Source organism: Neoarius graeffei, chromosome 1 (genome assembly GCF_027579695.1).
Source record: "Neoarius graeffei isolate fNeoGra1 chromosome 1, fNeoGra1.pri, whole genome shotgun sequence".
NCBI classification, from domain to species: Eukaryota; Metazoa; Chordata; class Actinopteri; order Siluriformes; family Ariidae; genus Neoarius; species Neoarius graeffei.
This window is the reverse complement of record NC_083569.1, coordinates 12997132-13141310: the sequence shown is the minus strand read 5'-3', so window position 1 is coordinate 13141310 and position 144179 is coordinate 12997132. Positions and strand designations below refer to the sequence as shown.

The 144179-nt window shown below is 42.5% G+C and overlaps 1 protein-coding gene across 3 annotated transcripts; it reads right to left on the bottom strand.

Moving 5' to 3' along the window:
- Positions 1 to 68334: 68334 nt before the first annotated feature.
- Positions 68335 to 138437, bottom strand: epha4a (eph receptor A4a). 3 transcript variants are annotated; one of them, XM_060929721.1, is made up of 18 exons: positions 138317 to 138437; positions 137300 to 137367; positions 135545 to 136208; positions 107249 to 107404; positions 99751 to 100086; positions 93143 to 93267; positions 86433 to 86592; positions 84415 to 84526; positions 82870 to 82928; positions 82488 to 82601; positions 82125 to 82310; positions 73356 to 73417; positions 73016 to 73225; positions 72634 to 72810; positions 72283 to 72476; positions 71632 to 71790; positions 69682 to 70522; positions 68335 to 69382 (listed from the first exon to the last, which is right to left on the bottom strand). In XM_060929721.1, the coding sequence occupies exons 1-17, from the start codon at positions 138411 to 138413 to the stop codon at positions 70408 to 70410; spliced, it is 2994 nt and encodes a 997-aa protein (XP_060785704.1). In that variant the 5' UTR covers positions 138414 to 138437; the 3' UTR covers positions 68335 to 69382; positions 69682 to 70407. The 3 variants fall into 3 exon arrangements, with proteins under 3 accessions (XP_060785704.1, XP_060785713.1, XP_060785723.1); XM_060929730.1 differs by having other exon boundaries at positions 72634 to 72783; XM_060929740.1 differs by lacking the exons at positions 68335 to 69382; positions 69682 to 70522 and having other exon boundaries at positions 71628 to 71790; positions 72634 to 72783.
- Positions 138438 to 144179: the final 5742 nt, after the last annotated feature.

Sequence of the window (144179 nt, the reverse complement as noted above, 5' to 3'; positions counted from 1 at the left end):
GGGGCACGACTGAGAATAAACCAGATTGATTTAACTCATGTGGTTTGCTCTCTTTTTGTCCTCGGAGTACTCCTTGTAACGCATCTGAACAGCACGCAGCGCAATCCTAACAAGGTTGGAGCTGGATTTTGGTGTGCAGTCATGGGTCAGCAGAGTGAAAAGGAGGGGGCTCAGCAAACATCCTTGGGGGGCCCCCGTGTTCAATGTGATGGTGCTGGAGGAGTTGCTGCCAACCCGTACAGCCAGTGGTCTCCCCGTCAGGAAGTCCAGCAGCCAGTTGCACAGGGAAGTGTTGAGTCCCAACTGGTCCAGTTTATGAATGAGCTGCTGAGGAATGATTGTGTTAAATTCTGAGCTAAAGTCTATGAACAGCATTCTGACGTATGAGTCTTTTGTCTCCAGGTGGGTGAGGGCTGAGTGGAGGGCAGTGGAGATGGTGTCATCGGTCGAATGGTTGGACTGATATGCAAACTGGAAAGGGTCCAGGGTGGGGGGGAGGGCAGACTTGATATGCCATATGACTAGCTGCTCGAAGCACTTCATGAGGATGGGAGTGAGTGTGACAGGGCGGTAGTCATTGAAGCAGGAGGGAGACGGCTTCTTCGGGACTGGGATGATGGTGGTGGCTTTGGGGCACGTGGGGACAACAGCCTGGCTCAACGAGATGTTGAAGATGTCTGTAAAGACATCTGTGAGCTCCTCGGCACAGTCTCTCAGAACACGACCAGGAATGTTATCAGGACCCGGGGCTTTCCATGCATTTATCATCCCGAGAGCTCTCCTCATGCTGTCTGGGGACAGCGTCAACATCTGGTCACCGGGAGGTGGTGGGGTCTTCTGTGCCGTGGTGCTGTTGTCTGCCTCAAATCAAGCGAAGAAATCATTCAACTGATTCAGCAGAGAGGTGGAGTTATCACAGGTCTGCGGCGAGGGCTTGTAGTCTGTGATGGGCTGAATCCCCCACCACAGGTTCCTGGTGTCTCTGCTGTTGTTGAAGTAGTCAGCAATGTTCCTGGAATACTGTCTCTTGGCCACCCTGATGCCTCGTGACAGGTTGGCCCTAGCTGTCCTCAGGCCCACCTCGTCCCCAGCTCTGAAGGCGGTGTTCTGAGCCCTCAGGAGCCTGTAGGCTTCCCCGGTCAGCCATGGCTTCTGATTTGCCCAAATGGAGATGGTTCTGGTGACTGTAATGTAGGCAATGATGGTCTCCATGTACTCCTGGAGATCTGTAGTGTTGTTGTAGGTGGCCGCCTGTCTGAACATGCTCCAGTCAGTGGTGGAAAAACAGTTCTGGAGTGCCTCTGAGGACCCCTCTGGCCACACACATACCTGCTTTGTAGCTGGTTTGGTGACTTTAACCAGCGGCCTGTATAGTGGCATTAGCCTAACAGTGGAGTAATCGGTGGCCCCAAGGTGGGGGAGGGGGAGGGCTTTGTAGGTGCCTTTATGCATGGTGTAAATATTGTCCAGAGTATTGTTTCCATGTGTGGGAAAGTTGATATGACCATAGTTTTGGAAACATGCTCTTGGGGTTTGCATGGTTGAAATCCCCAGCCAGGATGAGGAAAGCATCTGGGTGGGCTGTCTGCTGCTCACTGATGTGCTGATAGAGTTCATTCAGTGCTTCACTCCTGTTGTTATTGGAGCTGGGAGGGATGTATATTGCTACCAGCAATATGGCTGTAAATTCCCTCGGCAGGTAGAATGGCCGGCACTTAATAATTATAAACTCCACCAGTGGTGAGCAGTGTTTGCAGACCATGACAGCATCGTGGCACCAGGCATCACTGATGTAAACACAGAGTCCTCCGCCACGAGTCTTCCCCCCCCTCGACTAGCACTCTGTCTGACCGGTAGCATGTTAGCCGGGCTAGATGAATGGCACAGTCCAGGACGCTGTCGTTAAGCCATGTTTCCACAAACACAAGGACACAACACTCACTCACAGACTTAGAAGATGAGCGGAGTAGGCGGACATAATCCAGCTTGTTGGCCAGTGAGCATACGTTGGCCAGAGTGATGGTAGGGATAGCCGGCCGGTGAGGGCTAGCCACTAGCCTAGCCCGGATACCTCCGCGCTTGCCCCGCTTCCGCATGTTCCACCTGTGGCACTTCCACTGTGGGCTGGATGCAGGAGTAGGGGTCGGTGGTTGAGCAGGCCTCCGGAGCAAACTGTAGTCGCATAGCACTTCCGCGTCCGCTGGATTTATATCTGTGAATATAGTTCTGCGAATGTCGAGCAGAAATTCATGGGAATATGTGCGCCTTAAGACTGATGGACGCAACAAAGACGAACAGATACACGCTGTTTTAAAACACAAAAAACACGAAAACACCGTTCTGTCGGGACGGAGAGGAGCCGCTGCATGTGTACGCGCTGCCATCTTGGAAAATAACCAAGTCCACTATTGATACATATGGAACACATAGCAGTGCATTTTTTTCCCACTGCATGAGAAGTCTGTATAAGCAAAGTGGACAAACTTAGGGGCATTCTCTCCAGGCGTTTTAACGCCATTAATGTTAGTTTGTTCATGAACATGACATATGAACAGGTGAATGTGCATTCTCTTGCACAAAGTTAGTATAAAAATTAATGTAGATATAAATAGGTTATGCCAAATTATTATGGCATGTTACAAAAAAATAAAGAAAAAATCTGAGTCCTTATCTCCAGTTTACAGGTCTGAATGCACGAGTTAATGCACGAGTCTGAGTCCATGTCCAAGTCATCAGTGCTCAAGTCTAAGTCAAGTCACGAGTCCTTAAAATTAGGATACGAGTCGGACTCAAGTCCGAGTCCTGGACTCGAGTACTACAAGCCTGCTTCATCCAACCAACGATTGGATGATTTGATGTGGTCGGACATGAAGTGGAGTTACTGTTACCAGCCCAAAGTATTTTACTCATCTTAAATTACAGCAACTAGATCATGATTAAACAATTCTTAAACTATTACTGAATGAAACATCATTTTTATACATAATTTAAACCTGTTATACTTGCACTTATTGTCGTGTTCCATCTGCAAAACAAGTTTGCTCCTATTATCACTTGTGCTATCATGTTCTGCTTTTGGCTGCTCCCATTAAGGGTCATCACAGCGGATCATCTGGATCCACATATTTGATTTGGCATAGGCTTTTTACACCAGATGCCCTTCCTGACACAATCTTCCCCAGTCTGTCCGGGATTGGGACTGGCACTAAGTATGCACTGGCTTGTGCAACCCCAATGGCTGGGTATTTTACCTAATCTGCATGTCTTTGAACAGTGGGGGAAACCAGAGGACCTGGAGGAAACCCACACAGACATGGGGAGAAACTGCAAACTCCACACAGAAAGGCCTCCATAAGCTGTCAAACCCAGAACCTTCTTGCACCTTCTTTCTGGGAAACAATAGATCGAACCACTGCACCACCCTATCACTTGCATTATCACAGCTATACAGCTACAGTTGTTCTTTCACCAACCATTTTTCTCCCGCACTTATAGTTAATAAGACCTTAGCTTGATGTTACCAAGAAACCAGAAAGTGAAAAGTTGTCTCAGACTCTCTAGTGGTGGAAAATACTATATATTGTTACAAAGCACTGATGCTGGAGACTCTTCATAAATGTTAAAAAATGTCCTCTTTACAGAAAGCTTCACTATATGAACATGATTCCTTTCCAACACTTTTTTTTAAATAAATTTATTCTTTGGCTTGAAGGAGTTGTTATTATGGAAATGATAATGCAGTAGAACAAGTGCATTCATAGAAACTGGTGAGTTCAATAACAACCAACACTACTGTTAGAGTTGCGGTTAGAGAAAATTAATCAACACCTTTTGATTAACCAGATTTGAGAATTCAACAATCCTTTAGTTGTGGTGTGCCAAACTATATATGTAACCACTTATATCATTAGTCACATCAACATGCCTTTTCTTTTCCTTTTTTTAGCATCAATCTTTCAGGAGAGCTTGGATTTCATATCACTTGCTGATTGTAGTCATGTGGATGGAACACACTTTGGAGTTGCGCATCTAAATCATGTCATTCACTCAGATCATAAAGCAGTAGTTCAGTTCTCGGTTATATCCATCTATAGTAGATATATTACATTAATAACATGGCCTTCCTTGTTTGGAAATATGCTTTCTTCATCATCACCTTGCTTGAAATCACATCTACAGAGCTTTCCAGTCACCCAGATCATTTTGAAATGTTTAGTAGTAGTAGTAAGTCATGGCGACTGGAACTGTGTTATATTGGAGTGGACTTACTAAAACCGCCACACACTAACATGTACTGACTGGTGTCAGCATGTTCGGAATGCAAGGTCATGTGTGAGTGTGGCTTCTTGTTCCTCTCACACCCACAGATGGTGCCGATTAGAGTGAGGGATGGATCAGCAAACCTAACTGAGCAAATTTCAGCCTAGTCTTGTTACAGACTAATGCTAAGATCTCACATAGCTGGAATCACTTCATGGTAGACACCAGGAGATGATTTTGAGCTTTCTGGGGGTCAACCAGCAGGCATTCTGGGCCCTTCTGTCGGAATATGTGAGAGCCAGGGAGCTACCTCGACAACTGGGAGAGCATGGCTTCCATCCCAGGAAACTTTCATCATGTTGAAAATTGCTGTGGGCCAAGTGCCAGATGAATTCATCTGTCACAATCATGAAGGCATCCGTGAACATCCTTGAGGCTATCAGGGGTGACTAGAGCCTTCCATCACAACCATCAAGCTCAAAATGTTCACGGAACAACATTCTGCAGAAAGTGATAAGTATGCCAAAGAGGTGTGGCTTATTTCGTCTTGCTGTAGCTAAGCCATACTGCTGTCGTGAAAACTGTACTCACTGCTGTCATTGCTGTCATTGCTATATGTGGCTGCTGCCATTGGTTTTACCAGCATCTTCCATCACAGCTACTATGGCTTCATTTGCATATTTACTTGACCCAAATTTGTGTGATGGATCACCTCCAAAATCTGCCAGAATGGCCATAGTAGGCTCCAGCTATGGTTCTCATGGATCAACCGGCTGCAATGGCTTACAAAAGCATTCATCCCACTTTGTGTTTGTCCTGTTTTGTTGCATTACAAGCTGGAATTAAAATTGATTTTTTTTTTTTTTTTTTTTTTGGGGGGGGGGGTGGGGTGGTATCACCATTTGATTTACACAACATGCCTAGCAATTTGAAGGTAAAAATTGTTGTTTTGTTGTGACACACACAATAATTAAGATGAAAAAAACAGAAATCTGGAGAGTGCATAGGTATTCACCCCCCAAAGTCAATACTTTGTAGAACCACTTTTTGCTGCAATTACAGCTGCAAGTGTCTTGGGGTATATCTCTATTAGCTTAGCACATCTTGCCACTGGGATTTTTGCCCATTCCTCAACGCAAAACTGATCCAACTCCTTCAAGTTAGATGGGTTGCGTTGGTGAACAGCAATCTTCAAGTTATGCCACAGATTCTCAATTGGATTGAGGTCTGGGCTTTGATTAGGCTATTCTAAGACATTTAAATGTTTCCCTTTAAACCACTCCAGTGTAGCTTTAGCAGTTTGTTTTGGGTCATTGTCCTGCTGGAACATGAACCTTCGTCCCAGTTTCAAACCTCTGGCTGACTCAAACAGGTTATCCTACAGAATTGTCCTGTATTTAGTACCATCAATCTTTCCTTCATTCCTGACCAGCTTTTTTTTCCCTGCAGATGAAAAATTTCCCCACAGCATGATGCTGCCACCACCATACTTCACTGTAGAAATGGTGTTCTCAGGGTGTTGGGTTTGCGCCACACATGGCATTTCCCATGATGGCCAAAAAGATCAATTTTAGTCTCATGTGACCAGAGAATGTTCTTCCATGTGTTTGGGGAGTCTGCCACATGCTGTTGGGCAAACTACAAATGTTTTTTTCTTAAGCAATGACTTTTTTCTGGCCACTCTTCCATAAAGCTCCACTCTGTGGAGTGCATGGCTTAAAGTGGTCCTATGGACAGATACTCCCATCTCTGCTGTGGATCTTTGCAGCTCCTTCAGTGTTATCTTTGGTGTTTTTGTTGCATCTCTGATTAATGCCCTCCTTGCCCAGTCTGTGAGTTTTGGTGGGCGGCCTTCTCTTGTCAAGTTTGTAGTGGTGCCATATTCTTTCCATTTTGCTATAATGGATTTAATGGTGCTCCCTGGGATATTCAAAGTTTGGGATATTTTTTTTATAACTCAACCCTGATCCATACTTCTCCACAACTTTGTCTCTGACCTGTTTGGAGTGCTCCTTGGTTTTCATGTTGCTTGCTTAGTAGTGTTGCAGAGTCAGGGTCCTTCCAGAACAGGTTGATTTATACAGACATCATGTGACAGATCATGTGACACTTCACACACAGGTAGATCTTAATCAACTAATTATGTGACTTATGAAGTGAATTGGTTGGACCAGCTCTTATTTCGGGGTTTCATACGAAAGGGAGTGAATACCTATGCACACTCCAGATTTCTGTTTTTTCATCTTAATTATTGTTTGTGTCACAATAAAACAACAATTTGCACCTTTAAAGTTGTAGAGATGTTGTATAAATCAAATGGTGCTAACTCTCAAAAAATCCATTTAATTCCATCTTGCAATGCAACAAAACAGGACAAACACAAAGTGGGATGAATACTTTTGCAAGCCATTGCAGCCAGTTGATCCATGAGAACCATGGCTTGGGCCTACCATGGCCATTCTGGCAGATTTTGGATGTGATCCTTAACTTAAGCTGTTACCTGTTACCTATCTTCTTCATGCCAAGAGGCACATAAGGCCTTGACGAGACATTGCTAATTGACCCTGTCTGCTGCCTTCGCACGCAGTGAATCCCAGGTCTTCCATCCTGCCCTTGTTCTTTCTTTTTCTACAGTCCATCGCCATGTTGTTTTAGTCCAGCCACACTTCCTTCTTCTTTCGGGCATCCATGACAATGCAATTCTGCAGATACTGTCCTTTTTTGTTTCTCATTACATGTATTCCCATGATTTGCATCTTCATATCCCTCATCACATGTGCTGCCTCCACGGCCTTCCCTGCAGTATGCATTGTCCTCACATTGCAGTTACCTATCTTTAGTTGCGACTTTGGAGTCACTAGTCTTGGCTTCATCGGTTCTTGGGCTTCCATCTGGCTTTGGCCCAAGACCTCACATGTTCACTCACCCCCTCCTTACTCAAGTGAGGTCCAATTTCAGTGCCTCCAACTGTGGGTCTATTTGCTCTGCTTCTTGAGGTTTCAATAATCAAGATTTTTTTTTACAGGAATAGGTGATTAGCCTCATGCCTACCCCCAATTAACTGGAGGGCCAAAAAGGGTTGGCTGATCTTTGTCTGGTCTCTACCCATCAACCAATCTGGCAAGGTTGAACCTACCAGGGACTAGGTCCCAACTGGCATAGCTCTCAGGGTCATTGAGACACACAAACCCCACCACTACTGTCAGGTGTCAGCCATGGTGAGGACTTAGCTTAAGCAGTGTTGAATTCTCAGATCTGATTGACTAGCAAGTGTTGCTGCCATAACATACGATAAGCTATAAAAGGAGCTAACTTTCAAAGAAGCCAAGCCAAGAAGCCTTTATTTGTCACATGTACACTCAAGTCAAGTCAAGTCAAGTTTATTTGTATAGTGCTTTTAACAATAAACATTGTCGCAAAGCAGCTTTACAGAATTTGAACGACTTTAAACATGAGCTAATTTTATCCCTAATCTATCCCCAATGAGCAAGCCTGCGGTGATGGTGGCAAGGAAAAACTCCCTCAGACGACATGAGGAAGAAACCTTGAGAGGAACCAGACTCAAAAGGGAACCCATCCTCATTTGGGCAACAACAGACAGCATGACTAGAACATTAACAGTTTTAACATGAAGACAGTTTTGTTGATGTTGTAACTCTTCATTGATGGAAACTTGAGTGCAAGACTCAAGCACAGACTGAAGCACACAGTGAAATTTAACCTCTGCATTTAACCCATCTGAAGCAGTGAATGCACACATGCACACACAAATGAGCAATGAGCACACACACATACCCAGAGCAGTGGGCAGCTATGCTACAGCTCCCAGGGAGCAGTTGGGGGTTAGGTGCCTTTCTCAAGGGCACTTCAGCCCAACCTCAGGCCAAGGCTGCCCTATGTTAACCTAACCACATGTCTTTGAACTGTAGGGGAAACCAGAGCACCCAGAGGAAACCCACACAGACACGGGGAGAACATGCAAATTCCAGAACATGCAAACTCCATGAGTTTAAGACATGCTGTTATTGGAAAATTATGTTATTTGAAAATAAGACGTGCTGTTCTTGGAAAATAATAATGCTGTTATTGCAAAATAATCTTGTTCAGCATAGTCATTGATTATTTTCCTACTAGTGTTTTTATTTATGTATTTATTTATTTTTAATTCCTGACTTATTAAAGATTACAATATATAGGAGCCTTGGCTTTTCTCTTTATACATACATCTGTATGTATATGTGTATGTGGCTTTTTTTTTTGGATGGATGTATATTCCTTCAAGTATATGTCAGGATTTTACACAAATAAATATGACTGCATAGTTTTATTTATTGTTACATCTGAGATGAACGTGAACATCACAAAAAGAAAAACAAAAAAGTACAACAGAGTAGTTTTTATTTTACTGAAAAAAGAACGTTTGAATTTTTAGGCTAAATGCATTGTTTGCAAAGCATTTGTTTGTGAATTTTGTGCGTACCGGTAATTGAATAAAATGTGGTTGGTGACATCACACAGTCACACATTGTGCATAATATACATTGGGCAGCGGTATCCATTACAAGCTAGCTGAGATAGTTTTGGAAAGTTGCAAGCTTTCAAGTCTTATTTGACATGAGATTGACAGACTGACCAAACATTTTGGCATGAGATGAATATATTTATTTGCATACTAGCCGGTGGCACGGTGGTGTAGTGGTTAGCGCTGTCGCCTCACAGCAAGAAGGTCCTGGGTTCGAGCCCTGGGGCCGGCGAGGGCCTTTCTGTGCGGAGTTTGCATGTTCTCCCCGTGTCCGCGTGGGTTTCCTCTGGGTGCTCCGGTTTCCCCCACAGTCCAAAGACATGCAGGTTAGGTTAACTGGTGACTCTAAATTGACCATAGGTGTGAATGTGAGTGTGAATGGTTGTCTGTGTCTATGTGTCAGCCCTGTGATGACCTGGCGACTTGTCCAGGGTGTACCCCGCCTTTCGCCCGTAGTCAGCTGGGATAGGCTCCAGCTTGCCTGAGACCCTGTAGAAGGATAAAGTGGCTAGAGATAATGTGTAATGTGTGCATATTAGCCTGAAATGGGACTGAGGTTCAATGACTTTTGTCGTCTGGAAAAACTACAAATCTCTGTGAGACAGGGATAACATTGATAATGTTACAGCCTACATTGCAATCTTTGGTAAATAATTTTGGCACATATGTACAGTCTGCTGCTTATGTCTTGAAGTAAATATGTATGTTTTTTTGCTGAGCAGCAGTCAAAATTTAAACAAGTATTGCACACAACTCGGAATAGTAGCATGGTAAGCTTATGTAACCAGAACCATACCAACACCGACATATATAATGCTGGGGGATGTAGCTCAATCAACTAAATTAACCATGAAATGCACTTATAAAATTGAGGTTTATGTGAAATAGCCTCGCTTCACTTCAGATCACGTCAAGCTCAATGAGTTCCACAAACAAAATATTACATGACACCAATGGCATTAAGCAGATGCTCTTATCCAGAGCAACATACAAGATACCCAGAGCAACCTTGGGAGTAGTTGGGGGTGAGATGCCTTGCTCAAGAGCACTTCAGCCATTCGTACTGGTTCAGGGAATCTAACTGGTGATCTTTTGGTCCCAAAGCTGCTTCTCTAACCATTAGGCCATGGCTTTGCCCAAAACTCAGATGTATTTTATTTCTGCTAATTCAAGAAAGGCATTGGCAAGTGAGGTTTATACACATCCACATGATATAGAAGGTGCATGTCAAGTCAAATCAAGTCAAGTTTATTTGTATAGCACTTTTAACAACAGACATTGTCACAAAGCAGCTTTACAGCATTTTAATGACTTTAAACATGAGCTAATTTTATCCCTAATCCATCCCGAATGAGCAAGCCTGTGGCGACAGTGGCAAGGAAAAACTCCCTCAGATGACATGAGGAAGAAACCTCGAGGGGAACCAGACTCTAAAGGGAACCCATCCTCATTTGGGTGATAACAGACAGCATGATTATAACATTTTTAACAGTTTTAACATGAAGTCTGTTTCACTGATGTTATAACTCTTCATTGATGGAAACTTGAGTGTGAAAATGTTCATGACAACTGCAGTTGTAAAGTTAGCAAGTCAACTGTAGCCCTCAGCCATAAAATCATTACTGTAAGTGTCCAGAGCATCTGCCAAGTGTGACTTTCAACTGTCTGCATGGGACCGTCCTCCACAGAAGCAATGTGATGAGACTCCAGCCAGACGTAGGGCATCAGGATGGATCAGGCAGGTCCGAGTAGCAGAAGAGTTCAGCATCTTGAGCTCAGGATTGACATGTAACTCAGAGGGACAGAGTGGGGGAGGGGAGAAAAAGGAAAAGAGAGAGAAAATACAGGTTGTTAGGTACAGGTATGCCCAGGCCCGTTTCAAGCTATTTGGGGGCCCTAGGCAAAGGGGGATCTGGGGCCCATAATTATCCCCCCCTCGACGAAAGGCCTTATGGCCGCCTACCCACTGAAGACTTAATAAATAAACATCACACATATTGTAATCATTCATACGATTTTTACTTAATAAATGAACTCTTTACATTATTATAAATAATTATCAAACCCAATTAAACACAAGAATAGACAAAATATACACACACACATATTTATATTTATATTTATATATATATATATATATATATATATATATATATATGTGTGTGTGTGTGTGTGTGTGTGTGAATATATATATATATATATATATATATACACAGTCTTTCACCTATTTGTGTGGCACATATTATAATTTTTAGCCAGTCCTTGCAAGTTTGTAAGCCTGTTGTGCATGACGTTTACATCACTGTTATAAACACTGTCTACAAGATAACTACCATTAACGTAAGCTAGCTACTAAATTTGCTTGTCGACCCGCTTGGTATTAATGAGTGTGTACATTCTCACTTACCAGTGTCTTGTTTTTTTATGTCTTCCTCTTCCGGCTCCCTGAGGGGTAATTTCGCTTCATATTTGATTTTGTTTGTTTTTTTGCCGCGGAGCTCTGTAACCACTTGACTGGACGGAGATGGGCATTGAGGGGTTGACAACAGACTGTCATTTCACTTTTCGGCCAAAGCATGTAGGGAGGAAAAAAGGACAAAATATACACACACACATATTTATATTTATATTTATATATATATATATATATATATATATATATATATATATATATATATATATATATTGTGCATTAGGGGGCCCCCCTTGGAACTAGGGTATTTCAACAAGTGTCATTAGGCGCTGTGCTGCCGCGCTCAAAAAGTTGTAATTGCTATTGAATACATAACCAGTCGTTCGGCAGCTGGGGCCCTAGGCAATTGCCAAGTCTGCCTACCTTGTTGCAACGGGTCTGGGTATGCCCAATGTCACCTGATGAGTAGGAACAGCATACATTTTGTACTGACTGCAAGCAGGGACTCCAGCAAAATTATGACAGCATAACTAAAAGGGGAGAGCCAGAAGGTAACACAGACATGAGGGAGCCCCAGGACATCAAGCAGCCAGCCACTACACCGTCAACAAAATTTAGTGAGCAAGTGAGTGCGGGACTGACAGCATCCATACATCCCAGTTTACCAAAACACTCCATGCCTGAGGATCCTCCAGATCTACTCCTTTACCTAATAAAACTATTAACTAAAGGCTTGACTAAACAGATGTATTTTCAGCCTAGACTTAAACACTGAGACTGTGTCTGATTCCTTAACACTACTTGGAAGGCTGTTCCATAACTGTGGGGCTTTGTAAGAAAAGGCTCTGCCCCCTGATGTAGCCTTCACTATATGGGGTACCAGCAGATAGCCTGCACCTTTTAATCTAAGTAGACGTGGTGGGTCATAAAGGACCAGAAGTTCACTCAGGTACTGTGGCATGAGACCATTCAGTGGTTTAAAGGTTAATAGTGGTATTTTATAAACAATACGAAATTTGATTGGCCAGTGCAGTGTGGATATGACAGGAGTGATGTGGTCATATTTTCTAGTTCTAGTAAGGACTCTTCCTGCTGCATTTTGAACTAACTAGAGCTTGTTTATGCACTTATTGGAACATCCAGACAGTAAGGCATTGCAATAATCCAACCTGGAGGTAACAAAAGCATAAACTAGTTTTCTGCATCATGTAGTGACATTTCTCATCTTAGCAATATTTCTGAGATGAAAGAAAGCTATCCAGGTAATGTTACTGATATGAGTTTCAAATGAAAGACTGGGGTCAACAATCACCCCAAGGTCTTTTACTGCTGCACATGAAGAAACAAAAAGGCCATCCAGAGTTACTGTGGAATCAGAAAACCTACTTCAAGCTGCATGTGGTCCTCTTACAAGTACTTCTGTAATGTCAGAGTTAAGCAGAAGGAAGTTAATAAGCAGTGTCTTTACACATTCCTCAATTCTATTAAGCTGGTGTCTCTCATCTGGTTTTGCAGAAACAGACAACTGTGTGTCATCAGCATAACAGTGGAAACTAATACCATGCTTATGAATAATATCACCCAGAGGTAACATGTTTAAAGATAAAAGCAGTGGACCCAAGACAGAACCTTGTGGAACACCAAACTTTACTTCAGTATGTCTAGAAAAATCACTATTTACATCAACATACTGATAGCGATCAGTTAAATAAGAGCTGAGCCAGGAGAGGGCCGTTCCCTTAACTCCCACAACATTTTCTAGTCTATCCAGGAGAAAGGAATGATCAGTGGTATTAAATGCTGCACTAAGGTCAAGCACAGGGGTGCAGATAGGATTTTAGAACTGGGGGGGACCAAGCTGTCAGCATTTCAACTGTACCTCAATTAGGCTAGTACTTAATTACTTTAACATTAACTTAGGCCTAGTATGTAATTACTTTAACTTTAACCTTAACTGGTGCTCGATTAGTTATTTTGTGTCATTTGGGCCAGTGGTTTGCAATAAAAACAATAAAAATTAGATACTTATTTGAAACTATGGTGCAACAATGACTGTCAAAGGCTTACCTGATCAACACTACCCATACATGATAGATATTTCATTTGTCTAGTGTGCCAATCAATTTCCACCCAAAACCTCATGCCTTCTGTAAAATGTTTTATTTAAACATTTCACCAGACTAATTCTTTGAGAAAACAGAAAAAGCCCTATGAACAAAAAATGAAATAAAATTGAAATTATTTGTTTCCCACTTAGCATGCCTTGCAAACACTTTAACAGCACTTTTACATAAAATAAAATAGTAGCCTAAAAAAGAAGTCTACGTGACAGTTTTAAATTAATTCCCTCCAGTGCAAACTTTACAACAAATTTACTGTCCAGAAACAGATTAGCTTATGTAAAGGACCCAAAAACCTCTCTCCTCCTTTCATTTCCCTGAACATACTGCTGGGCAATTTCTTGTCTGTTCAAATTGTCCAGCCTCTCCTGGTGAGTATGGCACACCGCAACTCCATTCAGTCTTTTTTTGGCTCATGGTTGTCCGCAACAATGTTTTCAATCTCTGTAACCCACTAAAACTGTGTTCTGCCACAGTTCTGCACCCTAACTTTACTGCCTGCCTATTGCGTGTGGGAGCAGCAGACAGGCAGCAGCCCTGGACGTCTCTTCACATTCTTTGCCTCACTTTCCAGCAATGTTGACTAACGAAACAGTGCATCACTCTGTCACAGCAAGGCTGCAGGCACAGCACCCTGAGGCATTTATCATCATTTATGGGGACTTTAATCATGCTACTTTGGACTCTACTTTGGCTGCTTTTTACCAGGCTGTGGACTGTCCAACTAGGAAAAACAGGACAATTGACTTGATGTATGCTAATGTGAGGGATGCATACAGAGTGACACCCCTCCCCCCACTAGGGAAGTCTGACCACAACCTGGTTTGTCTACAGCCAAAGTACACCCCCCGGTCCAAAGGCAGACTGCAACAACTAGCTCCATTTCCTGAAATGGAAGATGCCCTCAGAGACTGCTCTGACACCACAGACTGGGATGTGCTGCTTAGCCCACACTGTGAGGACATAGAAGGGCTGACACACTGTCTGACAGATTACCTCAACTCCTGTGCAGACATGGTTTCCCCCGCTGACTGTATGGTGTTACCCTAACAACAAGCCATGGGTAACACAGGAAGTCAAAGCTGTCTGCAACAGGAAGAAGGCTGCCTTCAGGAACAGGGACAGGGATGCAATGAAAGCAGCACAGCAGGAGATGAAACACTGCATGAGGGAAGCTAAGGACAGCTACAGGAGAAAGGTGGAGCAGAAGCTGAAGGAGAACAGCATGAGGGAGGTCTGGGAAGGTGTAAAAACCATCACAGGCCACAACACAAAGACCAGCATCATTGAGGGGACAGTGGAGAGGGCAAACGAGTTGAATGACTTCTTCAGCTGGTTCAACAAGCCCACGTCCCCCCCACCCTCCCCCTCACTGTAGCTGTCTCTCCTTCTTCCCTCAACACACCTCCCCCAGTCATCGCAGCAGCCCCCTCCTCCCCCACCTCAACACAGACTCCTCCATGCATTACTGCAGACCAGGTCAGCAGTCAACTGAGGAAGCTTCACCCCAGGAAAGCAGCAGGCCTGGACAAGGTGTGTCCCCGACTACTGAAGACCTGCACTGCTGAACTGGGTGAACCACTCCAACACATTTTCAACCTCAGCCTGCAGCTGGGGAGAGTGCCCACCCTCTGGAAGACATCATGCATCATTCTAGTTCCCAAGAAGAACCAGCCCAGCGAGCTGAACGACTTCCGACTGGTGGCACTCACTTCACATCTGATGAAGACATTGGAGTGGCTCTTCCTCAGCCTCCTCAGACCCCAGGTGCAACATGCCCAGGACTGTCTGCAGTTTGCGTACTGGGCAGGTGTTGGTGTGGAAGACACCATCCTCTACCTGCTACACCAAGCCCACTCGTATCTGGATAAGGGAAATGGCACAGTGAGGATCCTCTTCTTGGACTCCTCGACTGCCTTCAACACCATCCAGCCCCTTATGCTTCAGGACAAACTGAACAGGATGCGAGTGGACCCCTGCCTGGTCACCTGGAACTCCAGCTACCTCACTGACAGGCCGCAGTACATCAGGCTGAAGGACATCACATCTGACACTGTGATTAGCAGCACCGGAGCACCCCAGGGTGCTGGCCCCTCTTCTCTTCACCCTATACACCGCAGACTTCTGCTACAACTCGGAGCTGTGTCACATTCAGAAGTTCGCCGATGACACAGCCATCGTGGGGTGTATCGGGGATGACAGAGAGGAGGAGTATAGGAGCCTGGCGAGGGACTTTGCTATTTGGTGCAACACGAACCATCTGCAGCTCAACACCTCAAAGACCAAGGAGCTGGTCATTGACTTTGGGAGGTCCAGACCAAGGTCACGACCAGTTCTGATCGAGTGAGTCGAGGTGGAGGCTGTGGATTCCTACAAGTACCTCAGGCTGTGGCTGGACAGCAAGCTGGACTGGACTTGCAACACCAACCACTTGTACAGGAAGGGACAGAGCAGGCTATACTTCCTGAGGAGGCTGCGGTCCTTTAACATCTGCAGGAAACTCCTGTGGATGTTCTGTCTGTCCCTGGTCACCAGTGTCCTGTTTTACACCATGGTGTGCTGGGGGCAGCACATCCAAGAAGGACACATCCAGGCTGGACAAACTGATCAGGCGGGCTGGCTCTGTGATCGGCGTGAAGCTGGACTCTCTGGTGATGGTGGCAGAGAAGAGGACTATGGACAAAATACTGAACATCATGGACGATGCCAGTCACCCTCTGCACACCATCATCAGCAACCAAAGGAGCCTGTTCAGTGACAGAATGCTCCTTCCCAAGTGCAGGACTAACAGACTTAAAAACTCCTTTGTCCCTCATGCTATCAGACTGTACAACTCCTCTCTGGGGGGGGGGGGGGGGGGGGTAACATGAGGAAAGAGTACGGGAAGGAGCAGTAGCCTAGCCTGACAATAAGCAATACTGGACAGTGTGCAATATAATCTGCAATACCTCTTCTGTTGGCCTTTTTTTATCTTCCCCATATCTTATTCTTATTCTTTTTTATATTTGTATATGTAAATACCTAATTTAATTAAATTTATCTAGAAGTTTTCTCTATTTCTATTCTCTGTTTATCCTGTAATGATGCTACTGGAATTTTAATTTCTCTGAGGGAACCCGCCCAAAGGGATCAATAAAGTTCTATCTATCTCATCTATCTAATCTAATCTAAAGGACAATTCATACTTCTACACTAACACACAGGCACAAAATAAAAACTATTTATATTAAAAAACTGTCAGTGATGCAAAGAGCAAAATTAACCTTTAGATCAAAGGTGCTGGCAGCGGTTGTATAGTCAGTATGATCTAATTTTATATTGATTAGGTTACTGGAACAAACTCTGAGTATTTCTACTTTTTTGTTCAGCTCAGGGAACAGACTCAGTCTCAATGTAGTGGACCCTGATTGAGAACTCTGTGCAGCTAGCAGACAGTTGGTTTAGTCTGTTCGTCTGCTCCCTGGCCTTGGCTCTGGATTGTCAGAAGTTAACTAGGCCTGTTCTGAGACTTTAAGCTATGCTGCAAGAAATGAGAGCAGCACTTTCCCGAATGGGATGGATACTGTCCCACCTTAACAGGCCAGCAGTGCCCTCAAATTTAGTCCAATTATCTATAAAGCCCACATTGTTTTCAGAGCACCACCTGACAACCAGCAGTTCAGTGACCATAACCTGCTGGAAGCTATATCACCACACCACATTGGGATGGGGCCAGAGCATACTACAGCATTGGACATCACTTTCGCTAATTTAAACACCTCTTCAAAGTTATTCAGAGCACCACCTGGAGAACCAGCAGTTTAACGACCATAAGCTGCTGTAAGTTATACTGTCACACAGCATTGGGATGGGGCCAGAGCATACTACAGCATCAGACATTGCCTTTGCTAATTTAAACACCTCTACAAAGTTACACTTAGTAACCTCAGATTGATGAAGGCATATATCATTAGCTCCTGCATGGATAACTGTCTTTGAGAACCTGTGCTTGCCAAGACCCTAAGATTACCTGCTATGTCCAGCACCCTGGCTCCCTGTATACACCTGACTAAAGCTGCTGGTGCCTCTAAAGGCCTAGCTAATTTCATGTGCCATATGATAGAGTCCCCTATAACCAGAGCTTTTTCAGGTTTCTCAGTAGGTGCATCACTGAGGATGGCAAACCTGTTCGACACGTGAAGTGGAGAGGAGTGGTGCTCCTGTGGGCGAGCCTCAGCAGTAGCTTTGGCTCTACGCTTATGCCGCTGAGTTGTCACCCATTCGCCCTGCTGTGAGGGCTCTAATGCCGGAGTTGGGGGATTACTAACTTCACATAGGGCATCCAGACTTTCCCCTGCAGAAACTACACTTTTCTCATTCCCACTAGCCCTCACTAGTCACACACTAGTGTGTGTGTGTGTGTGTGTGTGTGTGTGTGTGTGTGTGTGTCTTTCAGTGATGGCTGAGCACTGAGAAGGGGAGAGAGAGCCAAGAGGAGGCAGTTCTCCCACCTCCAAGTAAAGCTGAAAATCTGCTGGAAAAAAAACCGTAGGAATAAAGAAAATTTCAGTTAACTAAACCTGCCTGTCCTATGGTTCAGGATTCCACTCCCCAGGAATTGCTATGCTGGTGCTGAAACCCAGGACACTGAAGTGAACTGCCAGCATGAAGTCCTCACCTTTCATGAAGTCCTCACCCTCATCCATGCCCTCAATGCTGCCCAACAAAACCAACACAAAGCCCTGCTCACCTTGCACAAGGAGCAGGATCAGGGCTTTGAAGCTTTGAGGCCCAACAGGAGGATCATCAGGTGTTCTGCAGCCTGATTGCATCAACAGGCACTCTAGCTGCTGGGTCTGTGGGCTTTCCCTACACTGAAAAAAATGGCCTGTTAAATTAACACAAAAAAATCTTGTACATCAGTTGCACTTATTAAAATCATATCCACTAAGACTGAACATGACTTAATTGGTCTTAGTGGATATGATTTTAATAAGTGCAACCGATGTACAAGATTTTTTTTGTGTTAATTTAACAGGCCATTTTTTTCAGTGTATGTCACCCTGATGAAGATGGGGCCTTACGATGACCATGAGGCCTTTCTGACACTCTTTGAGCAAGCCATGGAGGTCTGGCGGTGGCCAGTCAAGCAGCAAGCAGCTAGCCTACTGCTGCTCCTCTCTGGAGAGGCTCAGTTTGCCACTCAGCAACTTCCCACCAACAACAGCCTGGACTACACCAACTTAAAGTGAGCCATCCTGCAACACCAGCAGTACATCCGTGAGCTAACCCTGGAAGAGGTTGGCCGCTGTTCACATTCAGCCAACAACTCCTGGATGCCTGCCAGCAGTGGCTGAGGGTGGAAGACTGCGCCGATAAGGGAATGATCGATGCAGTGGGACTGGAGCAATTCATTGCTCTGCTGCCAGGAAGGACAGCAATCATGCTGGTGGAGGACCATCTAGTAGCAGTTCCAGCGGCAGGCAGATATCCTGCCTCTTCTTTCCCTCTCTCTCTCTCTCTTCCTCTCTGGCCCCTCATCTCATCCCTTCTCCATCCCTGCACCACATAAGCAGGGGTCGACCCCCCTGCAGCCTGCTCACTGAGCCCATGTTGTCCTCCCTCTCTCCCCCCTTATGGTTCTGTGTCTCATCCCCTCAGGTGAGTGATTCCTGAGCCACCAATGCAGAAGTGAAGCCTGGGCCAGTGTGCTGGTGCTGCATGGAGCTTGGGCATGTCTAGGACTAGTGCTACATGATGGAGGTGGGGGTATTGGTCCAGATTGCCAATGTGCCAAAGACTGCCTTCAATCGAGCCAGAGCATATCACATACCAGTAAGTATCCAAGGGGATATTTATCACATGTTGGTGGATTCAGGCTGTAATCAAACCTTCATCCACCAATGCTTGATTCAAAGTGAGGCATTGGGGACCGCATGTTTGGCAAAAGTACTGTGTGTGCACAGGGATGTTCACAAACACTCACTAGTGTCTGTTCACATCCAATTTTGGGGAACAAAACATTGTGTGGAGGTGGCAGGTAGCCCATGCCTCACCCATCCACTAATTCTGGGAACAGATTAGGTGAGGTTGAAGGGTTTAATGGAGTGTGTTGTGGTGGGTGGGTCCTGCAGTAGTGTGTCATGGGGGATCCCAGGTGTGGTGTTGTCTGGGGAAGCCGTGTCAGAGCCATCCATGTCAGACCCACATCTTAGAGACATGGAACGGGGGAACACCCCTCCTTTCCCCTCTCCTTGGGGAATCCTCTGGAGGATTTCCTTTTAGAGCAAGTGTGGGACAAGACTCTGTGTCACACTTTTGACCAAGTGAGAGTAATTGGTGGTCAAACCCTCCAGCCAAACAGTGAATTCTCCTGCCTATACATTGCAGTAGTTAAGGATATATTATACTGAGTGATGCAGAAGACTCAGACTGGTGAAAAAGTGACCCAGTTGTTCATCCCACAGAGCCGTAGGGAACTCATATTCCATGAAGCTCATTATAACCCTATTTCTGGACTCCTAGAGCAGGAAAAACATTAGTCTGGCTCATGGCTCATTTTTACTGACCAGGAATTTATGTGGATGTCTGCAGGTGGTGTGCAGCATGCCGTGAATGCCTGCTGGTTTGGCACTACCTTTGGCAGTAGGCATGCCAAAGGTGCCATCACACCCTCTTCATCTAATTGAGACCCCCTTCAAAAGAATTGGGATGGACTCATCGGATCATTAGACTGGTCTGCACAAGGGCATCACTTTATTTTAGTCCTAGTGGACTATGCAACATGACAACCAGAAGCAGTACCGCTGCACAACATTTCTGCATGGAATGTCATGGGGGCACTGTTTAAAATTATCTCCCAAGTCTGGATTCCGAAATAAATAGCTGCCCACTGCTCTGGGTATGTGTGTGTGCTCATTGCTCACTTGTGTGTGCATGTGTGTGTTCACTGCTTCAGATGGGTTAAATGCAGAGGGGGAATTTCACTGTGTTTAAGTCTGTGCTTGAGTGCATGTGTGATAAATAAAGGCTTCTTGTCTTCTTGCCTTATCCCTTGAAATGGTTGTCTGGCACACTTTCACTCCACTCGCAGCTGCTGTACTCTGTAACTCCTTCAGACTGAGAGCTCCCCAGTCTCACTAGTCTCTCTCGGGTGGTGTCATGCAGCTTCTCCTTCCACATTATTGATCCAAAAGTGCTTACTGGGACATCCAACCTCAGAAAGAACCTGTTTTAATATTTCACGCATAAAGGCCAATGAAATTCCGTTATCATTGTTAAGACAACATCTTTCAGCTGGAACATCTGGAACCTAAGGGGTTGAATCCTTATCCAATCATCATTTTTCTGTTTTTGATTTTCTTTGAAATACTTGCTGAAGAATAATTAATATTGAGTTTGAAAATTCACAGTAAGAGACCATGTGTATTTATCATCTGTTATTCAGATAAATCTGATCCATTCTGATAACAAAAGTGAAATAAAAGTTATATAAACCTTCACAATATCAATTTGTTTTCAAATCTATTTTTGTGGAGCATCTGCCATATAAGTCTCTGTAAATGAGCTGTTGCTATAGCAACAATAAAGTTTTAGAACCATTGCGTTAAGATAAACTTGTGATTTGTAGCTGCACTACTTTCAGAGCTGCTGTTATCAGAAATTAATCAACACCTGAATCAAGAATTCAGCAGCTCTGTGGAATAAAACCAAATAAATGTTATTTTGTTCATTTTAAAAAGTAAAAATAAGAATTGAAAAGTCATACTTCTGACGATTTAAAATATGACACCTGAGACAGTCCGAACCTGCAAACTCTTCACAAAAAAAGTTGCATTTAAAGACTTAAATAATCCTAAATGTTTGTTTCTCTGTAACAACATCTGATAGCTGTGTGATAACCGCAGTTTTCCTGAGAAAGTGTGTGTGTGGGGGGGAGAGATTTTTGTTTGTTTGTTTTAACTCAGTTTTCTTATGATGTGCAAAAACAGCCTGCCCATTTTCTTGCCTCATAAATTCAACGAGCCATTGATTTTTTTTTTTACATCCTCATCATCTACATCCACAACTGCAGCAGCAGAAGCAGCAATGTTCTCCCATTGGTTTTCTCTCCTTCTGGTTCTGCTGGCTCTTCAGTCCCTCACAAAAGGCAACAGTAAGTTAAACATAAACCTTTGGAATGTTTTATCCCATGAACCATAAGCATTATTTCTGAATGTCTGTCTTCTTTTTATCACAGGTGAGCTGACTCGCTTCTGTTTAAACACGGAAACACATGGAAAAATACATAGTGACCTGAAATTGCAAGGTAGAACATCTCCATGCACATTTTTCCTGTTCTGTTTCTAATGCAAAGTGCTGTGATGTTCATCTTGCCAAGTTATTTATTAAGACTACAATAGCTTGGTAATTAAGCCACTGTGAATATCAAGGGCATAAACGCAGGTGAAACATCACAAAACATTCAGTTTCATTGATGTGATCATCCTGTGTAATGTACTGTGTATAGAATAGAATAGAATAGAATAGAATAGAATAGAATAGAATAGAATATTGTAAGGTTTCTGTGTTGGTGGGTGGAGCACAGAGGACGGCAGGACAGAGATAAGGTTTGACAGACTGTTATTTTCGATCGAGCAACTCATCAATACGAGGCATTGGGTACGCGTCGAATTTAGACACCGCGTTGACTTTTCTATAGTCCACACAGAACCGGACCGACCCGTCGGCCTTGGGTACCAAGACCACCGGGCTGCTCCAGTCACTGTGGGACTCCTCGACGATGCCCATTTCGAGCATGGTCTGAAGTTCTTCCCGAACCACCTTTTTTTTGTGTTTGGGTAGCCTGTAAGGGCGGCTACGCACTACCACCCCCGGGGGCGTCTCTATGTGGTGCTCTATGAGGTTAGTGTGACCGGGCAGGGGCGAGAACACATCCGAAAACTCGGTCTGCAACTGGGCAACCTCCGTGAGTTGGGTCGGGGAGAGGTGGTCTCCACAGGGGACCGGAGAGGTACGCGATGCCAATGTCCCTTTTTGAACCTCCGGCCCCAGCTCTGCCTTCTCCGGAACCACCGACACCAACGCCACAGGGACCTCCTCATTCCAGAGTTTAAGCAGATTGAGGTGGTAAATCTGTAGCGCCCCACCCCTGTCCGTTCGCCTCACCTCATAGTCGATGTCCCTGACTCGCCGTGTGACCTCAAAGGGTCCTTGCTACTTGGCGATCAATTTGGAGCTCGACGTGGGCAACAGTACGAGTACCTTATCTCCCGGTGTGAACTCTCTAAGGCGCATACCCTTGTTGTACAGGCGGGCTTGCCGTTCCTGGGCCTGCCGCAAATTCTCCTGAGTTAGGTGGGTGAGTGTGTGGAGTTTTGCCCGCAGGTCCATAACGTACTGAATTTCATTCTTGCTTTGTGAAGGTCCCTCCTCCCAATTTTCCCGCAGCACGTCCAGGATGCCACGCGGCTTACGCCCATATAATAATTCGAACGGGGAGAACCCCGTGGAGGCTTGGGGGACCTCTTGCACTGAGAACAACAAGGGTTCGAGCCACTTATCCCAATTACGTGCGTCCTCACTTACGAACTTTTTAATAATATTTTTGAGGGTGCGGTTGAACCATTCCACTAAACCGTCTGTTTGTGGGTGATACACGCTGGTGCGGATCGGCTTAATCCCCAATAACCCATACAGTTCGCGCAGTGTTCGTGACATAAACGTAGTGCCTTGATCAGTCAGAATCTCTTTCGGGATTCCAACTCGGGAGATGATGCGGAAGAGCGCCTCTGCAATACCGCGTGCTGAGATATTGCGCAGAGGCACTGCCTCCGGGTATCGCATTGCATAGTCCACTAGAACTAATATAAAGCTGTACCCTCGTGCTGACCGATCTAATGGCCCGACGAGATCCATCCCAATTCTCTCAAATGGGGTCTCGATTAATGGAAGAGGGCGCAAAGACGCTTTAGGAATGGCCGCTGGATTTACTAACTGGCATTCGCGGCATGCCGTACACCACCTACGGACATCGCCGTGAATCCCCAGCCAATAGAATCGGGCCATTATTCGGGCTAGTGTTTTATCCTGCCCCAAGTGTCCAGCCATGGGATTAAAGTGAGCCGCCTGGAATACCACTTCCCGGCGGCTCTTCGGAATTAAAAGCTGCATGACTCGCTCTTTAGTTTGAGTGTCCTGCGTCACTCGGTATAATCTATCCTTCATAATCACGAAGTAGGGGAAGGACGGGGTGGCGTTCGGCTGGAGCGTTTGACCATCGATTACTCTCACTTGGTCAAACGCATGCCTCAGAGTCTCGTCTCGTGACTGCACTAATGGGAAATCCGCGAAGGATTCCCCAATAGAGAGAGGAGGAGCCGGCGGATCCTCGCTCTGATGCGGAGATGACGTAGACGGCTCTGTGACAGCTGCTCCCGCCAAAGCGACACCGGGACCTCCCCCTGTCAAATGGCAGGACCCACTCTTTACTAGGCATGTCATTAAACCCCGAAATCCTGGCCAATCAGTCCCCAAAATTAAAGAGTGGGTAAGGCGAGGATTAACCGCCGCCTTCACTATAAATTTTTCCCCTCTGAAAATAATGTGGACCGACTCCAAAGGGTAGCGGTGAACATCCCCGTGCACACACAACACCTTCACCCCTTGTGCTCCCCCCAATGCCTCGTTTTGAACCAGGCTTTGGCGAATTGAGGTCTGATTACAACCAGAATCCACCAATGCCTGATATGTAGCCCCTTGGATACTCACCGGTATGTGATACGCTCCGGCCCGATCGAGGGCGGCCTCTGGCACGTCGGGGATCCGAACCACCGCGCCCACTTCCATTGCTGTCCACTGCTGTTGAAGGTGGCCTGGCTCCCCGCAGCGCCAGCAAACCGGCCCGGGCTTTCCCTCTGCACCGGTGTTCTGGGGCTCACTCACCTGAGGTAGGGGAGAGACAGACACAGAAGGAAGAAACGGGAGGGCACCGTGGATGCGGCGGGCCGGCTGGGGTGGTGCCAGCCCCCGCCTCCGCGGTGGGGGAATGGGGCGAGGACGGGACACAGGAGGAGGGGGAGAGAGAGAGAGAGAAGAGGAGAAGAGAAGATGCCATCTGCTGTCCTGCCACTGGGACAGCCGCCAAATGGTCCTCCGACAGCTCGACTGCCTGATCCAGCGACGCCGGGCGGTGGCACTGGACCCACTCCATGGTTCCGGCTGGCAAGCGCGCGACGAACTGCTCCAGCACCACCTGATCGATGATCTCCTCGGCGTCGCGGTTGTTGGCCCTCAACCACCGCCAGCAGGCGTCCCGGAGTTGCTGGCCAAACGCGAACGGCCGGCCGACTTCCTCCAAGCGCAGCACGCAGAAGCGCTGGCGCTGCTGTTCTGGTGTGCGCCCCACGCGCTGGAGGACGGCCCGGCGGAGGTCCGCATAGGCCAGCCGGCGGTCGGCGGGGAGCTGTAGCGCGGCCAGCTGTGCCTCTCCCGTTAGCAGGGGGAGGAGGCGCGCCGCGCGCTGCTCCATCGGCCACCCCGAGGCTTCGGCGACTTGCTCGAAGAGCGTGATGTACCCCTCGGGGTCATCCTGCGGGCCCATCTTGGTGACGGTGAGGGGAGACGGGCCCGCGGTAGGAGCGCTGGTGGACCCAGCCGATGCGAGGAGGTGCCGGAACACCTCTCGATCTTCTTGTTGAGCCAGCACCAGGGCCTCGAATCGCTGTTCTTGCTCCTTTCAGAGGGTGAGTAGCGCCTGGTGCTGGCTTTGCTGGGCCGTGGCGAGGGCATGGACCAGTTCAGCAAACGGGGAGGACTCCATGGGGCTGTTCAGCTGCTGTGCTCCAGATCCCGGGTTTCGGCACCACTGTAAGGTTTCTGTGTTGGTGGGTGGAGCACAGCGGACGGCAGGACAGAGATAAGGTTTGACAGACTGTTTTATTTTCACTTTTCAGTGCAAATATTTTCTACTCTCAGCCACACACGCACACACATTCCAGTCATCTGGTTGTGGAGAGAGCTCCTTCCGCTCTCGCTCTCCCTCCTGATATAGGGCGTGGTCACTGGGAAGACACAGGTTAATTGCTCTCAGGTGTAGTGATTCTGCCACTTACCTTCCCTGACTCCGCCCTCCTGTCACAGACCGGTGCTTGACCACGCCCCCGCTGCCACAAATATACTTTATTGTCATGTCTTACATGAAAATTGTCTTTGGTCTCACTGACAAAAATGATATAAAACACATATAGAGGAGAAAAAAAAACACTTTCATTCCATTATGAGTTTTCTCTCATTTAGCCACAATTTTGCACCTCAACACGATTTCACAGAGGGATAAGAACGCAAGCAAATTTCAGGTAACTCCCAGAAAATTATTGTCTTTGATATAATGGGAAATTTAAATTGTGTTTCATTTTGGAATCTACTTTGTCACAAATTGTTCCTGTACATTTCCTGAGGATTTTTTTATTTATTTAATGTGGTCAATAAATCAGCAAACCTTTCTATACCTTTATACCCGTATGTATAAAACAAAAACATTGAACACTGAATATTTCGCACCTAATGTACTTCTCTTCAAATATTCTTAAACATGATGGATCAGTAATGTGGCAGATGTGATACTGTATGAGTTTGTTGAGATCTCGATTGAAACATAAGAGGAGGCATGTGTCTAAATACCTTTTGGTCATTTACTCAGACGTTTTCAGCAGACATCTTCCTTTTATTTCCATCATATACTGTATCACTGCTGTGTCCACAATTCCTCCTGAAAGTTGTGCAGGTCTGATGCACAGCTACTGGAAACACTGGTTTGAGGTTATTGCTGTCAAAGGATGCTTGACCAGTTATTAAATCCAAGGATTCATTTAGTTTTTCCACTGGCACTGTGAATTTTTAATGGTTGTGTTCAATCAAGACATGAAAGATAATAACTGTTTGTGTGTTATTAGTGAAGGCATTGTTTTTGTTCATTATTGTAACTGAGATGAAGATCCAAACATATTTTTAGATAAATTTATAGAGTGGCAAGGAAAAGGAATTGAACCCTTTGGAACTACCTGAATTTATTTATAAATGTATTTTAACATATGATCTGATCTTCGTTTTCATCTAATTTATAAGAATCAACTGGCTTTATAAATATACCCCACTCTCCTCTCCTTTGGGTGGTCTTTTTTCCCCTCAAGCTTTGGTCCTCTACAAGAGGCCTGGGAGTTTGAGGGTCCTGTGCAGTATATTACGGTAGCTGTTCCTAGGACTTCGCTTTTCTGGACAGAGATCTCAGATATTGTTCCTGGAATCTATTGGAGTCACTCTCCCAGTTTGGGGGTCACTGCACCGAGGGCTCCTATCACCAGAGGAACCACTGTTGTCTTCATCTTCCACATCTTTTCTAGCTCTTCTTTCAACCCTTGATACTTCTCGAGCTTCTCAAGTTCCTTTTTCCTGATGTTATTGTCACTTGATATTGCCACATCTATCACCATAGCCTTGTTCTCCTGTTTGTCCACTGCTACCATGTCCGGTTGGTTAGCCATTACCAGTTTGTCCGTCTGTATCTGGAAATGCAACAGGATCTTAGCTTGTTCTTTAGCTCTACTACAAGTGCAGTCGTGGGAATGATAGCATGCAGGCCATGCTAATAATTATTCAGTTTGTGTATTGTGTGTGATGTGGTATGTTGTTTGACATAAGATCTACTGTTTCATTTTTTTAATTAAACTGCACTTATTTATCTTCACTTTATTTGATGTAGCTGTGTGATGTACAGTGGTGCTTGAAAGTTTGTGAACCCTTTAGAATTTTCTATATTTCTGCATAAATATGACCTAAAACACCATCAGATTTTCACCCAAGTCATGAAAGTAGATAAAGAGAACCCAGTTTAAAAAAATGAGACAAAAATATTATACTTTGTCATTTATTTATTGAGGAAAATGATCCAATATTACATATCTGTGAGTGGCAAAAGTATGTGAACCTTTGCTTTCAGTATCTGATGTGACCCCCTTGTGCAGCAATAACTGCAACTAAATGTTTCCGGTAACTGTTGATCAGTCCTGCATACTGGCTTGGAGGAATTTTAGCCCATTCCTCCATACAGAACAGCTTCAACTCTGGGATGTTGGTGGGTTTCTTCACATGAACTGCTCACTTCAAGTCCTTCCACAACATTTTGATTGGATTAATGTCAGGACTTTGACTTGACCATTCTCTCTTGAGATTCAGTTCATGGACAGATGTCCTGACATTTTCCTTCAGAATTCACTGGTATAATTCAGAATTCATTGTTCCATCAATGATGGCAAGCCAGGGGGCGCTAGTGCACATGCAAAGGATGTAGACGTGTTTAGTCTGTGCTCCTCTCCGCAACTTACAAAATCATCTTTATACCGCATCTTTTTTGCCCATAGACCACAAGTGTGTGTGTATATATCTCCCTAAGAACTCTATCAAATTGAAAATCCGAAATGCCGAAGCCAAATGTCTCCAGCAAAGCCAAATCCACCTACAGTCAAGCTGCCGGAGCTGGAGCTAGTGCCACCGGTACCTGCAGCCCTGCTGGCGATTCTCCCACCAGGTAGGACATGCCTCCAGATAAAACTTATGAAATGTGTAAGGAGCTGTGCAAAGAGGTGTCAGAGTCAGTCCTGAGCTGCATTAATGAATGTTTCGATGCCTTTGAGGCTAAGTTTCAATCACTCGCAGCCTCGCAGGCCGAACTGCAAGCCCGTGTAGCTAACCAGGAGCAAGCTACTAGTGACCTTGACGTCCGCATGCTAGCACTTGAAGCTAAATACACTGAGCTGATGGGACGCAACACTCAGCTTCATATCAAGGTGCTTGACCTGGAGGCCCGCTCTTGGAGGCACAACATCAAAATTGTGGGGATCCAAGAGCGTGAGGAGGATGGTAGACCCATGGAATTCATCTCCAGGTTAATCCCCAAACTGCTCAGCAACGAACACTTTCTGCATCCAGTAAAAGTCGACCGGGCGCACCGCTCCCTCCAACCGAAGCCGTCTGCCGGCGTCAGACTGCATACCATCCTGGCACGCATCTATCACTTTCAGGAAAAGGAGTTGATTCTTCACCTCGGCAGACAACAGTCCATGGAGTACAAGGGAGACAAGGTCCTTGTCTTCCCAGATTACACCAGCGAGGTCATGGCTCAGCGCTGCACCTTCAGAGAAGTGCAGCAGGCTCTGTGCAATGAAGGAATAAAACACACTCTGTGATACCTGGCCAAACTTTATGTTTACCCCCAAGATGGCGGAGTACCCAGGATCTTCGCGGATCTAAAGGAGGCGGCGAAGTCCCTGGAAAGGAATAATGTACGAGAAGGGGAGTAGATCCATACACTGACATTCTTCATTCAATTCACGGTTGCGCCGAAGTGAGGCAATTATTTGTTCAAAGCAGCTGACCTGCTGCTCGCAGCACTGGGACCTTTTTGCATATTGTTTGATATACACTATATTACAACGGCCCACTTTGAACTGCTGCCATATCCGCACAACCTGAGGTGCTGATACTGTTTATACTTTCACTGCTTTAATTGATTTATATTGCAGTATACTATATTGTCACAGGGAGGGGGCTAGTGGTAACATATTCTAATTATTTGCCCAGTAGCTCCCTTTGAGATGAATATGAGATGCTATGTGCCAGGTTCAGGGAGGCACAAGGTGGGGTGGGAGGGGAGGGATGTTACTGTTCTCTTTTTTTTGTCTTCTACTGTTTTTTCATATGGTCAGTGCTTTACTTTACATTACTTCGTTGTAAGAGACACATTTGTCTTATGGAAGGGGCAATATCTCTGTAAAATCATTTGCTATTGATGAACAGGGTGGTGAAATTTGTGAGCTTTAATGTGAATGGGTTAAACGGACCTGTTAAATGGAAGAGAGTACGAACACATTTGAAAAAATTGAAAATAGACATTGCCTTTATACAGGAAACCCATCTGATGCCCCTGGAGCATAGAAAATTGAAAAGGGATTGGATAGGGCATGTAATATCATCATCCTTTAACTCTAAAGCCAGGGGAGTGGCCATCTTGATAAATAAGAACACACCTGTAACAATTGGAGAAACCATTGTTGATACATTGGGGAGATATGTTTTAGTGAATTGTCAGATTTACTCAGAATCCTCTTAAATTTCTCTTAAACTCTCTTAAATTTTTATGTACCCAATTATAATGATGAGTCATTTGTACAGGACATATTCCTGAAGGTGTCGGCAGGATGGCCAAACATTCTTATAGGGGGTGACTTTAATTTCTGCCTAGATCCTGTTCTGGATAAGTCAGCTCTATCAGTATCCAAATCTAAAGCAGCCAAAATCACAGTAGAATTCATGAAGGAATTAAACTTAACTGATGTGTGGAGACAAATGCACCCTCAAACCCGAGATTATTCTTTTTACTCTGGTCGCCACAACTCTTTTACTCGGATTGATCTTTTCCTGTTGTCGACACAGCTGATTCACAGGGCAGTAGAATCTGAGAACTTATCTAGAGCACTATCAGATCACTCACCTCTGACCCTGTCCATTCATATGCCTGAAAAAACTATGTATAGGTGGCATCTGAACCATACTCTCCTTCAAAAGCCAGATTTCTGCAAATTTATAAGGGATCAGATTGGGCTATTCTGTGAGACAAACTGTGCTTCTTCTCCCAATAGTTTTATATTATGGGACACACTAAAAGCCTTTTTAAGGGGACAAATAATCTCTTATACCAAAGGTATCAAAAAGAAATACATGGCAGAAATAGAAGAATTGGAAGCAGACATCTTGAAACTGGAAAAGGAGTTTCAACAATCAAGGTCTAAAGAAATACACCAGTTATTGGTAAACAAAAAGCTTAGATATAATACTTTGCATCCTTATAAAATTGAAAAAAAAAACATTCTAAGAAACAAACAGAGATATTATGAATTGGGAGAGAAGGCGCACAAAATTCTGTCTTGGCAACTGAGAAAAGAAGAAACCTCTAGGACGATTAATTCAATCCAAACTGAAACAGGTTCTGTATCATATAACCCAACAGAAATTAATGATGCATTCAAACAATTTTACACACATTTATACACATCATAACCACCAGAGAATCTGAGTAACATTGATGAATTTTTGTCCATGATTGAACTGCCCAAACTTGGCCAGGAAGATCAAAATAGTCTTGATCTGCCCTTTATACAAAAAGAAACTGAAAAAGCTCTAGGCTCATTACAAGCAAACAAATCACCAGGAGAAGATGGGTTCCCTCCAGAATTTTACAGGGAATTTAAGGATTTACTCCTCCCACTTTTCATGGATGTTATCAACTTGGCCTCCAAGACTCGAACACTCCCTGAGTCATTCTCTACAGCCATAATTACTGTAATTCACAAAAAAAATAGAGATCCTTTGAGATGCTCTTCATATCGGCAAATTTCATTGTTAAATACAGATTATAAATTAATTTCCAAGGCCCTGGCTAACAGGCTTGGCTAATACCTGCCACAACTAATAAATCCAGACCAGTGTGGCTTTATTTCAAAGCGTTCCTCAGCTAATAACCGATGTAGGCTTTTTAATATTATTCATTTAACAAAATCTGAAACAGAACCCGGTGTAGCTGTGGCTTTGGATGCTGAGAAGGCCTTTGATAGGCTAGAGTGTCCATATTTATTGAAAGTGTTAGCCAAGTTTGGGTTCGGTCAATTATTTATTAGTTGGGTTCAAACTCTATATCATAAACCCCAGGCAAAAATCAGCACCAATGGACAGATTTCAGCTACATTCCCTTTAAGCAGATCAAGTCGACAGGGATGCCCTTTGTCTCCAGCACTTTTTGTCTTGGCAATTGAGCCTTTAGCTGAAGCAATTAGACAAGATCCTGATATAAAAGGCTTTCAGGTGGGTCAGGCAGTTCACTTTCAGGTGGGTCAGGAAGTTCATAAAATTAACTTGCTGGCAGATGACGTTATTTTGTACTTAAAAGACCCTGATAACTCTCTTTCCAAATTACAAACTGTATTAAATACTTATAGTAGTGTTTCAGGTTATAAGGTGAATTTGGAAAAAAGTGAAATTATTCCATTGACAAATTTTGATCACTCCAAACTCCAGCGCACAAGTCCATTTAGATGGCCTATGGATGGTATAAAATACTTTGGTATATTTGTAGACAACAACCTCAAAAACCTGTACAAATTGAATTATCTCCCACTGTTCAGTAAGATTGAAGATGATTTACGTAGATGGATGGGCTTGCCTCTCACCTTGATTGGAAGAGTGAATTGTATTAAAATGAATGGACAACCGAGACTGCAATATCTGTTTCAATCCCTACCCATTCCATTGCCACAATCATTCTTCAAAGCTCTCAATAGATATGTCAGACAATTTTTATGGAAAAAAAAATTTATGGAATTGTAAAGTTCCCCAAAGAACTTTGTTTATTGAGGAACTTTACAAATATTCGCCGTTCTCTAACCAATGCACAACTCAAATTCATTGAAGTTGCTCTATGCGTGGCTAAGAAGTGCATTGCAGTGTCATGGAAATCTGACTCCCCTCTTCTTATTGACAGGTGGTCTGTTGAGATGAATAGTTGCATCCCCTGGAAAAAATCACTTATTGTCTCAGAAAATGATATAACACCTTTTTGAAAATTTGGCAGCCATATTTAGAACATATTGGTACATCTCTTACACCAAATACTTAATGACTTAATGTAGTTGTTTGTATTGACCTTGAACACTGACCCCTTATTTATTTATTTATTTATTTATTTTGATGGGGGAGGGGGGTATCCTTCACACTTTGTCCTTTGTTATGTCTCTATACTGTTTGTATACTGATATGTTTCTACTCATTACACATTACATAAGAAGCTGAAAATAAAATATTTAAAAAAAAAAATGATGGCAAGCCGTCCTGGCCCAGATGCAGCAAAACAGGCTCAAACCATGACACTACCACCACCATGTTTCACAGATGGGATAAGGTTCTTATGCTGGAATGCAGTGTTTTCATTTCTCCAAACATAACGCTTCTCATTTAAACCAAAAAGTTCTATTTTGGTCTCATCCATCCACAAAACATTTTTCCAATAGCCTTTTGGCTTGTCCACGTGATCTTTAGCAAACTGCAGATGAGCAGCAATGTTCTTTTTGGAGAGTAGTGGCTTTCTCCTTGCAACCCTGCCATGCACACCATTGTTGTTCAGTGTTCTCCTGATGGTGGAATCATAAACATTCACATTAGCCAAATGTGAGAGAGGCCTTCAGTTGCGTAGAAGTTACCCTGGGGTCCTTTGTGACCTCGCCGACTATTACATGCCTTGCTCTTGGAGTGATCTTTGTTGGTCGACCACTCCTGGGGAGGGTAACAATGGTCTTGAATTTCCTCCATTTGTACACAATCTGTCTGACTGTGGATTGGTAGAGTCCAAACTCTTCAGAGATGGTTTTCAACAACGCTTTTTCTGAGGTCCTCAGAAATCTCCTTTGTTCATGCCATGATATACTTCCACAAACATGTGCTGTGAAGATCAAACTTTGATAGATCCCTGTTCTTTAAATAAAACAGGGTGCCCACTCACACCTGATTGTCATTCCATTGATTGAAAACACCTGACTCTAATTTCACCTTCAAATTAACTGCTAATCCTACAGGTTCACATACTTTTACCACTCACAGATATGTAATATTGCATCATTTTCCTCAATAAATAAATTACCAAGTATAATATTTTTGTCTCATTTGTTTAGCTGGGTTCTCTTTATCTGCTTTTAGGACTTGTGTGAAAATCTGATGATGTTTTAGGTCATATTTATGCAGAAATATAGAAAATTCTATCGGGTTCACAAACTTTCAAGCACCACTGTAAATTTGGCTGAGAAGTCTGAAATGCTGCTCAGATCTGAAAACCACAGTCAGGTTTCCTGTGGACAAAGTGCCTTTTTATCTCTTGAAATCAAAGAGCAACTTTTAGTTGCCTTCAGACTTCTACCCCGATCTCAAACTATACTCTCTTCTTAAGGAAGGTGATATCACAAAAATCTCTGAAGAATGAAAGTCAAGAAGTGCAACCCCAATTCCATAAAAGTTTGGATGCTGGGTAAACTGTAAATAAAAACAGAATGTGATAATTTGCAAATCATGGAAACCCTAGATTTCATTGAAGATGAAATGTATCAGATGTTGAAACTGAGCAATTTAGGGTTTTTTTAAAAAATATATCCAAATTTGTAATTTGATGTCAGCAACACATTTAAAAAAAAATTGGGACAGGGGCATGTTTACCACTTTATTGCATCACCTCGATTTTTAACAACACTCTGTAAACATTTGGGAACTGAGGAGACCAGTTGCTGTAGTTTTGAAAGAGAAATGTTCCATTCTTGCCTGATATACAATTCCAGTTGCTCAACAGTTCGGGATCTCCTTTGTTGTATTTTGTGCTTCATAATGCGTTAAATGTTTTAAATGGGAGAGAGGTCTGAACTGCAGGCAGACCAGTTTAGCACCTGGACTCTTTTACTACAGTGCCATGCAGTTTTAATATGTGCAGAATGCGGTTTGGCATTGTCTTGCTGAAAGAAGGAAGGCCTTAAAGTGCTTTAAAATTATTTTGTATTCTTGTTCACTCAACGTTGCAGCTAAATTGCCATTTTGTGGATGATGCCAAAGGTCAGCATGATAGAGTATCACTGATTGGTTTCCTGTATCTTGATTGGCTTGTTCCTCCTGACACTTGCAATACAGCCAAATGTACAAAACATTGTTGAAAAATAGTGGACTGCAAAGCCTATGGTAGCAAAAATAATAAATGTGGTAAGGGAAAGCATTTTTTCTGTGTTCCATTGCTGACAACTGAGCCATGTAAATGACTTGCTAAACAGTGGCTACACAACTTGGGAACAGGTCACACTTTAGAAACCCTGTCCTTTGGTAGAAAATATATTGTTTGCGAGGAGTATTTTGGGCTATGCAGGTCAAGGTGGACTCAACCCTGATGCTGTGCCAACAATATTCCAACACTGTCCATGGAAATAGGATTCAGGCCATGCAAGCTGATTAGCAAGACACATGTTAAGAAAAGTGTTCGTAAATAATCCCACATTATTTTTAAAGCAAATTAAAAATAGGTGCTGGATAAAAACCCATCTATCTTATGAAAATAAAGATACAGATTTTGTTGTCCACTGCTCCATGCTTCGCTCTGCTCCCTTATAAACTCACTCTCGGCTTCGAACTGTCACTCGCCTATATTTAGACCATATAAACTATTGTGGCACACTGCATGTATTTACACACACAGTAAATAAATAAATAAATAGGCTTCATAGCTAGTATGGACATACACATATACATAAACATGTGCACACACTGAGTTTCTATATTTAATAGGCTGCTTACTGTTTTATGAGTTCTCCATCTGCTGATGGTCCTCTCGCATCAGGATACCATGCCATCATGCTACATGCTACACACAGGCTATCATGGTCTGTTTGTAGTCCATTTCCAGTGCAGGCTTGTGTGTAACATAGCTTTTCAATCTGGGTTTATCTGTGAAACAATTCAATGACTGTGCCTGTGTTATACTGCATGAAAGTTTGGGCTCTTTACAACAAACACATTTTTCACATCAGCACCAGATCACTGCCAGACCCTTTTTCCTGCCTTCCCAACTTTGCCCTTACAAAGCACCACCAATTTCATCATTCGAATCATCTGATGATTCACTGCTGAAATCATTTCCCAAATGCAGATAGTCCTTTTTCTGAGGTTCACACAAATATCTGGTTTCTTCGCTGTCCATACTGACTTGAAGATAATTCTTTTTCATCTGACTAAATCCAGGCTATTTACACTGGCTACACTTAACTTCTGGTACCTGGCTATCAATGAATTTATGTCACATCCTAGATGCCATATTGTTTGCCCATGTGCCATAAAATTGATGTGCTCTTGGACTCTTCAGTTTATGATAGCCAATCAGGTGGCTGCACTTGTGTGCATTATTATAACTAGGAATTGTACTATCAATATCAATCATGCTTAAATACTGTACTGGGACTCCTTAATGCAGAGAAGTACATTGAGATTTTGGAGAAACATATTCTTCCTTCAAGGCGACATCTTTTCAAGGGATATTTCAACAAGACAATGCAAAATCACATCCTGCACATATTACAAAGGTGTGGCTGTGGAAGAAGAGGGTGCCTGTCTCCTTTGTCCCCATCTGACAACTGTGTGATAACAACAGGCTTCCTGTGAAAACTGCTTTTTTTTTTTTTAACTCTTCGGGTGATAAGTGAACAGATTCATGTTGAGGTTTTTTTTTTTTTAATGAATACAACTTGGCAAAGTGGGTTATCTTTGTCCTATATTGCTGATTAGCTATGTCCAGATACTGTGTCAAGATTGCTGAGGTCCCCTGATCAGCTTCTTTTGTCCATTGCAAGGTCCCAGTTGAAAACAAAGGGTGACTGCACATTCACAGTGGCAGCACCAAAGCTCTGGAATAGTTTACAGTGGCATATTAGGTGTTCTTCTCTTATATTCATCTTTAAATGTGCACTTAGAACTCATCCCTTTTCATTAGCATTTGAAGAGACTTAAATTTATTCCATAGTAGATTATGTATGTGTGTTTTATGTTGGTTTTATGCCTTTTACCTTCTTGTTTTATAATGATCTTTGTGAAGTGCTTTGGGCAGCAAGTGCTTTTGTTAAAGTGCTATATAAATAAAGTTGATGACTTATTTGGCAATAATTTGGTGATAATTTAATCCATGTAAACATCCTGTGTAACGTGGTGTGTTTTCTCCCATTTAGCCACAAGTTCTGCAACTCAACAGGATTTCACAGAGAAACAAGAAACCAAACAACAACCCAATCAGCCTAATATTGGTCCGAGAGCATGGGGTTTTACCTTTTGGTTCATACAGTGTCTTGCAAAAGTATTCATCCCCTTTGGTGTTTGTCCTGTATTGTCACATTACAAGCTGAAATTAAAATGGATTTTTTTGGGGGGTTAAGCACCATTTGATTTACACAACATGCCTACCACTTTAAAGGTGCAAATTGTTTTTTATTGTGACACAAACAATAATTAAGATAAAAAAACAGAAATCTGGAGTGTGCATAGGTATTCACCCCCAAAGTCAATACTTTGTAGATCCACCTTTTGCTGCAATTACAGCTACAAGTCTCTTGCGGTATGTCTCTATTAGCTTAGCACATCTAGCAACTGCGATTTTTGCCCGTTCCTCAAGGCAAAATTGCTCCAACTCCTTCAAGTTAGATGCGTTGCGTTGGTGTACAGCAACTTTCAATTTATGCCACAGATTCTCAATTGGATTGAGGTCTGGGGTTTGATTAGGCCATTACAAGACATTTAAATGTTTCCCTTTAAACCACTCCAGTGTAGCTTTAGCAGTATATTTAGGGTCATTATCCTGCTGGAATGTGAACCTTCATCCCAGTCTCAAACCTCTGGCTTACTCAAATAAGTTATCCTCCAGAATTGCCCTGTATTTAGTGCCATCCATCTTTCCTTCATTCCTGACAAGATTTCCTGTCCTTGCAGATGAAAAACATTCCCACAGCATGATGCTGCCACCACCATACTTCACTGTAGGAATGGTGTTCTCAGGGTGTTGAATTTGTGCCACACATGGCATTTCCCATGATGGCCAAAAAGGTCAATTTTAGTCTCATGTGACCAGAGAATGTTCTTGGGGGCCCCCAACCCCTTGTCCAATGCATCCGTCTGTAAAACAAAGGGGAGAGAGAAGTCAGGGGAGTGTAAAAGTGGCCCCCCACACAGTACAACTTTTACCTGAGAGAAAGCCTGTTGGCCCTGCTCCATCCGCTAGACCGGATCTGGTGCTCCCTTTTTAGTGAGATCAGTTAGCAGGCTGGTGAAGTCCAAATAATTAGGTATAAACCTACGATAGTAGCCAGCCAACCCCAGGAACTGTCTCACCCCCTTTTTGGTCTTGGGCCTCAGGCAGGCCACAATCGCTGCAGTCTTGTTAATTTTGGGACGCACCTGCCCATGAGCCAAGTGAAACCCCAGATACCCTACTTCCACCAGCCCAATCACACACTTTTTAGGGTTAGCTGTGAGACCTGCAGGCCTCAGCGACTTTAGGACAGCCCTAATGTATTCCAAGTGCCACAGCCAATCATTGCTATAGATAAAGATGTTGTCAAAGTACGTGGCCATGTAGGCCACGTGAGGGCAGAGGATCTTGTCCATGAGCTGTTGGACTGTAGCGGGAGCCCCAAATAACCCAAAAGGAAGTGTGACAAATTGGTGTAACCCAAACGGTGTGGAAAAGGCCGTTTTCTCTTGGGATAGAGAAGTCAAGGGGATCTGCTAATATCCCTTCATTAGATCCAGTGTCGAATAAAAGCGAGCAGCACCTAATTGATTGGGCAACTCAATGCGAGGCATTGGGTATGAGTCAAATTTAGATACCACATTTACCTTTCTATAGTCCACACAGAATCGGACTGATCCATCGGTCTTGGGAACCAGGACCACTGGGCTGCTCCAGTCACTGTGGGACTCCTCGATTATGCCCATTTCGAGCATGGCCTTGAGTTCATCCCAAACCACCTTTTTTTGTGTGTTCAGGCAAGCAGTAAGGGCAGCTACGCACCACCTCCCCTCGGGGCATCTCAATGTGGTGTTCTATGAGGTGGGTGTGGCCAGGCAGGGGCAAGAACACATCAGAAAATTCCTTCTGCGAGTTGGGCTGGCGAGAGGTGGTCTCCACAAGGGACCAGAGTGGCTTGAGGTTTTTTTTTTTATACCTCTGGCCCCCAGCTCCGCCTTCTCGGGGACTGCCAACACCAATGCATGGTCCATGGGGACCCCTTCATTTCAACATTTTAACAGGTTGAGGTGGTAAATTTGCAATGCCCCACCCTTATCTGTTTGCCTCACCTCTTAGTCGATGTCCCCGACTCACTGTGTGACCTCGAAGGGCCCTTGCCACTTGGCTATTAATTTGGAGCTTGATGTGGTCAATAGTATGAGCACTTTGTCTCCCAGTGTGAACTCTCTAAGGCGCATGCCCCTGTCATACAGTCAGACTTGATGTTCTTGTGCCTACTGCAAATTCTCCTGGGTTAAGTGAGTGAGTGTGTGGAGTTTTTTGTGCAGGTTGAGAACATATTGAATTTCATTTTTGCTAGGTGAAGGTCCTTCCTCCCAGTTCTCTTGTAGCATGTCCAAAATACCATGCAGCTTCCACCCATATCATAATTTGAACGGTGAAAAACCTGTGGAGGCTTGTGGGACCTCTCAAACTGCAAATAACAGACATAGAACATAGAATGCCTTTATTGTCACTATACCCATGTACAATGAGATTAAAAGCAACTCCAATAACAGTGCAAACAGTGTGTAGAAAGAAAAGGAAAAAAAAGGTGAGGGTGTAAGGGGGGTAAGGTGCACAGTCCTGAGGCATATGTGTTGTATTTCACATTATGAAGTGAGGTATTGCACATTATAAAGTATTGCACAGAGAGAGTCACATTATAAAGTATTGCACATTATAAATTATTGCACGAAGAGAGTCACATTATAAAATAAAATATTGCACATTATGAAGTATTGCACAGGGGGGTTAGACTATAAAGTCAGAGCATATTCGAGATCAGGGTGGTTATGGCTTTTGGAAAGAAGCTTTTTTTTAATCTATTTGTTTTTGTCCTGATGCACCTGTAGCGCCTCCCTGAGGGCAACAGGTCAAACAGGTCAAAGCCAGGGTGGGAGCTCTCCTTGATAATGTTCTTAGCTCTGCTAAGGCAGCGGGAGGTGTAAATGTCCATCAGGGAGGGGAGAGGGCAGCCGATGATCTTCTGTGCTGCCTTTACTACTCTCTGGAGCTTCTCCCTGTCTGCAGCAGTGCAGCTGCCGTACCACACTGTGATACAGTACGTCATCAGGCTCTCGATAGATGAGCGGTAGAAGGTCAGCAGCAGGTTGGAGTCTAGGTTGTGCTTCCTGAGGACTCTCAGGAAGTGTAGCCACTGCTGAGCCTTCTTAATGACTGCTGTAATGTTCTCTGACCAGGAGATGTCGGCAGAGATGAGGACGCTGAGAAACCGGAAGGTGTGGACCCTCTCCACATACTCGTTGTTGATGTAAAGGTGGACTAGGTTGGTGCTGTGCTTCCTGAAGTCAATAATGAGCTCTTTGGTTTTCTTGGTGTTCAGAGTGAGGTTATTCTCTGAACACCAGGCTGCCAACTTCAGGACCTCCTCTCTGTCGGCTGCCTCATCTCCCTTTGAGATGAGTCCGACCACTGTGGTGTCGTCAGCAAACTTGACGATGAGGTTGTTGTTGTGGGTTGAACTACAGTCGTGCATGTAGAGGCAGTACAGGAGGGGGCTCAGCACACAGCCCTGTGGAGGTTGGAGTGTGGGTGGAGGAGAAGTGGGGGCCAAGTCTCACAGTCTGGGGCTGGTTGGTAAGAAAGTCCTTTATCCAGGCACATGTGAGAGGGGGGAGGCCGAGAGTGTCCAGTTTTCTGATAAGGATGTCCGGGATTATTGTGTTAAAAGGTGAACTGTAATCCACAAAGAGCATGCAGACATAGCTCTGCTGCTGCTCCAGGTGGTTCAGCGCAGAGTGGAGAGCTATGGCGATGGCGTCCTCTGTGGATCTGTTCATGCGATATGTGAACTGGTAGGGGTCGAAGTCTGGGGGGAGGTGGTCCTTGATGTGCTGAAGAACTAGTCTCTCGAAGCACTTCATGATTACCGGGGGGAGGGCCACAGGACGGTAATCATTCAGGCTGGTGACGGGAGACTTCTTCGGCACTGGGATTATTGTTGCAGATTTTAGGCAGGGCGGGATGACTGCCTGAGCCAGGGAGAGGTTAAAGATCCTGGTGAAGGTAGGGGCAAGCTGGTGGGCGCATGCTCTGAGCACCTTACCAGGTACTCCATCTGCGCCAGCAGCTTTCTTGGAGTTCACTGCCAGGAGCACCCATCTGACATCGTGCTCCTGTATGGTGAATGGAGTGGTGTAGGAACTCTGTGGTGGTGGGGGCAGGGCTGGAGCAGATGAGTGCTGCTGAGATGTTTCAAAGCATGCAAAGAAGCAATTTAGCTCCTCTGCCAGCGGCGCACTCCAGTCTCCTGTTGAAGCATCACAGTCTCTGAAGTTTGTGATGTATGCCCCGCCACACCTCCCATGTGTTGTTGCTGGACAGGTGGGACTCTATATGCAGGCTATGGTCTGCCTTGGCTTTTTTAATTCCTCTTTTCAGATCAGCTCCAGAGGCTCTGTACAGAGCTCTGTCACCTGATCTGAAGGGAGCGTCGTGAGCCCTGAGGAGTGAGTGGACCTGGCTGGTCATCCAGGGTTTCTGGTTTGGGAAAACCCAGATGTTTTTATCCACCATCACATTCCCGATGCAGAACTTGATATAGACCAGTACCATTCCTGTGAATGTCTCCAGCTCCTGGTGTTCAAATAAGTCCCAATCTGTCCGTTTAAAGCAGTCCTGTAGTTTGGAGAGTGCGTTGTCAGGCCAGGTTGTGATAGTCCTTGTGGTGGGCCTGGCTCTGCGTCTGAGGGGGGTGTAGGCTGGGGAGAGCAGGAGAGAAAGATGGTCTGACTGGCCAAGGTGGGGGAGGGGTATGTCTCTGTATGCGTGCTTGATGTTGGAGTAAACATGATCCAGAGTGTTCTCCCCTCTAGTGGAACACTTAACATGTTGGTAAAACTTCGGCAGTACAGTCTTCAAGTTGGCCTTATGAAAGTTTCCTGCGATTATGTGAACACTGTCAGGGTGGGCTCACTGCTGTTTGTTTACGATGTTCAGCAGGAGAGAGAGTGCTGTGTTTACACTGGCGTCAGGTGGAATATACACAGCTGTGACAATCACTACAGTTAGCTCTCTTGGTAGAAAAAAAGGCCGACATCTTACAGACATGTACTTGAGGTCTGGGGAACAGTGTTTGTCTATAATTGTTCCATTGTTACACCAATTATCATGCACATAAATACAGAGCCCCCCTCCTCTGCTCTTACCGGAATCCTCAGTCCTGTCCCAGCGGAGCAGAGTGTGGCCTGCTAGCTGCAAGCTAGCATCGGATATTTCCGGATGAAGCCAGGTTTCGGTGATAATTAAAACACAGCAGTCATGAACATAGCGAGTTCCAGCGAGTTGTAATTCCAAGTCATCTGTTTTATGCACCAGGGATCTGGCATTGAAGAGATACAGGCTCAGTAGAGGTGGCTTGTGTGGTTGTTTTCTTAGCCTTAGCATAGCACTGGACCTGCGGCCCCACTTCTGCTTCCTCTCCCTCCTCCGTCTGCGCCACCTCCTAGACCTGACAACAATCCACGGAGAGCCCGGAGGTCTCGCTATGTCATCTGGGATGTTATGCGTGTAGTCGAAAGTCGCAACTCAGATATCTGGTGTTGGTCACTGATGACCAAAAGTGTCTGGCGGGTGTACTGGATGTTCATAGAACCGATGGTGCACAAACAAGCAAGAAAGAAATACAAAAACAAACAAAAAAAAGAGCACTGAAAAGGAGAGCCGTGAGCTGCTACAACCATGTGTGCTGCCATCTTGACATCTTATAACAGGGGCTCAAGCCATTTCTCCCAATTACATGCATCCTCACTTGCAAATTTCTGAATTAAGTTTTTGAGGCTTTGATTAAACTGTTCCATGAAGCCATCTGTTTGTGGGTGATAGACACTGGTGCAGATAGACTTAGTTCCCAATAGCCCATACAGTTCGCTCAGTATGCGTGACATAAATGTAGTGCCTTGGTCTGTCAGGATTTCTTTCGGAATCCTGACCCGGGAGATAATACAGAAGAGCGCTTCCACAATACTGCATGCTGAGATATTGCAGAGAGGCACCACTTCCAGATATCACATTGCATAGTCTACCAGAACTAAAATAAAGCGATATCCTCATGCTGACCGATCTAATGGCCCAACGAGATCCATCCCAATTCTCTCAAAAGGGGTCTCAATTAGAGGGAAAGGGCTCAAAGGCACTTTTGGAGTGGCTGCGAGATTTACTAATTGGCATTCGCGGCATGCCACACACCACCAATGGACATCCCCGTGAATCCCTGGCCAATAGAACTGGGCCATTATTTGGGCTAGTGTTTTATCCTGCCCTAAATATCTGGCCATGGGGTTAAAGTGAGCCGCATGGAATACGAGTTCCCTATGGCTCTTTGGGATCAACAACTGGGTTATTTGTTCACCGGTTTGAGTGTCCTGCATCACTCGGTGCAACCTATCCTTAATAATAGCAAAATAGGGGAAGGCCCGTGTCACACTCGGCTGGAGAGTTTGACCATCGGTTATTCTCACTTGGTCAAATGCATGACGCAGAGTCTCATCTCATGACTGCTCTAACAGGAAATCCTCAAGGGAATCCTCAAGAGAAGGAGGAGGGGCAGGCTGCTCCTCACTCCTTGTATCGCCCTGACATGGAGCTGATGTAGACTGCTCTGTGACAGCTTCCCCAGCTAATGCCATACTGGGACCTTCCCGTGACGTATTAATGCAGGGCCCACCTCTTACTATGTGTTCCATCAGTTCTTTAAACCCCAGCCAATCAGTCCCCAAAATTAGCAAGTGTGTGAGACAAGGATTAACCACCGCATTTATTTTATGCTTCGCTCCCCGAAATAGAATGTGGATGGAAACTAGGGGGTAGTTGTGAACATCCCCATGCACACACAGCACACACATTGGGGAGAGCACCACCTGTGTTTTCCCCAATGCCTCACCTTGTACCTGGCTTTGGTGGATTGAGGTCTGGTTACAGCTGGAATCCACCAAGGTGTGATACGTATCCCCTTGTACACTTACCAGTATACGATACGCTCAGGCCTGATCGAGGGCGGTCTCTGGCACATTGGGGATCCGGACCACTGCTCCTACCTCCATTGCGGAGCACTGACCTTGAAGATGTCCCGGCTCCCCGCAGTGCCAGCACACTGGCTTAGGCTCTCCCTCTGCACCAGTGTATTGGGTGTCACTCACCTGAGGGGGAGAAGACATAGACACGGAAGGGGAAAACGGGAAGACTCCAGGGGTGCATCGGGCCAACTGGGGGGAAGCCAGCCCCCGTCTCCCCGGTGGAGGAACAGGGCAGGGATGGGAAGCAGAAGGAGAGGGGGAGAGAGAGAGAGAAGACGAGAAGAGGCAACACATCCTCCTGCATGTCCTCCTGCTGTTGGAACCATCACTAGGTGGTCCTCCGCCAGTTTGATGGCTTGCTCCAGTGATGCCCGGCGATGACACTGGACCCACGTCACTATTCCTTCTGGAAGTTGTGCGATGAACTGATCTAGTGTCATCAGGTTGATAATTCCCTCGGCGTCATGGTCATCTGCCCTCAGCCACCGCCGGCAGGCTTCCCGGAGCTGTTGGCAGAACACGAATGGCTGGCCAACCTCCTCCAATTTCAGCACCTGGAAGCTCTGACACTATTGTTCTGGGGAGTGGCTGACATGCTGTAGAATGGCTCACTTTAAATAGCCGTATATGATCCGGCATATATGAGTCGGCAGGGAGCTGCAGCGCGGCGAGCTGCACCTCGCCAGTCAGCAGCAGAAGTAGGCGTGCTGCGTGCTGCTCGACCGGCCACCCCCATGCTTCAGCTGCTTGCTCGAAGAGTGCGAGGAAGGCTTCTGGATTGTTGTGCAGATCCATCTTCATTCGGGTGAGGTGGGGAGGGTCCACTGCAGTGGCAGTCGAGAACCCTGCCGACACGAGTAGGTGCTGGAACACCTGGCAATCTTCTTGCTGGGCCAGCATCAAGGCCTCGAAGCATTGTTCCTGCTCCTTCTGGAGGGCGTTCAGAACTTGATGCTGGTTCTGCTGAGCGGTAGCGAGGGCATGAATGAGGTCCTTGAACAGTGAGGACTCCATTGGTGGGCTCCCTTCTGTACATCCAGGTCACGGCACCACTGTGATAGTTTCCCTGATGTGGGCGGAGTACAGAAGCATGGCAGGCGTGAGCTAATGTTCAGACACACGTTTATTGTTAGCTTTTCAGCTTCTCACTCAGGCACTCTAGGACATGTATGTTCATACACATTGTAGGGACAGCAGCCATGCCCTTAACCATAGTAACCCTTTCACAACCAGTTTGAAACACACCCACCTCTGTACTCGACGCCATGCTTTATCTCCTCCCCTTCCTCTGACTTCCTGTAATGGTATTGGACAGGGAGGATACCTGATACCAGGTACAGTGATGTCACGACTGCTTTAAATCAACGAGGGAAATGAAATCTCTCTCTCTCTGGCCATGGATGTCCTCTCTGGTGGACTCCACATGTGAAAGAGAGGCCGATGCATTTGGCGCTACAGAAGGACAGAGAACAAAGAACCAGCTATTGATACCAGACTTTAGCCAAAGTTCAATGTGCTTGACCTTTGCGGAATTGTAATAATAATTGAACCGGTTATAGTTACTGCAGCCTATGCAGTACTTCAAAAAAAGGAAAGAGGTGACCGGATCCCTCTGCCCCTTTTCTCCAACGTCAACAAAATTATAAGCAAGACTCTTTCTAGATCATTGGGCACCCGACAAGACGCCGAAGGTCTCCAGCTGACAAGCTGCAGAAGGAGCAAAGTCGTCTTCACTCCAGATCTGTGTTCCACGCTATCTCAGATCAGAAGGCTCACTTTCAATACCGTCTTCTCCCGGATAACAGAAGGCACACTTCCAATCGCTAATAAGAGCAGTCACCCCGAGTAAGGGACAAAACCGTCTTCCTCCCGAATCGGAGAAGGCACACTTCCAATCGCTAACGTATAAGGCTGGCATCTGGGCAAACTTTGTTAGTTTTACTTGTAGCTAGTTAATGTGAACAGTGTTGTTTATTTGAATTCATTTATGATTTAAATGTACACATTTTGATTCACATGAAAGTCGGTCTTAGACCGTGTGTTGTTGATTTACTTTGTTTACTATCTGTTTAGTTAGATTGTGCATGCTCTCTCTCTCTCTCTCTCTTTTTAACCGAGGCTAGTTCAAACTCCAGATTCCCTTGTCTTAATTTCCGCGCTCTCTCCTTGTAGGTGTGGCCTGGCACAGCTCGTGCATTCCATTCGCATTGCACACACACACACACACACACACACACACACACACACACACACACACACACACACACATAACCACGTGATTTTCCCTATCACATTTTAACATCCACTCGCCCTATTACTTCTGATCACCATTAGTGCCTTAATTATCATACACTACTGATTCTTATATCTATATATTTTGTATATATTGTACCATCATTTCTACTGAATTATTCCTTGGCTGCTATTGTTGCTATATCTGATCAGTATTAATTTGCTAAGTCCTGAAATCTATTTCAATAAAAAGTATCTTTGGAATAAACCGTGTCCTGTTTACTGTTACAATATTCACTGAAGTGCCAACCTCTATCAAGAAAAGAACTCTAATTGCCTTCACCCATTTTGTTAATAAATTTATGAGAATGATTAATGAATTTGAGACTGATTCCTTTTTATGAGACTGATTTGATTTACTGATTAATTAATTTATGAGACTGATACCTTTTTACATGAGACTGATTTGATGAGACTGATTTGGTAAGCCCATTGCACCTACAACACACACACACACACACACACACACACACACACACACAGAGAGTCGATAAGATAAGATAAGATAAGATAAGATAAGATAAGATAAGATAAGATAAGATAAGATAAGATAAGATAAGATAAGATAAGATAGCCTTTTATTATCCCACACGGGGACATTTACTTTGTTACAGCAGCAAAATATATATAAAGAGAAAAAGATAAGGCAGTGAAGGAGTAGTGCAAAAGTACTAAGTATACAAAAAAGGATATATACAGTGGTGCTTGAAAGTTTGTGAACCCTTTAGAATTTTCTATATGTCTGCATAAATATGACCTAAAACATCATCAGATTTTCACACAAGTCCTAAAAGTAGATAAAGAGAACCCAGTTAAACAAATGAGACAAAAATATTATACTTGGTCATTTATTTCTTGAGGAAAATGATCCAATATTACATATCTGTGAGTGGCAAAAGTATGTGAACCTTTGCTTTGAGTAACTGGTGTGACCCCCTTGTGCAGCAATAACTGCAACTAAATGTTTCCAGTAACTGTTGATCAGTCCTGCACACCGGTTTGGAGGAATTTTAGCCCGTTCCTCCGTACAGAACAGCTTCAACTCTGGGATGTTGGTGGGTTTCCTCACATGAACTAATCGCTTCAGGTCCTTCCACAACATTTCAATTGGATTAAGGTCAGGACTTTGACTTGGCCATTCCAAAACATTAACTTTATTCTTCTTTAACCATTCTTTGGTAGAACGACTTGTGTGCTTAGGGTCGTTGTCTTGCTGCATGACCCACCTTCTCTTGAGATTCAGTTCATGGACAGATGTCCTGACATTTTCCTTTAGAATTCGCTGGTATAATTCAGAATTCATTGTTCCATCAATGATGGCAAGCCGTCCTGGCCCAGATGCAGCAAAACAGGCCCAAACCATGATACTACTGCCACCATGTTTCACAGATGGGATAAGGTTCTTATGCTGGAATGCAGTGTTTTCATTTCTCCAAACATAACGCTTCTGATCTAAACCAAAAAGTTCTATTTTGGTCTCATCCGTCCACAAAACATTTTCCCAATAGCCTTCTGGCTTGTCCACGTGATCTTTAGCAAACTGCAGATGGGCAGCAATGTTCTTTTTGGAGACCAGTGGCTTTCTCCTTGCGACCCTGCCATGCACACCATTGTTGTTCAGTGTTCTCCTGATGGTGGACTCATGAACATTAACATTAGCCAATGTGAGAGAGGCCTTCAATTGCTTAGAAGTTGCCCTGGGGTCTTTTGTGACCTTGCCGACTATTACACGCCTTGCTCTTGGAGTGATCTTTGTTGGTCGACCACTCCTGGGGAGGGTAACAATGGTCTTGAATTTCCTCCATTTGTGCACAACCTGTCTGACTGTGGATTGGTGGAGTCCAAACTCTTCAGAGATGGTTTTGTAACCTTTTCCAGCCTGATCAGCATCAACAGCGCTTTGTCTAAGGTCCTCAGAAACCTCCTTTGCTTGTGCCATGATACACTTCCACAAACATGTGTTGTGAAGATCAGACTTTGATAGATCCCTGTTCTTTAAATAAAACAGGGTGCCCACTCACACCTGATTATCATCCCATTGATTGAAAACACCTGACTCTAATTTCACCTTCAAATTAACTGCTAATCCTAGAGGTTCACATACTTTTGCCACTCACAGATGTGTAATTTTGGATCATTTTCCTCAATAAATAAATGACCAAGTACAATATTTTTGTCTCATTTGTTTAACTGGGTTTTCTTTATCTAGTTTTAGGACTTGTGTAAAAATCTGATGATGTTTTAGGTCCTATTTATGCAGAAATATAGAAAATTCTAAAGGGTTCACAAACTTTCAAGCACCACTGTGTATATATATATATATATATATATATATATATATATATATATATATATATATAAAAGAACTAAACTAAAAATTTAGAGTTAAAAAATTAACAAATTTGCATAAATTACCAGGTTTGCAGATATACAGTTAGCATAAGTGTATTACAAAGGTGGAATTGCAGGTGTAAGTATTGCACAGGTATTATTACCAGTATTACCCAAGTAGTATTGCACAAGTAAGTTGGTACTTTGTGGACACCAGTCCACAAAGTACTCCATTGGCACAAGAGCCATTTTAACCATGTGTAGCTAGCAGTTCGCTGTAAAGTACTGCTGATAGTCAGTGCACACAGTATACATTCAGAGGGTTTTTTATGGATGTAGAAGTGATCTGGACAGTATGGTTCATTATTGTGAGGAGTGACTGGTGCTGTGCTTGGTGAGGTGCCGGTTGTACAGTCTCACAGCAGTCGGGAGGAAGGAGCTGCTATATCTCTCCTTAACACACTGCAGATGGAGGAGCCGGTCACTGAAGTAGCTGTCCAGTGCTGCTACTGTCTCCTGCAGTGGATGGGAGGTGTTTGCCATTAAGGAGGACAACTTGGCCAACATCCTCCTCTCTCCCACTACATCCACTGAGTCCAGTGCACTGCCCAGGACAGATCCTGCCTTCCTAATCAGTTTGTTCAGTTTTTCCTCTCTGCTGTTGTGATACTGCTTCCTCAACAGACAACTCCATAGAATATGGCTGATGCCATCACAGAGTCATAAAAAGAGTTCAGAAGCGGACCCTGAACTCCAAAAGCCCTGAGCCTCCTCAGCAGGTGGAGTCTGCTCTGGCCTTTCTTGTACAGGGCGTGTGTGTGATCAGTCCAGTTTATTGTTCAGATGAACACCCAGGTACTTGTAGCTCCTAACGATCTCAATGTCCTTTCCCTGAATGTTCACTGGGGTAGGTGAAGAGAACCTCGTCTTGCGGAAATCCACCACCAGTTCCTTGGTTTTACTTGTATTGATCTGGAATGAGTTCTGTTGGCACCAGTCCACAAAGTTCCTTGTCAGTTCTCTGTACTCACCATCATCACCATCTAAGATATAGCCCACAATAGCAGAGTCATCAGAGAACTTCTGTACATGACAGGTCGTTGTATTGTATCTAAAGTCTGCAGTGTAAAGTGTGAACAGAAATGGGGCCCCTGTGTCCCCTGTGGAGCCCCTGTGCTGCAAAGAATGGTGTCTGTCACACAGTCCTTCAGTCTCACATACTGTGGTCTGTTTGTGAGATAGTCTATAGTCCACGAGGTAAGATGATAGTCCACCCCTGAGCTCTCCATCTTATTCCTCAGAAGAGTCAGCTGGATGGTGTTGAAGGCACTGGATAGATCAAAGAACATGATTCTAACAGTGCTACCTGCCTTTTCAAGATGAGAGTGAGCTCTATGAAGCAGGTAGATGACTGCATCTTCCACCTTGATGCCTGGCTGGTAGGCAAACTGCAGGAGATCCATAGCTGGTCCCACCAGTGTGCGAAGATGTGCCAGAACAAGCCTTTCCAGAGCCTTCATCAGGTGAGAGGTCAGCACCAGTAGTCTATATCTGTTAAAATTAATGGGGTGTGCAGTTTTTGGTGTCGGAACTACACACAATGTTTTCCAAAGGACCGACACTCTTTCCTGTTCCAGGCTCAAGTTGAAAATGTCCTGCACTATTCCACACAGCTGGTCAGCACAATGCCTCAGGAGCCTGGGATTGATGCCATCAGGACCTGCAGCCTTTCTTGCCTTCATCTTACTCAGTTCCCTCTTGACTTGTTCTCTGTCAAAGGACAAAGAAGAGCACAGCTGAGTGCTCGGTGTTACACACGGAGGTGTGAAGCACTGAGCTGGAGGTATGATGATTGAGGAGTGCTGAGAGGGTGAGAAGGAGGTCTGTGAGCTGGGTGATGATGACCAGGAAGAGACAGTAGTACTAACAGTGGGTTGATATGGGGGGAGGGCCAGTGCCTGATCAAATCTGTTAAAGAAGTTGTTCAGGTTGTTTGCCCATTGCAACTCACCTCCAAGCAGCCTATTGGACTTCTTAAAGGAACAGTCCACCATATTTCCATAATGAAATATGCTCTTATCTGAATTGAGACGAGCTGCTCCGTACCTATCCGAGCTTTGCGCGACCTCCCAGTCAGTCAGACGCAGTCAGACGTGCTGTCACTCCTGTTAGCAATGTAGCTAGGCTCAGTATGGCCAACGGTATTTTTGGGGGCTGTAGTTAGATCCAAACTCTTCCGCGTTTTTCCTGTTTACATAGGTTTATATGACCAGTGATATGAAACAAGTTCAGTTACACAAATTGAAACAGAGCGATTTTCTATGCTATGGAAAGTCCGCACTATAATGACAGGCATACTAACACCTTCTGCGCGCTTCGGCAGCGCATTGATATCTGAGCTCCATATCAATGCGCTGCCGAAGCGCGCAGAAGGTGTTAGTACGCCTGTCATTATAGTGCGGACTTTCCATAGCATAGAAAATCGCTATGTTTCAATTTGTGTAACTGAACTTGTTTCATATCACTGGTCATATAAACCTATGTAAACAGGAAAAACGCGGAAGAGTTTGGTCGCATCTAACTACAGCCCCAAAAAATACCGTTGGCCATACTGAGCCTAGCTACATTGCTAACAGGAGTGACAGCGCATCTGACTGCGTCTGACTGACTGGGAGGTCGCGCAAAGCTCGGATAGGTACGGAGCAGCTCGTCTCAATTCAGATAAGAGCATATTTCATTATGGAAATACGGTGGACTGTTCCTTTAAGCCCTGAGATGGTTTTAAGGCCCCTCCAGACTCCACTCATGTTGCTCTGCTGCAGCTGATCCTCCATCCTCCTCTTGTAGCTGTCTTTGCTTTCCCTGATCTTTCTTCTCAGCTCCTTCTGTACCCTCCTCAATTCCTCTCTGTTCACAGAATTCACACACATGAGGCGAGAATTCACACACACACAGTCGTTCTCTGGTCCCAGCGGCCCTTCTCTGCTCTCCTACTCCTCTTATGCTCCACCATCACTGCATGAAACACACACACACACACACACACACACACACACACACACACACACACACACATCCACACATCAATTGACAACAGGTGTAACGACTTGGCCACTCACTTTCCCTGACCCTGCCCTCCATTCACAAAGTGACGCTCAGCCATGCCCCCACTGCTATAGTCTCATTTGACCAGAGAATCTTCTTCCATGTGTTTGGGGAGTCTGCCACATGCTGTTGGGCAAACTCCAAAAGTGTTTTCTTAAGCAGTGACGTTTTTCTGGCCACTCTTCCATAAAGGCCCGCTCTGTGGAGTGTATGGCTTAAAGTGGCCCGAGGGACAGATACTCCCATCTCCGCTGTGGATCTTTGCAGCTCCTTCAGTGTTATCTTTGGTGTCTTTGTCGCATCTCTGATTAATGCCCTCCTTGCCTGGTCTGTGAGTTTTGGTGGGTGGCCTTCTCTTGTCTGGTTTTTAGTGGTGCCATATTCTTTCCATTTTGCGATCATGGATTTAATGGTGCTCTCTGGGATATTCAAAGTTTGGAATATTTTTTATAACCCAATCCTGATCCATACTTTTTCATAACTTTGTCTCTGACCTGTTTGGAGTGCTCCTTGGTTTTCATGTTGCTTGCTTAGTAGTGTTGCAGATTCAGGGTTGATTCATACAGACATCATGTGATAGATCATGTGACACTTTGCACACAGGTGGATCTTAATCATCTAATTATGTGACTTATGAAGTGAATTGGTTTGGACCAGATCTTATTTAGGGGTTTCATATGAAAGAGGTGAATACCTATGCACACTCCAGATTTCTGGGTTTTTTTTCATCTTAATTATTGTTTGTGTTACAATAAAACAGCAATTTGCACCTTTAAAGTTGTAGGCATGTTGTGTAAATCAAATGTTGCTAACCATCCAAAGATCCATTTAATTCCTTCTTGTAATGCAATAAAACAGGATGAATACAAAGGGGGATGAATACTTTTGCAAGACACTGTATGTGTGACCTTAGCTTAAGCAGCACTGTTGAATTCTCAGATCTGATTGGCTCGCAAGTGTTGCTGTTATAACACATGATAAGCTATAAATGGAGCTAACTTTCAAAGAAGCCAAGTCTTTATTTGTCACACGTACACTCAAGCACAGACTGAAGCACACAGTGAAATTTAACCTCTGCATTTAATCCATCTGAAGCAGTGAACACATACATGCACACACAAGTGAGCATTGAGCACACATACATACCCTGAGCAGTGGGCAGCTATGCTATAGACCCTTTTCACGTGACGTCACAACAAACGCGGCCGCCATTTTGGACATGTACTACCAGTAGTTTACCACAGCCAGCATTGAGGAATGGCAGCAAAGAAAGTGTTTATTTTCAGCAAGACTTCCATCATGCCACTATATTGTTGTGCACCTGGATGTAGTAACCATCAACAAACAAGGCAAGGTTATCATTTTATCGGATCCCGGTAGATGCTGACCGACGGAGAAGATGGATAGCGGCCATAAACAGGAAAGATTGGCAGCCCTCGGCATACCAGCACTTGTGTAGTGACCACTTTGTTGGAGGTAAGACGAATAAAATTAGCCAGAAAAGGCATTACATTGCTGTTAACATTCTGTGGTGGCGAGTGTGTAACCAAACAGGCTAAAATAACCCATTGTAACCTCTTTGTTCTTCTGTAGTAGCTATTAGCTAACGACATTAGCTAGCGTTGTGCTCCTTTGCTGTTGGTAGACTGTAGGACAGATCAGAGGCAGTGTCCTACAAACAGCGCTTAATTTGAGGGGGAGCAAGCCGGAGCGCGCTCCGGAACCTCGGGCGTTGGCTCTGGCAGCTATTTACACTGGATCCGGTGATCCGACACCTCTTTTGACTATGTAACAAAAAAACAAACAAACAAACAAATAATTAAATAAAAAAATGCAAGTTTATTTAGTGTTAATGTCTGATTTTGATATCTGTTTTGTTGGTGATTTCTCTCATGAAACGACATCCACAAAATATCTGCAGATGAACTTAATTTGCAGTGTTATTACAAAACATGCCCAGAAGCGCAGCGCCCCTCCCCCCCTCTTTTTTTCCGCACCGGAGCCGCTCATCCTCTGCGCTCCGGGACCTCCCACTTTACAAATTAAGCACTGCCTACAAATAAGTGTTCAAAACAAGAGGAGTATGTATTTGTCTCTTAAATCCAGGCCGTTCCCTGTAATCTGTAACAACGGTTGGAGAAAGTAATGGCAAATAGTGAGTGCACAAACCGTAGAAGGTAAACTGTACACAGCGCCAGGGCAGTGTGATGGTATGTCTACTTTTAGATTGTGTTAGCTTATCAATGAACACACTCGTCACTCAACGAGTTTCACGTCTTTATGATGGATACTTAAATGTGTGTTAGGTATTATTGTTGCAGTCTTCGTGGCTTCGTGTACTTCCGTACGTCTGTAAACAATCCAGGCGGAAGCAGATAAACGTCGCTCTCTAAGCCTGCTAACCTCAATTTTTGAAAATACCTCTCCCTCTGCTCGCCCTGTAAATGCCCTACATCGCTGGATAGCGAAGGTGTTTTCTGCATCTCGCTCCTTTTTCTTGTATGTTCTCTGTTTGTCGCCTTCCTTGCATTCAAACCAATTCGAGCCGAAGTCCGCTACATGTCCAAAATGGTGGTCGTGTTTACGAAGGTCACGTGACTGAAAAGGGTCTATAGCACCCGGAGAGTAGTTGGGGGCTAGCTACCTTGCTCAAGGGCACTTCAGCCCAACCTCAGACCAAGGCTGCCCCATGTTAACATAGTTAGGTTAACATGCAGTTCAAAGACATGCAGTTATGCATGTCTTTGAACTGTGGGGGAAACCAGAGCACCCAGAGGAAACCCACACAGACATGGGGAGAAGATGCAAACTCCAGAACATGCAAACTCCATGAGTTTAAGACATGCTGTTATTGGAAAATAATGAAAAATAATGTTATTGAAAAATAAGACATGCTGTTCTTGGAAAATAATAATGCTGTTATTGCAAAATAATCAAGTTCAACGTGGTCATTGATTCTTTTCCTACTAGAGGGTTTTTTTGTTTGTTTGTTTTTATTCCTGACTTATTAAAGATAACAATATATAGGAGCCTTGGCTTTTCTCTTTATATATGCATCTGTATATATGTGTATGTGTTTTTGTTTTTTTTGGTTGGATCTATATTTGTTTTAATTATCTCCACATTGTATCATACATGTTTATAATTGTTCTGATGTACTTGTGGATTGTTAATTTGATTAATGTTTTGCTGTTTCTGCTGTTTGATGACGCTGATAGTCGATATGCCCCATGATCAATTGACTCCCTGAAATTTAATACAGTCCACTCGGATTAATTTTTTTACAGAACCATAAGTACAAACAGAGGCCTCAGGCTATTGAGAGACCTTGGAGAACGCAAACATTGAAAACACCTGTAGATATTTATAGATTGCTTCAGTGTTAGTTCAGCGGATAGTGAGGAAAACAGAGGGAAAAAATGAACAAGCAGTAAACAGGAAGGGTCATGGGAGACTTGAGTAAGCTGTTAGTCTCAGAATGTAAACTCAAATGATCAATAGAGGTTTGGTGTGCATGATGTGCTTTTTATGTGAAATGAAGGTCAGCACTTTTATTCTCTCTCTCTCTTTTATTTATGAAGAGTAGCAGTCTGCAATATCTTTCCCTAACCTCAATGGACAGCTCACTAGCCGGAGCAGCTAGCACAAGCAAATTTCATGGTTAAGATATTTGCTTTGATTAGTAGTTGCCTAGAGGATAAGCACATTCTATAAACAGAAAAATAAGCAAAACTACTCCTTATTGTCTTTTTTTTTTGGGGGGGGGGGGGGGGGGCTTTTTCACCTTTATTGGATAGGATAGTGTAGAGACAGGAAATGAGCGGGAGAGAGACAGGGAGGGATCGGGAAATGACCTCAGGTTGGAATTGAACCCGGCTCCCTGGATTTATGGTATGGCGCCTTATCCACCTGAGCCACAACACTCCATCCTTATTGTTTTTTGAGAAGCAAAAATGTTCATTACCTCCACCAACTTTGTTGGAGAAGTTTGTTTTCACCTCCATTTGTTTGCCTGTTCCGAATGTAACTCACAAAAATAGTGAACAGATTTGGATGAAATTTGGTGGAAAGGTGGGCCATGGGCCAGGGAACAATTGATTACATTTTTATGCAAATCTGGATATGTATGTGGATCCAGGATCCAGATATGTGTGCGGATCCAAAATTTTTTGTTTGTTCCCAATGTAACTCAGAAATTAGTGAATGGATTTGGATGAAATTTGGTGGACAGCTTTAGTATTACCTTATGTTCAAGTGATTTGATATTGATGTTGATAACATGTGGCATAGAGGAAGTATGCACTCTACTATGTGCCCTTCCAGTTTGATACGTAACTATATTTTAAATAATAATGCTTCATAATGGGGTAACACAGTGGTGTAGAAAGGCTGGGGTCTTTCTGTGTGGAGATGCATGTTCTCCTCGTGTCTGGGTAGGTTTCCTTTGGGTGCTCCAGTTTCCTCCTACAGTCCAAAGACATGCAGATTCTGTCAACTGGCTACTCTAAAAAAAGAAAGAAAAAGAAAGAAAGCACAAATTTCCTCTCTGCATTTAACCCATCTGAAGCAGTGAACACACACATACATACCCAGATCAGTGGGCAGCCATGCTAACAGCACCTGGGGAGCAGTTGGGAGTTAGGTGCCTCGCTCAAGGGCACCTCAGCCCAAGGCTGTCCCATATTAACCTAATATGCATATTAAGCACATTATATACATAATGCATATCTTTTGGGGGAAACCAGAGTACCCAGAGGAAACCCATACAGACACGGGGAGAACATGCAAACTCCACACAGAAAGGCCCCCGCCGGCCGCTGAGTTCAAACCCAGGACCTTCTTGCTGTGAGGCAACCGTGCTAACCACTACACCACCGTGCCACCCATAGATGTGAATGTGAGTGTGAATGGTTGTTCGTATCTCACCATCTCTCACCTGAAGTCAATTGGGATTGGCTCCAGCTTCCTCCATGACCCTGACGGATAAGTAGTATAGATAATGGATGGGTGGGTGGATGGATGCTTCACAATGGTGCAATGAAGATTAGAACTGGACTTACACATGTCGGTCATTATAAAATTAAATAATATCTTTTACATGAACTGAAAGAACAGAACACCACAGCTCGGCTTAAATGTTGGGCAATAACTTGCTGGCTTTTTGTATGGGGAACAAGCACAATGTGCAACATCAAACACTTTGTTAACCTCATTTGTTTCTCTTAGTCTGTGATTAACTGGTGAAATAATTATTATAGTACAGTATATTATATAGTGACCACATTTTAGCCTAGTCAGCTTCCAGGGCAAGCAAAACGCAGGACTGGGCAGGATATTGGCTTGTACTTGCTTGGGAAGTTACCAGTACTTTGAATGCTGGTTTGGTGTATATTCAGGTGAGGTTCTTGCATGCTAAATTAATATTTGTGAGTGTAAATAAGTATGGAGTCTCAGCCTTGGATGTATCACTCAAAGAATATATAAACTTAGCTGACAACAATGACTAGAGTCCAAAAAAAAAAGTTTGAGTGGATCCTGATGACACATGAGCTACAGGTCCAGCTTGTGAGATTACAGTAAACACAAGCCGCTTCTTCCAGTGAAATTAGGCATTTCTTAGTCATGAGGAATGCAAATTACGAGACTCTGGTTTACTCAAAGTAAGCCTGACTATTATATTAAATATGTGCATGTTGCCTTATTTTTCTCAGGGTTGATTTCTCATTTGAAGCAATTTGTCAACAGATTGTTTACTTACACAAAAGAAAGGGTTTATACTGTAGTGGATCTGGTTAAACACACACTTACGTAACACACACCATACATTTTCTCATTCTTTGTATCTTCAGACAGTAATTGGACTGGATTATAGACTCACCAGCCACACCTGCTCATCTCATCTCATCTCATTATCTCTAGCCGCTTTATCCTTCTACAGGTTCGCAGGCAAGCTGGAGCCTATCCCAGCTGACTACGGGCGAAAGGCGGGGTACACCTTGGACAAGTCGCCAGGTCATCACAGGGCTGACACATAGACACAGACAACCATTCACACCTACGGTCAATTTAGAGTCACCAGTTAACCTAACCTGCATGTCTTTGGACTGCAGGGGAAACCAGAGCACCCGGAGGAAACCCATGCAGACACGGGGAGAACATGCAACTCTGCACAGAAAGGCCCTTGCCGGCCATGGGGCTCAAACCCAGACCTTCTTCCTGTGAGGTGACAGCGCTAACCACTACACCACCTTGCCGCCCCTGTGTTGGCTCTTATCTCTCAGGTAAATCATTCACAAAGATCACCAGAAACCCCTTTAAAGACCTGGATCTTAGTTAACCAAGACGGAGAAGTGATCACAACATATTGTAACTGTATGCCTGGGTAAGAATTTTGTCGCAACCTTCATGCATATGGCCTTTATGAGGGGTAAACAAAGAAACAGTTGGAGACTTTAGCGCTTTGTGACTTAAAAAAAGTAAAATAATGACACATAGCAAGAAAAGTACTTGGAAAACACTAAGGACATAGCTGAGAGGGATATACAAACCTTTCATGAAGGGATCACTGCAAACTCGAGCATGCTTCGACTCAGCTCCCTTTGATTTCAGTGAGAGGTTCAAAAGCCACCTTTCTTGACATCTTTTTGTGAAATCCTGTGTTCGTTCACCCTTTTTCATTAGTTCACAGGGAACCCTGAAGAAACTTTTATCAGTTTCATGGTTTGATCAATTCGAACAACGCAAGTGTAAGGCATTTTTCATGCAAGCAATGCACCTTCTCTGTACAAGCGTTTTGTCAACTGAGCTTTGGTAGACCACCAGCGAAAGTTTTGAATAACTAATGAGGCAGATGTGACGTCACGTGAAACCTAGCAATTGAGTCTAGAGTTGAGAGAGAATGGTTCGGAAAAAAAAAAACACCTCATTATTGTGAGAGGTTAGAGGAGAATGGTTCAATCTGGTTCAACAGGAAGGTTATTGTAACTCAAATAACCACTCTGTACAGCCATGGTGAGCAGAAAAACATCCCAGAACACCACATTGAGGTGAATAAGCTCCAAGAGTAGAAGAACACACTGGTTTCTACTTCGATCAGCCATATACAGGAATCTGAGGCTTCGGTGGGACATGTAATGGAATGTATCATCGCATAATGTATGCATTAGTGAAGAATGACTGAATTACATCATTGGCTTTTGCTAAATAAAACATTTCTTCAGTGTGCCATATGCTTTGTTAAAGTGGTTCTTCAGACCGTAAAGAGTCCTGAGGTTTTGTGTATGTCTTGACTTAAACATGTTCCATGCCAGATTTGTTTGTACATTTAATGTGTGTGTTGGACGGCTTCTCGTAACGTTTGCCCCACAGGGTGGTACAGATGGCATTGCTTCAGCGGTAAGCATTTTGACAGAATGCTGCCCAGCATCATCCTCTCCTCTCTACCTGTCCCTAGCTTCCTTTCCCTCTTACACACACACACACACAAAATCCACCTGCCTGCATGGACTTTACCCATCTACAGTCGTATGCAAAAATCTTGGTACCCCTCCCTCAAATAGATTGCCTTTTTCCACAAACTTAAAAACTGTGCAAAGGGTTGGACACCCTACTAATCAGTACTTAGTACACCCCCTTTGGCAGATATTACAGCTTGCAAACATCTATCTGTCTGAGAAAGAGAGAAATGAAGAGAAAGAACAGTGCTGTACTATGATGGATGTCGCTGACCTGGCGTTCGATATTTTGTGTGTTAGTAACATAACCCTCTTGTTGGGACTGTCATCGCGGACATATGGGAAAATATATTTCCTCCATTTCCCACATTACTGCTGGATTCCTCCTCGGTTCCTCCTTGCTGTGTGTGATTTATACAGTCTTATCCTGAGTATCTCGTCCTTGTGGTGAGAAATGATAGCGCATTGTCTGCTGTAATTTAAATGCTTGGTGTTTGACAGAGATGAAGTGTCATATAAGCGGACTAAAGCTCCTTCCACTATTGATCTTGGACTGTAGCCGGCTCAAAGACTTTGTTTGTGTGTGCGCGCGCGCGTGCGTGTGTGTGTAAGCCTTTAGTGTGCTTGCAAAATCATGAACCATTTTTGCAGACCGATTCCAAATATTCCTGTCCTCCTTTTTACTGTATCCATCTCTCCAGCTCTCACTCTCTCAATAATTTATCTCCTTCCTTTTTATCCTAAGGAAGACTGTGTGCTCTTATGACACAGTAAACATGTTTTTGTTCTTTGTTTTGGCAATGAGCTTCGCCACTCAAACATCATATTATTTATTCATTTATTCTTATTCATTTTGTTAGAAAGAAAGAAAGAAAGAAAGAAAGAAAGAAAGAAAGAAAGAAAGAAAGAGAAAATTTAAAAAAGAAAAAAAATTAAATGAATGCAGTGTTCAAGGAAGGAGAGAAAGAAAATTTGTAGAAAAAGAATAAAATGAATACGTTATTAGAACAAAAGAAAGAAAGAATTGTAAAAAAGAAAAACTAAATGAATGTCGTGTTGAAAGAAAGAAAGAAAGAAAGAAAGAAAGAAAGAAAGAAAGAAAGAAAGAAAATTTTAAAAAGAAAAAAAATGAATGCAGTGTTCAAGGAAGGAGAGAAAGAAAATTTGTAGAAAAAGAAAAAATAAATGAATGTTATTAGAAAGAAAGAAAGAAAGAAAGAAAGAAAGAAAGAAAGAAAGAAAGAAAGAAAGTTGTAATAAAAAAGAAAAACAAAATGAATGCAGTGTTGAAAGAAAGAAAGAAAGAAAGAAAGAAAGAAAGAAAGAAAGAAAGAAAGAAAGAAAGAAAGAATTGTAAAAAAGACTAAATGAATGCCGTGTTGAAAGAAAGAAAGAAAGAAAGAAAGAAAGAAAGAAAGAAAATTGTAAAAAGAAAAACTAAATGAATGCCATGTTGAAAGAAAGAAAGAAAAAAGAAAGAAAAACTAAATGAATGCTGTGTTGAAAGAAAGAAAGAAAGAAAGAAAGAAAGAAAGAAAGAAAGAAAGAAAGAAAGAAAGAAAGCTATGTTGAAAGAAAGAAAGAAAATTGTAAAAGAAAAGCTAAATGAATGCCATGTTGAAAGAAAGAAAAGAAAGAAAGAAAGAAAGAAAGAAAGAAAGAAAATTGTAAAAAGAAAAACTAAATGAATGCCATGTTGAAAGAAAGAAAGAAAAAAGAAAGAAAAACTAAATGAATGCTGTGTTGAAAGAAAGAAAGAAAGAAAGAAAGAAAGAAAGAAAGAAAGAAAGAAAGAAAGCTATGTTGAAAGAAAGAAAGAAAATTGTAAAAGAAAAGCTAAATGAATGCCATGTTGAAAGAAAGAAAAAAAGAAAGAAAGAAAGAAAGAAAATTGTAAAAAAGTGTTAAAGGAAAGAAAGAAAGAAAGAAAGAAAGAAAGAAAGAAAGAAAGAAAGAAAGCTGAGTTAGAGAAGTTAAGTGGAATTTAAGAAAAAGAGGGAAGGGGCAGAAGGTGTTTAGAAGAACGATAAAATAAATTAAAGACGTTAACTGTCCTGAACCCCTGCTCTCTCTCTCTCTCTCTCTCTCTCTCTCTCTCTCTGTGTGTGCTGGTGAGAGGCAGTGTGTGAGTGTGGCACTGTTGAGTGAACCTCATTATCTTTGCCATCTCTCTGTCATTAATCATAGAGCAGAGCTCAATGTGTGTCCACCACACACACCGTTCACACACACTTACACACTTCATATATTAAACGCCACTGCAACACTAACACAATAAACACACAATGAAAACACACAGAGGGGAAGAATGGGGGGTTTGGATTGGAGTGCTGATGACTTTACACAATACTGACACAGAGAACGACACGTCATCCTTTTTATCCTTTTAGAGTTACATTTCATTTTGGATCATTACATTTGGGCGTACGTCGGTACATCCATTCCATACGAGTACCTGTGTAAGCCGCCTCACATGTTTGTTGATACGTTGGTTTGTTGGTCTGTTCTAGTCAACTAGCTAAGGCTGGAGACAGACAGACAGACAGACAGACAGATACTTTATCCATCCCTTTGGGGAAATTCATCTATTTTGAATTCTAAGATTATGGAAATTAAGGAAATATGGTACAAATCAGAAAAACAAACCACACCGAAACCTGCCCCATCCTTAAGTGTAAACATTTGGAACTATTTGCTATTCAAAGCAAACAAACAAAACAAACAAACAAACAAACAAACATCTCTCTATTTACTGTATAAATATATTCCAATGTCTTACTGATGAAAAACCCCCACAGAGACAGAAAGAGTCCATCTGATCTGCTGAAATCTGCCTTCATAGAGCTGAAAAGAGTGGGATTAGAGGTTTAAGCCAAAATTTTAGCACTTGGCATTATGACTGCAGCTTTGGGCTTGAATTCTGAAAGAAATCCCACACTGTCGGAACTGATTTGATGCTGGGGAAGGAATGTAGCCCAAGAGGGGAAAAAACATTTCTCAAGATGACTTTAGATAGTTGAGGGTTCTTAATCCAGATTGAGGAAGCCTCTAGACCTTTATCCATGTCTGAATGAGTTTAAAAACACAAAAATTGAATATTTAAAAAAAAATAAGTTGAATTAATATCGGAATTTTTTAATATTTAATAATTTATTGTGCTTTTTTATTGCCAACATTCCAAATACTGTACATGTTGTATTTGAAAAAAAAAAGAGCATTAAACTTGTTTCATCTGGTAATGATTAATGGATACAACACATGACAAATGTGTAATCATTCATAAGCAGCTGTGGTATAAGAGGAATAAAACACTTGGTGACCTGCTGTTATTGGAAAAGAATCAACAGTACAAAGCTTTCCTATCATGTCCATCATCTGGCTTTGTTTCTGTTTTAGTCCTGCCTCCACTCCTGTCCTCTGATTGCTCTGTTATCCGACTGTGATCACCTGTTCCGTGTTTGTCTTGTCTTTTTTTTAATCCTTTGTTTCTCATTGTTTGTAGTGAAATCTTGTCAATAGTATCATATATTCCCAAGCAGTTGTCTTCTAGGTCACATTGCTTTTGACCTGTGTACAAAGTTTTTGACTTATGAGTATGGGTTATTTGTCTGATTACTCTGACTCTTGCTGTCAAGTCTTGGATTTACTTGACATACATATTATTGATGTTATGCCCAATGTTTAACAGTTATTCCACAAAATTGAGTCGTACATGAGCTGATAGCTGAGTTGGCTATAAGCCATGTCAGACAAGATTGAGTGGAATGATTGCTTTATTCTATTCATATTCACTGGATTTTGAGAAACAGACCATTTTTAGTTTTATTTTTTGCAAATTCGATAAATAAAAACTTCATACAAAATGTCAGACAAAATCATTTCCGCTTCAAATGTAAACAAATCGGCGAAATGACGGAAGCAATTTGTGAAAAATGTGATAATAATAATAATAATAATAATAATAATAATAATAATAATTCTTGAAAAATAAAAAAAGTTACATTCTTACCATCAAATACTTTAATACCATATTTTGTTGATTTTTTTGGTTTTTTTTTTTTGGGGGGGGGGTTCTTTTTTTTTTTTGGTGGTTGGCAAACCAACAAAAAGGTGCATTACCGCCACTGACTGGGCTGGAGTGTGGAAAAGGAGAAGGAGATATTGGGGGTAAAAACAAAAACAAAAGCAAAACCACAGTTGTGGTCAGAAGTTTATATATAGTGACATGAATGTCATCTTGGATATGAATGTCATGGTAATATTTGGGCTTTCAGTCATTTCTTTGAACTGTTCTTTTTTTTCTGTGGCAGAATGTACAGCATACAGTGGACATACAAAATGTACACACCCCATTAAAATGATAGAATTTTCTGATGTAAAAAAAATGAAACCATGATAAATAATTTCAAGAATTTTCTCACCTTTAATGTGACCTATAACCTGTACAATTCAATTGAAAAAGAAACAAAGCTGTTTGGGGGAAAACATTTTTAAAAAAAAAAGGTACAATAAACTGGTTGCATCAGTGTACACACAAGCTTGAAGGTGTCAATTTTGGAGCAGGGGATGATTTCTTGGATAGTAGCCTCTTAGTCCATGGTGATCTGAACTGTAGACAGTGATCCATCAGCTTTCAGTTCATAGTAGGGCTGTGCCATGGTGGTTCCCAGGTTGTTCCTGACCATCCAAACCAATTTTCTTTCAGCTGAGGGTGACAGTTTAAGTTTTCTTGAAGCAAAGTGGCTTGGCAAAGTGTCTACACCTCACAATAACTTGGATACAATTGTTTGAACTGATCTTGGAATTTGCAGTTGTTTAGAAATGGCTCCAAGATACATTCCGGAGTTGTGTATATCTGCAATCCTCTTTGTCAGATCTGCACTGAGCTCCTTGGACTTTCCCATTTTACTGTGTGTTGGTCAATCCAATGAGTGCTGTAAACAAACCCTTTTTATGAAGGCACAGAGAAGCTACCAGCTGTAGTCAATCATGATCACTAACAGGAAGTTAAGAGACCTTGGCCGTGGCAAGATAAGAGACATTTTGGAAGTTTCAGCACCTCTGAATTAATAATCTAGTGAGCGTATGTAAATTTTTGACCCTGTATGTATAATTTTGACCCTGTGTTGATTTCAGAAAACCCAATGAAAATTAAAACTTGTGCACCAAATATTAATGTTTTTTTAATTAAAGATGTATGCTGTACATTCTGCCACAGAAAAAGAACAGTTCAAAGAAATTACTGAAAGCCCAAATATTGCCATGACATTCATATCCAAGATGACATTCATGTCACTGTATGTAAACTTCTAACCACAACTATATATTATTTTAGATATTTCTGTTCCTTTCAAATACTTGATAATTTTTGGAGTTTTGTTCTCGAGTGGAGTTTTTATTTCATCCTCAGTTGGTTCAGCAACACGCTCTGCCATTTTGTTTTTTTTCTCTACTCACAGTATATGAGCTGATATCCTAGTAGTAGAGTACCCAATCAGAGTGTGGTATTGCACATATCCAGTGAATGTGGATAGAATAAAATGTGATATACAGTACATGTCTGGGGCGGCACAGTGGTGTAGTGGTTAGCGCTGTCGCCTCACAGCAAGAAGGTCCTGGGTTCGAGCCCCGGGGCCGGCGAGGGCCTTTCTGTGCGGAGTTTGCATGTTCTCCCCGTGTCCGCGTGGGTTTCCTCCGGGTGCTCCGGTTTCCCCCACAGTCCAAAGACATGCAGGTTAGGTTAACTGGTGACTCTAAATTGACCGTAGGTGTGAATGTGAGTGTGAATGGTTGTCTGTGTCTATGTGTCAGCCCTGTGATGACCTGGCGACTTGTCCAGGGTGTACCCCGCCTTTCGCCCATAGTCAGCTGGGATAGGCTCCAGCTTGCCTGCGACCCTGTAGAAGGATAAAGCGGCTAGAGATAATGAGATGAGAGAGATGAGTACATGTCTGGACATTTCATAGCTCTTTTTTTTTTTTTACACACACACACACACACACACACACACACACACACACACACACACTTCTATTGATTATCTCAACCTCTCTCTCTGCCTCTCTCGGCTCATCCCTGCCTCATTAACAACCCGCTAATTTCAAGCATATTTCCTGAGTTAAACTTTTAAGTTCTTCTCACTTCTTTTTCTTTTTCCTCTTCTCACTTCCTCTCAGCATAGTGCCCAAACACATGCATAATGCATGCATCTCTCATTAGAGTGATTGTGACAGGGGGAAAAAAAAACATTGCCAGACTCGCGCTGGGGTCTTACTCCTATCCTGAAAATTGCGTTTACTGAAGCTTTTTTTTTCTCGTTTATTTATCAAAGGCCTCTCACACAATCAGCCATCATGGCAGGCTGTGGGGAAACAGATGTTTACTGATTAAACGTGCCAGGGTGGCTGTATTACGGCTCATTCAGCATGGAGAAAGCACAGGAAAAGCTGAGGGGGAGGGAAAAAGAGCTGGAATGAAAGAAAAAAGCTGACGAAAGGCAGACCAGTAATGTCGTTTGATTGTTGCAATTGTTCTTCAGGGGTGAATCGGCCCTCTTCATCTCTTCATGTAGTACTTATCCTTGCCAAGCCGCTTCATACAAGCACTTGCATATAGTTGGGTTCAAGAGGAAGGAATCTAAGACGATGTCTCAAAAAGCACTGGAAAATTCAGTATTATAACTTTACAAGCCAATATAATGTATAATACATTTTGATATACTAGAGTGGCAGCTACAATTCTCGACAGTCCATATCAACACCTTTTCAGATTTACCAATCTCATCTCATCTCATTATCTCTAGCCACTTTATCCTTCTACAGGGTCGCAGGCAAGCTGGAGCCTATCCCAGCTGACTACGGGCGAAAGGCGGGGTACACCCTGGACAAGTCGCCAGGTCATCACAGGGCTGACACATAGACACAGACAACCATTCACACTCACATTCACACCTACGGTCAATTTAGAGTCACCAGTTAACCTAACCTGCATGTCTTTGGACTGTGGGGGAAACCGGAGCACCCGGAGGAAACCCACGCGGACACGGGGAGAACATGCAAACTCCACACAGAAAGGCCCTCGCCGGCCCCGGGGCTCGAACCCAGGACCTTCTTGCTGTGAGGCGACCATGCTAACCACTACACCACCGTGCCACCCACAGATTTACCAATAAAAAACAATTTTACAAAGGTGAGTTTCAGTTACAACAGTTATTTTCAGTTAATTAATCAACCAGAAGCCCCCCCCCCCTCGCCCTTTGTTGTCTCATGACACAGCTCGTTACCTGAGATGGAAGTTTTTTAGCATGATCAGCAATTTGAGGAAAACCCGGACGTTATCATCGCAGGTAAATATGGTGGAAAGATCATGGACATGTTTCTACTTATCAAATTCATCGATATTTCATGATATCCTTGTCAAAACCTACCTTCTTTCATTTGACAGTCGCCATTTTGTATCTAAATGCGCGTTTGAGAAGTCACGTGAGGTGTCGATAATAGTGATCACTTTCACCGGTGTCCACCATTATCGACATCCTGCGGAATTAAGTGACATTTATAACTGTTATGGATCGATCTTTGTGTAACATTGTTGAAGTAGATGAAGTATTTAAAAAAATATATAAAAGTGCTGTAATTTATAATATTTTTTTTCTGATTCATAACAGAATGGAATGTTTATTGAGTATTTGGAATCCTGTTGCAATAAATAGAATTAGAGCAGAATTAAATTCCTAGCATATAAAAAATACATGCTTGAAATATTCAGATTTTTCTATTCCATTCAGATTTTTTTTTCAGTTTGTTGTAAATATCTACCACATATTACAATATCAGCAAACATTTTATATTTTGGTTCAAGGAATGACATGCAACCTTTGACCTGGATTTTCATGTGGTTACAACGTCAATTGCCTGTTGACATTTATTGGTAAACTACAAAACTAGAAATTAATACAAACAACAACGAATGATTAACAAAATGTGATCTACGAAAATACTTAGAAAGTGGGTAGAAAGTGGAACAAAAATATTTTCCGACACAGGTTAAACATTATCAGTTCATTTGTTTACAAACAAATGAGAAGGAGAGTTTTCGAGATCGTATGACAAATCCTTCTTTCCCAGACTGTAAGCGTCTATTCCATTGCACATAGCAATCTTCTGACTATAACTAAAGTGAGCAGTGGTTTCTAGATTACGAGCATACTCTGATAAGTTATTGCTAGATGTTTGCACTACGGCAGCCTTTCGACCACCAGCTATTTCACTTCTGGTAAAACCACTAAGAAAAGTGACGTGACTGAAACCCAGCAATTGTCAAGTCAAGTTTATTTGTATAGCACTTTTAACAATAAACATTGTCGCAAAGCAGCTTTACAGAATTTGAATGACTTAAAACATGAGCTAATTTTATCCCTAGTCTATCCCCAATGAGCAAGCCTGTGGTGACGGTGGCAAGGAAAAACTCCCTCAGACGACATGAGGAAGAAACCTCGAGCGGAACCAGACTCAAAAGGGAACTCATCCTCATAGCCTCTCGTCTGTTACATAGCTACGTTTACAGTAGGGGGCTGGTCCTCTGGTAACCGCGAGAATTTGATCAGGGGTTGTCAAGTGATTGTCTGGGGTTCAGATGCAAAGTGAAGCCAGGACATGAAAAAATGCTATAGCAGAGCCAATAAATGTAGAAACAACCTAAATATCATGGCTTCTGGGGCAGATCCAGTGGTGAATCTATTATTATTTAGCTGAAGGCAGCTCATCAGGCCAGAGACATTAGCAAGGATGTCCTTCCCATGCCACAAGGCACATCAGGTGGTACCAATCTCCATTTCTATAGCCTTCTGTCTCTCACCTATTACATAGCTAGGGATACAGTGGGAGGCTGGTCCTCTGGTAACTGTGAGAATTTGACTCCCTACTCATATCTGTATTGCCCCATGCCTCACCATATGGCAGTAGGCACCATTTTTATGATGGTCTCTGGTATGACCCGACCACAAGTAGAGCTGTTGATCTCCTGGTCGAGAAGCAGACACGCTAACCACAAAGCCAGCTTGCGGTATCGGTTCTAGTAGCGAACAAGAATTTCCAAGGCAGTGAGTCCAATTCTAGCTCATGACAAATATCATTCACATGATATTTTAGTTGTAATTAATACATTAACAATCTATGTGGCATGAGTCACAAACTTGCAGAGATTGCATGACATTTTTAGGCAAAACAGTTGGTATAATTGCTTTAAATCTTCTAACACTTTTTTAGATAAGTAATAAAAGTTAACTACCTCCACCAACTTTGCTGGAGGAGGTTGTTATCACCTCTGCTTGTTTGTTTGTTCCCAACGTAACTCAAAACATAGCAAACAGATTTGGATGAAATTTGGAGAAAAGGTTGGTCATGGGCCAAGGAACAATTGATTAGATTTTGACACAAATCTGGATACAGTATGTACATGGATTCAGGGTCCAGATCTGTATGTGGATCCATGATTTTTTTTTTGTCTATTCCCAATGTAATTTAAAAAGTAATGAATGGATTTTGATGAAATTTGGTGGACAGCTTTAGTGTTATCCTAGGTTCAAGTGATTTTGATGTTGATAATGTGGTTTGTTGGAGGTATGCAGTCTACCAAATGCCATTCAAGGTTTTATTTGAAAATATTACAATAACTAGGCTAATTTGTTTACTTTTACTCAAATTTTAGCTGGATACTTTGATTTTCAACAAAGATTTTGACATTATTTATACTTTCAATAAAGCATATTGTGTCAGTACTCGGAAGTCAATGTTCGACTACTTCAGTTCAACCATGAAAAAAAAAGTCACACTTGGCAATCAGTCATTTATTTTTCTCATATTTCTATTTTACAATTTACAAACTAGATAAAAAAAGACCATAAATAAATGAAATGTACCTAAATTCATTTTTAAAAAAGAAAGAAAACAATGACATTATATCGATAGTTGCAAATGAGCACATTGTTAATCTACACAACTAGATTAACTGAGCAAAAATAAACATGAAAAAAAAAAAGATTTGTTAGTTTGATCCGAATTCCTCAGACTTAAACTACATTTAAGAAACTTGCCACAATACATTCTATAGCTCTCCAACTCCTCTGTATTCCTTGCATATTTCCAATCAGGTGCTCAAACTGAAAAGTGTGAAGGGGGGGAAAAAAAACAAGACCAAAAAAAAAAGTTTCCGGTTCTGAACGGGAATATGTGTTAAATACAGCGACAAACAAGATTGTTAGCTTTCATGAAATGTAAATGGTCAAGTTTTCCCTCTTAAAAAAATAAAATAAAATAATAATAATAATAATAATAATTCCTGCAGTAAGTTTAAGGTTTACATGTCCATATTCCAGTTCCCAGAGCTAACTGGGAAGTAACTGAAGTATTAGCGCTTGCTGCTAATCTTCTGAGTCTGAACTTAGCTTGGCATCTTCTGAATTCGTGAGTCCAGAAGCATTTTTCAAAAGACTCCAGTGACTTCCTCATGGCTAAAGAAATTAAAATTAGCATGGTTTCCAAAGGGAGAGAGAGAGAGCCACAAACAAACAAACAAAAAGCTAGCAAATGGTTGTGTTTTATTTTCCAGCAACTGTCAGCGTACTCTCTTTCTTCAAGTGTGTGTTTTTGTGTGTTCCTCAAAGCAAGCGTGATCCTTCAGAGAAAAAAATACCACACGAATCTGTAGATTGCATCCAGCTAATCAGCTAGCATGTGTTCTGTTGCTAGCATACATTCAGGTGCTAGGACATGTAGAAATGCAGACAAAACAAAGCTCTTGGGGGATGTGCAAATTATCCACAGCCTCTTCTCAGCTTGTTATTATTTGTGTCTGGAAGATTTTCTGCATCGAGAGGAATCTTGAAGAGAGTTGTAAAAAAAAACCAACACCTTTTTGCATTCTCTAAGGTGGTGAAGGATGTCGCAAACAATGCAGAAACGCCGAGGTGACCCTACAGAGGAGACAAAATGACCGAGAAAGTAAGTGAAATGAATGTTTGAGGCACTTTCAGTACACAATGGCTTCGTGCTTGCTCATAATCCTGAGAGAACGCAGAGCTGAAATAGCTGCTTTGCTTTGCTGCTCAAGATGGTTCTACTTTTTATTTCCCCCTTTTCTTTTTCAACCCTATTGAATAACACAAGTATAACTTTGTCGTCATTTCTCCTTCTCTAAATCCCACCTTGAGGACTGTATAAATAACTCTAGAGGAAATAGAGCAGATCTCATAAACAATGGAATAGTGCTTACCTTAGTTCCATCCAGCTTCCAGTGAGTGGGAATTTCACAGCCTGCCTGGGTTGAGAAAGTGAAAAAAAAAAACCCATAGAGATCAAGCTGGAGAGAAAAAGACACGAGAGAGATCTCAACTCAGAGCAGTGTTCTCTAATCCATCGGCGCGCATGAGTTGCCAGCCAAGTGGAGACAGATATTCCATTTCAAAGGGGCGGAGAAGCCTTCACATGGAGCCAGAAATCCCAGAAAAAAAATAAAGAGCTTCAGAATGTCTCCTTTTTTATTTTAAAGCCACAGTTTTCAGGTGGACTGAAAGATGAAACGACAAAGTGGAACGAATCCAAAAAGTTCTACTTATTTACATTTACATACATACACACACACACACACACACACACACTCACTCACAAAAAAAAAAAAACCAAGGTGAAGGGATGGGGCAGGGGGAAAAAGAGCATGCCCTCAAAGTTCCATTGTGTAGCAAAATGCACGACTGAAGAACATAGTTTCACAACACCACGTAAAGGAACAAATCCTTCGTTCGATCGAAAGGTGATCCAAGAAAAAAAGTGCCGCTAGCCATCTGTCCTTGTTCTTGTTTTATTTTTTGTCTTCGATTCGAATTGTTTAAAGTGCGTAAATGAGGATGAGGTAAAAATGGATTTTTTTTTCTGTCTAAAAACAAAACAAAAACAAGGGGGGGAAAAGAAGAACAAGAAGAAGTGTTATAAGAGTTTCCAATCAGACTGGAACCATCCTGTCCTGTATCTGCTGCATCTGGGACAGCATTCCCTGCGCACTGCTGAGGATCTTGTCCTGGTGTGCAGTCGACGAGATGCCTATCCTTGTCATGTCTCTGTTGGAGGAGAAAATAAAGAAGGGATAATGAGAACATAACCAAAAGCACATTTTGGGAAAGAAAAAAGGTTCTAAAGGTTTCTGCAAAGCATCATAAAAACCACAAAGCAGTGTTTTAAACTGTGTGTGTTCCAAAAGAAGCTCCACAGGCTGGTCGAGCTAAACTGGAAAACTAGCAGTTGACATTTCTCACTGGGGGGGGGGGGGGGGGAATCACGCATTATAAAGGCCTTTACATAGAAGTGTAATGGTTCTTGACAATATGTCAAGGCAATGCTTCCCTGTCTGTGCTGTTTTAAGTGCAAGCATCCATTAATTCAATTCAGTTTATTTGTTCAGACTGTTTAACAATAGACATTGTCACAATATAGCTTTAGAGAAATCCGGATGGAGGTATATATTTAGAGCCCTAATGAGAAAGCCAGAGGCGACAGGTGTGAGGAAAAGCTCCCTGAGACGACAACCATGACACGAAAGCTTGAGGCTCAAAACTAAAGATGCATCGATACCATTTTTTAAAGACAAGTCCAAGTTTTTCGGTGGTCAGTACTGGTATCGAAATAAGTAAATCAAATCAGGGAACATTTTATTTAGCGCTGCTCATGTTTCATGGACACGAAAAGCGCCCACGTGTGTTCACGCACTTCTTTCTAATGTTAGCTAGACGATTTTAAATGAGCTAGCGACATTAGTTATCTTGGTGAGAGTCGGGATGCCCCGAAGCTGAGCTGTTTTTGTGTCATTTCCGGAAAAGTCTGTAAGTAAAGTACGTTTTATTGTTTTCTGATCGTCAACAGTGACATATTGGCTAAGAGCTGTTACTTGGCTTTCTTCTTCTCGAGTGTGTGTTTACTGACAAGTGCTGCGAGGAATGAACTCTTCAAACTCTTCATGTTAAAATTTATATTTATGACATTTCCTCAGGTTATCTGTGTTGTTGGAAGAAGCTGTAGTTCCTCCCCCATGATAATTTTGCATTTTTATTTATAATGGATCCAATAGCAAAGTCATGAATCAGATTATCACACCAATGGCCGCTCTCAAGCAACATATCCAGCATGCTTTCAGCCTAGATGTGGGCCTCAATCTGAATTCTTCATGGCTTACTCTTGAGTCATGTGCACTACCGCCTCTGGGGTGGTGTAGCCGGCGGCGGTGAAGTTGTCACGGTAACGCTCCATGTTGATGGCCGTTAGCCAGTCAGACACAGTGCCAAGAGGAGAGGAAAATTCTGGACTGTTAGGCTCTAGAAGGGTGGTGCTGGGTCTGGAAAAGAGAAAGAAAGGCTAAAGTGTCAACTCTCCATTTTTATTGTTTCATGGGTCTTCCAGCTAAGTATTTTACAAAGTTACAGGTTCACTGGGGCACATAAATGTTTAGGACTGCACGCAACAGTCCTTAGTCACCACGACGGAGCTATTATAATAAAAACCATCAAAGTCGTAGCCAAAATTTGTGTATTATATTAATTGTAATGTTCAGTAATATAAATATAAAACGGTGATCCAGGGAGTTATTTAACATTTCTCAATGAGCCAATGTAAGACCTTATACCAACAGTCTTAAGAGAAATACTGTATTATCCAGTAAAAATACATATTATGAAACAAACCCTATTTTATAGAAATTTAGATGAAAGTTTAAACCTTGATCTTTTAGCACAGCAATTAACTTTAGTGTGGTACCAGGAACTCGGCTTCACGTTGTATTTTCCAGACACCTTTTTATTAGAAAATAACAGTTGATTCTATAGTGTACCTTGCTATTTCTCCTCCGGTCCTCTTTAGCGTATTGGGATTACGGATTAATTTGTCCAACATATTGACGATCTGGCTAAATTTGGGTCTCTCGGATCGCTCTTTTTGCCAGCAATCCAGCATCAGCTGGTGTAGAGAAATGGGACAATCCATTGGCGGGGGAAGCCTGTATCCCTCTTCAATGGCTTTTATGACCTGAAAAAAAGAGAGAGGGGGAGTGAGAAAGATGAAAGAGCCGAGAAAGCTGAAAGAGCCGAGAAAGCTGAGAAAGCCAAGAAAGCGAAAGGTCACAAACTGGCCTCCTTTCGCATCTCTGAATCAGTATGTTCTCGAAAATTGTCTCATCACTCACATCCTGGTTGCTCATGTCCCAATATGGCCGCTCGCCGTACGACATCACCTCCCACATGACGACACCGTAACTCCACACGTCACTGGCTGAGGTGAACTTCCTGTACGCGATGGCCTCTGGTGCTGTCCAGCGAATGGGGATTTTTCCACCCTGCGATTGATAGGTTCCCATTATTTCCTTTCGAGAAACACAACAAACACGTCCGACGAGGTTAATCACACACGCCCACGCACACACAGACCCGCAAAGCAGTACAGCACTATGGGTTAGTAACACAGAAAGCAACAGCTAGGCGCAGGCAGACTTGTTAAAAGCCGTGTTATTCACACAGAACATGGCAGCATGGAAGCTCCTTTCAGCTTCGTCATGCTTATAAACTTACTCGTGTTGTATAAGCTGCATCTGGATCTTCCTCCAGCACCCGAGACATGCCAAAATCAGACACTTTACACACCAGGTTGCTGTTGACTAGAATGTTCCTGGCAGCTAGGTCACGGTGGACGTAGCTCATGTCAGAGAGATATTTCATTCCTGATGCAATTCCTCGTAGGATACCGACCAGCTGGATGACCGTGAAGCGGCCGTCATTTTTCTGCGCAGAAGGTTGTGGAAATAGTCAACTTTTTTTCCCCCCCCAACATAAAAAAATATATTATTTTTAGTATTTAAAATATTAATAAAGCTCCAAACTTTCAAAAGGTCAGGTTTAATGTCAGACTCACCCTCAGGAAGGCATCAAGGGAGCCGTTTTCCATGTACTCGGTGATGATCATTACAGGTTTGCCTACAAAGAAAAAAATACTTTTAGTGAAGGAACTAAAAACAAAGTCTACTTTTTTTGTACATGATTCAAAAGTTAATCCAATTTTGCCTTAATGTAATTTATTTTAATTTTAGCACAACTAATCCAATCTTGGTCGATAAAATCAAAGTCTAATGTTACAACTAATTATTTAACTCGACTAGCATTGAGAAAATGACATGCTAACTTGGCCTTGAAGACTATCATGGATTGTTAGATATGCTACATCATGAATTTACCTCAGTTGAATATGGAAATAATTAAAAATAGTTTAAAAAGAGAGGTTTTTTTAAAATCATTACTCTATCAAAAAGCTAATGTTACATCTTGTGAAGAAATTTTAATAGGGTTTAGCTCAGTAAGCACTCAGATAGCAGTTTGTCTCCACTAGCCTTCAGCAAAATACTGTTTGAAGTGTTCACTGTCAGCTATGCTACAAAGTGAAGTAACTTTATTGAAGCGTCTTTTTTTTTAAATTAAATTAGCAATACTTCATCAAAAAGCTAATGTCAAATATCATGTTAACAGGGCTAAAAAATTAACTTCAGTGGTTGATGGCCACTCGGGCCAGTATCCCTGAATTTTTAGTGGCTCGGTCCAAAATAAAGTGACCCTTAAATTTCCTCTAGTCCAACACACAAAAAAAAAAAACCCAAAACAAAACACTTTTACTCGAATAATACTCCATGGTATTTCATGTATGCCCCCAGAAATGGATTAATCAACAACATGAATTCTGTGTAATTGTTGTTTAGATATTGTACATTATTCAAACATTACACTACATTACAGTCACTTAGCTGACGTTTTTATTCAAAGTGACTAACAATAAGTGCATGTAGCCAAGAGAATCCAAGAGCAACCAGTGCTGAAGTACTACTGTAAACAAATAGCTGACAAATACCATCCAATATCTGGAATGATCAGGGTAGTGAAGAAGCTTGGGCAAATCCATAGACAAGGAATTATTTAAGCATGGTATATTTATTGTTTCCAAAGTTTGACAGCATTTGCATTAAAATGGTTAGCCTATGCTTCTCTCCTAGCTTTTGCTTCCTGAGCCTATACAAGAGACATTACGGTACAGTAGGCTGGTAGAGTTCTATAGAGATCTTGCAGTCATGTGACCGGAAAGTTAACAGCCGCCATCTTGTCGGTAAAAAACACAGCTGAATACTGCTGCACTCGTGTACAGAATGGATCAATTTCAACCGACGGACTACACGGCTCATTTTTCTAATGAACAGATAATTAGATATATGTCTAAAATAAACGACCTACAGATTAGTAACCCTTATGGCTTACCGGACATAGTTTTCACGACCGTGTCAGTGGATATTGAACTGCCAGCGGAATACCCAGACGTGTATAATTACCTCATCAACTTTCCCTCGCTGTTCAGTGGTGAAGCACTGCGTGCTTATAAATCTCTGGACAGTTATCTTTACAGAAATTCAGGATTTTGTCAGTGACTCAGATGTGGCATCTTGTAAACAAGAAAATAACAATCCTCACTGGACGGGTAAGTCACTTAAGTATTGAGTATAGCACTGACCAGCCGATTATAGAATAGAATAAGGTAATTCCAGCTGTAATTCCAAATCATCCGTCTTGTTTACCATGGATCTGGCGTTGGAGAGGTAGAGGCTTAGCAGTGGAGATTTGAGTGGCTGTTTTCTGAGCTTAGTCAACAGGCCGGCTCTGCCTGCAGCCTCGCTTTTGCTTCCGCTCCCGACGCCGCCTCCTTCGCTTTGCTTCCGATAACAATCCACGGAGACCCCTCTGGTCTCGCTATCTCGTCCGGAATGTTGTGCATGCGATGGAAATCGCTACAAACTGTCATTTTCTGCTGGAAACCAATGTCCAGTAAGTCCATACGGTTGTAGTGGATATTGAAGTCCGATACAGACGAACAACACGCAAAAATACACACAAAAAACATAAAAAACGTGCACAGGTAGGGAGAGCTTGTAGCCGCAGCCGTTGTAGTAGAATTGTATATAGTAGGGTTTTCCAGAATAAAAGGTAGAAGTAGAAGCAGAAGTAGAAGTAGAAGGCGGAAATATGGCATTTGACCGACAAGATGGCGTCTGTCACAATCTGGATCGGCTGTGACGTCACATGCAAGATCTCTATTAGACTAGATCTAGGTGCTTATGGTTAATATGGTTATAGTTATGGTTATGCTATTTGGCAGATGTGTTTGTTCAAAGCGACTTACAACATATATAACACTACATTATTAGTAAACCAATACAATAATACAATTGCTCTACTCTGACATAGCCGACTTTCCAGATGATAGCTGCTGCATGACTGCAGGATTTCCCTTTTTTTGCTCTGGCTAGGCTCAACCTCAGTCTTTAAGCAAACAAACTCACCTTCTGTTTTACACATAATTTTGCCAATTTTATTACTGCATTGATAATTGTACGCCTCCGTGCTTTTGTAGTTCCTTAGCTCCTTGCCATCAACACCTTCACTAAGAATAAAATAATTGACAACATCAACATAGCTGATGTCGGGCCACAGCTTCATGTCGTCTATCTGTTCCATGAGGGTAGCTGGATGGGGCACTTTGATTATATTATGCCCAGAGCACATCAGAAAATTGGACCTGTGTAACCATCTTTTAGTCATCTTTGAGCGTAACTACCTCGCAGTTATATAGTGAGCTCATTGGTGTTTAAAAAAAAAAACACTTGGGGACACTACTCCGCCGTGCCATTATTTACGTCATTACTGTTGCACAATTGAAAGTGCCGAGATCAGTTGGCTGGTCGGTTTTCAAAATAATAAATACATGCGTGTATTTTTGTGATAAATCCATATTATACTGAGTGTATTTCCCACATTAATAAATACAAAGTACTTTGTGTCTGCTACATCTTTCAGTTCTTTTAAATCAAGGCTGAATACTTTCTTTCTTCTTTGCCGCTGCCTTTTATTAAATCAAATTTGAGGATTTTAATTATTTCCTTGTTCTGCACTGTAACTTTTATTCTTGCATTTTACGTCTTATTCTATTTCAGCTTATTTTCTATTCTTTTATGATTTTTAACTGTACTTGAATGTCCGTTTATAAAGTGTTTCTTCCTCCGTCCATTCACCCCAACACACTACAATATTATTGCCATTTTTGCGCCACAACTTTTAAATTTGTCTCGTGCCTGTGGTCATAAGGAAAAACAAACTACTGCTGTACTCAATCTAAAATACTTAACGGTCCTTATGAAACAGCTTTTATGGCTTTTCTTTCAGCGCAACCACAATGCATGATGGTATACTGTACCAGTATATTGCTTGGTTAGTGACCATTGGTTGTACAGTAATTTTCACGATGCTTTGTGGGATACTATGAGTCCACTATACTGGGTGTAATATCTCATCTCATCTCATCTCATTATCTCTAGCCGCTTTATCCCACTATACATTCGGGCAGCATGACAAAATGGCGAACTCACTATATAGTCCACTATATACTGAGTAGTGAGTGATTTCAGACACAGCAGTGGATATCGTGGAACGATTTGAAAACTCACGAACGGCTTTGAATTTTGCACTTTAGAACTAAACTTTTACGAGAATTCACAAACTTAGAGTTGAGGAAAGGAGAGCAAAGAAAAGAATGGTACTCCAAGGAAGGAACATCACATCACACATCACATTATCTCTAGCCGCTTTATCCTTCTACAGGGTCGCAGGCAAGCTGGAGCCTATCCCAGCTGACTACGGGCGAAAGGCGGGGCACACCCTGGACAAGTCGCCAGGTCATCACAGGGCTGACATATAGACACAGACAACCATTCACACCTACGGTCAATTTAGAGTCACCAGTTAACCTAACCTGCATGTCTTTGGACTGTGGGGGAAACCGGAGCACCCGGAGGAAACCCACGCGGACATGGGGAGAACATGCAAACTCCACACAGAAAGGCCCTCGCCGGCCCCGGGGCTCGAACCCAGGACCTTCTTGCTGTGAGGCGACAGCGCTAACCACTACACCACCGTGCCGCCAGGAAGGAACATGTTATTTAATTTTTATTATAATTTTTTTCGTACTTCTCAAATCATAGCCACCCTTCAGGCAACCAAACCGCAACTTTTAGTCACCCTGGTCAGTTTTTAGTCGCCACTGGCGACCATGCGACCGCTAAGTTTCAACCCTGTGTTAAGAAACTCTAATATGGTTTAGCTCAGTAAGCAATTTTTCTTCACGAGCCTTCAGCAAGATGCTAATGTTTGAACCTTTCACTGTTAGCTATGCTACATAATGAAGTAACTTTTTATTTAAACATTATTATTATTATTATTATTATTATTATTATTATTATGAAAAATTAAAGTAGCAGTACTTCATCAAAAAGCTAATGTGAAGAAAATCTAGTAGGGTTTAGTTCAGGAAGCACTAAGGTGGTGTTTACATTAGACCGTATCCGTATCATTGTCGTTGCAGATGCACTGTCCGTGCACATTAAAACGCCGGGAAACGACTCCACAGGCGGAACAGTTTGAATCCGCCAGGGCCCACGTATTCAACCCAGTACGTATCTGATCCGGTGCTGTGTAAACATTGAGGAACGAGGATATGCAGTGCTGAGCTCTAGCTGACGTCGTCACTGGACGTCACTGTGACATCCACCTTCCTGATTCGCTGGCGTTGGTCATGCCACGTTGGTCATGTGACGCGACTGCTGAAAAACCTTCTCCTCTTTAGTCCCAATGACACGGCGTCCCTGATTTCCATAAAGAACTTCAAATTTTGATTCTCACTCTCTCGCTCTCTCTTTCTCTCTCACTCGCTCACTCAATCTCTCACACACTTTATGTGCTTGCAAGTGGTGAGTGACTTGCGCATGCCCGATATGCACTGGGATCATGTGACGTGCCGTCTAATTAGTCATGTGATTAGCATATCCGTGTATTGGTGTTGCTGTGTGCACGGGGAACGGTTTTGTTGCGGGCACAGAAATTGTGTGTGTACGTGAATCGTTTTAAAAACGTTAATCTGATGATCCGCTGATTCGAAATAATGTAAACAGGGCCTAAGTTGGTAATTTGTCTCCACAGCAAAATGCTAATGTTTGGACTTGTTAGCTAAGGTATAGCTAACAGAGTACTATGTATGCTGCACTGTGAAGTGACTAATCAGGTCCTTGCAAAAAAGTAACATTACTTCATCAAAATGCTAATGTTACATCCTGTGAATAAAATCTGTCAGGGTTCAGTTTACAGTTGGTCTCTACCAGCCTTAAGCAATATGCAAACGTTTGAAGCCAGTGTTTGAAACAAACAAACTCCATTTTGAAGCAATACAAAGCTGCTGCAGCTGTAATACATCTTCCTCCCCCACTTCTGACCTCTCTTTCTTTTCTCTTCTTTCTACTCATGCTTCTTTGCTAGCACTACTTCATAACTAGCAATCAACGAACCCATCTGCTCAACAAACACTATGTTGTCTCTGCCAAAGGCTCCACAGAGGCTGCCTCATGAATGGTAATCATCTCTGCCATGCATAGACAAAATGCAGAAGAGAAAAACTAATCAAAAACCTTGAGAAAAAAACAACAACAACAACTATGCACAATAAGCAGTTTCTCATTGTTTCGTTAGCCGTCTGGTTGCGTAACTGTCTCCGGTGCTACTGGAAATAGAGAGAAAATGGGGTTTTGAATGAAGAAAAAGTGCTTGTATATTGCTCGGAAAGTTTGTTTTGCTTTGTTTAGTGCACTTTGAGTGACGCTTCCCAATCAAGAGCCTTCGTTTCTCACACTTGATCTGTCTTATTTGCATAGGTGTTATTTTCCTGCTTTTCTTTGTTTGTTTATTGAATGCATCCATTGCTGAGAGGCAATTGGACCTCTGTTGCGGAATTACGAACCCCCCTTTTCACAGCGACGTTGATGGCTTTACAATGGATGACAATCACACACACACACATGAGCTCTCCACCTAAGAGAAATCATTATGGTGTAAAAGCTGTGGCTTCATTATGCAAATGCAATCTCGCGCTGTTGCATTGAGCGCCAGTGTGTTGTTGTGCCATCTCTGAATACCTCCTTTAGGAACGGCTGGCATCTCCTACATTCCCTCTCTCGCTTTATGTCTGTCTGAGTCTTGGGGGCATTTGGTGCTTATTTATTCAGGACACTTGCAGTATCATTAGTGATTTTACACATTTAATTGGCCCTGTTGGAGATGGAAGGACCACCATTATTCGCCAGCAATAACAATCAGCTTGAGCCCTCTTTAGTCAGGCCATGTTTTTTTTTTTTTTACAAGGCCTTGTACCGCCCTTAATAAAACCAACAGGCCAACCAGCCTGAAGTTAAAAGGGCCACGTTTAAGACAGTAGGGAGGCTAAACTAAAAACCTCACCCTTGCTTTCTCTCTTGGCAGAATATCTACCAGGCATCTCCAGGAATTAGTTTGAAGCCAATAGGACAAACCTAACCCTTGTTTCTCCTATACACTTACTGGCTACTTTAATAGGAACACATGCACCCATTCTAATTCATGCAATCATCCAGTTAGCCAATCATGTAGCAGCTATAAAATGAAATAATGTTGATGCAGGTAGTTGATGTTCATCTAACAACAGAAGTGGATGGGAACTACTGTAATCCTTAACTTGCAAGTGACGTCAAAGCAAAATAGAAACCTGGATGTCGGCCATGTTGGTGGATATACAAACGCGGGGTCAAGCGACATTCCATCCAAAACATAGTCACACATGTGCAACTCTCTTTGTTTTTCCACTGCTTTAAGTGTTCTTTTAGCTCTGCCATATCTTTGTGCTGTATATGGTTGTGGTCACAACAGTACTCGTGACCGTGGCAAATTCCAATTTTTTAGAATTCTGTCCGTGATTCGGAAAGAGGGCGAGGAAACTCTGAGGCTTAGTATGGAGAGGAGACGAGCACGGCTGAACAACATCGGCAGGGCTGATCTAACAGAGGCTAAAACCAAAACAGCTCGTGTTTGCAGTAATCATTTTATCTCAGGTGAGATTCAAAAGTTTTCTCAATAATATTATGGAAGAATTTTATTTCGTGTTGCTAGAATTTTGCTATAAAATGAGCGTTCTCTTGTCGTGGTTCACTCGGTCTTTGTTATAATTTTAACACGTGTATTATCATTTTGCTTCTAGGAGCGCCAGCAAAATTATACAATAGAAACAATCCAGACTGGGCACCCATTTAGAAAATGGGCTATGTTTCGTCCAAGGTTGGACTTGATTCTTCGACAGCCAAACCAGATAGAACGCGATATCTGGGTACTCGATGGTCAGTAGAAGCGTCTTATCTTCAGAAAAGTCTGACTTTTTAAAATAATATGGGCCAAAACCCACACATATCTATCTTCTCTTTGTATCAAATCTTCGCTTGACTGTTCAAATCGTGGTAATACTGAGAAAATTCAGCATTGTTTACAGACACACTTTCAGCCTAGTTGCTTTGTGTATCCACCATCATGGCAGACGCTCATCACGTAGCGCATTTTGATCACGTGTTTGCAAGTCATCTATTGTAGGCAAGAGATAAAGTTGGGAGTGGGAAGAACTGAAGAACCATCAGACCACATGCGCCATAGGATTGGTCCATGGACTCAGTCTCACCAAATGTTTTGCAAATTGGCACCCTAGCCAATTTGCCGAGAATTGACAACATCTCAATCTCAGGGTGGTCTTCTGCTTTTGTAGCCTGTCTTTCTGTAGGTTCGATGCATTCTTGAATGCTTTTCTGCTCACCATGCTTGTAATTGAGCATGTCACTTGTCACACTTTCACTGGAATCAGGTTGCCATGTCATGCATTTGCATGTAATATAAGAATGACTGGTCATCTGTTACTTTGTGATGTGGGGTAATGAACAAACTGGAGGTGACAGTGGCATGGAAATGTCCCTTAAACGACATGGTGAAGAAACCTTGAACTCAATAAGGAGCCTAAACAGAACCAAGTATGTTAAAGGATGTTCAGATTGAGAATAAGCAGATTGTGAATGAATCCTGGGATGAGCAAAGGACTATTTTTATGATTACAGCAGCAGCAGTTCACTTCACCAATAAACTTTCTCCTCAATGCATGTATTGAAAAAGTGCTCCTCTGGCAAAAATGTGAGTCAAACATATAACAACTAGAACAACCATCTCTGTTATTTGTACAAATAAAATATAACCAGCTCGGTATGAGTTATGGCAGGGAACAGACGTCAAAACGTTCTTGCTTAATTCACATATACAGGCAGATACTTTCAATCAACACAGCGATACTAAAAGTCGTGATGTGATACCTGCCAGTCTGCCAAGATTCCAAAGCTGGCAAAGAAGCAGCCACTGGAAAAGACAAGCTTGATTTTCATCAAGGTGGAAAAAAGGGAGTGTGTAATGGAGTATGTAGATTTATATATTTTTTTATTTAAGCTGGGCGCCAAATGGTGATTACCATGCACTGGGTAATTTAGGACGTGGAGCAGGAGAGCAGCACTCAAGGGGAATTCTGGTGCCAAGCACCAAGCCAGAACCCTAAACTTGTTAAAGTTTAGAGAATGAAAAAGTCTGAACTGTCGATTGAGCAAACTGAGTTCCAGTACTGAGAGGCGAAGGCTTGAAATGCCTCCAAGGCTCACACAGACTTGAGAATTAGATCTGTGCTGAGTTTTATGATGCGTCTTCCAACTGTACTCACATTTAGTGACGACTCCCTCAAGGCGGATGATGTTGGGGTGATCAAATTGGCCCATAATGCTGGCCTCGCTCAGGAAATCCCGTCTTTGCTTCTCCGTGTATCCGGCTTTGAGGGTTTTGATGGCCACGCAGATCTCTCGTTTCCCTGGCATCTTCAGGCGCCCACTACACACTTCGCCGAACTCACCTGCGATACACACCACACGGAGTTATATAACCACGACACAATACGGTGCTTTGTCAAAGACTGGAGTGTGTGGTATATTTAAAGGACGCCTTTTTTTTGCAGGAACTTTTTTTGCAGTAAATAAAGCGACTGGAACATTATGAACCCTGAATGGGACACAGCCGGAGGGCTTCTTACCGATGCCAATGACCTTTTCGATCTTAATGCAGGAGGCGTCGATTTCTTTGGCGAATTCGCGCACGGCCTGGTTGGGGTCCTCGTATGTGAAAGGGTCCACATAGATCCGCACCCCTGTGGATGGATGGATGGAGAAAGAGAGAGAGAGAGAGAGAGAGATAAATGCAAGCACTCACAATAGTGCAGGCAAAAACACAACAAATAGGAGACATCTGTTTTCTATTCATGCAACACTTTTTTTTCTTTTTGCTAGCTCCTGTTAACACTCATTTCTGCATCCCCTTTGTTTCTTTTTTGCTCATCTTCTCCAGCTAACCTAGTGTGTCCGTGTACGTGTGTGTGTGTGTGTATGGATATGTTTATTAAGTGCTTGCCTTATTACCTGGGTGTAGATGTTTCTCTTCATCTGAATCCTGCTTGGCTTTGCTGTATTTACTTCTCCTAGACAGAAAAAAAAAGATCTCAGCATTATTTTTCCGATAGAAATCTCAAATTTAGCGCACAAACCATTCAATTCATCCGAACATACCCTTAAGGAGTCAATAATGCCGAAGAAACAAAAGGTGAGTGAGAGAAATAGAGAGAAAGTGAGCGTGTGTGTGAGTGTGTGTGAGAGAGAGAGAGAGAGAGAGAGAGAGAGATATGCAGGAAGTGGGTGAAATGGTCAACCCTGTCTAAACAACACACACTCCCTCCCCTTTACACACACACACACACACACACAATCATGACCAACTTCTCCCTCAAAGCTCCAGCGTCACCTGGTCTAAGCAGCAGGAGTTCCAATACACTCTCAGACACACACACACACACACACACACACATATACACATAGACACGCACATACATACACACCCTGCTGTGCAGAGGGTCACCTGGGCAAGTCAAATCAACCTTTTCAGGAATGTGACTGTGTTGTTATTGTTTCTTCGCTGCAGCCTGGCGTTGACAAAAGCCCCCCTGAGGTGGGTGGGAGAGGCAGAGAGAAATAGGAAGGGTGTGTGTGTGTGTGAAAGAGAGAGAGTGTGTGTATGTGAAAGAGACAGAGTGTATGTGTGTATATGAGGACGGGAAGATTCACAGGTAGAACAGGAGAAGGAGGAAGCCAGGCTTAAACGCCTGAATGCTTTGGCGTGGCCTGATATAGCCTCGCTTCAGTGTGTTTCTGCGTGTGCGTGTGTGTACGATCCAAGAAACGTGTCGCTCTTTAATGAATTAAAAATGCAATCATTGGCAAATTGCTGTGCTACACGAGGACTCCAACACTTCAGACCATGCAGTTATAGGAAAATAATCAACTTCAGGGTGCTAACTCGGCTTCCTGTCAGACCACATCACACCATTAGTTTCCTATAACAGCACACCCTTGAGTCTGTTATTCCTTCCTTAATATATGTCTAGGTTCTTCTTTTGTTCCTGAAATAGTCATTATACTATTAAAGTCAACATCAGGTCTCGGTTGCCAAGCAACAATTAAAGATTAGAACATTATTCCTTTATTTATTTATTCTTTTTTTTTTGTCTTGGTGCTGTGCTCAGGATTTTTGGACCCTGTTTTGTCGATCCTCCCAAAAGAAAAGGTGAGGAAAAAGGAAGCTAGTGAAGGTGTTATGTTTTTTTCCTCTCTCTTTGAAAAAGGGACAATGTCAGGAAGTGTCTATGGGGAGCTTTTTAGAAAACAAAGAGCCCATTCATTAGGGATGTGATTGGAATTTGGGACACTGGCGATTATCAGAGCTGATAATGCTACAGTGTCGATCATGGAGTGGAAAAGAAAAGACGTGCTCGTTTAAAGGATACTCAGGAGAGCAAGCTTTTAGTCGAGACTGGATGTCAATATGTTTAGCGCTGACAGAGATTCGTTCCGATGGACAGAGATGACAGAAAGGTGAGCAGCATGAATAACAAGAGCAACAGTGTTATTTACCTGCGTCCGATGACAAAGACAGCGATGAAGATGAGCAGCAGAACCACGCTGCCGATAACGGAGACCAGAAGGACCGTAGAGTTTGCACCGTCACCGATGATAGGGGAAGGAACTGAGGGGTGGGAATGATATAAAAAAATTTACTGATCAATGCTTGTGTGAGATCTTGAAGCTATTAGAAGCCTATAGATGACTTGCAACCAAGTGATCAAAATGTGCTACATCATGACCATCTGCCACGATGGTGGCAACTAGGATGGCAATTGCTGAAAGTGTGTCTGAAAACAATGCTGAATTTTCTCAGTATTACCACGATTTGAATGGTCGAGCGAAAATACATGGGTGTGGTTTTGACCCATAAATATTGTTTTAAAAAGTCAGACTTTTCTCATCTCATCTCATTATCTCTAGCCGCTTTATACTATTCTACAGGGTCGCAGGCAAGCTGGAGCCTATCCAAGCTGACTACGGGCGAAAGGCGGGGTACACCCTGGACAAGTCGCCAGGTCATCACAGGGCTGACACATAGACACAGACAACCATTCACACTCACATTCACACCTACGGTCAATTTAGAGTCACCAGTTAACCTAACCTGCATGTCTTTGGACTGTGGGGGAAACCGGAGCACCCGGAGGAAACCCACGCGGACACGGGGAGAACATGCAAACTCCGCACAGAAAGGCCCTCGTCGGCCACGGGGCTGGAACCCAGGATCTTCTTGCTGTGAGGCGACAGCGCTAACCACTACAGCACTGTGCCGCCAAGTCAGACTTTTCTGAAGATAAAACACTTCTACTGACCATCGAGTATGGATACAGGCCATTTCGTCCAAAGCCTTTTTTATACGTGCTATCAGTTGTTTTATATTTCAGGTTATTTGTTTGTTTGAAAAAAAGGAGGAATTCTCAATGGAATTTGACTGAAGCAAAACACCTTTTTGTAAAGCAAATGAGCGCCATAGTATGTGCACTTCAGTACTAAAGAGCGCACTAAGGGGAGTAACCACATCAGCCTGTGCCACTTGCTGACCCTGAGATGAGTTCACTCCCTTGTCATTGTAGGCTGCTCGCTTGCATGTCTATGTTTCCGGCTGGATCATATTAATTTTCAGGTGCGGAGCAGTGCTCTCGCAGGGGCTTCGTTCGCGAATCCGGGGCTGAGGCGCAGTCCGACTGACCTGAGACTATGCTCTTTCGGAGGGGGAGGCTTAGAGGGAGGTGCCTGTAAAATTTGGCTTTGCTGTGAGCTCTGTTGGCCAAGTTATTAATTTTTTAAGCCGGCTGGATCTTGTTAAATCTTTAGGTTCCGAGTAGCGCTCTAGCGGGGCTTCGTTCGCAAACACCGGAATACCTGAAATATAAAATAACTGATAGTGCATATGAAAAAGGCTCTGGACGAAATGGTCATTGGACAAAGTGTCCTGATCCCCTCGTCTCTTCTCCATACTAAGCCTCAGAGTTTCCTCGCCCTCTTTCCGAATCACAGACGGAATTCTAAAAAATCGGAACGTGCCACGGTCACGAGTCCTGTTGTGACCACAAGCATATACAGCATAAAGATATGGCATAGCTAAAAGAATGCTTAAAGCCGTGGAACAGCATGTGGAGAGTTGCGCACGCGTAGCTATGTTTTGTATAAAATGTTGCTTGACCCCGCATTTGTATATCCACCAACACGGCCGACATCCGGGTTTCTATTTTGCTTTGACGTCACTTGCAAGTCAAGGATACGGAAATAAAAAAAACAGCACTTTATTGTTGATATTTTACTTGATGCCTTTTTTTAACTCTCTTTTTGTCCTTTCAAAAAGCCCTGCACTAACAAAGCCCTGCTGTTCAAAACGCTGTTTGTAATTATAGACACATCAGCCAGTTCCTTACTAGACAGAGAAAGGAAAAGAAAAGCCTGAAACATGATACTGGTGTCTTTGTTTGTAAGAAGGAAACTGCAAGGTTGGTTTGTTTGTTTTACTCAAATGTTAAAAGGAATGAATAAGAGTGATGGAGTACACACACCTGAGCTGGTCATGAATTCGAATGGAGCACTGAATTCTCCATAGCCGGCTGCGGTACGGGCTCGTACATGGAAGACGTAGGAGGTGAGCGGACTCAGGCCTTTAATGTCAGCGCTGCGGGATGCTGTCTTCATGATGCGATAGCTGCGCTCATTCTGATCCTGATTGCACAAAAAATAAACTTGCGTTCGAAACAACCTTCATCTTGATTATTAGTAGCATGAATGTTATTTACATAAACATGTGAGACAGGAAAACACCTTTTCTTATTTCACCTTTGAAAAATCAACACTTAGGCAACTTATTATTAATTAGTTAGTGAATAATAGGTTTCTGTTTCCGGTTGAGAGTATGTGATCTAAGTTGAGTTCGAAAATCATTTACGATTAATTATTATTGTCAGCATTATGGCCCTTGATTTTCGTTATTGGACTTTGTACAAGTCGACTCAACCTGGACAAGTTTTCTTAGAAACTACATAAGCTACATCAGCAAGACCAACTGTGAGCTACTGCCCACTTACGTATACCCCCGCTCTCGCTTATATCAGAATGCAAGCAATCGAAGGAATAGGACACATATTATGAATGTTGACTTCAACAAATAATTAACCCTGAAACAAGTAAGTAAAGAGCAGTGTTCTCCCCAGGGATTTCAAATAGCCTCCTGGTAAACTATCATTTTGAAATAGCATTTTGCTTCTTGAAATAGTGTCAAAATCTACCCTATATGTTTCGTAAATACATTCAGTCGGTAAACAGGAAGTAGATGTGCGACAGACCTGAAAGCGATAAACATGGTATAGAACCCCAAGCTGAAGCTCGGTACCAAATATCAAGCAGTTGTGATGTGTAGTTGCTGAGAAAAATGTTACGAAAATTTTGTAAATCCACCCTATATGTTTCGTAAATACATTCAGTCAGTAAACAGGAAGTCGATGTGCAACAGATCTGAAAACAGTATACATGGTACCAAATATCAAGCAGTTGTGATTTGTAGTTGCTGAGAAAAGTGTGATGAAAATTTTGTAAATCCACGCTATATGTTTTGTAAATACATTCAGTCAGTAAACAGGAAGTCGATGTGTGACAGACCTGAAAACGTTACACATGGTATAGAACCCCAAGCTGAAGCTCCGTAGCAAATATCAAGCAGTTGTTATTTGTAGTTGCTGAGAAAAAGGGTGGTACACATGGTATAGAACCCCAAGCTGAAGTTTGGGACCAAGTGGCTATGATTTATGGTTGCTGAGAAAAAGGATGTGTCAGATGGAGATATGGACGGACGGACAGAGGTAAACCAATAATATTAATGAAACTTCGCATGCTTAAATTACTATTCATGACCCAAGTTGAGTTTGAAAATCATTTACGATTAATTATTATTTTCAAAGTTATGGGCCTTAATTTTTGCTATTGTCCCCTGCCACGAAGTGCACAGGTAGGATATAGGAATGGAGTTTGTCTGTCTGTCCGTCCATCCTTCTGTCCATCCGTTTCAATCTGGACAAGTTTTCTCAGAAACTACATAAGCTACATCAATGAAATTTGTGTGCTCATCATCTTAGATCAGGGTTATAAGGTCATGATTTAAGTTGAGTTCGAACATCATAAGTCAATATTACAGCAATGGGCTGATAAGGTCGTAAGTATTAAGAAATCTTCATAAAATGCTTGTGGCAGGGGATAATGATGACGATGTCTTCTTGTTGTTATTAATTCATCCATGTTAATTTGTTTCTATTCATGAAAAATCATCTCAGGCAAGACACTACATGACACTCTCAAGAGAAATAGTTTTACAGAAATGTTTGTTGGAGATATTTCATTATGCAGTGTAATCTGACATCAGTCCAACTATCATAAACATTCCTCCGTAATACAGTGTCTTGCAAAAGTATTCATCCCCCTTGGTGTTTGTCCTGTTTTGTCGCATTACAAGCTGGAATTAAAATGGATTTTTGGAGGGTTAGCACCATTTGATTTACACAACATGCCTACCACTTTAGAGGTGAAAATTGTTTTCTTTATTGTGACACAAACAATAATTAAGATGAAAAAAACAGAAATCTGGAGTGTGCAAAGGTATTCACCCCCTTTCATATGAAACCCCTAAATAAGAGCTGGTCCAACCAATTCACTTTATAAGTCACATAATTAGTTGATTAAGATCCACCTGTGTGCAAAGTGTCACATAGTCTGTCACATGATGTCTGTATAAATCAACCTGTTCTGGAAGGACCCTGATTCTGCAACACTACTAAGCAAGCAACATGAAAACCAAGGAGCACTCCAAACAGGTCAGAGACAAAGTTGTGGAGAAGTATAGATCAGGGTTGGGTTATAAAAAATATCCCAAACATTGAATATCCCACAGAGCACCATTAAATCCATTATAGCAAAATGGAAAGAATATGGCACCATGACAAACCTGACAAGAGAAGGCCACCCATCAAAACTCACAGACCGGGCAAGGAGGGCATTAATCAGAGATGCAACAAAGACACCAAAGATAACACTGAAGGATTTGAAAAGATCCACAGCAGAGATGGGAGTATCTGTCCATAGGACCACTTTAAGCCATACACTCCACAGAGTGGGGCTTTATGGAAGAATGGCCAGAAAAAAAGCCATTGCTTAAGAAAACACATTTGGAGTTTGCCCAACAGCATGTGACAGACTCCCCAAACACATGGAAGAACATTCTCTGGTCAAATGAGACTAAAATTGATCTTTTTGGCCATCATGGGAAATGCCATGCGTGGCTCAAACCCAACACCCTGAGAACACCATTCCTACAGTGAAGCATGGTGGTGGCAGCATCATGCTGTGGGGATATTTTTCATGTGCAGGGACAGGAAAGCTGGTCAGGACTGAAGGAAAGATGGATGGCACTAAATACAGGGCAATTCTGGAGGAAAACCTGTTTGAGTCGGCCAGAGGTTGGAGACTGGGATAGTTCAAGTTCCAGCAGGACAATGACCCTAAACATACTGCTAAAGCTACACTGGAGTGGTTTAAAGGGAAACATTTACAGTGGTGCTTGAAAGTTTGTGAACCCTTTAGAATTTTCTATATTTCTGCATAAATATGACCTAAAACATCATCAGATTTTCACACAAGTCCTAAAAGTAGATAAAGACAACCCAGTTAAACAAAGAGACAAAAATATTATACTTGGTCATTTATTTATTGAGGAAAATGATCCAATATTACATATCTGTGAGTGGCAAAAGTATGTGAACCTCTAGGATTAGCAGTTAATTTGAAGGTGAAATTAGAGTCAGGTGTTTTCAATCAATAGGATGACAATCAGGTGTGAGTGGGCACCCTGTTTTATTTAAAGAACAGGGATCTATCAAAGTCTGATCTTCACAACACATGTTTGTGGAAGTGTATCATGGCACAAACAAAGGAGATTTCTGAGGACCTCAGAAAAAGCGTTGTTGATGCTCATCAGGCTGGAAAAGGTTATAAAACCATCTCTAAAGAGTTTGGACTCCACCAATCCACAGTCAAACAGATTGTGTACAAATGGAGGAAATTCAAGACCATTGTTACCCTCCCCAGGAGTGGTCAACCAACAAAGATCACTCCAAGAGCAAGGTGTGTAATAGTCGGTGAGGTCACAAAGGACCCCAGGGTAACTTCTAAGCAACTGAAGGCCTCTCTCACATTGGCTAATGTTAATGTTCATGAGTCCACCATCAGGAGAACACTGAACAACAATGGTGTGCGTGACAGGGTCGCAAGGAGAAAGCCACTGCTCTCCAAAAAGAACATTGCTGCTCATCTGCAGTTTGCTAAAGATCACATGGACAAGCCAGAAGGCTATTGGAAAAATGTTTTGTGGACGGATGAGACCAAAATAGAACTTTTTGGTTTAAATGAGAAGCGTTATGTTTGGAGAAAGGAAAACACTGCATTCCAGCATAAGAACCTTATCCCATCTGTGAAACATGGTGGTGGTAGTATCATGGTTTGGGCCCATTTTGCTGCATCTGGTCCAGGACGGCTTGCCATCATTGATGGAACAATAAATTCTGAATTATACCAGCGAATTCTAAAGGAAAATGTCAGGACATCTATCCATGAACTGAATCTTAAGAGAAGGTGCGTCATGCAGCAAGACAACGACCCTAAGCACACAAGTCGTTCTACCAAAGAATGGTTAAAGAAGAATGAAATTAATGTTTTGGAATGGCCAAGTCAAAGTCCTGACCTTAATCCAGTCGAAATGTTGTGGAAGGACCTGAAGCGAGCAGTTCATGTGAAGAAACCCACCAACATCCCAGAGTTGAAGCTGTTCTGTACAGAGGAACAGGCTAAAATTCCTCCAAGCCAGTGTGCAGGACTGATCAACCTGTTAGCGGAAACGTTTAGTTGCAGTTATTGCTGCACAAGGGGGTTACACCAGATGCTGAAAGCAAAGATTCACATACTTTTGCCACTCACAGATATGTAATATTGGATCATTTTCCTCAATAAATAAGTGACCAAGTATAATATTTTTGTCTCATTTGTTTAACTGGGTTCTCTTTATCTACTTTTAGGACTTGTGTGAAAATCTGATGATGTTTTAGGTCATATTTATGCAGAAATATAGAAAATTCTAAAGGGTTCACAAACTTTCAAGCACCACTGTAAATGTCTTGGAATGGCCTCATCAAAGCACAGACCTCAATCCAATTGAGAATCTGTAGCATAACTTGAAGATTGCTGTACACCAATGCAACCCATCTTACCTGAAGGAGTTGAAGCAGTTTTGCCTTGAGGAATGGGCAAAAATCCCAGTGACTAGATGTGCTTAGCTAATAGAGACATACTGTACCCCAAGAGACTTGCAGTTGTAATTACAGCAAAAGGTGGCTCTACAAAGTAATGACTTTGGGGGGGGTCAACACCTATGCACACTCCAGATTTCTGTTTTTTCCTCTGAATTATTATTTGTGTCACAATAAAACAACAATTTGCACCTTTAAAGTGGTTGCCATGTTGCATAAATCAAATGATGGTAAGCCTGCAAAAATCCATTTTAATTCCAGCTTGTAATGCGACAAAACAGGACAAACACCAAGGGGGATGAATACTTTTGCAAGACACTGTATGTCTTTAACTATGGCTAGGAATTAGCATAAAAAAATTCATTTATGAAGCTCAGGAAACTTCAGTTTTCTGTAGGTTATGAGTGTAGGTTGTTTTGAACATACCACATTTTGATTGGTTTCCTCTAGCTAGATAACATACATCATAACGACATCAGAAAATGAAAACTCGGAGATATACACTAACCGGCCACTTTATTAGGAACACCCGTGCATACACCTGCTGTTTGATGCAGTTCTCTAATCAGCCAATCCCTTGACAGCAGCACAATGCATAAAATCATGCAGATACAAATCAAGAGCTTCGGTTAATGTTCACAATGTTCAAACATCAGAATGGGAAAAATAGTGATCTCAAAGTGTGACTTTCTTTCACTGTGGCATAGGTGTTGGTTTGAGCCAGATGAGTATTTTTGGCATGAGTATTTCAGAAACTGCTGATCTCCTGGGGTTTTCACACATAAACAACAGTCTCTCAAGTTGACACAGAATAGTGCAAAAAACAAAAAGCATCGAGTGAGTGAGTGAGGGACAGTTCTGTGGGTGGAAACAAACACTTTGTTGATAAGAGAGCTCAGAGAAAAATGAACAGATTGGTTCGAGCCTTTTTGCCAGGAAGGATATAGTAACTCATAGCAACTCTTTCCAGCCGTGGTGAGCAGAAAAGCATCTCAGCATGCAACAGAAAACAGACGTCCACATTAGATTCCACTCCTGCAGCTAAGAACAGGAATCTTAGCATCAACAACAAGTTTCTATTCAAGTGCCAGGTGAGTGTAAAGGATTATGACATGAAGGACTGCCGAGTGGGCGGAGCTTAAAACCTTTTCAAAAGTTGTAAGGTGCCAAAAAAAAAAAAAAACCTCACACATACTGTTGAACTTGGATATTTTTTTATTACTACAGTGTAAAAGAAAGCACAGTTTTATCCAGGAAAAAAAAAATCTAAAAAAGGTTTTCATTTGATCTGACCAAAATTGCCGATATGTAGCATCTTGTCTCAAATATCTCTGAACTGAATGAACCCACGTGATCGACTGCTTTGTTTGCTATGGAAAAGAAAGCACACAGTCTGGGATTCTACCTATAACAGACATGAAAAAAAAGGAAGCTTTCTGTAAGGGAAACCACAAACCGCATTTTTTTTGGGAAAAAACAAAACAAAACAAAAAAAACAAAGTGCCTGTCTATTGTTTGCTCTCCCTCCCATGGGTGTAACCGGATTTTGCTTGACAGAAATCCCTGGAGCTTTCCTTTGCATTCAAACCACATTGGTACTTCCAAATCTGCACCAAAGCAAACAAAGCCAGTGAGATTTTTCCTCCATGTCCTGTAATGCTTGGTTTATAGCTGTTGGAGTGTAACGTAAGCCTCTGTGTTTGTGTTTATAGTGAATTTTTTCATGTAATCTCTCAATCACTCTTTCTTTCCCGCTCTTGACTGTCCTTCACCGTCATGCTTCCCACAACATTTTTTTATGAAGAAGTTCAGCGATACATCCCAGATTGCCTGAATCTCTTTGTAGTTCTTGCCCCCCTGCTATGAAAGTGAAGGTGTTGATGATGGGTTATGATCCTCTGCTGTAGTTCCCATGCCACCCTACTCACCTTCTCATAGTACTTGACCTCGTATTCCAGGATGACGCCGTTGGGCCTCTCAGGCTGCTGCCATGCCAGCGACACGCCGTGCCGGGTGATGTCCTTGGCCTGGATGGATGTAACTGGAGAGGGAGCTGGAGAAGATGAAAAGAATAATAAGGGAGTAAAATAACACGGAGAGAAAGCCTAGAAAGCTATGAGCATGAAACAAAGAATTTGAAGTCTGACTATTGTAATACTGGTTCTGTTTCCATGAACTGGGATGAAAATAAGGTTGGTTTAATGAAGATCCCAGGAAATTTTGGCAAATTTTAGGCTAAAGGGCTATTGTGACAATGGTAAGGGCATAATAGGCCAAAAATGGTACAAATGCCACCAAAATATCTATAGATATTAACCCTCTGGGGTCAAGAGCTTCGTCAACGAAGCTCGGCAGGTTTAGAATGAGTAGGTCATGTATTTAGATAAATACCTTCATGAGTTTTTTTTTTTTAAATCATACAAGCATGATAGGGCGGCACGGTGGTGTAGTGGTTAGCGCTGTCGCCTCACAACAAGAAGGTTCAAGCCCCGTGGCTGGCAAAGGCCTTTCTGTGCAGAGTTTGCATGTTCTCCCCGTGTCCGCGTGGGTTTCCTCCGGGTGCTCCGGTTTCCCCCACAGTCCAAAGACATGCAGGTTAGGTTAACTGGTGACTCTAAATTGACCGTAGGTGTGAATGTGAGTGTGAATGGTTGTCTGTGTCTATGTGTCAGCCCTGTGATGAATGACCTGGTGACTTGTCCAGGGTGTATCCTGCCTTTCGCCCATAGTCAGCTGGGATAGGCTCCAGCTTGCCTGCGACCCTGTAGAATAGGATAAAGCGGCTAGAGATAATGAGATGAGATGAGACAAGCATGATAAACATATTGACAGAAACTTTATACTTTACACTTTCCTGTGTGCCCACTGCCAAATAATATAATAGTTTTTAAATTACCTAAATTAGATGAAACATAAAACTTGTCATGGCGGCACGGTGGTGTAGTGGTTAGCACTGTCGCCTCACAGCAAGAAGGTCCGGGTTCAAGCCCCGTGGCCGGCGAGGGCCTTTCTGTGCAGAGTTTGCATGTTCTCCCCGTGTCCGCGTGGGTTTCCTCCGGGTGCTCCGGTTTCCCCCACAGTCCAAAGACATGCAGGGTAGGTTAACTGGTGACTCTAAATTGGCCGTAGGTGTGAATGTGAGTGTGAATGGTTGTCTGTGTCTATGTGTCAGCCCTGTGATGACCTGGCGACTTGTCCAGGGTGTACCCCGCCTTTCGCCCGTAGTCAGCTGGGATAGGCTCCAGCTTGCCTGCGACCCTGTAGAAGGATAAAGCGGCTAGAGATAATGAGATGAGATGAGATAATGAGATGAGATAAAACTTGTCACCTTACTCAGTCACACCGGAGTCGGAGCACTGAGAGCCCACATTCATAAAAAACTATTCACATGGTAATGGTATGATAATCACTTTCACACTTTCGCTTTCGATTGGTTTCTCTTTTGCGGTGGGAATGCCCACTGTAAACAGGATAAAATCTGTCAGCCATAGTTTAGGCTGTTTGGAGGTAAAACTTGTTGCGAGATGGCAAGCGGATTTTATGTGCTTTGGATGATTCAGGACAGCGATTCAATTCAATCTTGAGAACTGCAACCCTGATGATGAGCAGTACCTTTTTTTTTTTACTTCAACTCGATCCAGCTGAAGATCAACTCGAGTAAGTGTAAATATTTCTTCTATTTCTTATGAGCAGATCAGTTGTTATGCATGTGCTGTAGTGTATACACAGGAAAACAACAGAGCGATTTTTCTAGAGTTAAAAGTATTTTCCTCAAAATAGTTAATTTTGCTCTATTTTGAGTTTAAAGAGTAAAATTTGAGTTGGAGTGGGAGCAAAATTACAGAATAATTGTTTAACAGAGTAACAGAGTTGGTTGTGGCTCTGAACTGGGTAAAATAGTACAAGAGTTAATTTGAAAACACACTAAATAGAGTCAAATACCAAAATAAAGTCAAATACAAGATAAATGAAGGTGCTGTAAAAAGCAGTTTTAGAACTGTGTTGGAATTTGTGAAAAAACATGACCTTACCCATTGTGGCGTGACCTGATGGGATTAAGCAATGGCAGTAGGAGGGGTTTTCACTCTTCTCATTGAATGGAATGAAATTTTTTTTTACTCTTCTCATTGAATACCCCTCCCACTGCCAACCTTTTATCCGAAAACAGTAGGAGATAAATTTTTTGATGGCCAGTTAATTGTCCAAATCAACAGAACAGATTTAAGTTTTTGTGCTTGATCCATTCCTAAGACTGAACAGAATCACCTCAAGTGATCAAAACGGTTCGACACAATGGATAAGGTCATGTTTTTTCACACATTCCAACAGAGTTCTAAAACTGCTTTTTACAACATCTTCATTTATCTGTTATTTTTTTAAGTACAATCATGACATACATACTACAGAGATATTATTGGAGCTGAACTTGTGCTGAATACAGAAAAGTCATATGACTTTGAAAGTACTGCTTAGATTTGTTGAAACTGACAACAAAATCAGAGCATGCCAACATCATTAGAGTGCCAGAAAATACCCTCAGACCCCAGAGGGTCTGATCACCATCACTGGCACCTGTAGGTTGGGTAGTGAGCATGGATCATCACTGGTTTGTTATTCGGGACAGATGCTGAGTTTTAACCTTTGTTTAAAAGACAAACATATTAGCCTGTATGAAGCTATAAACCATTACAGCAACCGAGGTATGTTTACATTATCATGGTGAGATGAGGATGAAAAAGCTTTTGGAGTGTCCCTTAATGCCAGCAGCTGATCGATGTGGGGTTCGTGTTCCCTGTATGAAGGCTGCTCTTGCCAAAGCGGCCGTTATAACAGCACGATGGCTCGGTTTTCTCTGAGATAAAGACGGCGACCTGCGAGCTTTATTTTCTTTCGTAGCCAGACTTTATTATTGGAGGCAAGTCTGCTGTAATCTATACAGCTTTAAATCCACATTCCACAGAGCATGCAAGATCAAGCTGAGACAGCCTTTTATTTGTCTGAATGGCTGTACAGAGAGGAATGGAAGCTGATTTGGAAGCGAGGCTCATAAAAAAAAAAATCCAGTTGTGTGTGTCGTAAATGGTAGACTGAGACGGACAAATTGGTAAAACATACATGGACAGGTGTGTCTACCATTAATGAGACATAAACATACACCAACCTGTAATTAAACACGTTGTAAAAATTTACCACTCAACACTAATGCACTAGGTATCCCAAGCACGTGCATGGAAATGCAGGAATGCTAATGTGCTCTTTCTCTCGGTCACACACACACACACACACACACACACACACACACTCAGTTTATTGTCAAAGTAATTGCTTTTGACGCTCACATGGCAAGCTGTGATGAGAAATTTGTTCGCAGTAACAACAACAACGAAAAAAATAAATGTAGACTGTTTTTTCCATATTTGGGTAGCAGCTCCAGCCGCTACGCATGCTACGCATCAACCTCGCACCTAATCATATGAGGACATTATACTGGTATTCAGTGATGTCATACAGCTGTGTCCACTGTTTCTTTATATGATGTGTGAGGACTTTTAAAGCGCTCTTATTATTATATACTGTATAAACACGCACACTCTGAGCTGCTAGCTATTAAATTAGGCTAGCTAGTAAACTGGCAACCCCTACGTGTGAACATGTGTTACTTCATGAATCGTAGAACGGCTTGGCTACTCGATCACATACGACACAAAAACACAAAACAATTCAATAAAGAGCAAGCATCGTTTACGCAAGGAATAAAACACAATGGAGGATAACGTTATTGGAAAATAATAGATAATGAACAGCATATTTCATCGATTATGATTATTATTATTATTATTATTATTATTCCTCATTTATCACAGCAAGGTCTTAATTTTATCTGTTTATAGTTTCATTTAATGTCAATTATCCTGAAACATTTTTCACTTATGTTATAGTAGCTATAAATGCTCGGTCCTTCACCAGATTCTCATAATTATACAAAAAAACAAACAAACCGTAGCTTGTCATGTTAGCAAGAAAATGTAAAAATGGTCTAGCAGAAAATTTAAGGTGATAAGACTGGAAACTTCTACCGACAATGCACAATAAACATCTCTTCAATATTTAATCAATATTGATTATTAAATAATTTTTTTTAAATTTATTTCTTCATAAATCATACGGAGTATCTGATCAGATAAAAGCAAGTTAACAGTTAGTAGAGAAATGATAACGATCACATTAAGTACTGCAGTCTGAGCTGCCGTTCTAGAAAATGCCATTAATCAACACCTTCTGACCAATCGGAAATGAGGATTGTTAATGTATTGCGAAGAAGATATCCTAATATACAGTTGTGGTCAGAAGTTTACATACAGTAACATGAATGTCATCTTGGATATGAATGTCATGGCAATATTTGGGCTTTCAGTAATTTCTTTGAACTGTTCTTTTTCTCTGGCAGAATGTATAGCATACAACTTTAATAAAAAAAAAAACACTAAAATTTGGTGCACAAATTTTAATTTTCTTTGGGTTTTCTGAAATCAACACAGGGTCAAAATTATACATACAGGGTCAAAAAATGTACATATGTTCACTTAGATTATTAATTCAGAGGTGCTGAAACTTCCAAAATGTCTCTCATCTTGCCAAGGCTGAGGTCTCTTAACTTCCTGTTAATGATCATGATGGACTACAGCTGGTAGCTTCCTCTGTGCCTTCATAAAAAGGGTTTGTTTACAGCACTCATTGGATTGACCAACACACAATACAATGGGAAAGTCCAAGGCGCTCAGTGCAGATCTGAGAAAGAGGATCGCAGATGTACACAACTCCAGAATGTCTCTTGGAGCCATTTCTAAACAACTGCAAATTCCAAGATCAGTTCAAACAATTGTATCCAAGTTATTGTGAGGTGTAGTCACTTTGCCAAGCCACTTTGCTTCAAGAAAACCCAAACTGTCACCCTCAGCTGAAAGGAAATTGGTTTGGATGGTCAGGAACAACCTGGGAACCGCCATGGCACAGCCCTGCCATGAACTGGAAGCTGATGGATCACTTTCTACAGTTCAGATCACCATTGACTATTGCCCCTTTTCCACCAAAGCAGTTCCAGGGCTGGTTCGGGGCCAGTGCTTAGTTTGGAACCGGGTTTTCTGTTTCCACTGACAAAGAACTGGCTCTGGGGCCAGAAAAACCGGTTCCAGGCTAGCACCAACTCTTTGCTGGGCCAGAGGAAAGAACCGCTTATGTCAGCGGGGGGGCGGAGTTGTTAAGACCAACAACAATAACAAGACTGCGAAAAAGCGCCATTTTTAAGTGACAAGAAGCAGCAGCTGTACAAACGCGAAGTCATCCATTATTATTATTATTGTTGTTGTTGCTGCTGCTGCTGCTGCTTCCGTGTTGTTTTTGCTTCGATATTCGCGCCAAGGTTTAAGCAAACGTAGCGATGTAACTGACGTATACAGCGACGTAATGACGTATACAGCGACGTAATGACGTGGCACCACGAGCGATGGAAAAGCAAACTGGTTCTCAGCTGGCTCGCAAGTTGAACGAGTTGTGAACCAGCACCAGCACTGGCTCCGAACCAGCCCTGGAACTGATTTGGTGGAAAAGGGGTATAAGAGGCTGCTATCCAAGAAATAACCCCCTGCTCCAAAATTGACACCTTCAAGCTTAACTAAACTTTGAAGCTGACCATACGGACAAAGAGGAAGCCTTCTGGAGGATAGCTATATGGTCAGATGAGACAAAGATTGAGTTGTTTGGTCACAATGACCACCATCTACAGAGGAACACTACCAGCTGGTGGTGGTGTTAGGATCATCATGCTTTGGGGCTGTTTTACTGCCAGTGGAACTGATTCATTGCACAAAGTGGATGGAATATTGAAGGAGGAGGACTAGCTCAGAATTCTTCAGCATAAACCATCAGAAACTTGAACATGACTTGGGACTTGGGAGTTACAACAGGACAATGAACCCAAACACACATCAGAGCTGGTTGTGGAGGATAAAGCAGGCTAACATTAAGCTTAAAGTAGGTCCTGACTTCAACCCTATTGAAAACATATGGACCGTGCTTAAAAGTCGAGTCCATGCCAAGGAAATAAATAAATAAATAAATAAATAATAGAACTCTACCAATTCTACCATGAAGAGTCATGAAATATCCAATCAGAATTCTGCCAGAAGCTTATTCATGGTGAACAAAAATGTTTGGTCAAGGTGAATCTTGTGAAGCGGCATTTTGCCCAAATATTAGGTGTGCTGTATGTATATTTTTGACCATGTATGTATAATTTTGACCCTGTGTTGATTTCAGAAAACCTAAAGAAAATTAAAACTTTGCACCAAATTTGTGTTTTTTTTTAATTAAAGATGTATGCTGTGCAATCATTCTGCCACAAAAAAAGAACAGTTCAAAGAAATTACTGAAATCATTGCCATGACATTCATATCCAAAATGACATTCATGTCACTGTATGTAAACTTCTGACCACAACTGTACCTGTAAAGTAAATTGGTGGATTTTTGTCACTCACCAGCCTGGTTGGTGGTGACGGTGACCGAGGCGGCCTGATCAGGCCCAGGGCTCTGCGGCGACACGCCATTTACAGCCCACACCTGGAAGGTGTAGTTCGTGTGTGCCTGCAGCTCGTTGATTGAGACGCGCGTGGTCCGTAAGCTGAGCTGCTGCGGCTTGTAATGGACACCAACGCCACACGGCTCACACCGCTGTCCGTCCGGCCCGCACCGTTTACACACGACATTGTAAGTAAGATCCTGTCTTCCGCCAGAAAACGCCGGCGCCGACCACTCCAGGTTCACTGATGTCTCGTTGACATTGGAGATGAGGTGCTGTGGGGCGGATGGTGGTTCTGATGGAGCAAAGTGAGCATCCGATTAGATTATAGGAAATGCATCTCACGTTCGCATCATAGAGAGAAATGAAGCGTGTTACAAAAACATGAAGACAAAATCTGCATCCACTTCCCAGTCGTAGTTAGAGGCTCATTACGAGTTGCCAAAATGGCATTAAAGGATCCAAAGCATGCCATGGATTTATCAGTAACTTTATGATGTCTAATGTGCATCATTTAGCCATTTTTTTTCCCACATCATCAAACCCAGAGTGAGCATTCAGTATATTATATCTTAAAAAATAAATAAAATGGCAAATTAGATTTGGAAATGCTCCACTATTGTAGAACAATATAGTATGCGATATTTTAACATTTCTAGTGTAATCATCATCAACGATCCAGAGAGCTCTTAACAAAAAAAAAAAAAAAGCATAATTTTTTGGACATGGAACAATGAGTGGTGATCAAAGTTACTGCATATTTGCACATGTAGGTCAGTGTTTATTCAGCACTGGGAAAATGAGAGAGAGGAAGAAATGAGCACACAAACCCACACAATCCCATGCCCTTTTTTTTGCATGTGTGTATTTCTATAAAACGGGCGCTGCTGAATTTAGGCATAATTACGTTCATGACAAGCCGTTGCCGCAGGCATTCCCCTCTGTTTGCTCTGTGTGTGTGTTTGTGTTTAAGAGAGATCATGAGATGTTCATCTCTATAACTGAGTGGGTGGTTGATAGGAATCTTATTAATACTAATTGCTTTGCCCTTGTGTGTGTGTTTGTGTCCTGTTTAGACCACACACACACACACACACACACATGGTTGAAACGAAGCTCTCGCACAAATAAATGTCACAGGCATGAAGCACGCTCTGAGCCCTTGCCAAAACTCAACAAACTCTCCACAAACAGATATTCCACAAAGGGCAGTTTTTCTTCATCTTTTTTTTTTTTTCACAGCGTGTAAAACCATTTCCCCAAACACCCTATGGATGTTACGACATGCTAGCTGAGCTTACAGAAAACACAACGACGCTTTGTAAATAGAGTTAGCTATTGTACCAGAGCACTCCTTCTGTGCATAGAATTATATTACTGCCTGCAAATGTTGTGGAAAACGAGAGACTACTCTTTTCAAACTGCCTTCGAAATGAAAGAACTGTTCCTTAGCTAGCAATGCAAATGCTAAATAGGACAACAAGCTCATTTTTATTATTATTATAATTTTTTAAAAAATTCAAATAACATTCACAGCTCTCAACCAGTGCGGTCCAAGAGAAAGGAAGGGAATGATATATAAAATCATTTTCACATGTATCTAGCCTACGAATCAGTAGACCAGCTAGCTAACTTATTTATATAACCTATAGAGCAGCGGCTACAATTATCGACACCCTGTGGAATTAAGTGACATTTACAACTGTTATGGATCGATCTTTTGTAACATTGTTGAAGTAGACGAAGCACTTTAAAAAAATAAAAGTGCTGTGATTTATAATAATATTTTCTGATTCATAACAGAATGGAATGTTTATAGAGTATTTGGAATCCTATTGAAATAAATAGAAATATGGCCCTTTTCCACTACCCTTTTTCAGCTCACTTCAGCTCACTTCAGCCCGACACGGCTCGCGTTTCGACTACCAAAAACCAGCACGACTCAGCTCGTTTCAGCCCTGCTTAGCCCCTAAAACTCGCACCGTTTTGGAGTGGGGCTGAAGCGAGCCAAGCCGTGCCGACTGAGGTTGGGGGCGTGAGCAGACACTCCCCTGTGCACTGATTGGTGAGGAGGCGTGTCCTCACATGCCCACACACGCCCCGCGAGCGCGCTGGGATCTGTAAACACCGCAAACCCGGAAGAAGAATAATTACGAATTACGAGAATTTCTGAAGCCTTATGCGCCTCGCCTCATCTATACGCTCTTGCCAGTATCTGTTGGCGTTGTCGGTGACAACAAGCCACAGCACCAAGACCAGCAACACTAACGACTCCATGTCCTCCATGTTTATTGTTTACTATCCGGGTCGTGAGACTACCGCTTAAAAGATCACTGAATCAGTGACATACAGAGCATCGTGGACGAGTTCGCGGAGCGCAAGGCTCGTCGTATGCCCTTCAAATAATGCGCGCAGTAGGCTATTGATGTTTTATTATGTACAGTATGTCGCCTAATGTTTTTTTGTTTGAGTTACATGTTCGTTTGAAGGACTTAATGTACAAAATAACATAGTTGCACCCCGTAGTGTTGAAATTGGTAAACACAGTGCATTCAGTGAGGTTTGCACCGCCCTCCTTTTATTTCTGACTCTTCCTGTCACCACTCTGAGCGCTCATTCGTATGCCCTTCAAATAATGCGCGCAGTAGGCTATTGATGTTTTATTATGAGCCATGTACAGTATGTCGCCTAATGTTTTTTTGTTTCTGAGTTACATGTTCGTTTGAAGGACTTAATGTACAAAATAACATAGTTGCACCCCGTAGTGTTGAAATTGGTAAACACAGTGCATTCAGTGAGGTTTGCACCGCCCTCCTTTTATTTCTGACTCTTCCTGTCACCACTCTGAGCGCTCATTCGTATGCCCTTCAAATAATGCGCGCAGTAGGCTATTGATGTTTTATTATGAGCCATGTACAGTATCCTAATGTTTTTTGTTTCTGAGTTACATGTTCGTTTGAAGGACTTGATGTACTAAATAACATAGTTGCACCCGGTAGTGTTGAAATTGGTAAACACCGCAGCTGCGGACATTTTGTAGCCTAAAATGATGTTATGATCAGCTTTAATAAAGGGCCCGGTCATTTGCCCCGCCCCCGGCCCGGCTCTGACTTGTTCCGCCACTGTCACTGATGTCACTGTTTGCGCTGCTTAACGACATCACGTGACGTCCACCCACTTTCGCTAACTCCACCCAATGTGTCCACCCACTTCCAGCCAGCACGGTTCAGCGCGGTTGTAGTCGAAATGCAACTCCAACAGCCCCGCTCAGCTCGACTCAGCACGGCACGGCTCAGCCGCGTTTGTAGTGGAAAAGCGGCATTAGACCAGAATTAAATTCCTAGCATATAAAAAAATTACAGGCTTAAAATATTCAAATTTTTCTAGTCATTCATTTTTTTTTTTTTTTTGCAGTTTGTTGTAAAGATCTACCACATATTACAATATCAGTAAACATTTTATATTTTGGTTCAAGGAATGACATGTGACCTTTGACCAGGATTTTCATGTGGTTACAATGTCAACTGCCTGTAGACATTTATTGGGAAACTACAAAACTAGAAATTTATACAAACAACAAGGAATGATTAACAAAATGCAATCCGCGGACTTCTGCTACAACTCGGAGCTGTGTCACATTCAGAAGTTTGCTGTTGACACAGCCATCGTTGGGTGTAACTTTGCTGTGTGGTGCAACAGGAACCATCTGCAGCTCAACACCTCGAAGACCAAGGAGCTGGTCATTGACTTTGGGAGATCCAGACCAAGGTCACGACCAGTTCTGATCGAGGAAGTCGAGGTGGAGGCTGTGGATTCCTACAAGTACCTCGGGCTGTGACTGGACAGCAAGCTGGACTGGACTTGCAACACCAAACACTTATACAGGAAGGGACAGAGCAGGCTATACTTCCTTAGGAGGCTGTGGTCCTTTAACATCTGCAGGAAACTCCTGTGGATGTTCTATCAGTCTGTGGTCGCCAGTGTCCTGTTTTACACCGTGGTGTGCTGGGGGCGCAGCACATCCAAGAAGGGACACATCCAGGCTGGACAAACTGATCAGGTGGGCCGGCTCTGTGGCCGGCATGAAGCCGGACTCTCTGGTGATGGTGGCAGAGAAGAAGTCTATGGACAAACTATTGAACATCATGGACGATGCCAGTCACCCTCTGCACACCGTTATCAGCAACCAGCGGAGCCTGTTCAGTGACAGAATGCTCCTTCCCAAGTGCAGGACTAACAGACTCAAAAAATCCTTTGTCCCTCACGCCATCAGACTGTACAACTCCTCTCTGGGGGGAAGGAGGGGTAACAGGAGGACAGAGGACGGGAAGGAGCAGTAGCCTAGCCTAACAATAAGCAATACTGGACAATGTGTAATACAATGTGCAATATAAAGTGCAATATCTCTCCTGCCGCCCCCCCCTTTCTCCCCCCTGCTTTTTAATTTTTTTTATTTTTCCTCCCCCCTCCCTCCCTCTTCCTCTCTTCCCCATATCTTATTCTTTTTATATTTGTATATGTAAATACTTAATTTATTTTACTTTATCTAGAAGTTTTCCTCTATTTCTTTCCTCTATTTATGTGTAATGATGCTGCTGGAATCTTAATTTCCCTGAGGGAACCCTCCCAAAGGGATCAATAAAGTTTTATCTAATCTAATCTAATCTAATCTAATCTAATCTAATCTAATCTAATCTAATCTAATCTAATCTAATCTACGAAAATACTTAGAAAGTGGGTAGAAAATGGAACAAAAAGATTTTCATTTACGTAAGCACCGACACTGATATATTTATATAAAAGATATTTTGTACTAAATGTAAGTGTGGCAGCGGGGGCGTGGTCAAGCGCCGGCCTGTGACAGGAGGGCGGAGTCAGGGAAGGTAAGTGGCAGAATCACTACACCTGTCATTAATTAATGTTTGTGTGTCTTCCCAGTGACCGCGCCCTATTTAAGGAGAGAGAGCGAGAGCAGAGGGAGCTCTCTCCACACCTAGACGGCTGATGTGTGTGCGCGCGTGTCTGAGTGTGTGGCTGGGAGAGTGTGAAAAGCTACAAATAAAAAGAGTTTTGAGAACTCAGTTCTGTCCTGCCGTCCTTCTGTGCTCCACCCACTTACACAAACTGTCACAGTGGTGCTGAAACCCGGGAATGAGCACAGATTAGAACAGCTCCATGGAGTCCTCCACCTTCGCCGACCTGATCCACGCCCTCACCACGGCCCAACAGAGCCAGCACCAGGCACTGCTCACCCTCCGAAAGGAGCAAGAACAACGGTTCGAGGCCCTGGTGCTAAGATTAGTGTATATATATGTATGTATGTGCTGTATATGTATTCCTAATATACACTGCAGCTACTTTGTAATTTCGTCTTTCTTGAAACTTTATTTAACTGGTATTATTAGTCAGTCTGGCTGATCGAGGGTGGACCGAGTGCTTCAATGGAGATAGACAGCAGCCGATTAAGCTGCATTTCAATGCTATAAGGTGTGAGAAAGGTTTAGTATAATGGGATCGATCCTCTTTATCCGTCTCTCTCATTACGACTCTGTTTTTCAAGTCAAACAAAAAGACAGTGGATGGAATAAGCAGAAGATGAGGGTTTAAAAGGCATGATTAGCAAAGGCACTTTCAGAGGACAGCCTAGGATATTTAGATTAATTTATTTCAGCTCACACACACTGATAACATCTGTCTCTCCTCGAGAGATTACTGCATCTTTCGACACGTTACAGCTCTTTAGCTTCTGTTTATCATGTATGTGTGTGTGTGTTTTGAAGTCATAGCAAGTTACCTGCAGGTGCTCTGGTTTAATGCGCCTCACACTCGCATACATTATACACACACATTCTTGTACTTCTATCATTATGGGGACTCATTGACAGAATACATTCCCTAGCCCTTTACCCGAACCTTAACCATTACAAATAAATGCCTAACCCTAACATGAACGTAATTCTAACCTGAACCCTAAAACTAAGCCCATGTTTACATTAGACCGTATCAGCGGATCATCAGATTAACGTTTTTAAAACGATTAGTGTGCACACAGCAACACCAATACACGATTTGCGTGCACACAGCAACACCAATACACGGATACGCTCGGCTCCGCAGGCATCCTGCGCTCCAAATCACTCCGCCCTGAACAGCGAGTGCCCTCTGGAGGGTGCGCACTCCGGCCTTGCGCAGCTCACAGAGCATGCGAGTGAAGTGCACAAGCTGTGATTCGGGACTGAGCCGCTGTGTGTGTGATTCCAGCGCACATCACTTACCACTTGCAAGTGGAAGGATGGCAAGCCTAAAGACAATCATAACTACACAATGGGCAGTATTTGCATCAGTATTTGCAGTATTTTCATACTTTTATATGCTTTAATGAAAGGTGATATAAGGCGGAAGTCCGCGCCGTTTTTCAGCAGTCGCATCACATGACCAACGCCAGTGAATCAGGAAGGTGGATGTCACAGTGACGTTGTCCAATGAGACGCCAGCTAGAGCTCAGCACAGCGTATCCGCGTATTCTGAATGTTTACACAGCACCGGATCAGACACGATCTGGATTGAATACGTGGACGCTGGCGGATTCCCGTTTCCCGGCGTTTCCAGGCGGTTTAATGTAAACGGACAGTGCATCCGTGAAGAAAACGAGACAGATACGGTCTAATGTAAACGTAGCCTAAGTCTTCACCCTCAAACAGCCCTTTGAAGAAGTGAGGACCAGCCAAAATGTCCTTACTGTTGGTTGAAAAAAAAAAAACCTGCACACATGTTCTGGTCCTCAATATGTAGCAAGTACACACAAACAAACTTGATTTTACATGCATTATATGATAATGGTCGTGGGATTTGAAGTTGATTGCCAGGTGTTTGAGAGAGAGAGAGAGAGAGAGTGTGTGAGAAACAAGCAGGAGGCTATCAACAGGTTGCACATACTAAACTAGTGCAGAGTCTGAAAGTCTGAGTTCACTACCAATTAATGTTTCAATCCAAACAAAAAAAAGCATTTTTTTGCTAATACGATGCAAATCAAAAGATGTTCATTATTAGCAGTGACGATAACACTGAAGTAGTATGCCCTATTCATTAGTTAATTAGCTAATTAGCCACACTGAAGATCCAAAAAATGAGATGGTAATGAATATTTAATAAGTAAGGAATGTTATCACATTATCAACATTATTTTCCTCAAAATGTTGGCAATTCTTGCTAATATTGCTCCAAGCTTTTTTTTTTTTTGCAAGTTAAGACATTAAATGAAGCAGCAGGCTGTATTTGGTTTGAGTTTGACATCTGTGCTGGAGGGGACAATATGAAAGATGGTATTCATCAAAAATCCTTTGAAATAATGCATGCTAGAACAATCCATGGCGCAAACAGTGTGCACTGTTTGACAGAATTTTAAACCCTTTTATACCTTGATGATTCAGGTAAAAGGATATAAATGGTATACATACGGGTACAAGGCATGGATGCGGGGTCCGTCTCGGATCGGAAGTATCCTTTGTCACACATACATGACGTGGAGCCTTCGCGCACCGAGTAGCTGTGAGGAGGACATTTGGCGCAGCCGGAGTCACTGGCCAACGCTCTGTAGTAGCCAATCTTACAGGCTGGAGTGAGAACAAAAAAAAGAGAGAGAAAGAGAGATTAGCATAAATTATTTTGCATTGATCCAGCTCTATTAACAGGATATTTTATTATATTACAACTTGCAAGTGTGTGTGTGTGTGTGTGTGTGTGTGAGTTTATGTAGTTGCCAGGTCAGCCTTACAGAATGGGGTTGTACTAGAAAAATAAGGAATGTGTTTCAATGAGAGAGAACTCCATGGTTTTATGACACTCTCATTAACAGAGGAAGCGATAGCGCAGGAATGTGCTGTGCCATTCATCCTAATACACTCGCTACACGCACACGCACGCACACGTGTACACGCTCACACCAAATGACAGTGCAATAGAATCCTCTCTTGTTATTCATATGTACTTTATCTTTTGGGTGTCCCTTTTTTTAACAACAAAGACACACCATGTTTACAACATCATTTATCAAGTGACAAAGAATTTATCCTTAAATCATTCACAAGAGCGTTTACACAAGAAATGTGGCATTCACAAAAGTGCAGCTTGTTTCGGGAAAACATTCGTATCCAAGGAGACTGTGTAAATTTACGTATCAGCTTCGACTCACGGTACAAGTTAATGATGAATCAGTCTGCTGCAGATGTCTATAAAGATTATTTAGCCAAGTTTAAAAAGCTTATTTATTTAAGCAAAGGCATATAAGACCAGCCATTCAATTAGAACAAAAGTAATGGCATCCTGCCAAAGAACTAAGAGTTGGCGTATGTCTATGGTAGCTGAATCGCTGCAGTGGCCAAGCTGCATTACTGGAGTGTAACAAAATGTTGGTGATTTGAGCTCTCTGGGAGCTTTGCCTTGTATGGCAACATGTCAAAATCAACATTCTGCAGAACCAGCAGAAAATCAGCTTTCCAGGGGGGAAATTATTAGCCAACAAAAATATTTACCATATATACACTACCGTTCAAAAGTTTGGGGTCACTTTGAAATTTCCTTATTTTTGAAAGAAAAGCACTGTTATTTTCAATGAAGATCACTTTAAACTAATCAGAAATACACTCTATAGACCCCCTTCACATGACATCACCGCGCCGCGAGATTTTGTTAGGCGCCATATTGGAAGACCAAGTACATGCACTCACAATATAAAACAAAGTACGAGCGAGAGTAAAGTGACATGATGGCTGATAATTCTGGTTATGTGAGTACATTACCAGCTGCAGAAAGGGCACGGTATGTGGAGAAACTGGCTGTGATTGATGGGTTTGACCCATATGATAAGACTCGCGGCAAGGGAGAATGGAAACATAAGGAGGACCAGACACCAATTCTGCCATCTGTTTGCTACCCAGACATTGTAAACTATTTGTTGTTTACACCCAGTGCCTACACTCAGTGTTCGAACTATGCCGATATTTTCAGGGGGTCCCTTTTTTTCCCTGGGGGGGGGCACTTGCGCTTGTCTCGGAGCGCGGATCTCCAAACACATGAGAAGCTTTGCGCTTGTCTCGGAGCGCGGATCTCCAAACACATGAGAAGCCTATCTTACGCACATATCACGCGGACTCCACACCTCCACACACGCATCGTGTCTGAAGTCATAACTCATCAGGGGAAATCGTGTCCGCATTGGCATGTTCAAAAAACAACCTCGCGTCAACAATGATACCACACGCAAGAAAAAAAAAACAGTCAGGCTACTCAACAACCAACCTGGCAGCAGCGAGCAAGCCCCAAACCATCCTAAATTATTATTATTATTAAATTGTAGAAGTCTGGGAGGCTTGCTCCTCATACAGTTAGCAACTTGGGGCCAATTTAGCATGTTTTAAATCTGAATTTCTTGCGTTTGCTTACCTCAAAGTGTCCGCAGATCATGCACAGACTTATCCATTATATCCACAGTTTTTTGCCAAGTCTCACACAGGTTTCTTTCAAGTCTACTGTTGGGCCAATAAATCATAAATAAAACAGCTTAGATTTGTTTGTTTAAGTCGTTTGCCACTCCACTTTATTCTTGTGGGTTCACATACCGCTGCCGTTATTTCCCCCTAATCACGAGTTTGTTGGTCTTCCAAAATGGCGCAGGGTCTGTTTACTTCCGGTTTCGGGTGACGTCAGTGAAAGGGGTCTATACATTGCTAATGTAGTAAATGACTATTCTAGCTGCAAATGTCTGGTTTTTGGTGCAATATCTACATAGGTGTATAGAGGCCCATTTCCAGCAACTAAGGCTACGTTTACATTAGACTGTATCTGTCTCGTTTTCTTCGTGGATGCACTGTCCGTTTACATTAAACCGCCTGGAAACGCCGGGAAACGGGAATCCGCCAGCGTCCACGTATTCAATCCAGATCGTGTCAGCTCCGGTGCTGTGTAAACATTCAGAATACGCGGCTACGCTGTGCTGAGCTCTAGCTGGCGTCGTCATTGGACAACGTCACTGTGACATCCACCTTCCTGATTCGCTGGCGTTGGTCATGTGACGCGACTGCTGAAAAACGGCGCGGACTTCCGCCTTGTATCACCTTTCATTAAAGAGTATAAAAGTATGAAAATACTGCAAATACTGATGCAAATACTGCCCACTGTGTAGTTATGATTGTCTTTAGGCTTGCCATCCTTCCACTTGCAAGTGGTAAGTGATGTGCGCTGGGATCACACACACACAGCGGCTCAGTCCCGAATCACAGCTTGTTCACTTCACTCGCGTACTCTGTGAGCTGCGCAAGGCCGGAGTGCGCACCCTCCAGAGGGCACTCGCTGTTCAGGGCGGAGTGATTTGGAGCGCAGGATGCCTGCGGAGCCGAGCGTATCCGTGTATTGGTATTGCTGTGTGCACGCAAATCGTGTATTGGTGTTGCTGTGTGCACACTAATCGTTTTAAAAACGTTAATCTGATGATCCGCTGATATGGTCTAATGTAAACATGGGCTATCACTCCAGTGTTCTAATGGTACAATGTGTTTGCTCATTGCCTCAGAAGGCTAATGGATGATTAGAAAACCCTTGTACAATCATGTTAGCACAGCTGAGAACAATTTAGCTCTTTAGAGAAGCTATAAAACTGACCTTCCTTTGAGCAGATTGAGTTTCTGGAGCATCACATTTGTGGGGTCGATTAAATGCTCAGAATGGCCAGAAAAATGTCTTGACTATATTTTCTATTCATTTTACAACTTATGGTGGTAAATAAAAGTGTGACTTTTCATGGAAAACACAAAATTGTCTGGGTGACCCCAAACTTTTGAACGGTAGTGTATATATATATACATTTCCCCTTTACTTGTATACTTCACTATCATCATCTAACACTGTCTCCGCCTGTGGCAGATTGCACACTAATATGAGAAATCTCCTTCCATAGTTTCCTGTGATGTGTAACTTTGTTAAAGTGCATATCACGGGTAAATTCAGGAGCAAGATCAATGTAATTCTCCTATTTTATATTAAACTTTCGTCAAATATCTGTAATATTCTGCATTCTCTGCAATTTTTTTTACCTTGCGCAATACCAGAAAAATTCAGTTTAAATCAAGCCATTTGAGGCGAATTGGTCCACCTCTGAAAAAACTTGGCATTTGAATTTCCCGGCAAACATTGATTTTTGTGACATCATCTGCAGGACGCCTCCCTCTGAATCCTATGTCAGCGGTGGTTTGTTTATGAGGAAACGACCTGGTGGTTTTCTGCAAATTTCTTCAACGTTATCGCGTAATTATTAAAATGGTTAACAGATGTATCGTAGGAGGGTGTAGCAATACCAATCTTGATGGGATTAGTACTCATCATTTTCCAAAAGACCGGACAATGAGAGAGAAATGGGAGCGCTTGGGCTACACAGGCTGTGCACTTAAACCGTGCAAAGCTCGCGCAACCTGCTCGCGCTTCCGCAGATAACGTCACGAATCTGGCTCCAGACTCCCTTGGGATTTTTCCAGACGCGTTTTTTTTTTTTTTTCTGCTGTAGACAGATGGCTTGTGCAAATTTACCCTTCTGGATGAGTGTGTAAAGGGACATACTTTCATATAAAAAAAACCACGAAATTGGTCCAGAATATGCACTTTAAGGTCGTTGATATTGAGACCAGACCATTGGTATATATTGTCTTGCCAACGCTTTCTCAATCTTCCTCTGTTCCATTTGCCTTCCATCATGCCTTCGACACACATCTTAGCAAGTCCTCTTTTTGCCCGTTTTACATAGCCAAAGAGTTTGAACGTTTTGCTCTTGATTACATTCATTATGGGAGTTGCTTCAAGAAGATCCTCAATTTTGATGTGGTCTGTTAACCTGTGGTTTGTCATGAACCTCAAAATATGGTTTTGAAAGGTCTCTATTTTTCTACATAGGTTTCTCATCCAGTTTACACATTCTAGTCCATAAAGGACAACTGGTAAAATGTATATGTTGTGGGCAGTGGCTAGACTTTGCTTTGGCTGGTTTAGAATGGAGAAGTATGGCACCTCCCTCTCTCCAGTAGCCTGGGTGTACACCTTGGGCAAGTGTTAGTCCACCCTTGCCCCCCTCATGCCAGGGTAACGGCCTAAGTTTGTACATCCTTCAGTGGACCTGTATTGTCAACACGACGACTCCTCCGGCACTCGGCAGTAGTTCTGGCAATAAGGCATTGTTATGTCATCTGGGTAGTGAGGGCCCATTAGCCCAGTAAGGCAACCTCCTAGTGCTAGTGACATGAACAAAACACTACTTGGGTTGGAGAGCCCATTAGCCCTGCAAGGCTATCTTGTAGTGATGGTGTCACAAATAAAAACACCCTCTTCCAATTTGCCCTAAGCCAGCATGGAAGAGTAGGCTGATGAAACTAATATACTTCACTAACAGCCTGTTAATTCTTCAGCTTTTCTACATTCTTTTTTTTTTAACGTGGGAATCCCTCCACAAGACAACTGCTTCAACAAGTTTCTATTAATCTCTCTTTCTTCCCTGTCCAACTGTCTCCTTTTAATCATGCAAAAGTGATGGTGCCCCAGGGAGCCGGATTAACACCTCTCCACCTTTCCCTGTCTTCCATCTCTACAGCGCAATCCATCCATCACTGTCTGCCCGGGGGCCAATCAGCCGCTACATCAAGTGCGGTCAGGGACTAAAAGAGATGAACAAGTTTTTCTGTCATCCTCTGAAATGAACATGGCAAAAGAATAGCAGGGGATGGAGGGAGAAGTAGAGATAGGAAGCTCAGGATCGTGACCTTTAGAAGACCTTTTGTGGTCATGTATTGAAAAATTTAAAAAATAGGGGAGATGGAGAGTCCATCTGATGAGCTTGGGATCTTTTGAAGAGAAACTGAAGGAAAGAGTTAATTGGAGGATCTGCGAAGGAAGATTAGGTGATGGTGGAGTGTGTTCAGTGAGGATGAGGGTACGTGTGTGTGTGTGTTAAACATTAGGAATTTCCAGATTGTCAGGCCAGTGAAGTCCACCACCAGCAAGAAATGGTTCATTCATATCAATTGTGAAAGTTTATCCAGTGAGCACCAACTGTCCAGAGACAGCTATGGAATTTCAGTATTGAGCCAGCGTGGCTTGACTTCAAACTGAACCAAGAATGGATTTCATTAATCCTTTTTTTTTGTTGTTGGTCTTGGACTACACCTCAAAACGTGACGTTAACGTCATATACAGTATATCAAAGTCCCTTTTTTTCTCGTTTCGGTCAGGCACCACCTGAACTAATGGTCACATCATCAGCTTTTCTTTGGCTAATCAGACACAAGGTATGCCACCATTCTTGCAGGAGCAGTTGGGGGTTAGGTACCTTGCTCAAGGGCACTTCAGCCAGTCCTGCTGGTCCAGGGAATCAAACCAGTGGCCTTTTTGTTCCAAAGCTGCTTCTCGAACCATTAGGCCATGGCTTCCCCTAAGTCCCTCCCATGCCATTAGGCCATGGCTTCAAAGTCCCTCCCATGCCAGAACCTAGTCTTCCCAGGCAGTCTCCCATCCCAGTACTAACCAGGCCCTCAAGACGTATTGGGCGGTACCAATCTCTCTTTCTATAGACCCTTTTCAGTCACGTGACCTTCGTAAACGCGACCACCATTTTGGACATATAGCGGACTTCGGCTCGAATTGGTTTGAATGCAAGGAAGGCGACAAACGGAGAACATACAAGAAAAAGGAGCGAGATGCAGAAAATACCTTCGCTATCCAGCGACGTAGGGCATTTACAGGGCGAGCAGAGGGAGAAATAACAACAGTAACGACACATTAGCAATGCCGTACAGAAATAACGGTTTATGGCACAGACCCTTTCGGTTCTCGCTCATCTAGCTGCTACAATGACTGCTTAGACTGCAACAATAATACCTAACACACATTTAAGTATCCGTCGTAAAGACGTGAAACTCGTCGAGTGACGAGTGTGTTCATTGATAAGCTAACACAATCTAAAAGTAGACATACCATCACACTGCCCTAGCACTGTGTACAGTTTACCTTCTACGGTTTGTGCACTCACTATTTGCCATTACTTTCTCCAACCGTTGTGACAGATTACAGGGAACGGCCTGGATTTAAGAGACAAATACATATTCCTTTTGTTTTGAACACTTATTTGTAGGCAGTGCTTAATTTGTAAAGTGGGAGGTCCCGGAGCGCAGAGGATGAGCGGCTCCGATGCGGAAAAAAAGAGGGGGGGAGGGGAGCGTGGCGCTGCGCTTCTGGGCATGTTTTGTAATAACACTGCAAATTGAGTTCATCTGCAGATATTTTGTGGATGTCGTTTCATGAGAGAAATCACCAACAAGACAGATATCAAAATCAGACATTAACACTAAATAAACTTGCATTTTTTAATTTAATTATTTGGGGTTTTTTATTGTTACATAGTCAAAAGAGGTGTCGGATCACCGGATCCAGTGTAAATAGCTGCCGGAGCCAACGGCCGAGGTTCCGGAGCGCGCTCCGGCTTGCTCCCCCTCAAATTAAGCGCTGTTTGTAGGACACTGCCTCTGATCTGTCCTACAGTCTACCAACAGCAAAGGAACACAACGCTAGCTAATGTCGTTAGCTAATAGCTACTACAGAAGAACAGAGGTTACAATGGGTTATTTTAACCTATTTGGTTACACACTCGCCGCCACAGAATGTTAACAGCAATGTAATGCCTTTTCTGGCTAATTTTATTCGTCTTACCTCCAACAAAGTGGTCACTACACAAGCGCTGGTATGCTGAGGGCTGCCAATCTTTCCTGTTTATGGCCGCTATCCATCTTCTCCGTCGGGATCCGATAAAATGATAAACCTTGCCTTGTTTGTTGATGGTTACTACATCCAGGTGCACAACAATATAGTGGCATGATGGAAGTCTTGCTGAAAATAAACACTTTCTTTGCTGCCGTTCCTCAATGCTGGCTCTGGTAAACTACTGGTAGTACATGTCCAAAATGGCGGCCGCGTTTGTCGTGACGTCACGTGAAAAGGGTCTATAGGCTTCCGCCTCTCACCTATTACATAGCTAGGGTTACAGTGGGGGGTGTCAGTCCTCTGGCAGCTGTGAGAGTTTGACACCCTACTCACATCTATATTGTGGTGTGCCTCACCAGATTGCAGTAGGTACCATTTTTATGATGGTCTTTGGTATGACCCAACCACGAGTAGAACTCACAATTTCTTGGTCGAGAGGCAGACACACTAACCATTTGCGGTATTAGACAGTAGATACACAAACATATTTTGCCATCTTTTCTACATCTTGAATTCCATGTCAAAACTTCAAATTCTCGATGTCTAATTAACGTAGACAAACCATATTGTTCTCTTTGAATTCATTTTATAGCAGCTGTGTGTTTGCCTCGCGGTTCCCATCCCTACATCTTCATCCAATCACACTTCCCCCAACCATGTTCTCCTCAAATCTCCAACCTCAACTCTTGGGAAGTGCTGATCTCTCCATTCATTTCCTAATGGAGGTGTAATTAACAGGCAATGGCTCATTACTCAGGGGTCAGCAGTCCTCTTCTCCTCACTCATAAAAGAGAGCATGAGAGAGAGAGTTCAGCAAGAAAGAAAAGGCTTCAACATGACTTTTATGGGGTTTAAGCTTTCACCTGGTCGCATGTTAGTCCACCATCAGAGCATGAGACAAGTGTGTTGGGGGAACAGAAGTAGTCTGGGATAGTGTAACATTCTTAAAACTGAGGGAAAAAATCCAAATCATTTAAAGTACTTCATTCCTCACTAAAAGAAGTTTGAGCTGTGGTTTTTGTTCCTCAGAGCTCACATTAAAAAAGATATTCTTAAAATCTAGTGAGCATGTTACGCGAATTAATCCATAAACATCATTTTACCAACATGTCTCCAATGTGTGTAGTGCAGCGGGAGGTGAAGTTACTGCATTGAAGTGTGTCACGTGACCATGAAGTTTAACCATAGCTACATACCAAATTAAAGCAATTGATTTTGCGAAAGTGAATAAAAATGCAGCATGTACACCAGCAACATCAATATGTAAAACGTTGGAATCTGGAATTACAGTAATTAGAAATAACAAAGCCAATGATGTGGAGGTGTGATATTCTGATAAATACACACACACACACACACACACGCGCGCGCGTGTGTGTGTGTATATATATATATATATATATATATATATATATATATATATATGAGTGATTCCACGCTTATGGGTACTGAAATGGGGACATGAACTTATTCACCTAAAACCATTTCTTTTTTTACCATCAGGTCACAAAACATGTAATCTTTAATGAATGATATGTTAAAAGATAACTTTAATTTTCTGAGATGTAATAAAAACATATTTATATGCCAAAGTCAAGCCTATGAGTTCCAAAATGATGTCTGTTACATTACTTCTGTTACGATTGTCCATCTCGCGTCTGTTACAAATTAATTACAATCTAGCTATATACCATGTTAATCTTATTGAAAGAATGTGTATGTTTATTCTACTACACATGTTTATTAATTATATTTGCTAAACATCACCTTCCTATGTTTCAAAAAGTAATTCTACATTGTTAAAATTGAGAATATATATGTCCACAACACTTCTGTTACGTTCTGACTTTGGCATATAAATATGTTTTTATTACATGTCAGAAAATTAAAGTTATCTTTTAACATATCATTCATTAAAGATTACATGTTTTGTGACCTGATGGTAAAAAAAAGAAATGGTTTTAGGTGAATTTTTAAAAATAAGTTCATGTCCCCATTTCAGTACCCATAAGCGTGGAATCACTCATATATATATATATATATATATATATATATATATATATATATATATATATATATATATATATTTTTTTTTTTTTTTTTAATCCTAATTTTTATTATGGATTGTTCAATAACACTAAATGTTTTTTGGCAGAGATGTTTGAACTTGACTGAATAACTGGAAGGCAATATCACAATATAATAAAAAAATCATTGTTCAGACCAAAAAAATCTAAAAACTGTCCAAGAAAACAAGACACGGTGAGAGGAAGAAATAACTAGATCAACTGTGAGCTACTGCTCACTTATGTATACCCCTGCTCTCGCTTATATCAGAATGCAAACAATCGAAGGAATAGGACACTTATTATGAATGTTGCCTTCAACAAATAATTTACCCTGAAACAAGTAAGTAAAGAGCAGTGTTCTCCCCAGACATTTCAAATAGCATCCTGGTAAAGTGTCATTTTGAAATAGCATTTTGCTTCTTGAAATAGTGTCAAAATCCACCTTATATGTTTTGTAAATACATTCAGTCAGTTAGCAGGAAGTTGATGTGGGACAGACCTGAAAATGGTATACATGGTATAGAACCCCAAGCTGAAGTTTGGTACCAAATATCAAGCAGTTGTGATTTGTAGTTGCTGAGAAAAATGTTACGAAAATTTTGTAAATCCACGCTATATGTTTTGTAAATACATTCAGTCGGTAAACAGGAAGTCAATGTGCAACAGACCTGAAAATGGTATACATGGTATAGAACCCCACGCTGAAGCTTGGTACCAAATATCAAGCAGTTGTGATTTCTAGTTGCTGAGAAAAATGTTATGAAAATTTTGTAAATCCACGCTATATGTTTTGTAAATACATCCAGACGGTAAACAGGAAGTCAACGTGCGACAGACCTGAAAATGGTATACACAGTAGAGAACCCCAAGCTGAAGTTTGGTACCAAGCACCAAGTGGCTATGATTTGTGGTTGCTGAGAAAAAGGGTGTTTCGGATGGACGGAAATACTGAGATATGGACAGATGGACAGAGGTAAACCAGTATAAAAAAGGGGGAAAAAACAGGGGCCAGAGAAGTGAGAGACCAGTGTTGGGTGGTCTTCAGAGAGAGAGAGAGAGAGAGAGAGAGTGTACTCATACTTGTATTTGCTACATATTGAGGACCCGGACACTTTTTTTTTTTAACCAATAGAGTTGGGACATTTTTGGGAAGTGAGGATATTTTGGCTGGTCCTCACTTCTTCAAAGGGCTGTTTGAGGGTTAAGAATTAATTTTAGAGTTCAGGTTACAATTCAGTTAAGGTTAGGGTAAGGGGTGGGGTTAGGCATTTAATTGTGATGGTTAAGATCAGGAATAGGGACTAGGGAATGTATTACGTCAGTGAGTCCCCATAATGATAGAAGTACAAAAGTGTGTGTATGTTCTTGTGGACACTTTGCACTCTCATATCAGTGCCAGATTGCGTTTCTTATTCACACACATGCACACATACATGAGAAACACTAGTGAGATGATGCCACATGTTTCAGTTTTTCTCCAGGCCTGGAGCCACTTGCTTTTCCAATCAGCCAAGCAATAATCAAAATGCATCTAATAAACTCTCTTTTTTATATAACTCTCAAGGAAAAAAAGTGAGATATTATGAAATACTATGGGTTGAAATATTAGAACTGCCTGGCTGTTCTCCCAGAAGCAAACTACAAAGATGCGAAAAAGGATCTGGGCTTTGTTTGCTGTAACACTTGTGTTATTCCCTTTTTGAGTAATATGAATAATGCTATACTGAATACTCAAATAACAACACACACACAACCACAGGTCTACTGACTCACACGCTCACACACACCATATGTGTTCGGGGTTAGCACTCTTACCTCTGTTAATGGCTAACACACTTGTGGCAGTTTTATGACATTGGCTTATACTTTATCCTTCTTTAGCTGTGATACAGGAGGGTTAAGGCACCACACACACTCTCACACTCTCTAACACACACACACACACACACACACACACACACACACACACACACACACACACACACACACACACACACACACAGTGTTCTCTTCACCTGTTAATGTAATCTGACCAGTCCAGGCACAGAAACATGTTCAGACACTTTAGAAAGAGTCTACAGATACAACATTTAGCATATAGCTAATTAAAAAAAAAGAGTGCTCTGAGAACATAATATCCCCCGCTGGCAACTATGCCATAACTCTGGTAAAATGTGACTGAATTGAACAAAATTGCAATATGCGTATTACCGACATATTACAAAGAATACTGTCAAGTTTCGTGAAATTCCTCCAAAAATTGTGAGCGGAGTTGATTTCAGAAGGTGAGTACCCTTCCCAGGACGTCACCATGACATAATCCTCCTTCGGGACTTTTGGCCATAAAAATTATACTTTTGGATAAAAATTATAAGGGAGGTTGATTTCAGAAAGCAAGCATACCTTGATGAAATTGCCAAAGTACAAGTTTGTTAATAATCAAGGGCATAACTCCGGTAAAATTTGCCCAAATTAAACTAAATTTCAATATGCGTATAACCGTCATATAACAAAGCTTTTTTGCCAAGTTTGGTGAAATTCCTCTACGAATTATGAGAGGAGTTGATTTCAGAAGAACGTACACCCTCATGAAACTGTTAAAGTACAAGTTATTTAATCAAGGGTCAAAACTCTGGTAAAATTTTCACAAACGAAATTAAATCGCAATATGCGTATTATCATCATATAACAAGGCCTTTGCCAAGCTTTAAGAAATTCATCCAAAAATTGTGAGAGGAGTTGATGCCAGAAGGCAAGCACACCTTCATGAAATTGTGAAAGTACAAAGTTGTTAACCAAGGGCCACAACTCTGGCAAAATGCAACCAAATGGAACAAAATTACAATATGTGTACTACCAACATATAACAAAGCCTTTTGCCAAGTTTGGTGAAATTCCTTCAAAAATTCTGAGAGGAGTTGATTTCAGAAGGAAAACACACTATAGGGGTGTTCACATGGCAACTTTTACTCCGGTGTAGCACCGGGGCTGCCCCGGTAGAGCGCTCACACGGTACAAAGTTATACCGGTGTAGCCCCTGAAAGTTGCTTAAACCGGTGCAAATCTAACCCTGCTCGGGAGGTGGTTTAAGAAATTTACTCCGGAGTAAATGCTAGTTTGTGGGGCAGCACCGATATAAAATGGGACGTCTGAACGCTACAGGGGTAGACTCGCTATGCGTGAGGAGAGTTGATTACATACGGGCATTGCATAATTTGCATCCTGGTATTTTGCACTTCCAAAATGGCGAATATCAACAACAACAGAACTGCGTGTCTTCCAGTGTTGCCAGATTGGGCGGTTTTAAGTGCATTTTGGCGGATTTGAACATATTTTGGGCTGGAAAACGTCAGCAGTATCTGGCAACACTGGTGTCTTCATCCACGTTGTTTTCCCGGCGCTTGGTGATGCCATGACAACCGGGAAAAGGAAGTACATTTTCACGCATGCGCATATTTAATTTCCTCATTATTACTATCGTATAGCACGGTCGCAAAAACTGCCGTGTGAATGCAAGTGGGGCTGCACCGGTGCTAACACGCTTCTCTCTAGTAAGCAGGTTTGTGACGTGTGAACGCTCCACAAAATTTACACCGGTGTAAGATATATCGCAACAAAATACATCGGTGCAGCATCGATGCAAATATGTGCCGTGTGAACACCCCTTCTCATGAAATTGTCAAAGTATAATTTTGTTAATTACGGGCTGTAACTCTGGTAAAATGCGACCGAATTGAACAAAATTAGAACATGCGTATTAACGACATATAACAAAGAATCCTGCCAAGTTTCATGAAATTCCTCCCAAAATTGTGAGAGGAGTTGATTTCAGAAGGTGAGCACCTTTCCTGGGATGGGCGGACGGACATCGCCACAACATAATCCCCCTCCGAGCCTTTCAGCCAGTGTGGGATAAAAAAACCACTAAATACAGTACTATGCTAGCTGTTTCATCAGGAGTTTTTTTCTTCCTATGTAAATTATTTTTCATAATAATATTAGCAAGTTATTATTACCACTACTAAAAAAAAAACCCATCTTTATTTGTGTTCCTGCTGTTCACTGAATCACTATGCTAATTTCACCTCAGTTTGCTAAGGCACTCAAACACAACACAGAAAAGACAAAAAGAGAGATAATTATCATCCCTTCTGTCTGGTGTGTGAACTGATTAGTTCATTGATCGTCTTGCTCTCAATTTTCGCTTATTAATTACATTTCCAGGGACTGATTGAAATTAGACGAAGCCCTCTGCCATGCCGCATGCTAACTCAGCTAACTGTGTGTGTGTGTGCGGTTGATGTTGATTGATCTGGCTTTATCCACGGTGAAACTCATCCATCACTGGTAAGCCATCTCCGCTGTCAAAGGTTTGAAAGCACTGATCCACAGGTATTCACTTATCCATTCAGTCATCTCTTCCCAGCTGCTCTTCCTCCCTGTCTTTTCGTCACTAGTGGCACTTATCAGGTAAAGTTTAGCGGTAAAGCTACTGTCGGAAAATCTCCAGACACAGTAAGGACAAAGCAATAACCTTCACGCACCACATGCTAAAGCACATCGCTGACCATCTGTGCTGCGTGTTCTGATGAGTTTGTATGTTCTGAAAGTCCCAGTGGAGACCAAGAGGACACCGGAGTGTATAAAGCAACCCCAACGGCTATGGACTTCATATGGAATCACAAACACACTTCCCAGCCTGGGGTCTAGAGCTGATGGACAAGAGGCCCTCCTCCACACACACACACGCAGAGTGATTGACTGAAAGCTGAAGGAATGTCTCGACCCGGCAGGGGGTTGGACTGCAGCAGGTGACAGGAGAAAAAGGAGGTAAGCAGCTTCGGCTCATTGTCTTTCCCTTGATGAGTGATCGACGCAGCTGTGGCGGCGCATACATTTCACCAGAGACGGCCATCTCACATTCCTCCCAACTCATTCGCAGCTCTCCAACATGTTTGCATCCACAGTATCAAAGAAGCAAAAGTTTAATTTCCACTCATTTTCTCACACTCTCTCCATCTCCCTCCTCCCTTGGAGCGCTCCATCTCTCCACTGCTGGCTCGTGATGGTAATTGCTTTGTTGCCTTGGATGGTGTGCTTTTATTTCCCTAACTAATGCACAGCTATTTTTTTTCTTTTTTTTCCACAAACAAAATGACTGCTACTGTATACCTGGTATGTTGTTTCTCTTTGGAAAATGAGCAAAGCAACTCTCAATCTTCAAATAAGCATATTAATCATTATAATTATTCTGGACCTGGCGACTTGTCCAGGGTGTACCCCGCCTTTCGCCCGTAGTCAGCTGGGATAGGCTCCAGCTTGCCTGCGACCCTGTAGAAGGATAAAGCGGCTTGAGATGATGAGATGAGATAATTATTCTGTATTCACCTTAACTCGGAACTTATGTCTTCGAACTCCATGCATTTGCACTCTAAAGTTCAAGAAAGAAAAAAAAAAAACAGATGTCTGCCTGTTCGTCTTTTATCAGCAACAATCTAGCTAGCTAGCTAATGGAGGTCGCAGCAATACAGCATTAAGACCAAGCTAAAATTACACCCCTTTATAGACCTTAGACTTCTGGAGGATGAGAGTGAATGATCTCAACCATCTATCTGTCTTCCACACAAAGAGCTTACAAAGAATCCTGAGAATATTCTGACCAAACAAGAATTTGAATGATTAACTGCTATGTAAATGCAAACAAGAAAGCATGGAAACCATACTTCTGAGAAGGAGATGGATGTGGATGGGGCATGTCCTCAGAAGAGAACAGGATAACGTCGCAAGAATAGCCCAACATTGGACGCCCGAAGGTAAAGGGAAGCATGGCAGTCCAAAGATCACCTGGTGGAGAACGGTCGAGGGAGAGTTGAAGACTCAACAACACACAGACAAGAGTGGAAGAACTTCATTGCTGTCCTACATGCCAGTTGGCATAGCGGGCACTAACTAACTAACTAACTAACTAACTAACTAACTAACTAACTAACTAACTAACTAACTGTACATTAAATGTAAGCTGTAGCTTTAACAAACTAATATGTCTAAGTCTCTAAAGTCTAAAGTCCTTCGTGCACTATATGGCGCATTAGGTGGCGCCGATCTCTGTTTCTGTAGCCCTCAGCCTCTCGCCTATTACATAGCTAGGGTTACAGTAGGGGGCTGGTCCTCTGGTAACCACGAGAGTTTGACTCCCCACTCACATCTGTATTGCAGCATGCCTTGCCAGACAGGAGTAGGTACCATTTTTACGATGGTCTTTGGTATGACCCAACCCCAAGTAGAACTTGCGATCTCCCGATCGAGAGGTGGACACACTAACCACAAGGCCAACTCGCGGTAAACTAATATGTCAATTGATCTAAATCAAATACTAGTACAAATAATTTAAAACTGATTAAAAATTAACGAGGTGCTGCTTTGTTTACTGTTGATGCTGCAAGCAACCATGTTGATTTGATTTATCACTCAGGGTTAAAGCTAGACTCCCTTTCAGATTTTTCAAGTTTATGTCATAAAAAGAATTTTCCCTGACACCCAATTATTTTTGTTCAGTGGACCGGAAGCTACTGAATTCGAATCACAGACTTCCAATTTTATTCGTTTTTTATTTAATCGAACAATTAATGAATTTAGGGCCACATGGCCCAAAATTCTCCGCTATTTTTTCCTGCTTCACTATGAGCCAATTCAAGATACTATGTCATGCATCACGTAGTGGGCTTTCCCCATTCGGACAAGGCATTGTGGGATACAAATTTGAAACAGGAGAGAAAAATGGAGGACGCGAATGAAACATGAAAGACCACCGACAGTAACGGGAAGCGACAAGAAAAGACGTTATGTTATATACGAAGGAAAGGAAACGCAGGACCAAACTAATAAATATCAGCGGTCAGCGAGCACCTCGACATCAGCTGTTTGTTTAGTGACAGAATGATGTAACCGTCAGTGCCACCATCAAGGTAAACCTGTAGAGGGCAGTAATGCAAAACCGTGGATATCGGCTGCCATAAAACCCAAAAGAAGAAGCAGGTAAACCTGCGCATGCACACATGGACTTCCTCTGTCTGCTTGACAGAGCGATTTCATGCACATGATTTGCTCAGGAATCCTGTCAAATTAAATAACTTCCCAGCCACAGAATGGCCTGATATTTTGTGAGATATTACAGAAATAAACATATATCACAATGACCAAATTTCAAAGGGAACTAAATTTCACCGATTTTATGAAATCGAAAGGGGTCTAATTTCAAGTTGGTTAACAGTTTCTGACATTCCCCTCAGTGCTGTTTGACCCGCTGCACATGGTGCTCAAGGTGAGCGATGCAGCGGCGCTTTAGTCCTTCATTTTGTCTAGCTCTCTCATGGCCTCATCTGTACACTCTGCTAAAACTTCCAAAGTGTCAATTTTCATGCTCATACACTGTTTTCATCATTGCGTCATCTTTATTGTAGATCACAAACTAACAGCTTTCTGTCTTGCATTTGATATTTAACAGTTATTCCACGAAATCAAGTTGTACATGAACCGATAGCTGACGATGCACGTAGCACCGAGTCAGCTATAAGCCATGTACGACAGATTGAGTGGAATGACTGTTTTACTCTATCCACGTTCGCTGAATTTTGAGAAACAGAGGGTAAATCAAAACATTATACTTGGGCTGTCAAGCAATTAAAAAATAATTATTTACATGCTCTGTGATCAATTAATCTAAATTAATTGCATACATCAATTTGTGCTGTGAAAGTATTTAAAAGAAAAATATTTCAATTCAAATGAATGTTGGTGGATGAATGAGCCAGTGAATAATTAACATTATAGATTTTAAAGTTCAATGTCTCTTTTATTATTATTATTATTATTATTATTATTATTATTATTATTATTATTATTTGTGCAGTAACACCGAGGTAATTGTGGTTGCTAAGTAAAGTCCACTGATACCCAGTCAGTGCAATATATTCAGTTCCTGCCACTACATCTTCTTTTGTTCTCTTTTCTGTGTCGTAAAGTTGCTGGATTTTGGACACAATTGTGTTTCTTGACGGCGGCTTATAAGTTGTGTCAGAAAATGCTATCTGGAAAGCCTCTGCTAACCCCCTGTCCTCTATCACTGAAACTGATCTGCAGGCCATTTAGCAAAGGAGTTAGTTCGTTGGTCACACTTATGGCCCTTTTCCACTACCCTTTTTCAGCTCACTTCAGCTCGCTTCAGCTCACTTCAGCCCGACACGGCTCGCGTTTCGACTACCAAAAACCAGCACGACTCAGCTCGTTTCAGCCCTGCTTAGCCCCTAAAACTCGCACCGTTTTGGAGTGGGGCTAAAGCGAGCCAAACCGTGCCGAGTGAGGCTGGGGGCGTGAGCAGACACTCCCCCATGCACTGATTGGTGAGGAGGAGTGTCCTCACATGCCCACACACGCCCCGCGAGCGTGCTGGGATCTGTAAACACCGCAAACCCGGAAGAAGAATAATTATGAATTACGAGAATTTCTGAAGCCTTATGCGCCTCGCCTCATCTATACGCTCTTGCCAGTATCTGTTGGCGTTGTCGGTGACAACAAGCCACAGCACCAAGACCAGCAACACTAACGACTCCATGTCCTCCATGTTTATTGTTTACTATTCGGGTCGTGAGACTACCGCTTAAAAGATCACTGAATCAGTGACATACAGAGCATCGTGCACGAGTTCGCGGAGCGCAAGGCTCGTCGTATGCCCTTCAAATAATGCGCGCAGTAGGCTATTGATGTTTTATTATGAGCCATGTACAGTATGTCGCCGAATGTTTTTTTGTTTGAGTTACATGTTCGTTTGAAGGACTTAATGTACAAAATAACATAGTTGCACCCCGGAGTGTTGAAATTGGTAAACACAGTGCATTCAGTGAGGTTTGCACCGCCCTCCTTTTATTTCTGACTCTTCCTGTCACCGTTGCAACCTCTGAGCGCTCATTCGTATGCCCTTCAAATAATGTGCGCAGTATAGGCTATTGATGTTTTATTATGAGCCATGTACAGTATCCTAATGTTTTTTGTTTCTGAGTTACATGTTCGTTTGAAGGACTTGATGTACTAAATAACATAGTTGCACCCGGTAGTGTTGAAATTGGTAAACACCGCAGTTGCGGACATTTTGTAGCCTAAAATGATGTTATGATAAGCTTTAATAAAGGGCCCGGTCATTTGCCCCGCCCCCGGCCCGGCTCTGACTTGTTCCGCCACTGTCACTGATGTCACTGTTTGCGCTGCTTAACGACATCACGTGACGTCCACCCACTTTCGCTAACTCCACCCAATGTGTCCACCCACTTCCAGCCAGCACGGTTCAGCGCGGTTGTAGTCGAAATGCAACTTCAATAGCCCCGCTCAGCTCGACTCAGCTCGACTCGGCACGGCACGACTCAGCCGCGTTTGTAATGGAAAAGCGGCAATAGACATGCTAAGTTTGCATCTGAACGCCTGATCGAGTGTGGCTTGACAAGGCTAGCTGCTAGCGTTAGCATCAAGCAGTGTGCTAGCTCGTACCTCCAGGTTTGCTCCTAAATCAGACCCTCCAGGATTTCGCGATGTTGCGATTTGCAACTTCAACACAAATTCAACCAATCCCCATGAATTCAGGGCGGTGTTGCAATTATATCCAATCACCGCAATTTTCCTGCAAATTTGACCAATCGTTGGCGTCGTCTTGAGGTGACGTCGACAAACTACCTTCCGCCTTACTTCCGTGTATACGTTCAAGAGAAGCAGCATGTGCGAGTGAGTGTTTATATAGGCTTAAATTATGTTACTGAAAGTGTGTTATGTTTACAGTGAAGGACTGTGTGCACTTTACATAATTTTTTTTTTTACTTAATACAAGAAATTAATGGATGCCAACATTTTTGCCAAAATGGTATTTTATTTTCCACTGTTTAGGCAGCTTCAGCATCATACTGTGAGATTCTGTTCAAATTGCTTTTTTCTTCTATGAAGCCTGAGCCATTTATTTTATTAGTTTATAATTATTGTTTAATTTAGTCTTCAGGAGAGACTGTCTGCACACAGCACTAGTATTAATAGTTTTTTTTTTCTTACATGAAAGCTGAGGCATTTATATTATATTTTAAGGTAACTTCATGTAGTGCTGTGAGGTTCTATGCACTTTAACTTTTGAACCAACAGGTGTATTTGGATAAGTAAAGCCTATTTTTCTGCATTTTTGTAGTCCTAGTAATCTTTTATATTGGTAAAGATGTTTATAGGACCATTTCTCAGTGTCTTTGTTTTTTTAATCAATAGTTTTTCAGTAATAACTTAATATTTAACATATCACTCAATTTTAATCACAAAAAGAGAAAATCGCAACAATTTCTCACAACTTTCACTTCCTCCCGCAATGTAATCGCAACAAAAACCTAAAAAACACCGCAACTTTCATCGCAATTTTTTGGAAACCCCCCCGCAACATCAGACATTTTAGCCCGCAACAATCACAAAAAAGGCCCACGAAATCCTGGGGGAACTGCTAAATGCTGTGCATTGAGGTGATATTTCAGACTTGATAAACTCCTATGGTACGAAAATTCCTTACTGCAGAAATCGCAGTAAACAAAGCTCCTGTCGACAGATCCATCTGGGCATTTTTTAAACGTGAATGTTCCATTCACTGGACTAAGCAGCACGTTTTCGTCTGCCTCCTTCATTTTACAGTCACTTATGGCCAGAACGGTATTGGGTCAAAGGTCACTATGGAATGTGATTAATCAGAGTTAATTTTTTAAAGCGTTATTTTTTTCTGTGATTAATTAATCGAAATTAACATTATTTTGACAGCCTTACTTTGTACAAAACGTCCGACAAAATTATTTCCGCTTCAAATGTAAACAAACTGGTGAAATGATAGTAGCAATTTGTGAAAAATGCTATAATAATAATAATTACTGAAAAATAAAAAAAACATATATTCTTACCATCAAATACTTTTATTCCAAATTTTGTTGCTTTTTTGCATTTTTTGGGGTTGTTTTCAAGTCGAGTTTTTATTTCGTCCTCGGTTGGTTGACCAACACATGCTCCGCCATTTTGTTTCCCTCTACTCATGGTATATGAGCTGATAGCCTAGTAATAGAGTAGCCAATCAGAGTGCATGATTGCTCATATCCAGTGAATGTAGACAGAATAATTAACGTTGTTTTGAAGACTCTAAACAGCAAAACTTGTGTTCGCATGTATTTCTTAGAATGTTGAATCATTCTTGTCCTATTAAACGTGCCAACAATAACAATATCCCGCTGTGACATCAGTGTCGCAGACAACCGCCAACGTCTTCCAGGAATAACCTAAATACGGGACCAACAAACAAAGTAAACATGTTTAACATGTTTCAGGATGCAGTTTTCCTTTAACAAACTACCACAATCTAAAATATCCACTTCATATCCAGTGGTACAATATAAATAGGTCTCTCTTGAACCCCCCGTTTCTCTCCCCTGCAGCGCACGTATTAGTAGAGCACCTTTCCTACAGTAGGTCGCGCTGAGTGCCATTGAATGGAGAGGCCTGTGTGTGTTAGCGCCAGGCAGAGAGAGAGAAACTGAGGCAGAGAGAAGGACCCTATTGATTCAGCAGGCTTTTGACATGCTAATGTTCTCACTGTCAGCTTCGGTCCCCCTCTAGCTAAGGGCCTTCAAAGAGCGCCAGCTTTACAAAGCAAAGTGTGTGTGTGTGTGTGTAGTGAGCTAGGCACTGAATAGACATCCTCGCTTTGCAACTAGCTCCTGCCTCCGCAGTAGAGCAAGCTGGATGCAGAGAAATAGAACGATCTAGTAGCACCGAGCCAAAACATACCAGAAATTAGTGAGAATCGCTCATATGGAGAACACATTTATGTGTTTTTAATGATATGATTTTTGAGTCTTGCTCCAGCACACAAGGAAGTGACCTAATATTGACGCAACGTTCCTTTGAGATGTTACCCGCATGTATGTTTGGTAATAGGTGCTGAGCGAGGTCCTGTGCCGCTGTGCTCTCTGATTTAATGTGCGTCTCCAAATTCAAAGCCCGAAAGCATCAACACCGTGGCCACGATGACTGAGTTACAATCTGTCAGACTTTATTTTGGGAGCATGCATTTAAGTCAGATGCAATGTGTATGCTCAGAGGAAATGCGTGTTTCTGTCTGCATGCAGATGTGGGTTTTTAAAAGTTGACTGCTATACTATAAGTAGGTGTTCATTCCATTCCTCCATTGCACGCCATGGCAAGCTTGTTAACAACCGGTCACACAAATGTGCTGATTATACAGCACACCACACTGGTTCTCATGCTGTCTAACACAGACTATTACACTAGCACATCCACTCGTTGGTGATGCCACCTTCAGATTGACCTTTGAGCAACTTTCTGGAGATATTTTCATGCCAGGAGTGCTGGCAGAATTTATATATTTAGCCAGCATTGCTGAGAAAAAAAATCTTACCTGAACCCCAGTCCCTAAAATCCTAAACGCTGTGGGGGAAAACCATTTGTGGATTGGTAGCAACTGGGGTTTGTTAATGTTGTCTGTTAACCCTAATAAAGCTGTAAAAAGTCAAAACTAATTGCATCCAATGCCAAACCAAATGGTTCAGTCCAAAGCAGCTGGTTCGAAAAGGCTTGAATCCACTCCAGTATCTTTAGGTAAAGGAACAAACCCCTTCAGTTCAGCTAGAAGACTTCCAGCCCACCATACCCCAACCTCTCCAAATAATTACAAGTATTAATACCTATTGTTCAGTCAGCATGGTGAGCCCTTGGGCATAATTACCGCGATTACACCGCATTGTGGAAACAAGGCTGCCGGCCCTTAAATAATCTCATTACTCAATCCATCTTTTCATCCGCCCGCCACTCTTATGCATGCACTCTGAGCTAATTGACATCTGTTAACTGACATATCCTATCAGATCTCGGATAAACAGACTTGGAGGGAGCCTTCCCCAGGCCACTTCAGTCAAGAATCGCCCCCCAGTGAGGAAAATATGAGCCCATGTTTCACATAGTTTTCCCAGAGGACGGCAAGTTAAAGGAATATTTCTCTCCAAAAAAATGAATGAATGCTAGCAGGGATCATATGACACGGCCGTATCTACAAGAGATTATAATGTACGTTTGACAGTCCAGCTTATCGCGTTATCAAGAAACCAGAAAACAAAAATCCTGACTGTTAGGAAGCACTGACTTCCATAATTGTTAAATAAACGTCTCCTCCATAAATGTTCTCCATCTGGTAAGTTTTTATTATAGAAACGATAACATAAATCCTGCAGCTGAACTCCTATCAGAGAAAATGAACCGACACCTTTCAGACCAATCAGAATCGAGAAGGTGACAGCACTGTGGCATGAGGATAATTTATCTGTAAACCAAGCAATACATCCATCCATTGTCCATAGCTGCTTATCCTATGCAGGGTTGCAGGCAAGCTGGAGCCTATCCCAGCTGACTATGGGCGAGAGGTGGGGTACACCCTGGACAAGCCACCAGATCATCACCTACGGTCAATTTAGAGACACCAATTAGCCTAACCTGCATGTCTTTGGACTGTGGGGGAAACCAGAGCACCCAGAGGAAACCCACACAGACACGGGGAGAACATGCAAACTCCACACAGAAAGGCCCCCATCAGCCACTGGGCTCAAACCCAGAACCTTCTTCTAAGCAATATATCTTTATGGAACTAGATAGAACTCGACGCCAATGGCATCGATGGGGATGCCTCCGCCTGGTAGACTACACACCTTATTAAGTTGTGATTTGGGGATGGACATTTGACCTCACAGTAATCTTGACCTGTGACCTTTTAACCTCAAAATCTAATCAGTTAATGTTTGTCCCCAAATGCACAAATGGTGAAAGTTTGGTGAAATTCCTTTCATTTGCCTTGGAGATATTGTGTTCACAAGGTTTTCGGACAGACATTTGACCTCACAGTGACCTTGACCTTAGACCTTTTGATCTCAAAATCTAATCATTTCATCTTTGTCCCAAAGTGCACAAATGGTGAAAGTTTAGTGAAATTCCTTTCATTAATCTTTGAGATATGGCATTCACAAGGTTTGGGGATGGACATTTGACCTCACAGTAATCTTGACCTGTGACCTTTTAACCTCAAAATCTAATCAGTTCATGTTTGTCCCAAAGCGCACAAATGGTGAAAGTTTGGTGAAATTCCTTTCATTAGCCTTTGAGATATCGTGTTCACAAGGTTTCAGGACGGACGGACGCACAGACGGACGCACGCACAGACGCACGCACAGACATACAGATGGATGGACAGACGGACATCCCGAAAACATAATGCCTCCTGCACCTTAAGGTGGTGGAGGCATAAAAATAGTGAGCAAGTATCAGTTCTGCACCTCAGCACTGTACTAGCTGTCCTTCATTTTTAGCAGTGTTAGCATTTCCGAAATACGCCTTTGTACGAATATTAATTAGTTCACTTTGACTCTTTAGTGGCTCAAGTGTTTATATTGCAGCAGAACATGACAAAGTTGGAATTTGACAATCTCCTTCAAATCCAGCCATTTTTTCCCCCTCTTGCCATGAAACAGTCTCATGTTTATACAGTACAGAGCAGATTTACCAAATGGTACTTGGATTTCATTTGTGTCATTTGTCATCATAAATCAAGCTATGACGCCTTTCCAAATGCTTCATTAGCGGAACGAAACGAGCGCATTCACCGAGTCCTTCAATCCATCTGGTGCATTTGTCTGAAGAAATGTTGGCACCATCCTAATCAAAACCAAAGACAAAGGCACTCGGAGGCAACGGCGACTGTCAAGTTTAATCTGCCCTACATTTAAATCACTGGGGCAGCAACTTAATGAAGAAAAGGATGGTTGTAGTTTTCCTACAGATGACCCGCTGTTGTTCTCACCCCTGCCCATTGCTAACTTAAGTGACCTCTGACCCTCCTGGACGGAAGCCAGCTTTATAGAAAGTGGCAAAGCACTAACTGCTTGGGGCTCACTGATAGGGAGTGTTGTCTGGTGGTGTTGGTGATGGACACCTCATCAAATGAACATCAGTGTGTTCTGGTCAAAAAAGATCCAGGGTTAATAGGCAAGGATGAGGGGAGAGTTACTCAAGCGATGAAACACAAAGACTCAAATATGAGGCCACTCTGTTGGAGTGAGTTAGCGGGATTACAGAACTGTGCTTTCTCAAAACCTACACAAATATTACAGAGATGGAAGTGGAAGTTTCTCATTGCCTGGACACTGTTCGAATTGATAGCATGGTAGTGACAGGACAAGAAGGCAAGCAAGGTAACCTACTTTTTTTGCTGGAATGTGGCAAAGGTTTTAGCAGACTAACAGTAACAAGGGTAAGAAAGGAACCAAGCTGTAAAAATGTAGCAATTTGAGCAAATGTTTTTTTTTTTTTCTGTCTCGGTAAACGCGGACACTCGGAAACCCATCATCCATCAACCCCTTGACAAGTGAAGGGCTGGGAGTTGTCAGGGGCATTTCCGAGCATGAGCAACCAACCAAGATCAACAGCATGGGGTCAAGGAGAATGCACACACATGTGCCAGCAAGCACACACACACACACACACACACACACACACACACACACACACACACACACACACACTATTGCTCACGGCAAACAACAGGACTTTGACAGTGACGAGCACTCAAATTGAAGCATTGGTAGGAAGGAGACTAAATTCCTTGTGTCACATTCAAAAACTGGGCGAATCCTATTCAGATGTGAGCATGTAATGCGAGACAGTTAGCTATCTCATTTAAATTTAAATGTCACAATGATTCCAGACTGCCTGCTGCATTGACGAAAAAGAAAGCAGTTGAACGCCTCCTCTTCTGCCTCTCTCTCATAGAAAGCGAAGGGAACGCTATTGTGCGGAACAGACACAAGTTTGCTGCCTTTGCATTTTACCTACAAAAATATGCAAATGCCGTATCTGTTTGATATCAAAGAGCACCCCCTTTTTCCTTCCCTCTTTCTCTTTCTCTCATTTCTACCCTAGACAGCTGACGGCCCATTCAATGTCCAGCGCAGAAGCCCTGGATGCACAACTGAAGGGGATCGTGACAGGAATCAACATATGCACTTGCCATCAAAAGCGCAGAAAAAAAAAAGGACGGAAGTAATGAATATTCATAATGGGAAGCATTTTCGGTGGATGAAGGCTATTGTGTGCCCAAAAAAAAAAAACCCCAAAAAAACAGTAACAACAAGACCCAGCTGAGGCCGATGATGAACCCCACACACCTGTTCATAATTATGACAGGATTGAGATAAACACGCTAGCTTTGTGTAATTAGATGGACATGGCACACACACGGATCAGCATTTTCTTGTTTATGAAGTACACTAGTTTGATAAAAGGTACAATTCTGCCAAAATTGGTCAATACAGTTCACACTTCCTTATACAACATTTTAAATTTTACTGTCTCAAAAACTTAGTTTTGGAAAAAAAAATGTCCATTTTCCATAAGGATAAAAAAAAAAAAAAAATCAGCCCCCACTTTCCAATATCAAGCACACATAGTGCAGGTTTCTCATTACACCAAAACGTAGAACTCCATTTTGGACAAAATGTCAAGTGCATACTGCCTCAGGCTTTTTTATTCTTTATTTTTAAAGAATATTCTCCCCTACCGAAGTCTGCAGACTAATAAAATTGTCTCATGGTCCTTATCATACTGCTAGTTAGAATATATTTGCTGGAAGAGTTTGAGAACCAATGGGTCACACCAATGGGTTGGGAAAAAAACAACAAGTGATTTCTACTTTCTTTATTTCATTTCAATGGGAGGATATCCCATGTCCTTCCATTCATACTTAAGGTCTTCGTAGGTCGATCATCCCAGCTCAGACGTAGCTGTCAAAACTTTGACGTCTTAATCAATCTCGCCAATGACCCTGGTCTCTGCGTGGGCGTAAAAGGAAAAACTGGAATGACCCACCTGACCCCATCTAGTGTTTCTTTCTTCTCACTCCCAGCCACCCCCACAATATCCCAAGCATCCCCAACAATCAGCCAAAGGCTGCAACTCACACCTACTGGGCTATGAGCCTTATATGCCTTATTCTCAATAGATGCCCCATTGAGATCATCCTCTCCCCCTTGCAACAGCCCTCACATTGAAAGTGAACCCATAAGTCCCTTCCTTATCCATATGGGCTTATTAAGGAGACACTGACATTCATCCTCGTGCTGGGAGAGCAGGCCACCTTTTGAACTTTCCTCAATGAGGATGCAGTCAATTGTTGGCTTACGGAGGATGACATCTGATGGGTTAATCCACTATGGATGCCATGGACCATGCTAAAGAACTAATGAAAATATCATCTATACTCAAGTCTATGGGACTATAGACGTTCTCATCTTCCATGTGTGTGTGGGTTTTTTTTTAAGTTTTGAGTTTAGTGAGACTTGCCACCAAGTATGATAATAAAATGGTACTAAAAGGGACTGAACTCAAAGTGTAACATGATTTTGAATTTTCCACCAAGTCTCCATGTGGCCTTTGGGTTTAACTGAATTATGGCAGCTTTCCGTTTTAAATCGTAACAGCTGAACAAAGAAGATAGAGCACACGAGAGAGGAAGAGAGAGAAAGAACCCAAAGGAGCAAGAGACTGGAATGCCGCCTAGCACCACCAACAAAAGAGACCAAGAAAAAAAATTGCCCATTTTCTTAAAAGCGAACCCGTTCAAGCAAGCGCCCGGACGCATTCACCGAGAGACCGCATGCAGAGACAGTACACCCCCCAAAGGAGCCCTAAATTACATTGTGTATTTGTCATGTAATTAGCCCGCTGAGATTGCCCTCATAAATAACCAACAGTGGACTGGCCAGCACACCGTTTATCAACCGTGCACAAGCTCTGACCCTCTCCTGGACCAGATGCCTTTTTCAGGCGACTAAAAAAAGGGCAGAGGGGTGTTCTCAAATTGTCTGCCTATCTCAGCTTCTGCTGTTCGTTTGCACTGACCTCGGCTTCACCTAGATCCTGGGAAGCCCTTTTGAACCCTTGAGCCAAGCCACGGACAGTGAGAAGAAGTGAGAGTGGGAAAGCAGAACAAGGAAAGGGAAACAAATACAGTACTCATCCTTTCGTTCTCTCCCCACAAGCCAGCAAGTGGAAGACAGAAGGATAGTGGAAGTCAGAGAAATCAAGCCTACAGTCTAATATAACCCTTTCAGACACAAGTAAAAATGCTATGGAACTTCATGTGTACAATTGTACACATTATGTCCGAAGGGGATAAAGTGCAGCCCTGCGATGACCTGGCGACTTGTCCAGGGTGTACCCCACCTCTTGCCCATAGTCAGCTGGGATAGGCTCCAGCTTGCCTGCGACTCTGCACAGGATAAGTGGCTACAGATAATGGATGGATGGATGGATGGATGGATGGATGGATGGATGGATGGGATAAAGTGCATTTCTCAGGCATCCATGATTAGTGACAATGCTTCTTGCTACGACATTCTGATATGGAACAGAAAGATCCAGCAGCAACCTCCTAATCCACTGAGCTCTGCTAAGTGTCCAGCTGTCTGTAGTGGAGCAAACTTTTAACATTGTCCAGCTGAGAAAACACAACACAGTCACGTTCGAAGCGTGACATCTTGCTTTTTAATTTTTGTCTGGAAACCGAAAACCTATGTGGGTCCTGTATAATATTATTTGGAATGCTACCAAATGCTATCCCCAGTGACTGGGCTATGGAGCTCCTGAAAAAGGAAACTGTTTAACTCTTCCAAGAGAGGCTCAGGAACCACAAAAGAAGCCAGAAAGAATAGGTGAACATTCACAAGACAAATGATGATGGGCAAGAAGGGCAGAAATGACAAATAGAGCTGTCAGAGACCCTACCTTGGCATGCTCCTCCTCGTTCCTCAAATCCTGGGTTACACAGACAGCTTCCGATTGGCACCAGCCATTCTCCATCAGCGCCACAATACATCTTGGGTACTTCGCGCTCCTCTGAGTTGTCCACGCATGAGCCACGGACCTCCACCAGCGACGATGTATCCGCACCCGTGGTCGTGTCTGGAAACTGAGCAAGGTTGCGTACTGTAAGTGGGCACTTCTTGTAAAAAATCCGCACAGACACCAAGGCGATGCACGCCCCAACATCCTGGAAGGCCAAGTAGAAGCCTTTGCGTGTCAAGACTCCCACATCCCGCACCTCGGTGTTGAGCTTCATAATGCGGTCTCCAATGTCCACCTGTGTAAAGCTCTCGTCAGCTGCAATTGTGTCAATCTTGATGAACTGGTTCTCGCGGATGTATCGCTCTTTGTCATTGTTGGATTCATAGTAGTAAAGGTTGAACGTCTCCTTGCACGTGCCCATGACGCCCGGCAAGCTGTTGCAGTCACGCAGAGTGAACTTGATCTCGACAAAAATTCGCTGGGCCGCTCCACGTGCAATCCAGTCTGTCCGAAGCCAGTTGTTCTGGTTGGGTTCCATCACGTTGCACACTTGGTACGTCCGGATGGGCGTGTTCTTCTCGTCCATGATGCTCACTTCTTCCCACTGAGAGAAAGACATCAAGAAAAACAGATTTAGTTATGGATACCCTTGTCTCAGCAGGTGCACTACATCCCACACCACACACTCAGATTGCATCGCATCGATCACTTGCTGATGAGAATTTAATCATGCATCTGCCATCCCGTCAGCTCCCATCAGAATAAAAGCATTTGCAAAGTAAACTTTCAAAGTGGGATTTTCTCAAACAGTAAAATCTGGCAGGTTGTGTTGTTTGGAAACATTATGGCCTCTCCGGGCTTTTTGGAGAGGCAAATTGTTTCAAAAGATTTGGCCCCAACTGCACTTGAAATCTGGAAGCACTCAAGGCTGTGTCAAGTTGTCAAGTATCCATTAGAGCTTTACACAACTGAAGCCAAATTCATATTAGCAAAGACATTTCTGGAGACTTGAGTCTTTATCGGAACATCAATATGTAGTCCTTTGTTTTCGAATTACATTTTTAAGTTTAGAGGACACTCAACAGTCCAGTCTATATTTCAGTGCGCTTGGAAAAAATGTGATTTTTTTATTTGTTTGGTTTAAAAATTTACCACAGCCAATAATAAATGTAAGAAAATATCCATGCATGGTTCTGCTGAGATTTTACAATGAATGTGTGTTGAATGAACAGAGATGTCCCAAAAGGCCTGTCATGATTTATGATACTTTCTTTCCTTCGGAGGTCCAACTGCCGCAGCAATAAAGCCATTATCAGTGTAGTATAGCTACTTGAGGCCACAGAAAGACTCTTTTTCTTCCAAGACAAAGCTGGATTTTGCTTATAGGCCTTCATTGAAGTGGCACTGTATTGAAAAGAGCAAACTGGTTGTTTTTGGCTTTACATACAGTACACATCAGCTACCTGTCCAAATAATCCTTTACAATAAGCCACAACTTATTGACTGTTTAACTACTTTGGCATCTTGTTCCACTGAGGTTTTGTGCTGTAATAACTTAACGGCTGAATGCCTCATAGAGCTTTACATAACATAAACTTGACGGAATGAACTTTTGATCGTCTTCTTGAGGAAGAAACTGGGTGTTTAAGGAAACAACCAGTTGTGTTTTTTTGTTTTTTATTTGTAATGACTTACCCCTCCTTCTGTTGGACTGGAAACCCATTTCAGCTCACCCTGAACTGTTCTCGAGTCCAGTAAGGTCACTGCAAAAAGAAACGAGACATACGACAACCATGACAGGAAGGTGTTGTTGTTGCTTTCTTCCTTTTTAACATGATTTGCTTTAAAATTAGCTTTTTTTGCTGTGGATTTCCTCACGTCCAACTACGATTAATTGTCAAATGACTGAAGATCACACTCACTCTTACTTAGAGGCCTGACTATAGACAAGCATTTCTCTCTGACTATCTATAGAAGGATAACGGTCTTTTTTTCTGCTTTTGTGTTGTATTGTTGCCCTGCGTGAAATGAAATGTTGTCCTGAAGTAATAATAAATAATAATAATAATAATAATAATAATAGTTAAAAAAAAAACTTCTGCTTCCCGCACACCCTTTCTCTCTGTGATTTGCTATGCTGTAATGTACTTTTGAGGTCCAAATGCTGATTTGAAACATTCATCGGATTGAAAGATTTCAAACAAAACACTGGTTTTTTTTTTTTAAGATTTCTGCTCTTAGATATCATATTTCAGACCTGTTTGAGGGAAAAAAAACAATCAATAGAAATGCATAATAATAATAACATTTGGAAGTATAAAAACTTTGGATATCATACTATTTACTGATTTCAAAATTCAACAATTATTATGTAGCATTTAATAAGAAATTTTTTCCATTCCTCTAAGAATGTAGAGAGGCAGCTCGGGCTTGAGCGCACTGACGATCCAATGCGTAAAAGGCTGACGGACTTTGGAACTGCAATAAAAAAATCTGTCCGTGGGATAAATAAAGTTAATAAATAAATAACTCTGGCGTGACTGAACGTGTGTAGTCTGGGTGCGCTTTAGGAGCGCATTAGTAGCCTAGTGTACGTGTATATATCACAGTAATCAGCCTGATTGCGTTAAATCTCCATTGCGTACAGGATGATCCAGATAATAATAATAATAATAATAATAATAATCTCTCCTTCATTCCCGTGCTCCTTACCTTCATTAGGAGGATAAACCCGCGCGCTCGAGCCAGTGTGATGATGTGATATCCATAATAAGAGAGCCCAAGCCGCTGAGAAGGCGATGGTTGCCATTTGCGCCGTTTCACGAGCGCCGCTCAAGTCGCGCAAGCAGCGAGTGAAGAGCGAAAAGCGTCGCGCGCTCCTCGACAACACGAAGGGGCGGGGCCTGAGAGGCTGTCCGTCATCCCGAGGCAGCCAATCACCTTGCGTCTTTGCGTACTTGCGTTAAAATGTCTCACTGCGTCCTGGGATACCGAACCACTGTACCCAAGGGGGTGAAAAAAGAAAAGAATATATAATTCCAGCAAAATTGTGACGCAAACATTAAACTATAAAACGTCCTGAGTGAATTGAAGCAGTGTTAGAAGTGTTTTGTTCATGGAGAGACGATAGTTTGTTTGTTTGTTTGTTTGTTTGTTTGTTTGTTTGGATCAACCTGATGCAAATCACTCGTGTGTGATTAGTGACTGAAGATTCCATCTCTCTCTCTCTCTCTCTCTCTCTCTCTCACACACACACACACACACACACACACAATTATAAAATAAAATATATTTCTATTGATGTTTTTTCTATCCTTTAGATGATGGAAAGAGTCTTAAAGCGCATGCAATGTTGATCCTGGCGCGTGAGAAGTCTAAGGGCGCCGTCTACTGGTCGCGCAAAGAACACGTCTTTGTGTGTATGTGACATGCGGACATGATATGCACGCTTTCTTTTGTGCAATGCACGTTTGATCGTTTGGGATTAGGAGTGTTTTTTTTTTTCTTTTTGCGTGTGTTTGATGCATAAACTGTACATCACGCGCCTCCAGGACGCCCACAAGACGTTCGCGCCTTGTTTCCGCACCGTAGCGAGATTTCCGTCAAGAGCATCCTGTCCGAGGGTTCTGTCCAAGGGGGGGAAAAATAATAATAATAATAATAATAATAATAATAATAATAATAATAATACCAGGATGGTTCCAATACCAGAGCCTTTAATAATGAACGTTTAACATGTCATACAGGTGTTTTTTTTTATCCATTTCTAGTTAATATTGCGGGAGGCAAGTTGTTCTCAAGACAAGTTAACTCCTGCAAATAAATAAATAAATCTCTGAAAAGTGTAAACTCCTGCATCATCTTGAGTAATTCTTAAGTAGCAAATGTGAAAAAGTAAGTTTCTTTTAATTTTTTGTTTGTTTGTTTAAGAAGCTAAAAAAAAGCATGCCTGAAATAAAAATCATAATAAAAACTAGAAGGAGCGCATACCTCCGCCAAGCCGCATATTAGAATATCCAGATGTTTACTATGTTGACATACATATCTGGAAATCGAATCAATCAATTACGTCACCTTTCCTCAAAATGTCATTTAAATCCGTTTACTACTTTTGGAGTTACATTTGGAACAGGCAAACAAACGGAGGCGAAAACATAACCTCCTCCAACAGGAGTGGGATACTTGGGACAGTTTGCATTCCGATAAATTCATTTCAACCAATCAGGTTTTAGAAAATTGCTGGGTTTCACGTGACATCACATCTGCCTCATTAGTTACTCAAAACTTTAACTGGTGGTCAACCAAAGCTTTTGTACGGAGAAGGTGCATTGCTCGCATGAAAAATGCCTTATGCTTGCGTTGTTTTACAACCCCGATTCCAAAAAAGTTGGGACAAAGTACAAATTGTAAATAAAAACGGAATGCAATAATTTACAAATCTCAAAAACTTATATTGTATTCACAATAGAACATAGACAACATATCAAATGTCGAAAGTGAGACATTTTGAAATTCCATGCCAAAGCTCATTTGAAATTTCATGACCGCAACACATCTCAAAAAAGTTGGGACAGGGGCAATAAGAGGCTGGAAAAGTTAAAGGTACAAAAAAGGAACAGCTGGAGGACCAAATTGCAACTCATTAGGTCAATTGGCAATAGGTCATTAACATGACTGGGTATAAAAAGAGCATCTTGGTGTGGCAGTGGCTCTCAGAAGTAAAGATGGGAAGAGGATCACCAATCCCCCTAATTCTGCGCCGACAAATAGTGGAGCAATATCAGAAAGGAGTTCGACAGTGTAAAATTGCAGAGAGTTTGAACATATCATCATCTACAGTGCATAATATCATCAAAAGATTCAGAGAATCTGGAAGAATCTCTGTGCGTAAGGGTCAAGGCCGGAAAACCATACTGGGTGCCCGTGATCTTCGGGCCCTTAGATGGCACTGCATCACGTACAGGCATGCTTCTGTATTGGAAATCACAAAATGGGCTCAGGAATATTTCCAGAGAACATTATCTGTGAACACAATTCACCGTGCCATCCGCCGTTGCCAGCTAAAACTCTATAGTTCAAAGAAGAAGCCGTATCTAAACATGATCCAGAAGCGCAGACGTCTTCTCTGGGCCAAGGCTCTTTTAAAATGAACTGTGGCAAAGTGGAAAACTGTTTTGTGGTCAGACGAATCAAAATTTGAAGTTCTTTATGGAAATCAGGGACGCCGTGTCATTCGGACTAAAGAGGAGAAGGATGACCCAAGTTGTTATCAGTGCTCAGTTCAGAAGCCTGCATCTCTGATGGTATGGGGTTGCATTAGTGCGTGTGGCATGGGCAGCTTACACATCTGGAAAGACACCATCAGTGCTGAAAGGTATATCCAGGTTCTAGAGCAACATATGCTCCCATCCAGACGATGTCTCTTTCAGAGAAGACCTTGCATTTTCCAACATGACAATGCCAAACCACATACTGCATCAATTACAGCATCATGGCTGCGTAGAAGAAGGGTCCGGGTACTGAACTGGCCAGCCTGCAGTCCAGATCTTTCACCCATAGAAAACATTTGGCGCATCATAAAACGGAAGCTACGACAAAAAAGACCTAAGACAGTTGAGCAACTAGAATCTTACATTAGACAAGAATGGGTTAACATTCCTATCCCTAAACTTGAGCAACTTGTCTCCTCAGTCCCCAGACATTTACCGACTGTTGTAAAGAAAAAAGGGGATGTCTCACAGTGGTAAACATGGCCTTGATCCAACTTTTTTGAGATGTGTTGTTGTCATGAAATTTAAAATCACAATTTTTCTCTTTAAATGATACATTTTCTCAGTTTAAACATTTGATATTTCATCTATGTTCTATTCTGAATAAAATATGGAATTTTGAAACTTCCACATCATTGCATTCCGTTTTTATTTACAATTTGTATTTTGTCCCAACTTTTTTGGAATCGGGGTTGTAGGTTGTTAGAATCGATCAAACCGTGAAACTGATAAAAGTTTCTTCAAGGTTCCCCGTGAACTAATAAAAAAGGGTGAACAAACACAAGATTTCACAGAAAAATGTCGACAAAGGTGGCTTTTGTACCTCTCACTGAAATCAAAGGGAGCCGAGTTGAAGCATGCTTGAGTTTGCAGTGATCACTTCGTGAAAGATTTGTATATCCCTCTCAGCTATGTCCTTAGTGTTTTCCAAGTACTTTTCTTGCTATGTGTCGTTATTTTATGGCACTTTTTTTAGTCATGAAGTGCTAAAGTCCCCAGCTGATTCTTTGTTTACTCCTCACAAAGTCCATATGCATGAAGGTTGTGACAAAATTCTTACCCAGCCATACAGTTACAATGCGCCGTGATCACTTCTCCATCTTGTTTAACTAATGGCCCTTTTCCACTACCCTTTTTCAGCTCACTTCAGCTCGCTTCAGCTCACTTCAGCCCGACACGGCTTGCGTTTCGACTACCAAAAACCAGCACGACTCAGCTCGCTTCAGCCCTGCTTAGCCCCTAAAACTCGCACCGTTTTGGAGTGGGGCTGAAGCGAGCCAAACTGTGCCGAGTGAGGCTGTGGGCGTGAGCAGACACTCCCCTGTGCACTGATTGGTGAGGAGGAGTGTCCTCACATGCCCACACACGCCCCGCGAGCACGCTGGGATCTGTAAACACCGCAAACCCGGAAGAAGAAGAATTACGAATTACGAGAATTTCTGAAGCCTTATGCGCCTCGCCTCATCTATACGCTCTTGCCAGTATCTGTTGGCGTTGTCAGTGACAACAAGCCACAGCACCAAGACCAGCAACACTAACGACTCCATGTCCTCCATGTTTATTGTTTACTATTCGGGTCGTGAGACTACCGCTTAAAAGATCACTGAATCAGTGACATACAGAGCATCGTGGACGAGTTCGCGGAGCGCAAGGCTCGTCGTATGCCCTTCAAATAATGCGCGCAGTAGGCTATTGATGTTTTATTACGAGCCATGTACAGTATGTCGCCTAATGTTTTTTTGTTTCTGAGTTACATGTTCGTTTGAAGGACTTAATGTACAAAATAACATAGTTGCACCCCGTAGTGTTGAAATTGGTAAACACAGTGCATTCAGTGAGGTTTGCACCGCCCTCCTTTTATTTCTGACTCTTCCTGTCACCGTTGCAACCTCTGAGCGCTCATTCGTATGCCCTTCAAATAATGTGCGCAGTATAGGCTATTGATGTTTTATTATGAGCCATGTACAGTATCCTAATGTTTTTTGTTTCTGAGTTACATGTTCGTTTGAAGGACTTGATGTACTAAATAACATAGTTGCACCCGGTAGTGTTGAAATTGGTAAACACCGCAGTTGCGGACATTTTGTAGCCTAAAATGATGTTATGATAAGCTTTAATAAAGGGCCCGGTCATTTGCCCCACCCCCGGCCCGGCTCTGACTTGTTCCGCCACTGTCACTGATGTCACTGTTTGCGCTGCTTAACGACATCACGTGACGTCCACCCACTTTCGCTAACTCCACCCAATGTGTCCACCCACTTCCAGCCAGCACGGTTCAGCGCGGTTGTAGTCGAAATGCAACTCCAACAGCCCCACTCAGCTCGACTCAGCTCGACTTGGCACGGCACAGCCGCGTTTGTAGTGGAAAAGCGGCATAACATCCAGGTCTTTAAAGGGGTTTCTGATGATCTTTGTGAATGATTTATCTGAGAGATAAGAGCCAACACAAGTGAGAATCAAGCAAACTGTTGTTTGTTTACACTTCAACTTGCAGCGGTTCATTGTAAAGACGCAAATGAAAAGCTTAAAAAAAATACTTACATGGGCAAAACCAGTACAGGATTTATTCAGCAGTGACTTGATACCGAGGTCCTTTCCCCAGCCACATACAAAAAAGTTGTAAGCCTCCATACTCTTCCATGCTTTCATCTGTTTTGCAGTGTAGAAGGATGTCTGCAACACCAGATAGTTCAAGATGTGACTGAAGGGTAGTTTTTGAGATCAAATGACAAATCTTTCTTTCCCAGACTGTAGGGGTCTATTCCATTGCACATAGCAATCTTCTGAATATATCTAAAGTGAGCAATGGCTTCTAGATTACGAGCATACTCTGATAAGTTATTGCTAGTTATTTGCACTATGGTAGCCGTTTTGGTTTGCTTGACCACCAGCTGTTTTACCTGAAGTGAAATCACTAAGAAAAGTCACATGACTGAAACCCAAGAATAGATATTGCCCCTTAGAGTAACCTACTTCCTTTGGAACCATGAAGCTTGACACTGCAGTCAGGTCTGTGCAGTTCAATATTTTTGTCAACCAAAACTTGTATTTCCTACTTCACAGTCCGTAAGGTACGCTGGTGAATTGGGATTTTGTTAGGAATTAAAGTATGTAACCTAGAGTTACCATGTATAGTACGATTTATTAAGCTTAAATTCTGGTGAAAAACATTTAAGGATTTTTCCCCCTCAAAATAGCCAGATGGGGAGAGTTGGGACAGTTCATCATGTTACAGTTTTGTTCTTGTGGTTTACAAATATAAACTAGTTTATTTTTGTTGTTGTTGTTGTTGTTAAAAATGTGGG

What these genes read in the sequence shown, in the direction of transcription:
- epha4a (XM_060929721.1), bottom strand. Translation starts at nt 138,413, where the DNA reads ATGGCAACCATCGCCTTCTCAGCGGCTTGGGCTCTCTTATTATGGATA. An exon ending in CCCTTGATGCCTTCCTGAGG is followed by an intron (nt 73,226 to 73,355) that starts GTGAGTCTGACA and finishes CCTTCTGCGCAG; the next exon opens with AAAAATGACGGCCGCTTCAC. An exon ending in GGGACATGAGCAACCAGGAT is followed by an intron (nt 72,477 to 72,633) that starts GTGAGTGATGAG and finishes TCTTTTTTTCAG; the next exon opens with GTCATAAAAGCCATTGAAGA.